This window comes from Chamaea fasciata, unplaced genomic scaffold, assembly GCF_029207755.1.
Source record: "Chamaea fasciata isolate MVZ Bird 193981 ecotype frontalis unplaced genomic scaffold, bChaFas1.0.hap1 SCAF_5, whole genome shotgun sequence".
NCBI classification, from domain to species: domain Eukaryota; kingdom Metazoa; phylum Chordata; class Aves; order Passeriformes; family Sylviidae; genus Chamaea; species Chamaea fasciata.
The window spans coordinates 27743930-27888108 of NW_027094090.1; positions in this window are offsets into that span (position 1 = coordinate 27743930).

The window sequence follows — 144179 nt, forward strand, 5'->3', positions numbered from 1 at the left end:
TCACTTACGAGTGTGTAACCATCCCTCCCACTCTGACTGTCACCTTTCCAGTTGTCATCTCTGCTTGGTGTATTCCAGTGATACTCTTTCAAAATAGAATGACTAATAGAACATTAGTTCACACAATAAGAAATGAGGTTTGATTTAGGGATTTATTTCCTTCTTTTAGTTCATATCTTGGAGACAGATAGGCCATGTTTTCACCTGGAATATATCTATATTCAGCATCAGTCTTTCATCTTTATTCTTTCAGCCATCCTTTTGAAGTCAGTCTGTTGGGGATTCTTTAGTTAGGTGGCTTGTTTCAATATTACCACCCTGAAAATTACACAAAAACCAAAATGTAGGCAGTATTTCTCCAAGAGCTAGCAAACAGGATCAATTCTATTCTACTCACATTCACAATAAAGAAGAAAAACAGTATTTTTTCCAGGACAATATGGAAAAAGGGAAAGGTGACTTCTTTGATACAGCTGCAATAGCTGATAGGTCAGAAGAGGACAGGAAAATATGTTGTTTGATTAAGAATAAAATCAAGGGAAACCTTGCTAATGTTTTAATGTATTTGGACTACATATGGGCATTTAGCCCAGGACTTGAGTGAAGAACATTATCAAAGGAGAAAAATAAAGCTCCAAATCACAATCCATTTTTATTCCCAAATTATGTGGGTAGAAAAATACCAATCAAGTTTAAAAACAAGAAGCAATTTTCTCATGGCACTCATTCTACATGCAGAGCAGTATGTTTCCATCTGAGGCCTAAAAAGAAACACCAGTGTCCAATGTGAGGAAGACAGAAAGGGAAAACTTTGTCTCTGATCTGTTCATCTTGCTGACAACATGAAAAGTAATTACAGTAACACTGGGTAACCTGTGCAAAAGGCTATGTGGAAGTATTGCAAACATGTGTAAAAAAGAGGGTGCAGAAATAGAATTTACATAGCATATACATTGTTACATGATACAACATGATTCTATCAGGGATTATAACTGAGAAACTTCAGAAAAATGGCTCTGTAACCATATTTACACACACAGTAGTAGACATCCTCTCCCCAGGCTTAAATACCACTGCTACCTCATCCCCATCATTTCCATGATTATGGAAAAGAACATCATCAAAAGCACATCAGCCTTATTAAAAACTTTATTCCTAATTTACAGCAGTGCCACCATTTAGAAAAATCACAGCAGTCTAAAATTTCTAAGAACTAACTTTCCTAATGGTAAGGCTTGAGTATGTATATTTTAATTTCCCTCAAGTTACATTACTTGATTCATTCACAAATAACTGTCATGGTCAGGTGCATTTGCAAGGCTTTGGGGGCTGATATGATGCATGACTACATCACTGGACTCAAAGTAGCTTTGAACACACTTGCCCTAAAATGGGAGCACCAAATCACTTACTGAATTTGTAAACAAGTAGGATGAATAAGCCAAAGCAAAACATTGCCAAAAGTGGTTTTGCTACTTCATTCAATTAGCACTTTTACTTCATCCAGGGCTCTCCACAACTCTATGTTTTGCTGCCCCTTAGCAGCTTTCTGCTACTTTCTAATCTGTGAAATTATTCTGTGTATTCAACTTGATATACACAGCTGTCTTTGGCACAGCCCTGGCTGCTGTGCAGACTCAGATAGAGCCAACATCTACTTGGATACAGGAAATCACTCACTGCATAGGATTGAAACAGACCCAGTATTAGGCTGGAATGGTAAATAAAACATTTACCTACAATGAGCTAAGTTGTTTTCTTACTAGGAAAAGAGTATCTGTTTTCTGGAGTGACAGAAGTAATATTTTATACACTGAAATTCATATCATATGCAATCACAAAACTGTATTTTCCTTCATACAAAGGTAACGGCAAAGAAAATAAGGTAGAACTACCCTTCAGTAGAAACGAGGTGTTACAACAGTTTGGAGTAAGAGTTGATTCCAAGTCCGTGAATGAACTAGCTGCTTCCCTCCTGGTTTCATGCATAGCATCTAATTTTTTCACTACGTTTATTGCCTTCAGCCTTGATGTTTTAAATTCCAAGGCGTGCTGCCTTCCGATGTCCCTAGGAGAGGGAAGAGGGAAAAAAAGAAACAAAGAAACAAACAAAACCCCTACAAAAATAAACAAGCAAGAAAGTATAATAAGATAGCTGGAAGAGGAAGAGTCAAAGGCTCAACAGCCTACTGTTCCTGACTATATTACATGGATATTAATGTAGATGGCACGAATGAGCTCTTGACCAAAACCTACCTACTGGACCAGATCTACAAACAACAAATTGTCATTCAAAAGGTGGTTACCACCGTACACTGATGTCCCCATCCATGAGAATTAGTTTAGTATCAAAGTCAGACAATAAACTGTAGGTTGTGAAACAGTTTCACATAGATTTTAGTTAAGAAGGAAAATGACTATAGTGAAAAGAAAGGCAAGATTTCAGGCAATCCCATTTGTGAGTTTGGTTCAGATATCCTCCTGCCTCTCTTCTCCTAAAAGATGGACATGATCTCCTTCATCACTGTACAGAGAACTCTCTTAAAGAAAATTACTACTTCTATTCAGAGACTCTGGATTAAATGCTTCTTTTTTTGCTAATTTTGGACGATTGTCTTATAACAAATTAATCTAAAATAACCCTGGGGCAAATGGACATTGCATATTATTCCTATGCCACTTTGACTATGTGGTGAAATCTTGTAAGTGTGAAACTTGCATCCACTTCACTGTACCATAGCCCCATAAAATATTTTCTGGAGGAGAATCCCAGCTGGTCTCACTGAGTTCCCAAAGAGACAGTATCCCCCACAATGAAACAATTACATAACTAAGGGAGCTGTTTACAATTCAGTTTAAAAGCATGAATAAGCAGCCGTCAGTCCCTCCTCCATGTTGCCCAAAATGTGTGTTTTGTGACACTTGCAATTAAACTGTCTCCAGTGTACCTTTTAGAGTAGGAAAATATCATGGAAATGGCACATCATGTCACAATATCATTATATCTAAAAGCTGCAGAGAAAGGACAGTCTTGTTCTAACACAGATACAGGAACAGTAATTATCAAGTCAAGTCTTTTATTAGCTATCCAGGGCTTCTTCACTGTAATTATTGTATCTCTTCATTTTTGAAAACCACTATAATGCAGCCCTCTGGTAGTCAGCTCATTAAACTTGTGTCTATTATTTCTCAGAATGCAAAGTGTTGCACTGCAGTAATTTTGTTATTTATACGAAATAAAATTATATATATGACAATTTAGACCAAGAAATAGAAGTTAAGAATTCCTGAGTCCCTCACTTCTTATTCCAAAAGCAATACTTTTCAAAATGCATTATGTTTTTCCCCAGCAGCATCTAGGAGCTGTGTTGTGGTTGCCGTCACAGATCTGAATATGCATATTGCTCTCCAAATAAGACGAACCAAACCGAACAACCAAACAAACAAAATCTCAAGACAAAACAAAGCCAACAAAACTCGAACAAAAGAACAAAAAAACCCGGTACTTCAAACTACCAAAGGACAATTGCACTTCTGTAGTTTCATATGTTCCATGTGAAAGTGACACAGCAAGGTAGTGAATTTTCAGGAATTCACAGCACATCATGAAAAAGCATCATGAAAAAGAACTGAGTCCTAATAACTTTTAAAGATCTTTATCTGCCATGCAAGAGGCAGCCTGAAAGTGCAATCCAGCTCTCTAAAATAAGGATCTAATGGGAGGATTATTGCTGAATTAGTTTCATAGTGAAATTTTTCTGTAAGCTATACCATTGCTTACATCCTCTTCCCATCCTCCAGAAGAAGGAAAGCTTGACAGAAACAACAAGGAAGCAAATGAGATTTCTAGGATTAATCCTACTCCTGTCTAATTGATTAATTTCTACAGGGGACAATTATCACAAGCGCTGATCTATCTTCTCTCAGTTTCTCCTGAAACTTGTACAATTTTTAACCAGTGTAACTTAATGACTTTTTATGACAGCTTTTGCCATGCACTGAGATAATTCCCACTACCTAAAATGAGGAGGACCATGAGCAATATGTGATATCCTTTAAGTTTGACAGACTCCAGAAGGAAAGCAGTAGATGGCACTGTTCTGATCACAGTCCCAGAAGTGGCTATTGTTGGTCCATAATGAAACATACCACTTTTCTCCTTTATTTGAATAAGTGTATCATTAGTTTTGTTCACATCCTAATTAAACAGTCCAGATAACAGTGTAACAATGCAAGGGTGAATGTCAAAGAAGAATATTATTAGGACACCTTGTGGTGATGAAGTGTCCCAAAGAATAACCCTTATGAGTCTGCTTGTTGAGAGGCAGAGAGCAAAGAGTAAGGAGCAATCCCATTGTGTAAATTTGTTGTATTCAGGGTCACAAACATATAATGTCAAACTCTTTTTTTAGCTATATTAATAGCAAATCTAAACCTCTAAATAGGGAATTGGGAGAAAGGTTTTTCCTTGCACAGAAACACACTGAAAAATCATGCTTGCCATAGAATAATAATAATAATGTTAATGTGAGTTCATCCAAATTTGAATAGATACTGCATCTCAAAGAATTGAGGGAATTTTTTATCACTAGCTGCCCACAGAGACATGTGAGAAGCAAAATTGATAACAGTGAATATTAGCATCAAAATACTACTACAACTTTACTGTGTGAGTAATTTTTAAAGCTACAAAGCTAAAACTGTAAAAAAATACTACATGCGGTGTTGGTCTTTTGAATTTTTCTGCACATTAAGTGTGCTATACAATCAACTTCTTCAACTGTTTAAGATGAAAATTACTTTTCACATGTTTCTCAGATAAATGTATGCAAACTTCACAACTCATCCTAGAATGTTAATCAATAGGTATTATAAATATTCAAATTTATTATATACAGAACACAGAAATAAAGCATATTGTCTCATTTCCTACATGTTGGAATCCTTAGGTAAAAAATGAATGTTGAGAAAATGCTGTGTTTCCCTTTTTTCCCATTCTTGCATAAAAGCTGTGCTTTTAGCTTCACAAAACCTTTGTGATCTGCTTTTAGCAGGAAAACCACATACTTCCTAATGTGCTTTGTTGTTTTAATGTACCAACTTCAACAGAAAGCAAATAATGTGTATTCATTAAAACACACACACACACAAAAATAACCTATTCAAAATGTTATATTTATGTACATCTGAATCTGTAGGAAAATAGGAAATGAGGAAAAAAGTTGAACTTTTAAGGATGTGTGGTCCATCAAAGATTAACCTTTACTGGGTGAAATAATTGACAAATATTCAAAATGGGCACTGAGGAAAAGGGCTTCTAGATAAGGACAATGCAATTCTTTGTGATTGCACAAAGGCCCTGTACTGAAGGAAATTTATATGTTTTTCTTGAATTTAAAAATTTATTAAATCAGTATTTCAATACACTTATACACAGTATAATTATTTCAAGTAATTTGAATTTAGCACTAAGGTGTTGATAAAGAGCATTTTTAAATTTCCATTATAAAGCCCCATTTTTTGTTTCCTTCATTCTCTTGAAGAAATTATTAAATTCATTATGATTAAAACATTTTAAAAACTTAGCATGGTGTCAAACATACCTTTAGTCCAATAACAACTTTACGAGAATCCTCTGTAATTTATAACCTTGAAAACACCTAATAGCTCATATTTCCTTTCATCTCACTTATGTAGTAGAGCTTGAATTGAATGTGTAAATGGTCTACAATGAAATTAACATTACTCCTAGATATTAAATGCCTTGGTGAAGAAAAGCTGAAAAATACTTGCTTGTGGGATCCATTCTGGCAGTGGGGAGTACTGCATGCACAGCATGCAAAGCTTTGTTTTTCAGTTATGTTTTAAGGCTTAGAAAGACTCTTATTAAGTGATTAAACCAGGCCTATGGATGTCTTAATATTATTCATATAATAGGTGCAAATATTCTGTAGCCTGCATTAGTGCAGAGGAGAAAGAGGAAGGAGAAGCAAGGAGATCCCATTAGAGAAATTGCCGAAGAACTGTGAAACATGCACAGAACAACTCAGAGAGATAGGCTGATCAAGTTTACATACAAATTCCAAGAGCTATTGCACAATGCATAACTTCCCCACTGTGCTCCAAAATATCAGTCTAGGCTCTTTCTTCTGATAGAATGGAAATGGAATTTTGAAGCCTGCATGACAGCAAAAGTATTTCTATTTTCTAAAAAGGTCTTCCTTTGATCCTTTCTTATACAAGTTCAATTTTGGAAGATTCTTCATTTTTGTTATACTCCTTTTAAAACCGCCCCCTCCTTCTTTTTAAAATGTCTCAGTATGAAAGTTCCACAATTTTCAGGATACTTTTAGTGTAATATGTGTACTTTTGTGTGTTAATATTGAGATCTTAGTAGGAAAGGTGGACACTGTTAGCACTTCTTGCCATGCCTCTAGTTTTCCTTACCACTTTCAAGACTATGAAACAGAAAGATGTGCTGTTAACACAGCATTTGATGGCAGCATCCTACCTGCCCAACATCAGGTCAAATCCTGCTACTCAAAATCAACCTGGCTGGAACTTTTTAACCATCAGAGGTTCATTCAGTGGACTGCTCATGGAGATGCTTTTTACAGTGGTGCTGGGGTCACAGCCTGTGTATGGAGAACATAGCACTCATACAAAATTCAGGAATGTGTTCCCAAATGTTTCAGAACACAAGGAACTAAATAATGCATTTATTTTTGTAAATTGCTTCAAACTCATATACTAATATGCATATCAAAAATAAAAGCAAGAAAAATTATAATTGTGGACTACTGTGGTTTTCTCTATTATTAGTACCTCGGGCAACATGAGAAAGTATATTGGTGGTTTCAATTTTAGTGATGTGTTAACAGCTAAAGAAAAAGTCTGGCCGATATCTGAAGGTAAACATCAAAACACACCAAGAGTAAGAGTGATCTTGCTGAAAGCTATATGCTGGACCTGAAAAACCGTTTGTTCCGGACCTGTTTCTGATGTTGATAACTCTTTATGTATGAAGTCTGAGTATATATATTTTTGATGACTTCAAAACAACAACAACAAAAAATCCAAAACCATCCAATTTCTCTAGAGAAACCATGTGTGTGTGGACTACGAAAGGACGCAATCAATTTTGTGTATTTCAGGATTTTAACTTTTACCTTTGCTAAAATATTATCTATGTTTAAATATCTTGATTTTTTAAGTAGTTTAGCCCTTTACCACTCATTTTGAACTACAGATTTGTTATAACTATTTTTGTAGTTAATATTACTTCTCATGGTTTCCCTCTAATTGATTAATAATTTTGTTTTCTTAGCATATGTCAATAACAATAGAAAACTAAGTCATGAATCTGGATTTTAGGGCACTAAATTTCATACTAGTAAATGGCTAATTTCAGCTGCCAAGCAACTTTTCAGGAGCATTATAGCAAGGAAGAAATTAAAGAAATTGCTCTGAAATAAAAATCAGCCACAGTATAAATAAGGTTCAAGTAATGATTAAATGCATTTGACAGGGGATTTAATGTTTAAAGATAGGCACTACATCTACACAAAACATTCAAGGTCTACAGATGAACAGGCCATGTTGCTATTCTGTTGTTTCAGTATTTTCCCCCCAAAACTGGCATCATCCAGAGCTTAGTCTGAAACAGTGTCTATTCCTCAAAAGACTAGCCTCTTCTAGGGAATAAGGAAATTTTATAGGATAAGCCTAAACAAGACTGCTAGTTGGCTTCAGGATAAATAAAGGACCCTAGCACTACTTAGTTTACAGACATAAAAGAAGTCACAGGGTTACAGATGTCTTTGGACATCATTTGCTTCTCTTGCGGTGTCACACACCTACCCTAGACTTTGGAGGAGAACGCTGATTGATTAAAAAATAATCAAATGTATCTGAACCCTCTGTACATATCTTGATGTTTGCATCTACTGCTTCCTGTCTGTCTCTTGCTGATGTAATCTTCTTTATATTTATTTATCCAAAGTAATCTCTTATCTCTTCCTCCTAATCTGCTAATTTAACTTTCTTATCTGTTTCCTATCTTAACTTCTTCCTTTTCCCTTATTCATTTCTCAGTATACTTTATAATTTTATTGGAGGATACATAACGGATCATTGAAGCATATAAAAATATTTAAAAGACAGGCTAACTTATTGGAAAATTGAAATTCCCACAGTGCAAAACCCACAATGTTCTCTACACGCCCAGCATTCCTTATATATTTTGTGAAATTTTAGAGATTGAAATGTCAGTTGACTTATGTTCACCAAGTTCTTAAGAATATTCTCCATTCCTTACATATATGCACTTCTTTTTCTTTTAGAAGGAAAAGTATCCAGCTTCATCAAGTACCCATCATTCAGAATTCCCGTCATGATATCACTATCAGTTTTATAGTACTGGAATTTTAATTAACATACACAGCACTTACATTAATTCCAGTAGTTCATTTCCTATATGAAGTAATCTATGGGGTTTTGAGTAAAAATTCTAGATATGCCAATTGGATATATCTAGTTCAAGAAATAACTGAAGATTCAGAACAGAATGGCTTTAGGTACTGTATTTACACTTTGATGTTTAATACACAGAAAAGATAGAATTACAGGTTTGCCAAGAACAGCAATTAACACACTGCTGGATATCTTTGAAGTAATATTTCAGAAGACTTATAACTACTAATACTCTTTTTGACTTACCCCCACACACACACATTTTAGCTGTTTTGAGCATTTTGATTTTACAAAGTCTGGGTCCTAGAATAGGGATCCAGATTTCTTTCCCAGACACAGTGATTGTTATTCCATTATTGTCAGCAGAGATAGTCCTAATTTGCATGACTTAAACTAAGAGGATAAGCTAGACTTACAAGTTATAATTTCTTGTAACTTCACAGTTTCCCTAATTTATTTCAGCATTAGGAGGTTAATCTATTTCTTCCACCAAAATGAAACTTTTTCTCCCACATTCCTAAGACTCAAGGCAGTAAATATGCTATCTTGTTCATTTCCACTTTCCCACTGGATACTCCAGCACTAGGCACAGTGCAAATACCCAATTCCACTCATCTGCTTTCACAGTTGCCTGCTTCTCATACTTCTGCCAATGAAGAAGAAGCAGCAGAATGTGACATCCATGGCAGCTATTGCTACTCCTAGTCATTAATCATTTATTTAGATTTTCTCCATGACTTATTTAGAAAAAAAGGTGTCTGGAGACTTTCTCTCTCATTTTTAATTTCTCTTTCTGTATCTTACCAATCTGCTTACAACTGGACTCATTTTTTTGCATATATCAGACAGGATTTCTATTACTACAGAGCTTAGTGATTTTGCAGCACCACAACTTTGCATGCTTTAACTGATTTCACCCACTATAATCAAACTTCTATGACCTTGTTTTATTTTTACTCAAATGTATGCATTTGGTGAGCTGGGTCAAATTTTCTAAAACTTCTAGATGGCAGTGAATATAACAAAACTGCTGCTTGAGCAGCATTGTGTTTACAAGTTATAGTAAGGATCATGAAAATGGTTGTAAAGATATTAAGTCTTTAGGACAGGAGACTGGAAGTGACTGGCTGGAAGAAGGAAAAAGTAGAATGAAATAACAGAGCATGAACAAAATTTGGTGGAAGAAAGTCAATGCTGTAAGTATTTTAATTTCAGATTTATGTTTGAATATAAACTTGTGGTATCCCTTTTAAGCTGTTGAATTATTTTAAATTCTTGTTCTCCAGGTTTATTTGTATCACCAATTTTAGTATGAAGTTGTTTACCAAGGAACTTCAGTATTGAGTCTCTGACCTCAGAATCATAAATCAGCTCTTATTAGTGTCCTGGGTTGAAGTATATTCTATCACCATCTTCATGAACTGTTGAAACCAGGTGAGGCAGTGCTCCCTGCCTCCTCCACTCTGGTTAATGGGCCCATCAGCACCTTTGCCACACGACTCACAGATAACCCCCTCCTGGACTACCTCCTGTTAATGGGCCCATCAGGCCTTATCACATGACTCACCATCCCATTGTGAGATGCTCCGCCCAGAGGGAGGAACCAAGCATTCCAGCCTGGATATAAGATGAGACTCTGAACACCAGAGTGGCACTTACCCACTGGATTCCCAGAGGACCCGAGCTACCAGACCTTTCTACAGGATCACTGCTTCAGGAAGACCACCTCATCTGGACTGCTTCCATCACTCCGCTCAGGTTGTATTCTGACTCTGTCAGTGGTCTTTTGTATTATTGCATCTATTTTATTTTACTTTCTTTCCTTTTTTCCTTTTCCTTTTTTCCTTTTAAATTGTATCTCTGACTTGGAACCTCTTATTTGCTTTGCTTTCAAACCACTACAATTAGTCATAGCATTCAGTCTATTTACAGTAAATCTACAGTAAGAATTTGGCTTTTGTCCTGTAACATATAAAAGTTTAGTAAAACCTACTTAATGTTTTGGGTTTTTTTTTTCAATATACAATATAATAGGCAAAGATAAGACTGTACCAGACTACTGGGAGCCTTGTACAAGACCTTGTATTCAAGGAGTAAGGGAATTTAAATAGGCCAGGTATAATCTATTGAATCATGTCCACTGAGCTTGAAAATCCCCTGTGACTTATATGACCTGCAATGATAATATCTTAGGAAAGGTAAACTGTGTGCTGATGAAGGAGGTGGGACATAGTGATTCTGACAGGTTGACAGCTAAACATTTCAGTGTTGTACTGTGTCCAGCCTGGCCCTCAGGCTGCCTTATGCAGCATAAATTCTCTTCTGCAGGACAAGGTCAGAAAGTTCACTGGAACAGAGGAGCCCAAAATCATTACCCACTTGGAAGCTGCATTTGTGCTGCTTCTGTGTCCCTGTCTATGTGACAGTGCAACAGGAAGTTCTTATGTATGTTTTTGCTGGGTTTTTTTGACAGTAGAAATTATCGATAAACTTGTTTTACTGTAAGAAAATCTTGTAATAGATCAAATAACCAGAAAGGAGGAACTTTCCTCCCCAGGCAGGTTTTCCGTGAGAAGGTGTGTCTAGGGCCTGTCTGATAATGTATGAAAGCAGGGTTCCTGTCATCTGAAGGAATGTAAAATTTTCTTGTTATCTGTCTTACTCTTTGTTCTACGTTTTTATGATGACTATTTAATTAGGCCATTTGTTGGGATTTCTTATTCAGATCCAGAAAGAAGTCTGTACCTCCCATTCTTGTTCAAAAAAAACCCTATAAATTAAAATAACAAATAAATTAAATCAAGTGTGAAAAAGAAGTTTGACCTACAGGAAATTATCTAAATACAATATTGTATAAATCCTACTATTACTGCTTTTTTGATAACAAGGGAAGAGAGAAATAAAGTATTAATAAACTGCATGGCATTTTTATTTTTTATTTTCACTCAGCTACTCCTATACAGGTTAAAATATGTCTGTGAAATTTTCCCACTCAAATATTTTAATTATGTGAATTTTCCCTCACCTGCACTGATTGTTCTAGTGCTTCTCCTAAAATGATTTTTCTATATATTTTATGCTTTAATTTTGCAAGCATTAATGAAAATATATGTATTAAATAAAACAATAGCTCATTACAACAGAGCGGTACAGTTCACACAGAAATTGGAATGACAGGTGGTGAAAAAGGGGATACAATGCTAAACAGAAATGTTTTTCTGAACTGGCAATAAAACTTGTGAAGAAGTAGTTTCCTCTTCAAAATCATGAAAAATATCTCTTAATTCCTTTATGCAATTGCACTGTAGAAACTGTAATAGCAAACCAGTTAGATGACAAGATCAATTAGCTGTAAGAGTCATGGGAAGTAGGTTTACATCCTGAAACTGTTTTGTCCCAAACTTGCTAAATATTTTCTCCGTTTGACAGTCAGCCAAGCTGGAGATAACTTACCTCTGTAGGACTCAAATATTTAGGAAGATTCACACTTGGAATCTCTGTCTCCAGTGAGATAAATTACTAACATTCAAAAAAACCTTCAAGCCCTGATAATCAGATAAGAACTCATCTGGCAAGGTTCAGGCCTGAGCACTTCAATAGTGGAAATAAACTGGGATAGTGATAGTCTTGCCAATGACATAATATCAGATAAGAAAGTGGAGATCAAGAAAACCTGACATCATGCTCCCTCAAAAATATTTGTGACATTATTGGATATTTGTCTAGAAGAAGAAAGCTCTGGATATAACAGAAAATATTTACAAAATAATATATATTTTAAAAACAAACAAACAAAGCTGTCCCAGCGTGTACCTAATATTACATGGAACATATCACAGTAAAAGTATGTTGTTATTTTTTTTCCCTGTGAAATGCTGAAAGACTTGGCTATAGTGTTTCCAGAATAAACAAAAAATCAGTCATATCTACATGGCTGCATTAGTAAGGCTTAGACCTGGAACTCAATTCTTTCTGACCTTCAGTGTATCTCATTTACCAAAGTATTTACAGCATGATATAGAAATATGTGAGTCCTTGAAAAAATGGGAGACAAAAGAGCCCCTGTGGGCATTTCAGAGTTCTGAAATGTTGGCAGTATGGAATGAATTTGTTTCACTTGTCAAGGCTTGCCTTTGTGTTATTGAATCTTCTAACTTGTTACCAAGCTTTAAATAACTAAGGAATACAGCATGTCAATGTATCAATCCAATAAAATAATTTTTCTGTTTTATTTTATTCAAACACACTGAGTTAGGGCTTTTTAAACAAGAATTCTCTTTGTACAATGGGTAGAGACAGGAAAACAAGTTGCACTGTGTAAAACATTATGCATTTATTGACAAAATTTTGTCACTACAGGCTCAATATTGTACCTGTCAAAAGCACTCACAGAAAAAAACCAGAAGTGGTTACAGGCTAGAAGTTAGTAAGTACTCTCTTTTCTGTGTCTCAAGACAAACATTCATTGTAAAATTCAATTTATGGATTGCCCCACTTTGTCAATAAATCGCAGTTCTTGAATATAGCTAATCTCTAAGTAGATGAAGGAGATGATGTTCCAAATGAAGTGTATGTAAGCACACAGTTGAACTCGCCTGAGGAAAGAGTTCTTAAGTTAATTTTCATAAGTTCAGAATCATGTATACACTGCTGACTTTACATGACTTAACAAAACAGAGGGCCATTAATACCAGTCTAACCAGTGGCATTTGGGTGCTTGCTGCTCAGAGACACTGCACTGCCATTGATGTGACTGCAGCTACTCAATTGTTCCTGCACCAGCAGGAAATGGATGAACAAGTCGAAAGCTAGTCTATATACTAGAAATAGGATCTAAAATTTTCAGCTGAGCTGAATGTTATCTGTTTTGTTTCTATCCAACTGATGCTTAGTGCCAGGCTCCAAGCAAGACCAAGCAAAGGGATTCTTTAACACACACAGACCAAACCCCAGCTCTAGTGCCAGTGTGGTCCACAGTGGGAGCACCCCAGTGGCATGCACAGCAGGTTTTACAAACCAACCTCTGTTACAGAAGGTCACTCTTACAGCTGGTGCAGCAATGTGGCCCTAGTAAAAATAGGCCTGCTAAAGCAGAAACCAGAGCAACTGGAAAATGTTTTTACATTTTCCACCTAGATATGCTAGAGATGCCACAAAAGAACCTTTGAGCTATATTAAAGTAGTTTTTAAGGATTTTTTTTCCCTCAAAAGGCTTTCAGATTTCTTTAATTTACACAGGTCTCTGATATAAACAGAAGTTATGCAGGTTGTGCAAATGCCTGTGGTTACGTGCAGTATATTCATTTTAAGTAAAACAATGCAATGCAAATAAATAACTACTGTAACTAGTCAAGAGGTGACATTTCTTTGTTTACATAATAATTACTGCTTAGAACAATATATTTGCTTAGCATATTATTGTTTAATCAAAGCTGGAAATTAACTCATGACTTTTTTATGAATGGCTAAAGGTAAAAAAGGAGTTTATACATATTCATAATTTACATCCAATTTCAAAATCCTGAAAAGTAGAGAACTGAGCCATTGTTTTAGAAATCTTCAGTTTTTACATCTCGGTCTTCCTGTAAGTATATATATTATTATTTGTAAAACCATAAATATATTCTTTTTAAAAACATAGATATACATAAATTGTTGCATTTATACTTTTCAGCTTTTTGAAGATGATATTTTCTCCTGTTTAAAGTCAGTATTTTCTATAAACTAATTGCCAAGTTATTTCCTACAAACTAATTTCCAAGAAATTACATATAATTTATTACAGTAATTTTGGTGAGTAGAACATAAAAATCCACTTCAAAGGGTGTTTTTCAACTAATGGAGAACATGAGTTACTCTTTGAGTTTCAGAACTACTTAAAACATGCCATTTCTTGTATGAATACGTTCATTGGTAAATTGTGGTATAAAGGTCTTCTGGCAACAGAGATAAGGAATGGGTAAATAGAGAATTATTTTTAAGATGAAGTCACGTTCTTAATATTTGAATTTCACAGGTTCTAGAGATTAATATTTCTTTAAAGTTTTGTTAGTGTATTGAAGAATTTCTTTAGAGAAGCAAATCATGGAACTTTCTTTACAGCCTATAACAAACCTTGTGTATTTAAGAATATATTTATAATCACTAAAAGCCAGAGCTCAGACTTCTAGTTCCAGCATAGCTTTTTTGTGAAGCTGATGGCAGGCCCAGAAGATGACAATTCCAAACTTAGCCACTGCCTGTCCTAGGAGACCTGTCAAACTCGAAAATGAAAATGCAGCATTTCTGAAGCAGGAAGTGTGCTTTATTTTGAAGGTCATGTAAATTTAATACTTACAGCATAAAAGGTATACTACAATCATTGAATATCTAGGAGATTAATGGAAAGGGTGATTTGCTTTCCTGCCTGATTCCGTTTTTGAATACACATACTTGGTATCTTCATACTCCTAGCTAGGCCTGTATTTTATTACTTTCTATGATAGAGCCAAAGTCAGCAATTACAAAAAGCAGTTACTGTGAAAATTTCCGTGTGCAAAGGAAATTTTCACATTTCTAGGAGCAAAGCAGTGCAGAAATGTAATCTGTATGCATAAAATTTGCTTGGTATATGAAAATAAACCAAGATTGCTTTTTTAAAAAGGTATTGCATGTTTATTCTAGTGGTATCTGCACTTGGAAATGTTGCTAATTACAATTTAAGGTTGAAAACCTTTATTTTTTTATCCTTGCAGAAGGTTATTGTTTAGTTATTACACATCAGCCAAACCAGAGCTATCAAACCAAAGGCTTGAGTTTCCTGGATCCTGCCTTTCAGATGAGTTGCTTCATGGCTTTCTCATCACTTCACTGTGTCATTTTGCAGCTGACATCAATACAACTACTTCAGGGAAGACTTCAGTAGAAATAGTAGAAAAATTTTCCTATGCCTATTAGGGTCATGAATGTCAAGTGATTACAAGTATGATTACATTAAATATAGATTAAAAATATCCTGTGATCAGTCTACTTAGTGTTGTTGGGGTTTTATTCCTGTTTTGTTTCTGAGTTCCTTAAAATGGCTTTTCAGTTGAATTGGAAACATAGAGATCATGTCTCTTTTCCATGAAATGTTTTGCCCTGGTGATTTTCTTCTCTTACTCAATGGTTACATCAGATATACAATCAAGATCATAGGTTTTACTGAGTTGCAATACATCAGCAGTTTGTCCAAACATTAAAGTGGCATCTCTAAAGAGATTCTATGAATTGTATCAATTGCAAAGTCTAGTTCTGCAAAGACACAGAATAATGGCTCGAAAGAAAATGGGTACAGTCAAGGTTATGTTGGCCATCTGCTTTCCTAAGGACTTACAGAAAAGTGATGGGTACATTTCCTTTCTTAGTCTTCCCTGTATACTCAGTCTTATCAACATTGTACGCTTCCTTCTGTTTGCCAAAGTGGTACCATGAGGGAACAGCAATGCAAAGTAGCTGTATAAAATCAAAATATTAAAGAGAAACAGCTTAGGCAATGTTTTCACTTGTATATCTATTAGAGTAGATATATTGTAATTCTATTTCTAAGTACTCAGCAAGAGTCCCTGTGAAGTCATAAATGTAATTTTTCCTGGAAGACCTTTACAGATTCCTCAGATAATTGAGTAACAATATTCAGTGTAATCCAGGTTTATAATAAAATGACAGGAATTGCTTTCCTAACCTTTTGACTTTATTTTTATTAGCAACGAAATAGAAATTTTGAAAATTTGAGACCTACACTAGAAAAGTGGAACTATCTTTCCAAAGGTCAAAAGTAGGATTTAAGCAGAGGAAATGAAACATCATTATATACCTCCAGAATCTGAGGAACCTTCCACTTCTCTTGGCAGACAAGCTGACCTCTTGCAGATCATCTACTAACAGAATTCAAACCCTAAGATCCCAATACATAAGAAAAAGGGTAAAACGTTCATCTGTAAAAGGCTTCAGAAACACTACTCTGTATTTAACTGCCCTTTGTATTGCAGTGCCTATAAAAAACCAAGAGTTAATGGCTGATTCATACCTCTAACTCCTATTTTGGATCTTTTAAAGGTATCACTGGCGCAGGGCTTGTCTGACCCACATTTCTGGGACCATTTCAGAATCTGTATCTATGTTTATGCGAAGCACAGCAGATGGGGGAGCCCTGGCTGTGGAAAAAGTATGTGTAGTTGGATGTAAGCTAAAGCCTAGAAAACAGAAGAGGCAAAATGCCAGCATCACAGAAAATTTAAGGAGCAAGACATTACTGCATGTATTGATTATTGATGTACACTCAATACAGCAACATTCATAAAATTGCTGATATAGTAGACATTAATAGCAAGACGCAACTAATGAAAATTAATCTTTTGTCTAACTTTACAAAATATGACCTATATTAATTGATTAAGCGAATGAAATATGTATTTCTCTTTACAGTTCAAAGTTCACCAATATCACTCAATCTTTTGTATGTTAAAGTGCCACTTGTAAGTGCTAAGGCCCCTTCTACTGGTTCAGTTAATTCTTGTGTGTTTGTCTTTAGGACAACATTATGAAAAGCTTCAGGCAGTAGAGACACTTTCACTTCTTTGTTCTGAAATGTAACCATTCTGTCCAGTGTAAGATATTTTTTACCAGGTAAATATGCACAACTTACAACACTGTTTGATCCCTCTGTAAATGTACGACTTGTAACTCTCTCTATACAGCAAATACAAGAAAGTAAGAATGACATCTGTCTGTATGTCAGAGTTTGCATTGTGAAATGCAAACTGACTCAGACTGAATAGAATATTTCAGTGTTTCCCACTGCATAGAACCACTAAAGTCAAAGGAAAACAGATACACGTGTGTTCATGTGTCCTGCTTCTGGGCTGTGTAACTGTTTTAAAAATACATCCAATGCAATTTTGTGAAGATTCTCAGAAACCATGAAAATGTTTGTATTTATGAAGAACTGCTCCAAGGCTGATAGAAATATTATTATCAGTCCAAACTTTATTCTCCATGCTCATTATCATTTGAAATATATGTACTCATTAAGTTTTCATAAATTCCATCTTCTGCCTGTTGTTTTCCTGATTTTGGCTTTTTTATCCCATCAGCTTTGAAGGCTGCATTTGATTTCTTCAGAAGGTGGAGATTTTTTGAGCATTTTCACAGCATATTCCCTGATCAGAGACTAGCTTCAGCTGAAATGTATGGCTTTATTTATCCCATCAGGTTCTTATTATATCTGCCTGAAAAAACTGACAGAGACACTTAACAGCGACTGCAGCTGCCACAATATCAAATGTGAAGAATGAACAAAAGATGCATCTTTAGATTCGTTTGTCAATGAACAAAAATACAGAGGTGATCCAAGACAAACACAGCAATCACTATGGCATTAGATAACAATTAGTTAACAAGGTGCAGAACAATGAACTATTCAATATGTGTATCAGCTTTATGTACAGACAACAATATACTGATAGGCACAAGAATAGCATAGACTCACTACAAAATCTGCCACTCAGTAAAAATCTCAAATGTGTGCATGGTACAATGGTGAGTTCCAGAAAACCTTATTAATTTTACTAAGTTTGAACTAATTTAGGCACACCTTTATACATGTATCACACTTTTCTACTCATCTTAATATTTAACAGAGATTATTCACAAAGGTCTGGTTAGTACTTCATGGGCCCATGAGTAATAAGAACAAAGTGCCTTATAAAACAGTACTATTTACCAGTTTATGTGAAGAGGAACTGACTACAGGCTTTCTTTTGGACATAATGTAGTCATGCAAGTCAGTACATCTGGCTACATGGTGGTATAAAGCAAATGAGTAAAAAAATCAGATTTTTCTTGGAATCCTTGACCTTTCTCTTATTTTGGAAGTCAACTCAATAAGTACAAACAGATATGTAAGTCTTTGGCAAAACAATACTTTTTTCTGTTCCAGAGAACCAGAAAAACGTTTCTGTTAAATCGCTGAGGTGCAGTTCATCATATGAACTACCTTGGATCAGTTGGGCATAGCAGTGTACTTGTAACACCAGGGCTGTGAGTTCAATCCCTGAATGAGCCTTACAGTTCAGAGTTGGGCTTGATGATCCTCATCGGCCCTTCCAACTCAGAATATTCTGTGATTTTTTTTTTTTCCCTCTCTCTCATTATACATCTGATACACCTCTGACAAGAAACCCTACATAAAAGGGTGATATTTCCAAACCTTTTGATAATTTTATTCAGCTTAGAAAGAATGGCTAATGGAATTACATGGCACTACTGTGGCCTATTCTGCCATAAAAACAGAGGTCACAAGCAGGTGAAGATTAAACCACTTCAAAGACATTTCTGTGCTGTCCTATCAGTGATCCTCATTTATGCTTTTTATGCTAGAAAAAAAGATAGAAACCACAATTTAACCAGAAAAATAATAGCTACAGAACATTAGTTTTCAGTCTCTGTAAACAGCATGGTACTATTGTAAAAATACTGCATGTATCTAATTGCCTTGCTGCCTGAAGTTTTCTCATCTCTCCACAGAGTTTCAAATGGATCTTCAAAGGCCTGTTTTTCATAGATTAGGAAATATCTTGGCCTGCGTTTTGCCTGACAATATAGTTGAAGTTTTCACATTGGCTGGATCCATTACAGCAATAAAAGAAAATTTAATATGTCTCAAGTCTTTTCATGGAAACTCCCATTCAAACTTATTGAAATAAACCTTTCCATTTGTATCTTGGTTAATCAGATATTTGCAAATGAATACACAGATGTAGTTATTACAGGGCATTCATCTCTTTGGTCATCAGTTTGTTCTACTTTCTCTCTTAAGCTTGTGAACAGGAGGGATCATAGACTCACACCAACTACTTAAGGTTACCTCTCACTGGAAACCAGTTTAATGGGACCTGAAGCCAGAACTCTCTAAGCTGAGGAACACCTAATTTTGCCTAGCTACAGTATTTTCATGGAGGAATTGAATTTTTATCCTCTCTTCTCTTGGAAGTCCTATGTTTGCTTCAACTATATCATCACATCTTTCTGTATGCACTGCTACTTTTAATCTCAAATTTTGTTTCCCCTTTTGATTTTTTCCCCTTTTTTTTTTCCCATAAAAGGCAGATGATAACTGGAAATCTTAGTCCTGCTTTGTTTTTTTGCCTTTTTTTTTGCCTTTTTTTTTGCTTTTTTTTTGCTTTTTTTTTTTCTTTTTTCCCCCTAGAGAAATTCAGAAAAATATCTAGTTCTTTCCTTCTTAATCTAAAAATTTTAGACAGTCATTTGGAAAAATAGAAACTCTAATTGAAAAACTTAGTGATTTTAATTTGTTTATTATTGTAGAACCCAAGATATGGATAATTTTCCATACTACAGCACACATCTTCAGCTATCTTTGTATACATAACTGTATAAAATTGATGGGCATGGTATTCTTTCCATTTATGACTGACATGTAATTTCTCACTTCCTTTCTGTTGCAGATCTACATCTACTTTTCATCAACACTTGTTTTTGCAAAAAAAAGGAATGGAAATAGCATATAAAAAAATCTTTAAAAGTATCAGTCCATGTAGTCAGAGTAATATTCACTCTTTGCAATGATGTTGTGTGAAGGTTAATGGAGGGTCACAGTTCTTTATTCAGATGTTTAAATGTTTTCTTAAATGTTTGAACACTTCAGTCTTTGCCAGGCACAAATAAATAACTTTTCTCTCACATTTTTTTTCTTTTTGAACAATGCTGATTTAGGGATGCAGAAACAAGGTGGGTTTTTTTGTTTGTTTGTTTGTTTGTTTGTTTGGGGGTTTTTTTGTTACCAAGAAGTAAAAAGGCAAAGCCGGATGATTAAAAACCTGCTCATCATTTCCTCTAAGATAATTGATGTTATGCTGGCCATTGTTACATACTTAAATCCATGACACTATAAAAAAATGTAGAATGAAGAGGGATCAAAAGCAGTTAAAAAATAAGGGAGATTTTTCACCTCCCATTTTTGTTTTGCAGCAAAACCCACCCACAATAAGTAAGAACACCTTCAATTAGACCTGGTTGTTCTGAGTCCCATCCAACCTGGCCTATTTCCAGGGACTGGGCACCTACACCCTGTCTGGGCAACCTGTGCAGGTGTTGCACCACCCTCATTATAGAAATTTCTTCCTCATATCTACTCTGAATCTACTCTCTTTTAATTTAAAACCGTTACCCCTTGTGCTATCAGTATAGGTCCTGCTACAGAAAAAGGACCAGGGACTGCACCCCTACTCTTATCAGTGGGAACCTGTGGTTGTGCATATGCATGTACCTCTGTGACTGTGAATCAACACTTGCGAGGTGCTAGGGTTTTGTCTTGTGCTCTTTCCCATCCATTCCCCTACCACTTCCCAAGAAGAGTTTTTCCTAGGCTTCCTTACCAGCAACAAATAGGAAACTAACACCAGCAGCTGGAGAAACAATACGACTGGGTCCAAGACAGCTGTTTATCTATAAACATTCCATAAGCCTGTCTTGCCTGAAGAAGTTGACTTAGTTCCTCGCAATCAGTTGGGAAATGATGAAGTCACTGGTAGGGTTATTTATACATTCTAATGGATTCTAGTGGCTTGCAATATTACATTGTAATAATGAGCAACTTTTCAAAGGATACATTTGTGTTTATGGGCTAGGTGGTTTTCATTTCTTGGTTACAAAATTAATACACTGCGTCCAGAGATTCACCTCCCAGCAAATAATTTTATATTAGCCAATATACGTAGTATTTTCTCAAAAGAATTTACACTTAGGATTAGTTAAACATGCTAGGCAGAAGGACCTCAGATAAATCTTGGACTGGGAATATCAGTATTAGTCCAAGTATGTCTCATTTAACTGGAAATTACCAAGAGAAAAGCACTGAAACCATTATACAGATTCAATTTGCTGTACACACTGAAAGTGTGGTAATTATGAGGTCTCCTTAATAGTTAATCTTTTGAAATCAGTCCACTTAGAAACACTTTTCCCCCTATCTAAGCTCTTACAATTTGATGTGAGGTAGAATTGGCTTCTTGCAATGCTGGTTGTCAAGGTCAGAGTCATTCTCAAGGGTGGTACCACTGGCTAGTGGCAGCTTATCCCACCCTACGCAGTCCTTACTCCTCTGTTTATATAAATAATTGATTTCTTTCCCCAAACTCTCCTTCTCTCATTCTAAACAAGAAAGGGGGAGATGTTGCTGTGAGTTTTTGCCCCTAGTGGTCTGTTTCCCCCTTGCTTTGTTGGTTCAGCATAAGTTGTACCCTCCCTGCCAGCTATCTTCCCTAAGGCCTATCCCTTGTTACAGAATGTTCTCTGTTCCTCTTCCGAGTTGTCAATCCCACATGGTACCTGCACCCTGCTTTGCAAATCCCCTTGGAAATCCCCTAAAATTTGAAGCCCCACTGGTTTGTTTGATCTGTTTCCCTCCCCTTGTGTTCCCCATTGGTTTGTATATTGTCAATCCTGCCCTGTAATCTCCTTGGTTAAGAATTGTACCCTCCCCCTGAGACCTTCCCTGTTTTTAAGTTCTTGCACACCCCAATTCCTGGTCTTTAGTCCCTGACTCTTCCTTACAATAAACTCCTTTGGAAACCACAGGGAAGACCTCTCCCTCGTCCTTGCTCCTGCCCTCAATGCTTTGACAGCCTGTGCCATAGAGCATAAGCCCTACAGCTGTATCCCAGAGTGTGCTGCTCTCTGGGAAGAGCCCACTCTTGGCCCCGTGCCAAAAGCTGTCTGCGGAGAATCAGGCAACACTTCACTGTTCCAGATGCTGCAGAAAAATGTCTCCTGGTCTTCCTATACCTCTTATAGGGATGTAAAAGTAGGTCTTATGAAGCAATTGCACTATGCCACAGGAAACCGTCCTACGATGAAGAACAGGCTTGCAACATTTCAACAGGTACATACAGTTCATTTTCCTGCATTTTAATTTCTATTCCTCAGCTCTTTATTTGGATTCTTTATTCTGAATTGATCTTCATATTACATATTCCCTTCTTCTCAGTTTGGAACTAGGCTTTGGTATAAATTAATAGCTCAGGAGTCCTAGTTTAGATTTGAAGGACATCCTTATTACATAACTATTTTCACAAGAAGAAATATTTGATATGTTTCACTTTTGCATATAGCTCTCCTGATAAACAAGTCTATAATTTTAGAGCTGGAAAAGAGCTGCTGATAATTCCAGAGCTGAAAAATAACTGCTGTTATTTTCTTTAATACGTACTATAAAAATCAGAAAAATCTTGCCAAGAAGTACTCCAAGGTAACCTTAGTCACTTTCTTTTATCAGTTTCAGATGACTACATAATTCAGTTTAGCAGATTTGTTGCTTTTCTAGGCATCATATTTGAGTTTCATTGCCAACTCAGCTCTGATAAACATCCTTAATTTGTTTTTCTATTCTTAACTCCTACTTGACTTGATTGACCTGGTTTTAGCTGAGGAAGAGGATGATGGCGTAGAGAGAGGCTTTCAAAGCAGGCAAGCTAAAATTTATACAAATTCATATGAAGTGTTTATTTTCTATAGATAAAGTAGCAGAGATCCTCCTAACAGTGGGTTGTATTGAAAAAGCCAGATGTCAGAAGGCAAATACCTCCTCTGTCTGGTGATCCTAATAGTCCTGTTCATTCCTCTGTGTTTTTAAATCATAAAAATTGTGCTTGTGCATTTAGATAGGGTGTATCTCAACAAAAAATTCCACTTCATATGCCATCTTCCTTGATCCTCATTATGCTCATGATTCTTACAGAAAAAATTGCTTTGCTGCTGTCACATTTGTCATGAATGTGATGAATAGCTGAGTACTAGCTGAGTATAAAAATTACTGTGTTGTCATATACTGAAAGAGTTAAAGAAACCATACTGCCCAATAGGTCATTAAGGACATATGCAGTTGTGGGTTTTTTTTTAATTTTGCATCTCTCTAGGTGCATTTTGTGCTGTGATACTTTTACAGATAAATAAATGAATGGTCCAGTCTTCATAAAGTGTCCAGACAAGTTTTATTCATCTGCTTTCCACTGCAGCAATTTAGTTGTAGCCCATTCATTTTCATTTCTGGTGCGACTGTGACACCAGGATGACTAAGGTTTGCTTTTCGTTTAGCTTTTTTTCAGCATGTGTAACTGTACTTAGAGACAGACTAAAGTCCTCTGCCACAAAACACAGAAGGAATTGTTCTCTGTATTGAAATAATAATAAAGAACAATGGTATGGAATAAATACCAAATGCATTCTGGATGATAATGATTGAATTTTGTATGAGAAATGCATCAGGTGCTAAGAAACCAACCCAAACGGATCTCCTAAAACACTTTTTTCTGTGGAAATCTGAAAAAATGCTGTAGAACTTGCTTTTAGATATATCTTCAATGAAAAATTCTATCAGCAAGTCTTTGCAATAGACCTACATAAGCAAATTACTGATTAGTGTTTTAAACTGAACTAAAGGTAATCAACTTCACTCTGGTAGGAGATTAAGGTTATTTACCCATCTTTCTCCTCTATGTTTTCCTTTTAAAACAGATGATAGCTAGCAATAAACAAAAAAAGAAAAAAAAAAAAAGGTCGAAAAGAGAGGAAAAAATCTTTCTGCAGTTTAGATTTTTGTATTTTCATTATCCCATTCCAAAGCCATTTCCAATAGCATATACCAGCCACATCATACAATCAAGCACATCTAAGTCTTTCTTTTACCAGAATCTTCATAACCTGTGGTGGATCCCACAGTACTTTAAACTGATTAGACCAGACAGGAGTAATAGTGTCCAGAGTGCAAAAGTTGGCTTGATGTTCTAATTAGGAAGGTTGAGATGACTCGTAGTTGTCATCTGAGGCAATTTTTCTTCTGTCAGAAAAAAAAACACAAAAGACAGGTTATTTAGAAGTAAATTAACTCAGTACAAACTAAACAACAGGAATCTGCTTACTGGCTTTCTTAAAAAATCTTGTACACCTAAAAGTCACTAAAATATACATAATGTCAGTGTATGTCTGCTTTTTAAAAAAAATACTTCATATATTAAATTGTTTAAGCATCAATATTTTGGTCCATAAAGACATTGTGTGTTGACTGAAAATGAATACAAAATGGTCTGCCAATACTGATGTTAAATTGCAGTTATATAACAAGATCCTCTTGCATCCTCAATTATTTGGTTCAGATCTTATAGCTATTTCCTTTTCCCTTGACAGGAAAGAAAAAAATTACAGGCTGGAGAAGAAACAAGTACAAGCTGAATAACACTCATCAAAGAAAAGTTTGACAAATGTTGGTTTTTCATTAATTTGAGAAACGTTTATGAGGCATTCAGATTGGCTGTTAGCATAATTAGAATTCATAAGTATTTTCTGCATGTTCTGAATGTGTTATACAGAGATGACATATAGCTTACATTGGCTGTGCAGTTCAACTGATCTTATGCTGTTTCTGCTCTTTTACTGCCTGACAAATTTATTCACAAGAGAATAGTGAGTGAAAAAATAGTGAATAATACACTAATGAAATATATGGATCCTAAAAACTTCTACTCAAAGCCTAATGAACAACACTCAGTTACCGAGTATTCACAGGAACAATAACTACTCTGTTGAATTAAAAAGAAAAAGAAAAAGAAAAAAAGGAAGAAAATAATAAAGAATTCAAAAAGTATCCTCTCAGCACTCAATCACCTTGTCGTTGAAGCAGAGACTATGACCCAGCAAAATGGAGAGCTTTAGGTCCTATACATAAAACTTGCATTATGAGTGCAATTGCATGTATCCTAACCTTCTTTTGCATTAACCATGCTAGCTTCTTGAATGCTTTAGTTCTTCAGAGGAGCACAATTTGGACAAATATTTTTCTCAAGAACATTCTGTATTGTACAAAACAAATTTGTGCAAACATAAATTAGCTTGGAGGAGGTTTTTCTCGGAACTGAATAAAAAGACTGCATAGAGAGAGAGAGTAACAGCATTTCTGGAATAAAATGGGTGTTCAAGCACTTCAGTACTAGGCATGCTATTTATCCTCAATTCTCTTCTGCTGTATGTCACCAATGGCTGAATATAAAGGCAAACATGAACTGTGAAAAGCTGATAGTGCTGCAAACAAATTAGAAATTCTCTCGAAAGAAAGATAATAGAAGCAAGTCTAACACATAAGTTTTCACAGTTAAGAGAGATACAGAAAGTACAAAATATCAAAGGTTCTGCCCAAGAGAGTGATTTAATCAATGTCAGTCTAACACAGTATCTACACTGCCAACTGGCATAAGTACAAGGAAATACTCTCTGTGTAGCAATTTTCTTTTTCCTTGTTTCTTCTTATTCTGGAAACACCTGCTGTGCTGTTTGAATTTTAAACATATGAATGACAGTTAAAAATAGGAGTAGACACATTGGGATTTTGTCCTTAAACTTTCTGTAGTGGAGACAAGATTAAGTGCCTATCAGGCACTGTACCAATTTCCTAATTGGCAAACCTGCTCCTGCAGCTTAATTTGCACACGAGCATACAGAATGATACCATTTTTCTTGAAGAATTTTTCTGACAAGACAGATATACTGAATATCTTGTAGGAAATTTTAGGACTCAATGAAATGTATGAAGCTACATGACCACTGCATTACATTCATCAGTTATGTTCCTCGAAGTTTCTTCCACAGAATTATCAACCTCTTTGCTTCAAGGATCAATTTTTATTAGAACATTTTGCCACTGCTCTTTCATGTCTAGATATAAATATTATAATTGCAAAACACAGCCTTTGATGTTATCATAATTGTTATTCGGTCTGCTCCAAGAAAGAGGACAGGCTTGCCACATTTCTCTTTCAGTTCCAGAGGTCACTGTTTCTTGAGCCACTACTTTCCTCACTCTGTAATTGCTCTGTTCCTGGAGGAAATTGGTGAACTGCTATTCTGCTGACTAAGAATCTAATGATTGCTCTATTTCAGCAAATAAGGCTTTAGTTACATACAAAAGAAGCCTTACTAAACGGGAGCCACTAGAGTCCCTTTCTGTCTCTTGCCTTGTGGCCAGGTGTGGTGTTCTCTGTCCTTGTGTTGTTACTCAAGATTTCTATGATATCATTTTCCTTTATCTTTACAATCTATCAAACCAAACTATTTCAGAATAAGTGCAGAGTAAAACCAGTGATGACACCAGGGTGGAGAGAACTGCATAGTAGGATCCAGAGGAGGGGCACAAGCAAGGTTGGTTTAGGATGACTCAGACTGCCATGTCCCAGAGCCGACACAGCTGATTCTGGTTGAAATCGTTGCCTTGGAAGGCTGACCTGAAACAGAGACTGGACAGAGCTAGAGAATAAAGTAGGTATATATTGAAAGACCTCCAGGATCCACCCTGGGCAGGACAGGAGCCTGACCAAGGCTGCACCCTGGGTGGACCAAGAATAGTCACAAAAATCCCACCCCTCCCCCCCCCCCCCCCCGAGATCTTACACTTTTTATAAGTTTTGGTCCATTTGCATATTGGGGTTCAGTTGTCCAATTAGAGCTTCAGGTTGTGAGGTCCCATCCTTCTTGTTTCTCCCTTCAGTCCACCATTGTTTATGCTTTCGGGCCTGAAAGGTGTCCTTGGTTCTTGGCAGAAGGATTTGTTTTGTCTACCTACTCCGTGAAGGGAGCATACTGCCACTTAATATGAGGCTCAGAAATACATCACTAGGCAGCACAGAATCTGCAAACATGAAAACTAAAACTTAAGGCATCAAAATGACTCACAAGAAAAACTCCTTCAGCAGATCTCTAGTGACCACCTTGGCTGGGAGTAACAAACTGCTAAAGAAGCTGGAGCCTTAAAGGGGCAGCCATATATTTGAGAGAAAAAACAGCAATAAGAGTTAAACTCTTTTAGAAGACTACATCTGTTGACAGACTTAGGCTTCAGTATTTATTTCCCAGCTCATTCTTTTTTTCTCTGCTTTGAATGAAATATGCCAAAACTTCTGGTATGCTCTAGACTGCAGAACAAGTTGGGAAGTTCTGTCATTTTCCAGATCATCATGAATGCTTCAAACTTTTATTGATCTGTGCATGCTCTGAATTCGATGAAGTCAGTCTGAATGTATAATTTGGTAACTTGGCAACACCCAGAGAACCAGAAGTGTGTGGCTCACTCTGTGTCCCTAGAGAGTAGTCTTTAAGTGGCCGTGCAATATATCATAAAACTCTAAAACATAAGCCCACTGCAGAAAATTCTTTTTTTTTGGTTAAGCTTTACATTGTATCTTTAGGGCCAAGTGTGTTTTTTCTTCTAAACAAATGGACTTGATAAGGGTTGAGAATATGTTCACAAATGTCACAAACACAACATGGAGAATTGATGACAAAAGCAGTTGTCTGTGAAACAGAAAGTAGAATTGATGCTCTTGAAATGAGAAAATCCATCCAACCCTAATCTCTGCCAACAGTTAGATAGATATTTTTGGCAGACCTAACTCTGAAAAGAAAAAAAGAAAAAGAAAAAGAAAAAGAAAAAGAAAAAGAAAAAGAAAAAGAAAAAGAAAAAGAAAAAGAAAAAGAAAAAGAAAAAGAAAAAGAAAAAGAAAAAGAAAAAGAAAAACCACTCAAAGGGAAAAAAAACCCCCAAAAAACCTCACAACTTTGCTTTATGGCCAGTCTAGCTAGTTGTATCTGTTACCCAAAATTTCCATTATCAATAATCTGATAATAAGGGTTTGTCTTGAATATCAGGAACTATTGTAAAGAGCAGTAAAAAGTCCTGAACTTTCTCAAGAAGGCAGTGGTCAGATTAGTAAGAAGCTTTGTTTTGTTTACAATGGAGTTTATCACTGGTATAAGCAGATGCTCCTGTGCTAACTCCCACTCAGCAAGCAGCACTTTGGGCCTACATCTATAGTAATAAATGCTCCATTTGAAGAGGATTATCTCCTCCTTACCCTCTTCTACTTTGCCTGAACAAAGCAGGAGGTGGAGAGAAGGAGGGGGAGATAATCCGTTTAGCATGCAATGCTTCACACCTGCCAGGTAAGTAATAAATGCTGCATTCCAGGGGGATTAGCACAGTAGTTCTTGTTTGGACTGGAATAAAATATTTTCAGACACTGTACTGAGCCCTTGGGACAGAAGTCCAGATAGGGTTCTTTTGTTTAATTATTTTTTATATATCTGCTGCATTTGTACGTTTTCTGAGTAAGACAATACAAAGGTAGAATGGAAATAACAAAAGCTGATCTTCTGCAGGATTTTTTGTGTCTGTGATGTGATAAATGTTGATAGGAACCAGTAGTAATGAAATAACGTTTTATTATTTAAAATTACACATTCCACAAGAAGAAAGGAAGAGAGAGGTAAAGGAATCTTCATGAAGCTTACATGCCATACAATACATGGTCCCTGAACTCAAGATATCTTTAAAAACATTCATGCTGGTCATGGTGACAGTATCTTCACATTACAACTCAGCAACCTGTAACATTCTCTGTCAGCAACTTACTCATATGATTATGTTTGCTTTCTTTCTGATATTCCCATTGTATTTTATTCCATAGACTAACATTCTTTTATATATTTTACTTAGTATAAAAGCAGATATATATATTTTAATAAGCTATTTAGTCATATAACAGATCTAGTTGAAGTTGTCACTGCTCATTACAGAGGAGTTGGACTGGATGACTATTAAAAGGACTCTCTCAACTCCAGCTATTTATACTGGCCCCAATCTGAACAAAAACGGGGAAAAGAGATTCTGCAAGTTCCAAACAATGGGAGGAGCATGGTCTTTTATGCTCTACAGTCTTTTCACATTTCCTCTTGCCTTATTTCACAGAGCTTGAAGATGCCTTTAGAGTTAGATTATGTTACTCATGCCTTTTTCCATATCTGTTAGTGCTGCTTAAACACAGACATCAGATAGAGGACAGGCTGGAAACCACAGTGCATCTCAAGTGACAGGAGATGCCTGAGTTTATTCATCTATATGAATCATACTCTACACTGTTTATATGAGAATATTGAGAAATAAATAAGAAATCCCTTCTCCTCAAGTCATCTAAGATATCACAGCCAACACAGCATTCTATTGATTTTCTTCTACCCATGGTGAGTAGAGTTTCTCCTTCCTTATTCAGAGGTGTAGTGGGGAAGTCAATACTTTCCTCAGGCTTCGTGGCAGTCTCTGATGCGGAATAGCTGAGATTACCCTCACTGATGAGGTCTCAAGTAGCCTTTTTATGACTCACTTCAGCACAAAGCTATCTCAGAAGCACATAAATTTGAAGCAACTAGGTTTTACTCTTAGAATTGTAGAATCTTAGAATGATTAGGATTACAAGGGACCACAAAAAATCTTTTCGTTTCAAACACCTGCAATGAGCAGAGATCTCTTTAACTGCACCAGGTTGCTGAAAGCCCTATTCACTCTGACCTTGAATGTTTCCAAGGATGGGCCATCTGCAACCTATTTTGACAAATTCTGCCGGTGTTTCATAACACTCATTGTAAAAAATTTCAGCCTAAAACTAGTACCTCTTGTCTTATCACCACAGTTCCTACGAAAAACTCTATCCCCATCTTTCTTGTAAGCCCTCTTCAAGTGTTGAAATCCTGCAATAAGATCTCCCTGGATACTTCATGCTAGGTCTCTCAGAATGACCCAGCTCTCAACAGTGACCCAACAGTCCCTCTTTGGAGATAACGAAACTGTTGTTTCTGTCCAGACATGATAAAATGTCATGACTAATTAAGCATAAATTGAGTTTATTATTACTGATGGATGATAGAATAAAAGTCCAGTCAAGGTGTCATATAAAGAGCTGAAAGGCATTTTATAATCCAATTCCTCCAAGTCAAAAGATCTGACAGAAGTTCACCATAAGTACAAGGCTCAACTAATTGATTTTTTACAAAATGAAACTAAACAGTTCCCAGTGGCAGAATCATCAGACTCACATACTTAGAAATACAAGAACATGTGGGTGGAATTTAAAATGTAGTAAGTGCCTAGTGCACAAGCCACTGTTGCAGATGGTGATAAATGCTAATTAAAAAACCACAACAATACCAAAATAAATACCTCACCCTTCAAAAAAAAAAAAAAAAAAAAGTAAGAAAATACATTTTAATATCTAGATGATAAAATTAATATGAAGAAATTGCAAAGAACAACAAATTTGTCATAATAATTGCTTTCATTTATTTGCAGAACTTTTAGCTAGCTAATTTTCCTTAGTGCCTCTCAGGTTGTTGTCATGTATTTATTTCTCCTGTTTTTCTGAAAGATTCTATGATAAAACTCCCCTATGACTATGAGATTATGAGTGAGATTATGTTAAAATATATTACATCTTGCCATCTCCCTCAAAAAAAGTTATCGATTTTGATGAGCTAGAAATAGCACAGAAATAAGTGGAAAAAACTGAAATACTTAGAACTGAACATACATGCTCACATTCATTCATGAATACATTCATACATGCAAGAACACATAAACACACTTTTAGTCACTTGCTAATTTTCCTGATAGTGTTTACAATGAATTTTTCCAATCTAGGTTTAAAGTAGTAAAGTGTCTCCTGGTTTTTTTTCAGGGAGTCAAAAGTCTATAAAAGTGAAAATTTTCAAGAACATTGTCCACAGCTTTAGATTAGTAATTCCATATAAAGGAAGAGCGCTGTATTTGGAAATGCTACCCTCAGTGTATATTTGTGAAGTAGTTGCTATTACATGGCATATATTTACAGAGACATGCTATTATCTTTTATGGTAGAAGGTGGCGGAGATTTCTGCAGTTCATATCATACACCTCTTGGCATGTTTATTAAGTGATCTCCTACCCCAGAGCAAAGCTTGACTTTTTGTTGAACGAAAGCTTGCAAAGTTTGTTTGCAAAGATCATAATGGAACAAATCCTTAATAGGGCACTTACAATAAATTTTATCCCACTAATTTCTAGTTTTATTCTCACTGCCATCAGAAACACATTCTTTCACAGGATTATCTTTTGTTCTCTTTATTTAGTCAAAGTTTAAAGTGACACAATGTTGAATTATATCTCCTTGCATCTCCTTCACATGCTGTTAATTCTCCATGAGGAAAAAAAAAAGCCAACAAATAATAATAATAAAAAATGGAAAACTTTTTATGATTTTATTACTCATGTACGTATTAACTTCAAAAAACATAATGCACTTGTATAGAGAAATATTGTGTCATACATGAAAAGGACCTGATCTTCCAAACTAGTATAACTTGCAAACTACAGCATAATCACTAACATAACTAAGAGTATTTTTTGCAAAAACCGGTGAGGTCTAAAAGCAGTTTTGGACCTAGTTTAAGGTCTGACCATAAGATAGATATAAATACTTGAATGGAATTTAACCCATTTTTTGAGGCTGTTAATACAGAGCAGAGAAATTGTCTAGAATTGCAATATGTTACCAAAAACGTGTATTCTATTTGTTGAAACCAGCTGGGGAGTTGTTTTCTTTATCTCTTGTATAACTCATTCCTCATAACTCCAGGGGGGAGTGGGTAGGTGTCTTCTGTTAATGGGCCAGCTGTTAAAACCAGGTGGAGCAGCATTCCTTATCTCTTCCACTGACCTATCTTCCCTCCAGAGAGATATCTTCTGTTAATGGGCCATTAAGGCTCACCAATGACATGACACATAACATCATCCCATTGTGAGATGCTCCCCCCAATGGGAGGAGCCAAACATTCCTACCTGGATAAAAACTGCAATTCAGAATTGCAGGACAGCCTGTTTTCCACTGGATTTCCCAGAGGAAGACTGGACCCATCTCACTACCACTGGACCCTTCAACAGGATCATCTCTGCTCCTACAGAACCACATCTGTCAGTCCAGGAGGACTTATTTGGACTGCTACCAACACCCTGACCAACAGGGTGTAAGGTTGTATTCTGATTCTGTCAGAGTTTCTAGGATTTTTTTTGTTTGTTTGCTTGTTTTTTTGTTTTTTTGTTTTTTTTTTTTTTTTGTACTACTACATTTGTATTTTTAGTATTCCTGGTAAAGAACTGTTATTCCTATTACCATATCTTTGCCTGAAAGCCCTCTTAATTGCAAAAGTATAATAATTTGGAGGGATGGCGTTTACCTTCTCCATTCCAAGGGAAGCTCCAGCTTTCTCTGGCAGACACCTGTCTTTCCAAACCAGGACAGAAATTCAGACCAACTAGGAAAAATATACTGGGATTTGGAATATATTATCTGTGGGGAGGAAGGGGAAATCTGCCAACAAAAGAATATTTACCTAAAAGAGGAGAATACATTGCATTAAAAGGAAATCAGCTAACTTACTAGAAAAATAGTAAATTCTTCCAGAATAAACTCCCACTCCCCCAGTACTGGAGCAAGAGAAATAACACGTAAAGGATCATAGAATCATAGAATAGTTTGAGTTGGAAGAAACCTTAAAGATCATCTAGTTACAACATTCCATAGTGTGGGCAGGGACACCTTCCACTAGACCAGGTTACTCCAAGCCCATTCAACCGGGCCTTGAACACTTCTAGGGATGGGGCGTCCACAAGTTCTCTTGGAAAACCTGTGCCAGTGCCTCACCACACTCACGATAAAGAAGTTCTTCATCATATAAACCTACTCTCTAATATAAATCTACTCTCTTTCAGTTTGAAGTCATTCCCTCTTGTCCTATCACCTCCTGTAAACAGTTTCTCTCCATCTTTCTTTAAAATTCCCTTCAGGTACTTGAAGGCCACAATTAGGTCACTCTGAAGCTTTCTTTTTTCCAAGCTGAACAATTCTAATTCTCTTAGCCTTTCCTTGTAGACTCCAGGTGGCGTCTCATCAGATTAGAGCAATAGGGAAGAATCCCTTCCCTTGCCCTACTGACAACCGCTTTTGATGTAGCCCAGGATACAATTGGCTTTCTGGACTTGGAGGGCACTTCGCCTGCTCATGTCCAGCCTGTCATGCACCCCAGGTTCTCCTCAGCAGGGCTACTCCGGATCTGTTCTTCCCCCCAGCCTGTGTTGATACAGGGGTTTCTCCAACACAAGTGCAGTACCTTGCACTTGGTCATATTAAACAACAGGAAATTCCCACCAGCCAACTCCTCCAGCTCGTCCAGGTCCCTCTGGATGGCATCCCATCCACTGGTTTTGGCAACCGCACGATTTGCTGAGGAGGTGCACTTGATGCCTTCTTCTGTATCATTAATGAAGATAGTAAGTAACACTGGCCCCTGAGGGACACCACTTTTCAGCAACGGGATTCAAGATTTTGGTGTTGAAAATACAGGGGGAGGGAGTTAGCTTGAGTTGTAGGGAAAATGGTCCCAGAAGATGAGGGAACAAGATGTTGAGGTGGGATGGGCAGAGAAGCAAGGCAGGGGTGGGCTACTGGAAGTAGCATGGTGGGGGGAGGAGCAGGCACAGGAGGAATGCTATATGGTAGCATTCTTCTGGTGGGCAGGAGAGAAATATAACACTGACCTCAAGAGTATGGCACTGTAGGTGAATGTGAGAAATAAATAATTGGGCCACACAGAATGCATAGTGGAAGTAAAAGGTTTTGGAAGGCCATCAGCAAAGAGCATAAATCATCAGGGATGGAAATGGAAGGTAGTAGTACAATTAGTATTAGGGCAGTAAGTGAGGAGGAACTTTGGTGCCAGTGTTCAGTCTTTATCTTTTACCCAACAAAATGATTTTGTTGTCATTCATACTCAAAAGGCAATTTTTTCCCAGACACTTTTACCTCTTGGACATCTTGAAGAAATGAGCCTCAGAGACAGAAGTCCTATGATTTTATGTGACTAGGAAAGGTGATTCATCTCATCTACTATACTAGAAAATCAGAGTTAGTACCACTTAAATATGCATGATCTGTATAAGTACTATCTTCTACTCTATTTTCGAGTGAGCATATCCTTGTCATGTGATCTTACTACTAAATACTGACATAAATATGCAGCACTGTTTCTTGGAATATTTATGTGATGACACAAAACCATTGTAATCACGCTCTTCACCTCCTCAAATAATTTACTATCTTAGCAGGAGGGGATGGCACTTAAAGTAACATTAAAACAGAAAAAAAATTAAATTTCCACTTCACATGTAAGGCAAACTAATCATTCAAAACATAAAATTTGAATTAGATGTTAAAATGTTAAAGGCAAAGAGAGACTAATAAACACATAGATTGGTTGTGTTTGCATTAAAATTCAAATTACTTTCTCTGGTTCTTGAAACCCAGTAATATTAAAAACAAGTTTAGACTGAGTGGAAACAGTCTATGTCAACATCTGAATATTTCTTGTATTGTAGTAATGTTTTCTAGTACATTCATTTTCGTTTTTATGACAGTGAATACAGAGGAAATGAATGTTAGGCCAAAGCTTCATCTTTCTGGACACTTCCAATGTCTTTCATGCATTGAAGGATATTCACTAGTTACAAATTTCTCAAGACACAGGCATTAAATCTAACTGTTTTGCAAATTCATGCAAAATGAATATGTTTATTTTTCTTTAAATAAAATCAAGTATTTTGAGAAGGATTCAAGCTCAGTGTCGTCCATTTTATCTTATGGATTTTTTAATCAAATTTTGGCAAGGAAAAAAATCATAGTTTTATATTCTGTATGTAAGCAATGGAATCTTGCTGCTATACAACTAAATCCTCTTTTTCATGTTTGTTGATGAAATTAGACACTGTAACTAAAAGTAACAGCTTTCCAGGTGCAAAATAAACTTAGGAAATTATATTTTGCCTTACTCAGTGTAAATCTGTATTATTTGGGATATTTTGTGGGGGTCAGTAATTTTGTTTATATGTCAGTGCATCCAATGTCACTTCTGTTGACCCTGTGAAATTGCATTTGTGTGAAATAACAGTGCTGACTACCATGTTACTACATGCAAAATACTTGGACTCTTTTTCTGTTCTGCACAGGATAGCCAACATCTCCCTTGGAGTTCAACTAGATACAGTATTCTTCCATATAACCAAGACCTCTATGATGTTGCATCACAAGATGTCAGAACAAAAGAAGCAGAATCCTTCAGTTAATTACAAATATTTCATTCCTTTTCTATTCAACTGGAATGAAATGAATGAATGAATGTATAAATAAATAAATTAATTAATATCTTCCAAGCATCATTCAGCTTTTTCTCTGCATGGCTAAAATCAACACCTGTGACTAGAATAGACTGAAGCCCTAAGGTAATAAAAATTTAAAATAAAGCAGCAGCTTAAATACTTCCTCTGTAACATGACCTTTAGTGAACATCACTCACTATCAAATTAAGTGAACTCCATACTATAGTGTACTGGAACACAAAACAAAACACCAAAACCCCAAAGAAAAGACAGAGAAAGATTTCCTCTCCAACTGAAACTGACCAGACGACTGAAGCTGAAGTCCTTGCTATGGCAAACTAACATTTTATGGCACTTTATCTTAATAGCTACAAATTATTTCATTCTGCATTAAAGCTACAGTAATTGTTCTTTTAATGTGATTAATCTAATTCATAAGGTGCTGGTGAAAACCTTCTATCCCTATGCTTCAGACAGATGTGTTGGGTATTTCTACACCTTTATGTATCACCATAGGTAGTTATGATTCCCTTGGCCTGACCCGTAATTATCTGCATTTTTTAGTCTTGATATTCTAAGTCCATTATGGACTAGCCCCCCTACCAGATCAGTCACTCTCCTTGCATGTTATTTTCCATTATAGAGATATACCCATGTCTTTGGAACAATGAAATTGTCACTAATTAGAATGATTCTTGCAGACAGAATTTATATTAACTGGGCTTGAACTACTGGATTTGCTATTAGTAAGAGATAGCCACAGGCTCTAGTGTCCAGAAAAAAAAAAATAGGTCAGAGCTCATCTTCACAGTTATTTTCCTTTCTGAGCAATGTTTCGTGAAGCAATCAAATATCTCCCTATGTTTAAAGTACAAATAATGATTTAAAAGCCTCTATTACTGTTGTACAGAATCTCTCTTTGAGTGCTATACACTGCTTGTGGTGGAATGATAAGAGCTTCATCACTGACAGCCCACATTAGTACTCTGATTAAAAGTCTGCCTTTTGTCTCCATTTTCAGGACCTTTTCTTTACAATAAACTGCTATTCTAAGAAATAGCCCTTTGCTGAAATTCCCCTTAGAATTGAAGAGCTCTATTATGCTATCCATCAGCCAATTGCTGGAATAAAGTAAAATTCACAACAATAGTCATTAGTAGATGATGTAGTCTCATCACTCTTTTGAAACTTGAATTCCTTTGAAAGCCACTGTTTACTGAGCTTTATGTCAGGACTAGGGGAATGTGTTCAGATGGATTACTGCAAGTGACTGTTTCCAGTAGAATGTGAAAACAATGCACACACTTTTGACAATAGACAGTGTGGGTGCCTCCTCTGCCTTCTCTTCATTCAGCTTCACAGCATTCACCCTGTCTCAACTGCAGGTGGAACAAATTCAATCTGCATACTGAATGTTACAGTTTAATGATAGTTTCTGTGTTAGGTAATAGAGGAGCTCAATGAGTACAAATAAAACGTGGGGATATTCTAGAAGGACCTTGCCAAGGATATGTTTAGGACATTTAGAAATACTCTGTGTCTTGCACAGTATAGATATCATTGGTGCGACCTGCAGATGGCAAGGAGCTATTTATTGCACTGAAAATTAAAGCCTAGGCCACATGTATTCCCCATGAGTTGTTGAATTTCTATTTGAACAGCTATTCCATAGGAACTGGCTCCAGAAAAATATGGTAGGCAATTCAGTTGGACTCCAGAAACACACCTTAATGTGAAGCCAGGAAGATATGGTTAGCCCAGTTATGGTCTTGGGGGTTTAATCAATGAATTATTATTAGCATAATTTCATTAATAATGACATTCATAAGCCAAATTATCCAATGATAACAACCCATTCCCTATAAAAACCGATAAATGCAAATCTCACTCTTTCCCTGCTCCTTAAAGTACTAAAGTTGTCCAACCAAGGTTGTATTTCCTACTGTATGGAATGGTGAGGGCTGAACAATAGAGTCTGGATATCTTTGCTGGGAGAAGTAAACTGTTGATGTTGAAAGGGGTGTGTCAGTGAGAAACAGGAGCTGGAGCTGTACCAGATGTCTAGGAGGGGGAAAGAACTGGTTCATGCCAGATAAAAAAGTGCTTAGTACTAATCAAATTTTTTCAGTTCTTCAATCTGCAAGAAATGCCTGGCTGGGCAAGTGTTGTTCACGAAACAAAACATGTATTTGTCATCCTTAGATGCTCATCAGCTTCATACTGCTAAGGAAGGGGTGGGTGATTAAGTCAAAAGAAAGGACAGAATAGGAGATGTTGCTAGTGTATTCTTTTCATACTTGACCCTTTTTTAAGGCAGAGGCTGTCCATTGTTCTAGAGAAGTTTTAAAGATGGCATTTGATGCCCCCTACTTTCCCTTTATGGCTTCCAGCAATTCAAGTATCAATTTGAGTGTATTTGATAATGGTGCATGCAGCAGTCTTGTGCTGCAGACAGCATCTGGACAGAAAGTCTCAGTGGTGGCTCACAGGGAGACAGGCAAATCAGTGACTGAGCTCTGGGCAGTCATTTTGGATCCAAGGCCTGCAAGGAACTATCTTCAACTGTTTTCATTTGAATCAATACTAATTCCCAATTAGAATGACACCTTTTATGAATGTTGCAGGTACATAGTGAATGCACCGAAAGTTTCTAAATACTAAGTAACAATTTTTATGTTCTTTACAAATGTCCAAAAGGAGTTGAGCCATCTTACACTGGCTGTATATATCTGGGCATCTAAAAAAACTGATAGGATAGATGTGTGTTTAGCCAGGGAATGAGAAGGCAGTTTCATAAGTCATTGGCCTTTCACAGTAACCTGCCGGTACTGAGCAGAGCATGACTACTGAGAACGTGCATGGCTTGCTGTATAGCTTTGAAAGACTGCAGACAGATTAAATAGAATAAAGTCTATAGGAGTTATAGCTGTACTGCCAATATTTATACAAGTTATATTATGCCTACTAATTATCCATGCAGGTGTAGAAGTGTGTAATGAATCTATTCTCTACATGTGAGTTTCCTCATTCAAGAAGATATCTGTTAGAGCACCAATTAAAAATCCAAATGTATCCAAACATGGAGTGTTTCTGTTGGGGTGGGGGCAAAGGGACAAAATGCAAATGCAAAATTAGGATTAGCATAAATGAAAATGTAAATACAATCTGCATTATTATAGTCTCCTTCCAACTGAGTGTAAAGAAATATGTTCCATCGTATCAAAAATAATCTCATTTCACTGGGATTTGTGGCAACAGGAATTTTTCAATGGCTTCTGATCCTGTTCAGGCCGCCTTCTAATTCCAGCATCTGATTTCTGGTGATATCAGAGGACTGGTTTTTTGATGTACGGACCACTCAGAAAAGAGTGCACAAAGCACTTCTCACTTCTAAATTTTCCTTTCTTCACACTCTGTTGGAAGGGCTATGACTATAAATTGCATCAGTTAAAGTTTTGACTAAAATAAGCTGATATTATTCCCCTTTAGAGCAACTGTTCCATGAAATTAATCTAAAGGTAAAATGCCTTGGTAAGATGTTTCCATGTTTAAAGCCAATTTTGCTATTTGTTACATAACTTTTTTAGGGCACTCTTGCACTCCTTTATGGCCCCAGGAGCCACAGGTTGAAGAGGGGCTGGATTTAACCCCACACAATTTTTAGTTATGGAAATCATGGCAAAGCTTTTTGCTGTACACAACAGCACAAGTTGTGTTCTACTGGAGTTGCAGCTTCACTTCCTTCAGAAGAGCATGCAAAGTCTGAGATCTAAGGACATGATATCATGGCTGAAGAAAGCACTAATTAAAGTGCTTGACATTTCTTCTTAAAGACTGTTTTAAGTGTCCAAAAAGCCACTCCTGAGGGTGAAACCCTGTTTCCAAGGTAGAACAGTGATTAAGTTCTGCTTTTTGTGTGTGACTTACATCTGTGGTCTTTATCTGCATTTGCAAGGAAGGCAGCTAATTACAGGGTTCCTCCCTCTGCTCCCTGAGGACAGTCAGACCAGAAAGTCACTGAGGTTCTCTTGGATATTTTGGTAGAAAAATGTAGTCTGTTTACAAATCTGTAGACAAAACAAACAAACAAACAAAACCAGCTTATAAATCTCTTGCTCTGAAAAGTCCAAAATAATGGAGAACCAGCTGATAGTTTTGTAGACTTTTAACCTACTGCAGCCTCGCTGAAACCTCCCTGAGTCCCATAAAATGTAATCAAACAAGATTCAAACTTGCCTAGGAGGCAGAAAAAGAAAATAGGGATCAATGTTTGATTTTCATCAGGACAAAATGTTACAAGAAGCATGCTAGTAAGTTCTTTCATAAAGGACTTGCTTTGTGTATTTATTAAATACCTTTAAAATCAAGTGTTTAGAGAGACAATCTTGCAGAGCAATGAATCTACTTGGATTAGTCTGGTACCAGAGACAACTGGGGAATCTGAGATATCTACAAAAGATTTGTGCAAAGGTACAGGATAACAATGATGTTTAGCATCTATGGACTTCAAGTATCTTTTACCACAGAGAAATAAAATAGAGGGCTTGTATGCTTTAGAAAATGATATTACCTGTCACTTTTCAGAGGGGATCTGGGAAAATGCAAAAATCTCACTTCTGCTCAACGTGCAACTGGTAGGAAAGACGCAAACAAAGTCATGTTCAGAGTGAAGTATTATTGTGCTATCAGAAACCAACAGCACTGCCTCATTTGCATTGCAATTGTGCACTGAGCATTTGTCAGAACTATGACAGCATGAAATAAATGTTTCCGAGAAGGCTGACAAGGCCATGAAAAAACTTACCTCTAAATGGCTATAGCAACTCTGATTTTATTTTTCTCTAGAAAAGAGACACGGATAAGGATACATGAAAAGAGTTTTAAACACCATAAAACATACTGTAATAAAATATGGACTAGCTAGCTCAGGAGTATTAGTCCTTACATTTCCTGAAGAAAGCTCTAACTTCTTATAGTTTCCATGCCCGTGTCCCTTGTCCTGTTGTGTTCTAGAGACTATTCCAGGTGGAGCTACATGATTCACATATCTTGAGAGTGCTCTGTGGGTCAAGTCAAGGCAATTTCCATTTTTCTCATCAAAATTTCATTGAATAAATGAAACATATCACAACATTTAATTGAAAGGTGAAGTGTATGATTATAGAGAGTGTCTGAGATCAAGAGTTCAAAGAACGCCAGAAAAGATCGGTATTAAAAGTTGCCATTAATTATAACAAACCTCATGGAAGAGGTATATTAAAATTCATGGTTTAAGGTATAAATCATTATCTATACAGTATCTTTGGGGATATGTTTGCTTGATGCAGCAGTCTCCTTTCTTGTCTGAACACTTATACTGGGTTGATCTGCCAGATACAGGTTGATGCTGTTGTCTCACTGCTGACAGGTTGCAGGACTGGCATGCATTCAAATCTGATTTCAAGTGACACTGACATATTTTTGTCTTTTGTGTTACCCATTTTCATTCTTCTCTACCACTGAGATCTTTCAGGGAGATGAAAATAATGACTAAAACCTACTCAGTTTCCTGTGTTCAAATTGATGTTTTACAACTGAACAGTCAAAGCACACAGTCATAAATATGGGCAAAAAATATTATAGATTTATGTGAAAATCTTAAAAAATCCCAACAAGCTTGTCGTTAGAATTACCAGAATTTCTTACCACAATTAATTTTTGCTTCCAGAAAGTTAGAAGAAAAAATTTAATTAATCTTTTTCCAAAGGACTATAACTCCTTTTGACTTGTAAGCTAGACATTATCTTCACAACAACGATTGATAGGAATTTTATTAGTTTCTCCATTGAGAAACAGGACAGACTGCATCTCTCAGGTTTCCATCAGAGATTTGATTTCATATTGGAATATTTAATATTCCATATTGCTGTAGTATCTCAAAGGTAACCTGGCTTACTGTAGATACACTGGACACAGGTGAAAGGACAGAAAGAACGAAGGAGTCCCCTCGCCAGGGACACATTTTGCTTAGAATGTTACAGCAGCAGAAGATTTCTGGTAACCACCCTCCCCCAGTCAGGTTCATGTGCAAATAGACACACAAACACCTGTGAAGCATAAAGTCCACTTTGGGTTTGAAGCACCTACCAGCACCCTGACTGTCTACTTATAGGCTTCTCACTCAAAACTCCAGAAACTGAAAACCTGAAATTCAGGCTAAAATACTTAGTAGATAGATTTTTTTATTTTTTTTAACAATGAAAGGATAAACAAATGACAGCTTTTCAAGAAAATTCTTAGATTTAAAAATGTATATTTTGGTTGGTAGTTCTCAGTAACTTTGATGATATGTACAATAACTGTTTCTTATTTACTGAGATATTTTATCTTTTTTCAAACATGTGAAATTGGCTATATTTCTGTTTTGCTGATGCAAAAGCCAAGAACTTTTCCCATCAACATTATCTTTTGCTTCAGCTTCTCATTTTATTTTACATCCCAGAATAACTAAACTTGTTAGGGAGCTTCAGCCAAACCAGCCAGATGCTCCTAACTCCCATAATATTTTTTGAAGTCCTCATATGGAGCCTTGAACAATGAGCAGTGTTTCAATAAAACCAAACTGAAGCTGAAGCACCAAACAGATGATAAACTAAAGACAGACAGAGGAAGGGAGGGAGGGATTATTTGGCACTTGAGTCATGACAATCCACATACATTATTGCTCACATTTTTGTTTCTGCTACTGGCATCCAAATGTCAGTTTGATTACATGAGTTTTTATGCAATATTTAATTCTGTGAACTTGTATGGTTAAGGCAAAATTTGTAGCCTATAGTTAATGGTATTCAAATGCTTTTTTTAAAAAAAGGTATCTTCAACAGAGTCTTAAACAAGAATTTTTACTTAGGAAGGTGAGATAGGAATAGCTCTTAATATAGGAGAGCTATCTATCCACCAGTGGACCCAGATATATCTCAGCCCATCTGCAACAAGTGCAGAGATCCATTTTCATCCATGAAAAAGAACAATTTGGAGATGGAATGCATCGAAATAGCAAAGAAGCTCTGCTACAGACCAAGGAGAGTCATATCTCTGGTGTACCAGGTCATATCTCTGGTGAGCCATATTTTGAAGGTGTAGGTTGTATGAGATACATTTTGATGACCACCTATGGATCAGATTTAGGAAATGCAGTAGAAAATTTTAAAGGTAATATGCTGAATAGGAAGTCTGCAGGTCTGGATGCCAAATTCATTTTTCTGTTTCACTTCCATTCACTAAGGTGCATGGAAAGTGCTGCCATCTGTCAATGTGATTAGAATGATTTTTTTAATACTTCAACTGGTTTCTGCCAGCATCACAGGATTTGCATCTAATATGATTTTATGTTGATTTAAATTGTTTCATAATCAAACGGAAGGGGAAAATGTCTGTACACAGGTTCAACTTGATGAGGATGTTAAAAAAACTTACTAAGTACCATTGATGAATACTTTACTGAAATGTGATGTGACTGTGCAGCCTCAAAACCTGTATTTCCATTGCTAGTAGCAGGCCTTAGGTGTTGTGCTAAGATGGACAGGCCTTAAGACTGAAGTTTGTCAGGCTAGCTCTGTCTCAAATTTTCTTAATCTGTAACTTGGGTCAGCTGTGACACTACTTTCTCTAATTGGACAGGTGTCTATGGTTAATTTGTTTTACTTTTGTTTACTTGTGCATGGTACAATGCTTTCTACACTTAACAGGAACTAGCAGTTACTTTAGGCAGCATGAGATATTTATGATTCTTATTACAATGACAATGTAGAGAAAAATAGTCCTTGAAGGACAGCAGAGGACTTGAGAAACAGGCACATAGGATGTGGTCCAGAGATGTACACATGGGATGGCAGGTGAGGGGTCCCAGTTTGCACTGCAGACCCTACAAATATCTCACCTGCTGTCTGTAGAGGAAATACTGACTTGCAGCTGGACAAAAGTACTTTCAGCAGTAGCAGAGAAAGTAAAGAAATAATATTTCACACATAACATACACAGCAAATTAATAGGTCACCTGTATGCTACAGAAAAATGAAGATAAAGAAAAGGTGTAAAGGGGTGCTGGTCAACAAGAGGATTGGCACCAAGTGGATTATAGAGTGAGGAACAATCAACATCATCATCATATTCCCCCCAGTGGCGTAGGCAAAGTGTTGACAACCATACCACCACAGCCACAGCCATGAGGACAGAAACCTTAGGATGACAGTGGCCTAGAAAGATTGAATACAACACTAGGAAAAGGGGTAGGAACCACATCTGTGTAAAACAACTTAAACTGCATTACTCTTCTTTTTCTGCAAGACTTTTGATCTAAACTCTGAATGTGTAGATATTAAGTTTAGACATAACATTTCAGTTATATTAGTAAGTTAGTTATTTGGTTTAATTGTATGCAACGTGCTTCTCCTTTGCCATTAAATAAGGTTTTAGTACAACAGTGTTAAAACATTATTTTATAACACAAATTCTGAAAAACAAAAAGTAAAAATCAAGCATTACATAGGTAAGAAAATATATAGCTGCTAAATCTAAAACTGGAAAACCAAAGAAGATTATGAGATGAACACCAAGAAATATGCAACTGTTCCATACTTATCAACCAAAACAGTATGTATAAAAGATTAACTTGAAAAAAATCACATAGAAACTGTTTCTTATCCATTCCAAGTTTCTCTGTTAACACATTTCTTTCCCCCCAGTTCTCTCTGTTAAATCTGTTAAAGATTTGTCCAACTCCTAAAGGATCAGACCATTTAAGAGACTGGCAGATGTGGAAATGCTAAAACATTTGTTCACACTTACACTCCAATTTTCAGGAAAACTCATTTTAATATTTAATATTTGGCTCTTTCTGCAAAACTGTCTATACTTTCCTCTAATGTTTATTACATTCAAATGTTTAAGTATGAGGGTGTTTTTGCACTAAATAAATGTTGAAAATAAATACTAAACATTTCAGGTATGTTTTCCTAAAAATTATCTCAACCAAAGAGAAATCAGGCTACGTGGAAGTAAGAAACCTTTTCAGTCTTTTCAATCAATTTTATATTGCACAGTTTGAGAACAAGGATATATTTGGCTTTGTATTTTGTGCCTCTATAGGAAACATGTGATGGTAAGTACAACCCTAAAATGTCAGCACTGTGAAAAAACATCTGAAACGCACAAATCAGGAATTTATGAGGGCTAAAAATTTAATGAAATTTAGATGGTGTTATTTAAATACTTTATAACTCTATCAAAAGTGTTTAAGTTGCTATGTTTAGATATGATTCATTGATTGAATTAAATTACATGCAACAAAGTAACCCTAAACAAAATGCAGCAACTTAGGATCACATATTGAAAGAAGAGGTGCAAATTGCCTTTTCTCTTTAAAGTCCTGTAGAAGAAAATCAAAATTAAAGCACCATCATGAATTTAAGACTACAGATTTTTACCATCAATAGATTTTATTCTGGGATTACAGAATGCCACATTATCAGAGTCTGGCAAATTTAATCTGATTTTTACTCATTCTTTCTCACAATATACCCAGGGGCATCAGCTGAGGTGGGAGGGAGAAGTAGGGTCAAACAGGAGGTAAATGACCAGCTCTGAGAAATGCAGACTGTCTCAAAGACCTGGATTCATCTGGAATTATTTGATCGGTCTTAATATTTAAACCAAGAAGTGAGGAGTTAAGTGAGAAGTTCTGGTTATAGTCAAATTCATTACAGTTGTTATCATAAACATAAGAAATCTTGTAGCCCTGGCTAAAGACAGGCCACAGTCTAAATACTGTGTTGCAAGGACTTGATGTTGAACTTTTCCAACTTTGCCCCTTCTGAACTGCTCCTGACCTACTTAGAGATTGACCTTACTTGTTTTAGCTCTAGTTGGAGGGGGACTATGGCTGTTGTTTTCTTTTTATTTTCCTAGGCATGTATGGTAGCACCATGGTTTCAGTCTGAAAATCTTCTGACCTTAAAAACCTTGTCAGGGTGCACATAAAATCAGAATAAGGGATAGAAAATTATTGTGAGTAAAAATTGTAATTGTATTGTTAGTACTGTTTTCCTATTTTATCATTGAAACTGTTCTGCATATAGACATTAAGTCTTCTTTTCTATAATAGAATTTCTTCAGACTATTAAGATTTCAAGAATACTAAAAATAATACCTGTTTCCACATTGTCCATAAAAAGATTCTGAGTTTAGCAGCAAAATAGTTATACAGATTAATTTAATTCATGTACTTTGAAAACAAAATGTGATGAATAATGAATTACCTCATATACATCTGAGGCCTGAAAGATGTTATGCTATTTTCCTTGTTTTATTTGGTAAATTTTAAGGGTCATATAAGTTACGGTTATAAAAATTTTTATCAAACTATTATGGTTTAACATAGTAATATAAGCAAAAAACTCATTCTGAAACTAAACATTTGTGTCTCAAAATCAGAAATATTAGGGGTCCTAGGCACTCAAGTCCACTGGACTTAAAAGCCCAGGTGGAGACTAATTTTCTGCCTTTTTTTTTTCTATTTGAAATCATAGAAGACTTGATCAAAAATATGTGCCAACAAAGAAAAATTGCTAAAAATAGTAATGAAAGATGAAAATATCAGACTAGAAGAAGGTCAGTAGCAGAATTCCTCAAGGACTCATCTAGTAGATCTTTAAAATTTACATTAATTAATTTGGCACAAAATAAAAATCTTGATGAGAGAGGTTTATCATACAAAATTAAGAGGCAAGTAAATATGAAGGACAATTTGCATATCATGCAGAAAGGATAAGATGATCTTGATGACTACAGTAATAGAAATGGGTTGGCATTTAACTGAAACATGAAGCCTTATGAAGAGGAACTTATATTTTTCACCATTATCTGGAAACTTATCAAGTGTCAATTACTCAAAAATGGAGAAGTCTGACATAGTAGTAGCTTCCTGAGATATTAAAAACTGACATTATGATGGACTTATCAAAAAGTAGATGTGATTTTAGGTGTTTTATGCGGGAAAATGTGTCCTATTCGACAAAGCACCTCTTAGAGAAATTTGGCTACAGTATCCTTTACCCAACTTGATCACATGTATTAAATAAAAAGGTACTGAAATAGAAAGAGTTGTGAAATAAAATGGGCAGATAATGCACGTAATGAAGACTCATTGAAAGAAGGCTTAAAAACTTTTTCTGAACTAAGCAATTCAAAGTCCTAAGGATACAACTAGAAAAGGAGGGAGGAATCACAAAGCATTTGATTACAATGGATATCTGCTGGCCAGGAACAGAAAGTTTCTCTGTGCTGGAAAGTTTTCTAGCATCAGGGAAGTGATGTTGTGGACTAGATTCCTAGGAATCATTTTCTTGAAGATCTAACTAGTTTAAGGTATGACATAGTACTTTATTAAAGTGGTTTTCTGATTTTGCTTCCTTCAATCATATATTAAATGGTCTGCTATGCTGTTTTTGCTTGTATTTTCTTACTTTTTTCAGGTTTCCCTGTTTGTAACATTAAAAGGAAATTTAATCTGAAAGAAGAAATATGTCACAGACACACACATCCTTCCCCTGCCAATAATATGGCATATATTAGTACTGTTAGTTACATATCAGCATTATTAAGAATGATAAGCGTTTTTCTCCATATTTTCCAAATCCATTCCATTGCAAATTCAAACCCGTAATCTTTGCGCCACAGTTGAACTTAGACTAGGATCAATTCCTTCTAAGTATTTTATGTGAAAATTTTTGCTCCTTCAAACTACGCCTCCAGAAAGTGTTTGGAATATCTCTCAGTACCATTGCCCTCCTTGCATGCGCAATTACTCAGTTCAGTATTTCCTTATTACAGTGATGAAGGATAATGTGAAAATTAATGGATGACTAAGAAATATCCTTAGATCTAGTTACCTTTATTTAATGTGTCCTTGGGAGCTGCAATTTGCATTATCTTACAAATTTTATCTCTTCTGTCAACTATATTTTCTTTCTCATGCTTATGGGGACCCCATCATTCTAGCAACAGACTTTGAGAGTTAATGCTAATAAAATCATTTAAGGACCCATGCACTTTTTACATGTATGAAAGAGATTCACTACTACACATCATATAAAACTTGGTATAAATTTCCTCTTTCAGCACTTCTCTAGCTCTAAAGCCAACATACATATCACTTCTTAAATAAATTTTCTCATTTTAAAATATTTGTATTGCTTTCAGGATAACTGCCACTATCACAGAAACTCATCTTACCCAGTTCTCTGTCAGTAAAGACAGACGCTTCTATGAATACTAAAATTTATTAATGCTCCCATTAATACTGAAGTAAGCTATGCAAGTTTGAAAGTGTGATTAGTCAAGACCTATGCAGAAAAAAGATGTTTTTCTCAGAGCTATTCAAATGTCATTTTCAGATCATCAGGACAGTAACACCTTATTTTTTTTAACTTTATTGCAATTATAATTTTTTTTAATTTTTTTGTCAAATAAGGACCTTCCTTAGGTTGCTTGTTGTTATTATTATTAGTAATAATAATTTAAAAACATTATTATTAATAATTTTTTTGGATATTTTGGATACTGTAATACGTATTTCACATCATTTTCATTCATAAAAGGCAATATTAATTCCATTACTTTTCACTGTCACATTATAAAGATTTAAATTGAGTAATTTTTGGATCAGCCAATGCTGCTTGTTTTCTCTTGGAAAAAAAGGTTTCTCACAAAATCTGTTTAGCAGCCACTCTAACATCAGCCAAATTAAAGAGTTAGGATATGACTCAGATTTGGTTCCTCTGGTCAGCAAGGGAAACTGAAGGCACAGAATATATACAATCTTCAATATTCCTTTCCTCTGTCATACCTAGCTACTGACTACAGCTATTAAGATCATTTAGTGTTTTCTATCTGTGCTAGTAATCCAAAGACTCACCCTTCTCCAATAACTGAAAAAGCATAGAAGTCCTTTCCCAGAAGTATCTTAACTTGGAATTTGCACCTAAAATCTGCTGCTGTTTTATCAAGCAGAAATCAGTCTTGTGCCTTTCAGACTCAACTCTCACTATAGGACTACATACAAATTGGCTGTAGAAGGCCAGGAAGCCAAAATACTGTGTGATGTGCTGCCATCTTCTATCTTTAAGACCTCTATAGTGCATCATTGAATGATTTAAAGTCAAGCTTGAGAGATGTGAATGTAAACATACTAGATCCCAATCTACTCTCTAGTTTCCACTATTACCTGTGGTCTTAAAGCTGCTGAGTGAATTTTGTGGGTTTGGGAGAGAAATTAAATTCAAAACCTGAAGTTCAGATGTAGAAAATGTTGGCTCAACTACCTTAAAGGGAAAGCACTAATTTTATCATCTGATTTGTAGCTCTTGTTGTTGCTGTATTTTTTGTTTGTTTCTCTATTTGTTTTTTTTATTGCTGCATTTTAAAGAAACAGGAGGCCTGCAGCTGGGAAAAGTACAGACGATTTTTCCTTTTTTGCATCCTTTTCTTAATATGGTCATTCTCTAATCCATTTTTTGCTGAACTTTATAACCTGCCTTACATTTTTGTCTTGTTCTCATTGATTATGTCCTCTATTATCTAAGTTGCTGACTTACTGCATTAGGAATGGATTATGGTTTGGCTCTATCTGATTTATTTCACATAAAATGTGTTGGATAACAGACAGATCAATTTTCAATTTGCTGTGTAAGATTCAGATCATATCTTCAAAACGCTTTCTCTTACACATATATACAAATCTTGTATTGCCTCAGAGAAGAGAAACTTAAACTAATAAGATCCAAACTGAACTTTTAAAAATATCTCTTACAACTTGATGGTAAGTAGGAATGGTTAGACTAGCATGAGCAAGAAGAAAACTAAAACTTTGTGCAACACAGAGCAGCAAAAGTGCATTTCTGAAAGGAATAGTTAATTTAAGTGTACCCAAGAATTATTCCTCGTCTGTTTTTATAGAAAACATAAACAAATATAAAATTCTGAGTCCAGACAAGTTAATGGAAAAAGTTCAAATCTCTTTCAAAGAGCAGGATTTCATCTAGAGGGTCACAAGGTCTTTCTCCACATAGGCAGACCCATGTAAACCTATTGAAGTCAATGCAGAGCACTGAGCTATGCAGCCTGGCTCTCCATTGACTTTGATCATAGGAACATATGTCAGCTAAAATGTAGATTAAGAACATAGTCACACTATGATGCTTCTGTAATCAATAAAGCAAAAAAGGGAAAGAGAGACTTATCTTCAGAGAATAATTCTTATTTTCCCTGTAGAGTATCTATTTCTTTCCACTGACCACTGCAGAAACTGACAGCAATTATTTTATTAATGTATCATATGCACTTCAGTACCTAAAGATACAACAATCAACACTTCTGACCACAGATCACACATTCTACTTTGCTTTGTCTGTTAGGATAAAGAAAAGATCTCTCTAATCAGTTTTCTAAATTTAGGTGCACTTGTCCAGGCAACATGACACCATTTGAAATGAATAAAAACCCTAAATGTTCCAAAGAACCCTTGCTTGAATTTGAAAAGGTGTTCAAAAATGTTTATAATTTTGATGGAGATCTGTATTCATGGATAATATCATGGAAAGATCTTGAACACATTATTTCATTTTACATCCACTGACTCAAGTTATAATAGTAACTGGGCTTTCATTTTGGAATTTTGGTACCACTGCTGCCTGGAATAAATGTGAAATTAGTTGCAGCAGATGGTCTCTGCCTATTCCTGGTGGGTGGATTTCTCTCTCATATCATTTCCAGAAAAATAACTAGGAAAGAAGCATGTCATAATAACCAACAGCCATCAAGTGGGAGCAAAATAGCTGCTACACTCCACTCTGGGATGACTGTGCTTCAGAAGTGTAGCACTGGGAAAGCTGGGCTGGGAAAGCTCTGTTTATAAAGCACAGTAAGAGCCTGGTATGAGATATTCTAATAAATGTTAGATTTCTACATACTACCTCACAGTAGTAAAATACTCATTGTGGGCTGGTAGTTACATCTGCATTTTATTCTGGTCTCCAGTCTTAAAAATTATGCCCCTTTATAGAGTGCACTAACAATAGCACTGTTACATTCTCCCAGAAAGAAGAAAAGGATTATGTAAGGAACTTGATTCATAGTAACAACACAGACTGGGAAAAAAAATATGTGATTTCTAAACAAAATGGGTAGCATCCATCTCCAGCCCTCAGTGTGCATCCATAATCTCTTTTTTTTTTTTTTCCAGAAATGTCCCAGTCCCACAAAAGACATGCTTTCAAAATGTGTTCAAAATGCATGATTTCTTATTTCAAAATCAACATGTGTCAATAATATCTGATACTATCTGGTAATATCCTTATAAAACATACTTGAACTTTACATAGTATATTCCTTCAGTCCAGATTATTTGCTACAAATAATCGTTTCCAGTTTGTGTGGGAGGAACATGCTACTTTGGATAGACTTCCACCACTGTGATTTAAAAAAAAAAAAGTCCCTAAAAAAGCATACTAGCGAAGTCACAGGGGAACCCCGAAAAAATGAAGGGAAGTCGGCAAAGCAAACACAGTTCCGATCAATATGATTACTGCTACGTTTCTCCTTTATTCTGTCTAAGATGGCAGTTTTTATGCACTCTATATAGTTTACACTTACAGATACATTTTCATTGGTTCATGGCACAGGGAAGAATGCAAAGGCTTGTTTTTTAATACACTGTTTAAGGTAGTTACTATGTTCACACCAATTACGGTACTTACTAACTACTATGAAACCCTTTGACCCTTGTTAATACCTCAAGTGGAATTTCTAAATGCGACACACTCTTGGCAGTGAAATTTCTAACTGCGCCACAACCTCTACAGGCCTCAGTGCCACGGCCTAGAGGCCTCACCAATATGGCTCAGTCTGGATGATTCAAGTGCAGCTTGTCTCCTACATACTTGTTTGGTATTTATGAATTAGTCATGCAGGTTTTGTTGGAAAGGCACCATTGGCTTTTTAATATATAAAGAGGTGGAAAATAACCATAGTGAATAAGAACTTAACAAATGGCTTATTCACAATAAGGATGGAGCATCTCACCTACAAGGAAAGTCTGAGGGAACTGTGATTGTTCAGCCTGGAGAAGAAAAGGCTTTCGGGTGATCTGATTGCAGCCTCCCAGTACCTGAAGGGAGCCCATAAGAAAGAGAAAGAGAGACAATTTACAAGGCTATGTAGGGATAGGACAAGGGGTTTGAATGGCTTCAAACTAAAAAAGCATAGGTTTAAATCAGATATGAGGAAGAAATTTATTATTTGATGGTGCTGAGAAAGCAAAACAGGTTGCTTAGGGAAGCTGTGGGTGCTCCGACCCTAGAAGTGTTCAAGGCCAGGTAGGATGGGATTTGAAGCAACCTGGTCTAGTGGAAAGTGTCCCTGCCCATGCTAGCGGATGAAACCAGATGAGCTTTAAGGCTTCTTCCAACCTAAATCATTCTATGCTTCTATGATATAGGAAGGAGATGTATATATATATATATATATATATATCTGTTTACACGTTCATCATCAATTTAATCCTTTAATCTGTGATTGGCAAATTAATATCTGACAATATGCAACACCGATTCGCATTTCTATTTTGATACTTTAGTGAAATGGGCCTAATACAAGAGTTCTCTACTTTTACCGCGATTCAAAGGCCTCAATTTATGCAATTGTATTAGTCGCATCAGGTATGAACAACTTATTTTTCAAAGTAGCAAATGCATTTTTTGTAATTCATAAAAATCTTCTACATACCATTCAAACTCCTGTTCACATATATGTAAAATCACTTCTAGAGGCTATTTGACTCATCTACATAGTTTCTCTTCACAGTGATGTAGAATTTATTGAGCTTTCCATTATAAATTTTCAGTTCAATTGAATATACTTTTAATTTCAAATTAGCTATTTCTGTCCACAATACTGAATAATCCTTGTGGAAATATTTTATTCACAGTAAAGATGGACAAGTAATTAAGGCTTTGGAGTTTGAGACTCAAAATTAATATTTTCTAATGTTCAAGTAAAGTCAAATAAGATAGTGGGTATAAAATCATAGTGCAGGCAAAGATATAGATGACTTGAAGCTGATAACCCTGAAGACTTAAAGTAGTTCTGTGGCAGTTTCTCCATGCTGCACAGCTGTGTGAAAACAGCAAAGATAATGGTATTAGTATATGGGGAATAAACACAGACAGCACATGACAGACAGTATAACTCACTCTTTTGCATTAGGGGGAAGCAAATCATTGTGAATTATACAGTCATCACAAACCTTGATGTATTTCAAAACAACTGTCAGTCATTGTGCAAGAATGTTATGTGCTCCAGGGACCGGGTTAATTCAGGCTAGGGCAACAGTTCATAAACAAGTAATCACAGCTACCTAGATAAGATTTCTACTTCTTCTTTAACATCCTAATTTTTTTTCACATCATTAGACTAATTTTAAGGATCTCTTTTTGAGAAAAAAAATTCGCAGGTTTTTCCTGCAATACTATAGCAATCACAAGGGAATCAAAGTGATATTTAATTTTTGTAATTCCTACATTATTTTGGCTTTTCATATGAGATTACACTGTCCAGAAATATAATTTAGTATTCTGGACTAATATTTTCATCTTCTTTCCTGCAGTCATTTGCACTTTCAGTTTAATAAATTATCCTTGCAGAATACTAAATTTTTAGATTGGCAGGGATCAAAGGTGAAGCAAAGCCTACTTAAAAACTTAAATTATGGGCATTATCATACTGTATACACAGTTCCAAAGGCACAGTAATAATTAACAGTAGTGCAGAAAATGTCAGAAATACCATTCTTTGAATTAATTTTTAATTCATGTCTTTTTAACCTAGTTAAAGCTTACACAGCCATACATAGTAACTAATTCACATTCTGTTGCTCTTTTATGTGCCTCCTGAATTAAACTTTTTACAATATGGAGACCTTTAAGATTCACTTAAACGTAGTTCACTACAAATCACACTTTTTTCTCAGTTCATTGCAGTTTGTTGCATTTCTCATTATCTTTGCCCCAAGAAAGTAATTAAAAGTAAACACAGCTTATCTGGAACAGTTGGTATCTCACCTTTTTACATTGACCTAATAATGGCCTTTCCCAGTTTTCCTATGCACCAATTTCCAAAATTTTCAGCACTCTCACAATACTATTCTGTTTTTCCCTTCTCCCTATTTTGCTCTTACATGGATACGATCTATGTTTTTCAAGATGGACTGACTAGGCTTTTACTAGTCACTGTCCAGAAAACAGTCATTCTTGAGGTTTTGATCCAACAAAACACTGAAGTGCAAGCTCATTATTAACTGAGAATACTGTTGTATTTAAGGAGTCTGTCCCAGAATCTAAATGCTGCTGTCTGAAGTATTACTTTTCTGAAACTCTGATTTGTATCCATGCCACTTACAAGCCAGGGGGAAAAAACCTCAGATTTCATATTACCTGCTGTTACTATTATGCTGGTGGGGAGACTTCACAAGCATTTAGTTGATCTAAAGTGTTCCCATTTATGACAGAAAAAGGTTTCCTGATTTTCATTTTTCTTTGTGATATAAGGTGCTAGAACATCTTGACAGGCTGAATGAGCGAGAGGAGCTAATCACTGCTCCTGCCTTTCTGCCCTCACAAAGACACACTTTTACTGGTATAGCAGTTGGGTGAGTCCAGGAAGAAAAACAATTTTTTTCTCTTTTTGTTTTACTTTACTGTCTTTTTAGTTATTCCAAAAAAGTTTAAAAAGAAAACAAAACTCACAGCTCTGATTTATAAAGAAATATTGTATTAGGAACTTTATTGCCATTATTCTTTAATCATTATTCAAGTAGAAAAGTCTTACAGCCTTGGTGGAACTAGCTAAGAGCTGAAGTCTAAAGGACCCTGGTTGCTGAGCCCATTTACACTTTTTTATGCTTTGTAATATACCTGTTTCTTTCTTCAGATCAGTTTCTGCTTACTCTGATCAGTTAAATCAATACAAAAATATCAGCATTCTGCACTCCAGCTGGCTCAGTCCCATCCGTGTTCAATGCTAAGTAAATGGCCTGTCTTTAAGCTTAATTCAAAGCAAAACATTTTCTCAGAAATTTGAAGCCACAGATAGTAGATGAACAATCAAACTCATTTTTTTCTCCATCCTGGGCTTGTTTTAGTTTTTCTTTTCTCTCACCTGCAAGAAGGGAAAAAACTCAAGCAGTAATACAACAAAATGCATTAATTTTCCATGTGGTCACATTTTGCTGGTATTTAACATTTCAAAATAATATAATGTTCAGTTTTTCCATGTGACAGCTTCCATTCAGTGCTCCTAAGTTCATTGCCAACTTCATTATCTCTGTGCTGCGTGCCCTTTAGTATCCAGAAAGTAGAATATATTATGGTATGCTATGATTCAAAGAGATAAAAGTATCAATTATCACAACTGTTAGAACAGATTCAGTTACCCACCCTCTCCTTCTTGTTTAAGCGCATATATAATCACTCTTGTTTTGACTTCAGTTTTAGGCATCATCCAGACATTTAGGTACTCAAATAACCAGGTAATTTCCCTCAAACAAGTGCTGAAATAAAACTGCACCCCAAAGTGTCTGCGATGACAATTTTTTATTATCATGAAAATAGCAAGGGAGAAGAAGGTTTTAGAAAACCTGTTTGGTGCCACACATGCATGAATATTCACAACCAAGGACAACTCATCCTTTATCCCTTGACTATGATTACGGCTTGTAAGGAGGAACTTCATCTACAGCACAAATATTCTGGTAACACCTTTAATTTGAATTTCAAATACAATGATAATTTTTTTAAAACTCACGTTCAGTCATGAGCAGTTCTCTTTAAGAAGAAAATGTTTTGTTGGTTAAATTGCTTGAAATAAAGAGCTGAAGCACCTGACTTGTTAGCATCATAAATCTTTTTGACCTGTTTCAATTTCTTTGCCTTTTATTTACTTTTTTACACATTTTCTTTTGTTTAAGAGAGACATTGTACAGATATTTGATTACACCCTGGAATGTTGAAAGGAAGTGTGTTGATTATGCAATATTTTTCAAGTGAAAAGTTCCTTGACACCAAGTGGAATGTAAAGAGGAATAGACATTGTAAACATGCATTGAAATAAATCTGTTAATAAGGTAACAATTTAAAATATCAAAACACAATTTTCACTGAAGTAAGAACCCTACGCATGAATATGAATATGTGTGCTTTGTTCTGCTTTGCTCTGTTTGTTTTACTCCCATGACATGAAATGGAACTTTCAGATAAAGATAAGTTTGGGTGCATTTAATTCGGTAAACCTATGTGTTGTACACACAGAAAGCAAGGATGTAACACAATTGTTGAAGCTGTTACAGGTGAACTTCAAATACCAAGATTATGGAGAACAGTGGAAACGTCAGGTCAACACTGGGGTTTTTTTAGAAATCTCACCTGATGTCTTCAGGAATTTTGTTTTCCCTTACAGATAGTACAGCATATTGGTCTAGACTGTCCTGCTACAGTATGTTTCAGGCTGGCTACACATAGATTGCATCTATTTTGCTCTCTGTTTCTACTCCAAGCCAGTAATGCAGCACAGAAAAACAGAAAAGCTTTCTTCCTTGATTAAACAAACAAAAAATTCTCTTTTATAATTTCTTTGTGATGTGTACGCACATAACAGCCATCTCAGTAGAAAGGAAAAATATTCTGAACTACAATAAAGGAAAAGAAAATCAGCAATCTGCAACAGCTTATGCAACTAGATCAAATTGGTTTGCTTTTGTCTTTTTTTATTTGTTTGTTTACCATCATCATTTTTCATCAAACCCTGTATATCAATGTCTGGACAATATTATTTTCGTGTAGATTGCAAACACTGTTTTACCTGAATTACTTGCTGCAAAACGCACCAAAGTAATTGTATTTCTAGAATGATAATTCTTTTTCATTCCTTGTACAATTCCTTTTCAGTGTAATGATATGACAGTGTTGACCAGAGCTGTCTCCTGATACCTTTCGAATATGAAACATCCCTAAACAAATGCTTTGTTTTGTACGTGTACAGTGCACCATTTTCAAGTAGAACTGCATCCCAGGGGAGAGAGCCTGCCTCTGGAGGTTGTTCTAACTAAATTGGATCCTGCTTAGAGTGATTTTTTTTTTTTTTTATTTTGCTGTTAAGTGTAATGGGAAGTAATTTCTTTTTAAGAAATATTTTTGGAAAGGCTGCATATCTTGCCACAGCCAAAGTTGTTGCCACAGAGAGCATGGGTGTGCAGAGGCAAAGGGAGGTTGTCTTGGCACCCAGGAGTTGAATAAAGGCTGAAAGGTGCTTGACATTCTCTCATAGACTAAAGGTGCAAGGTGGCTTGCTGGAATTGCTGTGGGGTAGAGTTTATGATGATCTGTTTGTCAGGCATTCAGACTGACACACAAATCCCTCTCACCTTTTTAAGACCTTGAAAGTTCTTTGATACATCCTCTCAAATAGGTTTTCTACAGACAATATTTTTTGTGTTTCCATTTTGGAGCAGGTCATCAGACTAGGGACAGCAAACTATGTCAGAAAATTGACTCTGCTTCTAACCTTCATTTGATACAACCTCCATGCAAATGCAATGAAAGATTTATTCAGACTTGAAAACATAACACATCAGTGTCCAGACTAAGAGAAATCTGTGGGCATAGAAATTTATTCATAAAGTGTGGGTTTTCCACTTTAAGTTTGCTGAATACCATTTTAAAACTTGAAGAACGGTTCTATGAACATAGAATATTGTCTTGTTTCAAGGTCTTTTCATTATTCCACACTGTTTCTAGGTGACAAACACTCGGCAAAAAAGTTCTTGCCGGACTGCTATCAGATCAAATTAAGATATTTTTCAGTATGTTCAGGTGTGTCTTTATTATAATTGCATTATTTTTATATCTGTGCTGTAAGAATATATGCAGATTTTTTCCAGATTTCTCTGGAACATATGAATATATACATATGGGCACATATATATGCCTATATATGTATGTATATTTTTCCCTGTGTATTTATAGCCTAATTCTTCTGTCAACTGAAGTTCTGACAGTGGTCTCAAATGGATCAGAACATCATCTGTATTTTCAGCTTCTGGTGCTCCTTTTGTGCAATTTTTTATTTTCTATAATCCTGTAATGACAAGACATTGTCTGCTTTCTGCCCATAGCTTGCTTATTCTTTGCTTGTCTGCGGTTCTGCTGTACTACATCTCAATCTACTCTTTTGCTCATGTCCTACATTTCCTTCGCCTTTTTTTTTTGTCCTTGCCTTTTTTCTATTTTTATCTTCTGTTTTTAATCCCACTTCATGTTTCCTTCAGAGATTTTCAAAATGTTACACTGTCTTACCAGAAAATCCCTACAGAATTTCATTTTCTCACAACAACTTGGGAAACTCTTCATGCTGAATTCATGTCACTTGAGAATTTCTGACTAAATAGACAAGATGTTGAAGGACTGAATGTGGAAAAATCGCAGGTAATGACTAATTTTAATCTGATTCTGTCAGATATTGTCTAAGTATGCACTAATAGATAAGAACAGAACCCCCAGCATGAAATCTCCAACATCTTTTAGAAAAATTAGGAAGCTCTTGTTGCAGTTAACACACATATCTACACTACCAAAACTGACATGAAGAGAACTTTTATTTTTTCTCTGGGGAATTTCTTTCAGAGCTCCATCTCCCTATGTTATTTCCCACAGAAAATTCAAAATCTGACATTGTAACAGCCAGCCTCTCTGACAGAGTAATTGTGCATTGGTCCATCAGGAATACAAGGAATATCACCTTGAATTACACACAGAGAGTGGCTAGGAGGAGCTTCTTCACTTCTATAATGACAATCTGTTGTGTATCTACAGAGCTCTAGGTTTTCCTCTGAGTGTTTGGTTCAAGGTCACTTTTTAGAAAATATCTAGAAAGATCCATATGTATAAAAACAGTTATCTATATGTGTAAGAAATTTAGAGTTTCATTTTCTTTAGGAGCCACCTTAAGACTGTGCTTCCAAATACAGCTGAAAGTAGCCTAAGGGACAAAAAAGAGGTATTTCAGAGATAAAGGATTACTGTTTTTTGTACATTGTCATGAAAAATAAAACTGCCATTTTATTTGCCCTCTTAAAAATACATACTTACATAGTTTCTTCAAATGTTTGTTATCTCAAAGTAACAATTTTATTATATCAAATGAGTCTTAGGAGTTCTGGAGAGAAGCAAGCATTTTTTTTGCTTGGAAGTGAAATCTGAAAACCCTTAGAATATGAGCTTCAACATTAGGCTGAATATTCTGGATGATATTTTTATACAACAAATGATCAATAACTGTCACTCACAAGCTCCCTTGATTTGGTGCTTCCTGAATATCCTTTTATCTGACATCTAAGCAGTGATTTATTTCACTGACAAGTAATGTGGCAAGCAAAGTTTTGTGCACATATTTGTCATTGTGATTATAGGGTTATTTTCTTGGCACTAACAATATAGTTAAAATTTTCCTTATAACTTCTGGTTGTGTATTTTATTAAGCTTATGAAAAAATTTACTTCTTTACTTCAGTCTACAGTCCAGTGGTGTATTTTTGAAAAACTCTCAGACAATTAATTCAGATTTTCCTGAATAATAGAGTAAAAGCATGTAATGATTAGCATCTTAAAATACTAATGAGCAGTTAATAACAGAGCAGAAAACCAACTGAGGTGAAAAGGGGATTACACATTTTGCATACAAAAAGTTATTACTTTTACTGAAATGACCTAAGTCATAGATTTGATTTCATGTAACAATATTTGAGGATTTGAGGAATAATTGAATCCATCTTAAAACTATGAAAAAGACTGTTAAGAAGATTCTTTGAAATAGGGATTTTTCTAAAGGCTATATGCCATGCAAGAGTAACAGCAGTTAAAGGGACAAAAATTTGAAGGGTTTTGCCAATTCTTTTGACTAAGCAGAATCACAGAATCACAGAATCACAGAATAAGCTGAGTTGGAAGGGACCCATCTGGATCATGGAGTCCAGCTCTGGGCCCTGCACAGGACCACCCCCAATAGTCACACAATGTGCCTGAGAGTGTTGTCCAAATGCTTCTTGAACTCTCTTAGGCTTGGTCCTGTGACTACTTCTCCGGGGACCCCGTTCCAGTGCTCAACCATCCTCTGGGTGAAGAACCTTTTCCTGATATCAAACCTAAGCCTCCCTTGACACAACTTCAGGTCATTTCCTCAGGTCCTGTCACTGGTCACCACAGAACCTGTTCCTCCTCTTCCCCTCACAAGGAAGTTGTAACTGCATTGAGGTCTCCCCACAGTCTCCTCTCCTCCAGGCTGAACAGCCCAAAGTTACCTCAGTCGCTCCTCAAAAGTCTCCCCCTCAAGGCCTTTCACCACCTTTGCTGCCCTCCTTTAGAGACTCTCCCATAGCTTTATATCTTTCTTATATTGCAGCACCCAAAACTGTCCCCAACACTCGATGTGAGGCTGCTCCAGTGCAGAGCAGAGCTGGACAATCCCCTCTCTTGCCCAGTTGTGATGCTGTGCCTGATGCATCCCAGGACATGGGTCATCCTCCTGGCTGCCAGAACGCTGCTGACACATATTCAATTTGCCATTGATCAGGATTCTCAGATCTCTTTCTGTGTTGCAACTTTCCAGCCTCTCATTCTCCGGTCTGTACATCCAGGGCTGCCTCATCCCAGGTGCAGGATCTGGCACTTGCCTTTGTTGAAATTCAGAGAAGTGTGATTGCCCAGTCCTCTAGCATGTTAAGGTCTCTCTGCAGGGCCTCCCTGCCCTCACAGGAGCTAACAGCTCCTGCCAGTTTTGTATTGTCTGCAAACTTGCTCAGTATTTCTTCCAGTCCTGCATCCAAGTCATTCCTGAAGATGATGAAGAGTACAGGGTCAACGATGGAGCCCTATGGAACCCCCCCTAGTGACAGGTCACGAGTCTGATGTCAGCCCATTCACTGTAACCCCTTTTGCCCAACTCATGAGCCACTTGCTCACTCATCACATCATGCGTCTATCCGGCTGAGTGCTGGACATTTTGTCCAGAAGGATTCTGTGAGAGATGGTATCAAAAGCTTTACTGAAATCCAAAAAAATTGCATCAACTGGCTTCCTTTGGTCAGCTGGGGGAGTTAAAAAGAAATCAGGTCTGAATAAAAAAACAGATCAAAAACATAATCATTCTGATGGCAGATATGAATATGTGTATTGTAAATACTTGGCTTGAATACACAGTGTGTGGATGTAAGTCAGATGAGATGACATTTAGAGAACTGGGTTTGGGGGATTCTCAGCTGGTGAGGGGCTCACCATTCCTGGCACAGTGATCATGTGGGATCTGCTGCATTTGCTGCAACGTGACATGATTACCCCACCTGTCCTGATAATTACATTTTTACATTGCTAAGATAATTTGAATTGTAGGTAACCCAGTTTTGTCTGGCTGCCTAAAGACTGCTAGACATTTGTAGTCAGAGATTAAAATATTGTGAGATGCACAGTTTCTTGGTAGTAAGCTACAGCTGCTGAGCATTTGGACATTAGCCAAAGTCTTTAATCAAACGGATGTATGGGATCCCATACAGTCATATATAGGATTCATCAGAGAAATGCAAGCACCTATTGCTGGTAGTCATCTACACACTCCCTTCAGAGCTAGAGAGAAATAGCCACTACCAGGACCCAATGACTAAAGTGGATGTCTAAAAGAGGTCTGATAAATCACTCTTCAAAATTGGTCAGTCATCTCCCAACAGTGAAAAGAGCTCAGCTTGGTCATAAAACTTCTAAAGTTAAGTAAAATCTATCCTACCTCTGGCAACCAATTTGTTATGGTCCTTTTTTTATGGGATATGGTAATATTACAGATTTACAGAATACTTCCTAAGGGATTTTTTTTATTATTTTACATATTTTATTTATACCTCTTAGCAGAAAACAAGCCTGCTCTTACATACAGAAGACCATGATGGGCCTTTTCCTATCAGCAGCAAAGAGCAGAAGCTTTTAAAAGCACCCAGTAGATGCTAGCTGGTATTTTCTAACAGGTGAGAACTTGTAGATAAATGCCAGAGCCATGAGTTGTAGTAAGTTTCAGTTCTATAAAGTAGTATAAACCAAACTTTTACATTATTCTTCATACTGTCTTTTCCCCAGCTAAATGCATTCCAAGTTTTTGGCTTAAATGCAGAAGGTAAAAAGAAATTGAGGGTAGGAGCAAACAGACACATTATGGATGACTTAAATGAAAGGTCACAAAATTATTCTGAGGTTTGTGGTCTACAGAAAACTTAAATTCACTAATATTTATACTTTGAATCTTGACATTTGAGAAATTTTCTGGCAGGCAGTTCTGCTCACATAGAGACAGGACTATTATCACAGGAATCAGAAGAGAAGGTTGTAATTAGCTTTCTGCAGAAAGTCTCCTTCGAAAATTAAAGGTTTGGGTTTTGTTTTAAATCTGTGGCAACAGAGAGGTTAGTGATTCAGATGCCAAAAAGAGAAAGCCTCAAGAGAAGACCTAGGATTTATTTATCTCAACATTTTAATTAACACTTTTCAGAAAGAACAGATCACAAAGCAAAACAGGTGACAACTCTGGCTTATTCTGCAAGGACAAAATCTCCTTTTATAAAACCAGAAATTTGTTTATTGTACTCAAAGCTTGTCAGTAGCAATGACTTGAACCTGAGAACACCTTTCTGCCCCAATGTCATGAGCAAAGTTAGATCCAATGATGTGCACCTGTGTCTTTTAAGTGAAAAACAAACACTGGGGAATTTAAAAGAAGATCCAAAGCATGGAGGGGTTTCCATCTTAGCAGATGACTTTTTAGATGGCATGGTTACAGTTCAGGAGTGGAATATACATAAAATCAGTTATTGTACCTCACATACTAGTGTGGCAAATGTTTATCTTCTACCTTTCATTTTCTATAATGCTAGATTCTTTTTTTAAGAAAGGAATGTGAATAACCTACACTAAATTAAAATTTTTGTTGCTTTTTTTATTATTTTTTGTTTCTTGTTACCCCTAAAGACTGATGTCTCAGTAACAGAGAATCAAGCTGATCTTTCCTGACTTCCAGTGACTGCATCAGTTTATCCAGCTAAGCAATGTCTTTAAGTGTTATTGGTTTTACATCTTTCATGTTTCTGTTTCCTAAGCAGTCCTGCTTGTAAAAAAGAAGTCAAATATTTCCTCTTTGGCTCTTATGAAAATGATGTTAAGTGATGAAATACACTGAAATATGTCCAGTCTCTGAATCTGGAATGTAACTCATAATATCTGTCAGTTGCTGCAGTTACTATTCATGCAGGTTATTTTAAAATAACTCTATAAACCTATTCAGAGCTATAATGACATACCCAATAAAGGAAAACTGCTTACAAATTCACACAAATTCAATATGTTTTTCTTCTAAGTGTTTGAAGTAGCATTCATGTTCTTTTGCAGAAAATAATTTCTCCATTTATTCTTGATATCATTTACAACTCTATTCCAGATTCATATATTTTCAAATATTAAGAAATACAGTTAAACTCATGACAGAACTTTCAATATTTTTTTACTAATATACTTCCAGATACGGGTCAATGCTGCTACAACCTGTTCTAAGTTTTGCCCAAGATCATGACCTGTAGGTCTTCTGACATTTACACCCTTCTGAAGATGGATCTCATGGTGTCTTTTTGGAGACAGTAGAATGCATTCATAGAAGTCTCTGTGAAGTGCATGGTCTGTATGGTGTGAAATAGGAGAGATTGGTAAAATAAGGATGAGAAAATAGATTCCAAGATATCCTTACTTTAAGGAGTTGTCAAGAAGAGCTTGTGAGCTTTCTAGGTATCCCTGTGTTTTGTGGGAGAAATTAGTTTTCCTTTTTATAAAGTGTTGGGGTGAAATGGGAAAATTTATTTTGTATTTTCTTCTCTTTCAGTGAGGATCCACAAGACTTTTCCCAGCCTAAGTCTTCAGTGCCTTTTCTCCTAAAATATTTTGAAGCTTTTCAAAACAAGACAAGCTGAAAAAAATCACAGTTGTTTGTGACTGGAATTTATAAATTACAGGGTAGGGATTTTGATAAATCAGTAATCAGCAGATATTCTCTTACTGGTCCAGACAGACAAGAAATATGTGGAAGGTTAGAAAATATGTGTTTAATCAGATCTTTCATTATTACCTAGGGGAAAATATAGACAAGCTTTAGACACACATTTTCTAAACTGGACAATTATCAATTGCTCCAACATTACCTTTAATAGTGCAAACAGGAGTGAGTTCATTGAAAGATGCAACTATTTTCATGTTAAAAGGATAACTGGAATAAAATGAGCTGTTCTCTACACTTCATTAATTTCTCAATAAAATGGGAAGTATAGCTTTGAATAGCTGGCTGATTCAAAAGAGCATGCAATTATTTTTAAAAAAAAGAGTCCATAGAGAGAGTACAGTAGCACAATCTAACCAAACAGGACAATATACTGTAGATTTTTGACCTTCTAATGTTCCAGGTTGTCAAAAAATTTTGAAGTGACCTTTTATGCTGCTGTATATTTGACATTTGTTGTGTCAGCCTCTGATTTTCCTTACTATGTGAATCACACAATTGCTGCTAATGTAAACTTTTCACCTGAGCAATTTATTTATGCACATGCCTGCACACACACACAGAGTAGCAATGCTTTGCCAATATTGAGAGAATGACAAGTGTATTGTGTTAGAGTTTATGAGTTTCTGCTCCTCTTCATCATTCAAACCAACATTTGAAAAATATTTTGCATTTCAGACAAAAAGAGAACACAATCCTCAAAGTTCAAAAATAAGACCCTAATATTTCCCTTCTATATTTTTAATGGACTTAGAGGACATGCATTTCCTTTTCAATTTGAATAAAATCTTCTGGTAAGTATACAGTTGTTTCTAGAAATGTGTATCATTTACCATGATTTCTTCACTATACAAATAAAAAAATTCAGCCTTTCAATTTCCGGCTTCTAGAGACTTTTCAATTATTAATAAATTCCTTTCAGAGGTCTATCACATTAATTCTTTGAGGCAAAAGAGGTTGGAAAGGTATAGGATAAAGAATTTAAATTAGGTCTTCGACAGATTTGCAGAGGCAATTTAAAACCAAATTGTGAGGCTCCAACTTCACATGTCCACTCCTGTGAGAGGTATTCAATCCAATTGAACCAGGTTGAATGTATTCCAAATTCATAGAAGATCTGATTTTGCTATGTAAGAGCCTAGAATCTTACTCTAACCCCTTCTCTACGCAACCTTCCCCTAATCCCTCCTTTTCTCCGTAAACTTCCCCTCCCCAAAACAGTTTAGCTGCTTGAGACCAAGGGTTCAAAGTCCAAATTGTTACAGTTCAGTTGAATAACTTTTGCTTGGACTGATGAGGAATTTGCAAAGTTGTGAGAAGTTGTTGCAGAAAGGTCACTGGAGTCATGCAAAGTTGGAATAGTACAATTCTAAAAAATGTCACATCAGAGAGAAGTTTATTTTCATTCCCCATGCTCATGTGAATGTAAGAGGCATTATCCAGAAAGAAATAAGACCTTTTAAGAGGTGGTTTCCAAGTAAGAAATCAGGAAAAGGCTGTGTTAATTCTAAATTTAGGCTGCAAAGCTGTGATGAACTGCTATCCATGGACAAGTTAAGTGCTGCACAATCTAAATCAAGGAAGATCTTACATTAGATTGAAGAAATACTGAATTCCTGGTTAGAGAGGAATTGCATGGATCTGCTTACAAACCGTGCTGGGCTTCCATACATGGGTCAAATTATATATGATCCCTTAAACCTTTAAAAAGGTTTTTCTATACATCTGAGAAAAAATGGGAAGGTCTATCCAAACAGCATTGGTTCCTGCTATAAGTGTCTCAATGATGGAGGCTGAGAGCCTGAGGGAATCTCTGTTTCACACGAACACAGGGATTCTCCAAATACAACACTAGCAACTAAACATAAAAAGCCAAGGTAACCCAAGCATTATAAATTAACTATTTTCTTCTAAAGATTTTATTTCCAAATTTTCAACTCAAAAAATCTTCACATCTGTCAACAAGAAATTCTACAGAAATAGAATAGCAACATGAAAGGCTCATTATAACAACACTTGTACTTCTTGAAGAGGGTTGATAAGTCAAGGGTAGTGTCAGAGGACATCTGTGTATTATATGGTGCTGGAGCTGGAACTGAAGGCAGAAAAAGTCATGAATAACAGTTATATACAAAGGCCAGAGGATTTGGTTCTAATTCTTCATTATTGCTAGCTGTGCTGACAGACGTGTTTGTTCATATGCCACTGTACAAGGTGAAAAACACCAAAGTCCCAATGGGTGGTTTAAATATATGTCCACTTCCACAGAAAAGCAACAGGAAGATTTCAATTAGTTAGTTATTTATTTAGTTAGCTAGTTAGCTCTAGACTGTAGCCCTGGTATTGTGCCTGAGATGTTTTAGTTGTCTGAAATTCTTTTCCCAGGGAATTTTCTGTAAACAAGAGACATATTTTTGTAACTGTAACTTTGTTTACATTTTTTCCCTAGGAGGGACTTCTTTTGATGTCCCTCTGGTCTGTCAAATGTGATTGATGAGGTTTGTCTTCTTGTCACCAATCAAATTGGTCCGTGTAGAATAGTATAAAAGGGAGACACATCCCAGAAATAAAGGAGCCTTCATTTTCAGCCTTCTGAAGCTGGAGTCTGTGTCATTGTGGTGTAAAACAGCATCACTAGACAAAGGCAGGATCAGTGCTCCATAAGCCATTTCTGTCAGTTTATTCAAGCTGTTCCTAAAAATTTCAGTTTCCACATTTCCTAGCATTTTTCATATTCTATTCCAGAAAGTTTTCCAGATGTCTACCATAAATCTCACTTGCTACAGATGAAGGCCCTTACTTTCACAGCTGGATTTTAACTTTTACCACACAGCGCTTTTCCACAAGTTGAGACTGGAGCCACAAGTCTCTTCTCTCTAAATTACAACTTCTTCAGTCTATCATGTAGGTCATACCAGTGTTGCTTCTTGTTGTCTTTTCCACGCTCTCTCAATGGCTCATTTCTTACGTAGAGCACAGGACCAAAATCTGTACAAAATATTCTAAGTGAAGCCTTATCTGTCAGTAGTGCCCCGAGCAGCAAGCCTGCTTGACACATTGACAGTACTTCTGTGCCTGTTTGCCACACTGTAACACTATTCAGTCATGATCAGTTTGGATCCATTTTAGTCTCCAGACCTGCTTTTACAGTTTTATTGCCCAGATGTACAGTTCTTATTCTACAATGTTGGACTTGATTGTTCCTATCTGTAAGTAAATGCTAGTGTTTCTCCTTGATGAATTACTTTTTTCTTTCTCATGCAGATTTGAAGTTCCCCCCAGTTAGATACCAGCTCAGATTTAAGAAGCAACGTTTTCTTCCTTGTATATATATGTATATTTGCTTATATATGTATATATATATATGTATATATATATATATATATATATGTAATACTGTGTATCAGTTAGATGCTCATTTATCTTAATTAAGTATATTGTTTTCAAAGAATTACAATGTTTAATGTATTACCTAGGAATGAAATCAAGCATTCTGACTCACAACAAAAAAATCCAACAGAAAAGTAATAATATATATATCATGAATTATTGCCTATTCCAGAAAAAATTAAATGAACTATTTCTACAAGTCAGGACTACCTAAACAAGGATTCTGCTAAATCAGGGCTTTGAATTGGGTATCTTTCAACTTCAATTTCTTCAAAATGTTTTCATCCCCATTTTAGGGAGCAGAGGCAAGGTATTACATACATTACTGATTTATAATACTACTTTCCCAAGATTTTTTCATTTTATTTAGGATTAAACCACCCATGCATTTCAAACCACAAGAGCATACAAAGTATCAGAATGTTTCAGCTGTAATGAAGGTGAGAAAAATTATATGTGTTTATGGATTAGCATTAATTTCTAAATTATCCAGGAGCTGGCACTGAACCTGCATATTGAAAGAGCAGAATAATTTTTTATCATGTATCTTCTGTACCTGGAAGGAATTTTTCCTTCTCAACTACAGGACTAGCAGGCATTTCCAGATAAGAACTCCTTGCAGTATTTACAAATTAGAACATGAATAATTGAAAGTATTTGGACGTGACTGTTCATTGGAGAAATGGTATAGAACTTATTCAATCATCTGCAGTGAAATATAAGTATATTTCCTTCATGTGCAGCATAAATATTTGATTAACCACTCTGCAAAACATTACTATAGCATCTGCTCAGCATGAGACTGAAACCTGCTTGACACCAGTAAACAGAAGGAATAAACCCTGCCTGGTGGGAAATGTTGAAAAATTTCAGTCTTTGATATTCTGATCTACTGAGTTGAAAAGAATAATGAAATAAGCATTTAGGATGATGGAACTGAAATGAGAAGGTGTAGGCACCAGCACTCACTTGTTAAGGTGATGTGTGAAGTCTGGTGTTTGGTCATGGAAGTCAAATTTCCTTGTCAAGTTTCTGAATCACCAGTTTACCTGAAAGAAGCCCAACCATAAACAACTCAACAAAACAAATCAAAACAAAACTCCACAACTAAAAAATAAACAAAATCAGCCCTCTATTGTTTGTAGAGGACATGTGGGTACTCTCTATCAACATGTATTGTTCATAAAGGCCTTTAAGTGGCCTGGGTACTTAAAGTATAGGCTACTTCTTCTCATACTTACCCATACTTTAAGTATGGGTAATTTTATGGATATATAGGGGAAAAAATCATCAAACTTTTGATCATTTCCAATACTGAAGTAAAAACTTCATTTTTTGGGGTGAAAGTGCAAAGTGACTCAAGCCTTTTCATTTTAATTTTCAGAAATAAGAAACACTAAAATAGTTTAGATAAATACGCTTCAGTGTTATCCATGAATAAAACTGAAACTGAAAAAAAAGCAAAGCTATTTGTTAGAGACTGTCTGTCCAGTATTTCAGACTAAAGATTCTGAGAGTTGACGTGGCTCCAGAAAATTGTGAAGGTCTTCAAAAACAAAGCCATACTGTGAGAACATTGACATTTCCTGATGATCATTGCCACAGCTTTGAGTCCTGTTATCTCCATGGTGTTCCACTATAAACCTAGAAGACTAAGTTCATATATTTGTCAAAATGGAGCTCCTGAACATGGAAGCACAGAACAACAGAGAGGAGCAATTTTTCTGCTAAAAGTGATTCTTTAAAAAGCACACAGTACTCACATTAATGTTATTGGAGTTTTGATGGCTAGCAGATATGGTGAGATTATGGCACTACATATGTGCCAGCAGGACATCACATGGAGACATTCTTTCTTGTTTCGCCCTAACTCAAATCAATGTGTAAGACTCATATAAAATTCATCTTTAAATGTTCCTTCTCCCTATATTAAATGGAAAATACAAAAAAGCCAATTTTACCTTATACGAACTAGGTTCTTTGTCTTATGAAATTTCACCTCTTCATGAAACTGTAAACTGGCAAAGTAAAAGCTCATAATTTTTCAGTATTTGTCCTTATTCAGCCAGTATTGAGGTATATTAACTTCATTATGTGATGGAGCACAATTCAATTAAATGCAGTGTTTAATGTATTTTGTTATATAGCCAAAAATATCAAATTTACAGAATAAATTAAACCAGATGAATTACCTCATTTGTTTTAAGGTTATGTGTTTGAATATGATATTCTGTTCAGTTTATTACACTGAATTTTTCACTCATCAATTAAATCACAGTAAAAGTAGAAATGAGAAGCAAAGGGTGAAAAAAGACTAAATTATCTTCCCAAGGTTTTTCACCAGTGTTTACAGAGTCCCAAAAGGGCTGAGAATGAAGAATTATGGCTCAACGGAGGAGACTTTGACTTTTGCTCACCCAATGCACAGTTATTCGGTAAGCCTGTTCCAATTGCACTTTGTGTTTATTACCCCAAGTGGTCCCAGTGTTTTTGTATAATGTAGGATAGCACCTCTAACTTGATGTCATATGTCAAATGTTAAAATACCTGGGATGGTAAAAATGTAAGACTTTTAGACTGTGTTCAGCTATGAAACCTCTTTTGATACTTATGGGATATTTTGAATAAGAAATGGTTTTCTACAACTTTTAGCCCATTAAATGTTCATGACAAAATGCATGATTGTTTAAGACATTTAACAATTTAAGACAAAAAGAGTCTTGAAAATCTCTGCTAAGAAACTCTGTAATAGAGATTCTGTAACTGTACACTGTAATAAGAGATAAGATTCATAGACTTCTTGACTGGATGTCTCAGTTTCCACAAAACACATTATCAAGTGTGACATATTCAAACACTTGCAGACGGACACACCCAGGGGTGTATCTTCACACACCTGCTCTAAGCAAGGTGATCCTGAGCATATTCTGTTATTGTATTTGACATAATAAAATAGCTGGTGTTGCACTGTTTACTCATTAATATCTCCACTTCTCAGCCACATTCAGTTTGTCTCAGGCACTGTGTCATATCTTCACATGCTCCCGCAGGGAACAGTAAACTGAAGAAAAGAAGTAACAAAAGAGAAACCTAAGTTTCCTGTCTTTCTCACTTTATTTAATAATTGGAAAATAATGTAGGATTTGCTACTCATAAAGATCCTGAGCAGTGCCTAATTTTTTTCTCCAGTATATTATATTATGATATCAAAAAAGAGACATCCTCAAAAAGGAAGTAAAACAAGTATAATGTTCAAAAATCCAGTGTCCAGAATAAAAATAGTTTGGACTACTGCAAAATGAAAAATAAATTAGAAACTATGCAGATACAACTTAGTAGAAAAAATATAAACATGAAACGTGAACAAAACTATACTCAGATGAGGGTATTTTAAATGCAATATTTTGAAGATAATAAGGGACACTGTAGTGGTTTTAAATGCAGTCATTTCCTAATCTATTTTGTTTAGATTTTGATCCTTTTTGTTATAGATTTCCTAATCTAAAATGTTTACATTTTGTCCCCCAAAACACATTTTTAAATACTTCTAGTATATAGAGTTGGAACATTCTGCCTTTTGTTTCAAAATGAAAAGAAAAACATACCCTATAATTTTAATTAAAGAAAAATTCTGAATTTGAAGTATCTTAAGTACATAAATTCATGTGATCTTTTTGGTAGTATTTTGGCAGTATAATTGAATCCACTGTTTTATTCAATCACTTTTATACTCTCTTCTTTTTAATTCTGTTCATGTTTTTTTATTTCTTTTTCTTTCAGTACCTTATTTTCTGTGTCTTCTCTTCCACTCACATCAGATCTCCCTGGCCATGTCCTCAGTTATGACAATCTTTCTCTCTTCTTGTAGAATAGCAATAAAGTACTGAAATTTAGGCTTGTAAGCTGACAAATTTATGTTCCATATCAGAGAATACAGGCGCCAGTGTACCATAGGTACCAATGTTGCATATGTCTGGATAATGTGAGTTGGCATGTAAAGGAGGATGCAAGCAAAAATGTGGCAAAATGCTTATGGGCACCAGAATAGTTGGTCAAAGCATGACTGGGTTTTATGGTGGCAGATAAGCATTGCTGGAAAACTGCCTGTGTTTTTCCATGGGTTTTCCTGCCGTCATCATCCTTCCCTCCCCAGGCTCTCACTGCTTCTGTGGCTGAGGGTTTCTTGTCCACTGCTCAACAGGCTCTGGCTACCCTCTTTTATCTTCCACTATTGTGTATTGCTCTACCTAAGACTGTGCAATGCACCCAGCAGAGTTTCTGCAATTGCTTTCCTGAGAAAGCTTCTCTTTGCTCTTAGCCTTTGAAACTCTCATTTCACTAATTTTCATTCCTAGCACCTCAGGTGGTCTTGATATAACTTTCCCACCTGCTTGTACATCATTCCCCACAGTTTTTATTTTCACATCACTTTGCCATACTATTTTACCTATATGGCAGAATTGCAGCTGACCTCAGTGCAAGCCATTTCTCCTCTCCTTTGCCACTTGCTCTGATCCATACAACAACAATAATAATAATAAAAAATAATGATTATATTAATTTAAAAGACTTTACAGATCTATTGGAAAATACATAAACAAATAAGCAACATTCACTCTACTTCAAATACATTCCTCAACAGATAAAAGAATAAATCCCTTCCTTGTGAAACTCTTTAATGAAGACATATTTAACATTACATTTTGCAATTATTGGTCTTCTGTAATACTTACAGACGCAGGTAAACAATCAATCATCAATTAAAATATAGAAAGTACAGCACTTGTAAAAATATTACCAGGAAATGCAACATTGTGCAGTTGCACAAAACAGAGCACAAAGTCAATATTTTTAGTGTGTGCACTATAAAAAGTACCGTATTTAATGATTCAGTCCTCTGCTGTGCAGAGTGTCTCCTGCAGGGTGCCAAGTGCCTTCAACTCTTAAGTCTGTCTCTCTCCAGAAGCATTGGAAAATTGAGCTATAAAGCAGTAAGGTACTTCTTTATAAAATAATGCTCTCCATTTGACTTGAAAAGGAATCTTTCAAAGAAGGAATGAAAGCCACCGCTGAGACATTCTTGACAGAAAAGCAAGTTGATTCAAGTGGCCGGTTCTTATGTTTTTGTGATAACAATTCATCAAATCTTGGTGATCAAAAATGATGGAATAGGAAATAAAAGGGAAAAATACATGACAGCTAAATGGAGCTTTGAGCCAACCCCAGACTTTGTGAAATTTGACAAGATGCAAAAGTTTGATGTTTCAAAGTTCTTAAAAATCTATTTCTTTATATAGTGAGAGGCACTGTTTCCATGAAGTCGACTTTATAGAAGGCCATTTCATTTCTTGGTTTTCCGGTAAGATTCCATGGTGGTCTATCGCTCCCAATTTGATCTTATATGTCATGTTACGCTATCTTTCAAATTACATAATAGAAATGGTTGAACAGGAAAAAACAGAGAGAACTTCAAACAAAAACCTTCAGGCATGTAAGGTACTGGGTCTCTGACACAGTGAAGGCACTTGCCACCCACCTCCTGGTAGCCCCTACTCTGTCCTGCCGTTGAATCTCCAAAGCATCGGAAAATAAGGTCTGGACGAAGACAAAAGCTGTACCAATGTCTACCACCACTACATCAATTCTGTGTGTAGGAGGCCAGAAGGAAGGAGAAAGGGGATTAGCAGGAAGAACACACTGCTTGGGATAGGCCAATGTGCCCAAAATCCTATGCAACAAAGTGACCAAATTAGGGTTGAAAATAACAAACCCATTATCATATAATAACAAGCTAGCTTTGAAGATAAATCATTGCTAGTGATTTTCCAATATATGTCACTTCTATGATTCCAGTAGGGAAAAGTATCATATTAATACGTGCTAAAATTTTGATTTGCATTTGTAATTAGCATGTAGTATGTAATATACCATGATTGTCCAAGGACTTATAGATCAAAAAATATTCTAGAGATAATTGTTGAGTGTTGCAACTACTAACTGAATAAATAATTTATAATCTAGGGATTTTGCAGAATTTAGATCTCAAAGAGAAGGGATTATGAACAAAACATTGTACATTCAACTAAATATTTGAGGGTTCTCTTTCTCTCTCTTTGAACCAAATCCAGATCTTGTGTGTTTCTCTACATTCAAAGAAAACTATAAAAGGAGAAATTTTAGAAAAGGATTTGAAAGCAAAGGTACAAAAAAAGGAAGGAATTATCAAAAGCCAAAATATACTTGTAAGGATTCCACATTTTATTGATAGGTAACCTGCCTCTGTTGAAGGAATGACTAGGATTGTTCAGGATAAGATAAAGGTGATGGAAAGAAGATACTACAGAGATCAATAAAATCACTGTTCCTTTCATTTCTGGTCCACGGGCTTTCTGCACCACACATCACAGAAGGTTCAGAGGAAATTCTGGTGGGAAAAGATCACTCTTTGCTGCCTAATCTTCACTGAGTGTATCCTGCTGTCCACTGTCAGTGATTGGAGGCTGTATTGACCATCTGACCACTATGTGCCCTCTTTTACAGATGTCTATTTAAAGACAGAGGAGCACCACTATATTGTGTATTAAAAATCACAGCAGGAATATAACCTCTAAGTTATATATCTCAGCTGTGGAGGAATAGCATGGGAAGAGGCAATGTATCTTATAACTAATTCTACATCTGCAGTGAATTCTTCAATAAAAAGCTTCTACTCTTATCCTCAGGTCCCTTAACATTTTATGTACAATCTTCTTCATTACCAATATTTCTATGAATTTAAAATGTCTAGTTTTCCCCTGAAGAATCTCTGAAAAATAAATATGAATAAATAATGCTTTCTAAAAATCATCATTATGTCCTATTTACACCCATCTGGTGGATAGGTGGAAATAATCTCATGGTGGCTGGAGGCAATAAAGTATTTGGTACACAAAAAACATAGTCCATACCAAAATAGTCCACTCATTCCCAGCAAGAACAGATGGCTGTAAGGAGTTATGACTGGTCACACACTGCTTTGTGTGACATTAACCAACAAGATTGGTATTCCTCATAATCTCTAAGATGCTTCTAAATTTGCTTGCTATCACCATCTGCCAGGATGAGGGTTGACCAAGTAAGTGTAAAACAATAAGAAATTTAGTGAAGCTTTTCTTATCACTCCACTTATAGGTACATACAATGTCTGTATCCATTGCCTCATGTAGGCAACAAATCCAACAAATCACTTCTGATCATCATTGGTGAAGTCTCCCTCCCTAAATCAAACATCTTTTTTGATATCTCTTCTTTTTAATTTGTTCAAGAAACATGATATTTGGGATCATGAAGACTCTGTAACACCCTATGTCACCAGTTCAAACTATCAGGGAAAATATATGTGAACAGCTGGTATTGCAGTATTGTTATCTGACCTCTTTCTTTCCCAAGCATGGTTAAGACTTTTTAAAAAATCAGTCAATGAAGTAGCACAGTAGAGTACGTAGGGAAATGTCTTATGTCAAAATCTGTTTTGAAAAGACAGTTAAAGTGTGTTATCATCTAATATCAGACAATAATATAACACCTGGAAGAATATTTTGCAAATGGAGCAAAAAAAAAGGTAGGTAGGCAGGCATACTTCTTATTCAGAGCTTTAGAATTCCTTGAAGGCAAGTGTTGTAGAGAAGAGGGGGAAAAATAAACAGAAGAAATCACAGAGAAGTTAACTTGAAATATATGTAGTTTTCTTTTGCAAACATCTGGGTTTAATTTCAAACTCCACCAAGTGCTTTAGTCTTGAAATCAGCACGACTTGTGGGACAGTGAGAGCAAAATAAATATGAAACTAATGTGCTCATGAAAATGACTGCACAGTATAATAGATTTCAGTGTTTAGAAATTTATCTCAATATTCAGACAAAATTTTCTTATTCTTAATTTCATCCTATTACTGCTATCAAGAATTCAACTTATATAAGTACAAATGATATTGTACGTAACAAAATTACTCAATTCTGAAAAAATGTTTCCCAGATATTTTGCCTCTAGGAAGTGGTAGTAGACGGTCAAGTAATGTTTTAAGATTATAATTATCAGTAATTTTTTGTTCATTATTAGTCATTAGTTTGTGGGTATGAAACGTCATCTTTTTCCTGAACAAGAATTTAATGTTTAAATGGTTTGTCTTCGATCGCATTAGTCACCTTTGACAGCATTTTATAATGAATTGTATTTTTGGTGTAGAAAGAAAAAGGGTGAAGATATTAGAAGGAAATAATTGAATGAGTCCATGCTTTTAATTAAGTATTAATCAGAAGCTGATGAAGTGACTTTCTAATATAAATCTCCACAATGGGGCTTCTATTCAGTAAAGAGTAACTTTGTCTTTTATTACTTTGGGTTTACAAATGTAGTGATACTGTCTCTACAGTTAGCATAAATCTGCTCTAATAAAGACGGTGAAGTGTAAAGCAAAAAGCTCTTTTTGTTCAAAAAATACTGCTCATTTTCCTTACTAGCCATTGTAAATATTCATGATGCAGCAAGACATCAACACTGAGGGCAGTTGATGAACATCCTACATCTAGTCAAGTTTTGTTCATCAGGTCAGATGAAGGCTCAGTTGAAAAGCTGAGCAAACAAAGGTGCAAATTTTTGGAATAGCTGAAACTTGTAGCAGAACTCCGATGCTCATCTCCACCCTCTGACAAGCATCCTTTTGGGTCATAGGTCTACCCTATTCCTAATTTTGAATTTCTGGTATTACCTTCTTGCCAGTATGCACTTGTCTAATGCAGAGGTTTTTTGTTGGTTTGTTGGTTTGTTTAGAGCAAACTGAATATACTTGCTTTTTGTGAGACTCAGGGACTACTCTGGATTTACGCATTCTACAATCTTGGAAATATTTTCATATTACACTGAAATCAAGCATTAATTACTCAGTCATTTCAAAAAGGAAAATCTCTATTCCCTCTGCTTCCAAACTTCAGCCCGTTTCCTGTACATTCACTTTATATTAGGATGTTGATTATACATTAGTTTATGTCTGCAGAGCTCATGAAGATGAAAAAAAATTGCCTAGCTATTACTGTTAAGATGCTTTCATTTCACGACATTTTTGCTGGTAAAAGTAAAATATTTGTAATGTCACTGAATAAATTCTGCTATACCATAGTAGCAGGTGTCTTTTATTAATTATTTATATTAGCTGGCATTTTGCTCCACTGCCTCATAGCTGATCCTTAAATTTTGTGAGATTTAAAACATTTGATTACCAATACTTCTACACTGGAGAAATTCTGCTCTGTACTTTTTATAGAACTCCTTAGAATTGTAGCACTTTACAGAAAATAAAATTACTGGATCACAAATCTCTATAATTTCAGGCATTTAAATTCCTAACTGAATGCCAAAACATGATAAGGTTTAAGGTAAGTGAAATATACTGGGGTGTAAATTTCTAACATTAAATTTCCTTAGGTGCATAGAGACCTCCTGTTTACTTATAAATCTGTTTCAGACTTGTCTGCCATGAGTACTTGGACAAGTACACTAAGTAGTTATCTGCAGAGTTTAAGCAAAACATCCACCAAGAATATCCTGCAGATTAGGTCACAGAGTGAAATTAAACAGCTGATAACTGTGCCTTAACAGTCTTTTAGCTGACAAGTAGACAGTGCTTTCAGGATACAGAATATCTTGGTTTTTTCCTTTCTCATTCTGTGATTTTTGGTATTTCATTGAGAAAAGCAAAACACTAAGAACTTGTAGCTGCAAGTATGATAAAAGTTTGAGTATTCCCGTTTTTTTTTCTTTTGAAGTTATTCCACTTACACAGTGTAATTAAATATTAACTCAGCCAAAGACCATAGGAAACTGATTATATAACTGGTCAGTTTACATGTAGAGGTGAAGGAAAACATGGATTTTTCTTTTCAACACAAATTAATAAAATATTAGTGGAAGAAGGAACTGGAACCCTGATTCTCTCCTCGAGAATTAGTGCTCCACCAAGTGCAATTAAATCAATCTTTTTGGAAGATCCATATTTTCTTAGGCAAAGTGGAACAATACCAAGCAGACAGACTGAGGGTCCCTCAGCTCATCCACCTGATGATTAAAAGACCCTTCTGGGAACTATGGCTTCCAATCTTCATGGAGGGATGAAACATTTAGCACTGGTCTCCCTGGGCTGAAAGGATTTAATTACAAATTTGTGTATAGAAGTACAGTCTTGAAGGTGGGCTGGTATTTAAACTGTAGGGAAGAAAATTATTTATTCTCTTGTTCTCAGCATCTTAAATTATCAAAAACTTATCTTAAATTAGTCAGTATGCTTTATTTTGTGAACTTGATAAAGGACTGTGAATTCCTTCTTTCAGTTCAAAATAAAGTTTGATTTCTTGACTTGATCATAAAAGATTTGCACAACCTCATAGAGCCAGTAAAAGATCAGGTACTCATGATCCACACTGATGATTCTTCAGTTACTGTCCTTATGTCAAGGCTGTCTTTCATTTAGCTCTCTCCAAGAAAGACGAAAGTAACACAGATGTGAACATCTTGGTAGAAAACATCTTCATATTTAAGAAAAAGATTGGGTTCCCAATCCATTATTATTTGATTTTGAATGATTCTAAGCAATTTCACTCTAGCACAGCATGTGTTAATATATTTTCAGTGGTATGAAACTGAAATCCACTTAAAATTGTCTTTACAGCATAAGAAAGTGAAAAAAAGAGAATGTAGTGCCAATGTTTTCTTAAAAATTACACTAAATGTGTAGTATACCACATTCTTTCATCTAAAAAAGAAACCACTGCTTCTTGTTTCTTGTGTAAATCAACTGTTAGGAAGTCTCTTCCATTTCCTATGTATTTCATTGGTTGAAATACATAGGAAGATAGGCTGTTTCCTTTTGATAGCTAGGCATAATGCATGCTATTTTTTAATTTGTCTTCAATATATTAGCAAATTTCCTTCTGTCTATAAAACACCTCTTTAGATTGCCTAGGACACAAGTCTGCAGCCACTGAAGAAGTCTGCTTCACTAGTCTGAAGAGTCGTGGGTTTAACAGCAAGGCTTTTAACTTTTGGTTCCTTGCTTTTCCTAATTCATTCTGAGTTTCAAAAATATCTTGACAAGATTCAACCAGATACACCTACTATTGTAAAATAACAATCCTGAGTTGTTTAGTGTGAGAGACTGGAAATTATATTGAATCACTGAATACAGCAGTTACTTTTATCAGAAAACTTAATGGCCGTGAAGTCATAGAAATGAATATAGAGGTTTATTGCAGATATTAAGCTTGGGATGGAGAAAAAAGCAAGGAACAGATATTTTCAAAGTATTATTGTACTTTGCCTTTCTATCCCCCCACCTGCCCCATCTGCAAGCCCACCTTTTCCCCAGTGGCACACACATTGCACAACATAAAGTTTATGCATCAGCAATGAACTTCTGGGAAGTACAAAACTCTTGTAGAGCCCAAGACTTTTAAAATATGTAGCTTTGTTCCCTTATACCATATTATTTTTAAAACGAGTTATAAAAATGCCAGTGTTTCTTAATAAGCAATGAATTTAATAGGATTTGTATTTAAGTAATATAGAATTCTCCTCTATGGAAAAAATATCCTGGATGTTCAAGACTTTTTTGAGTGAGCTTGTCAGTTTGCTTTATTTTGGATTTAAAGACATTAATACAATGTTCATTAGTGCTGTTGTACTTCAAGATTAGGGTGGCACTAAAATTAACTGAAAGTCTTTTTTGAGGCAAAGGAAAACACTAATCAAAAACTATTTTGAAATTATGGTAGTGGTGAATTTTTTAAAAATTATTATTTCACATCTCAAATAACAAAGGACTAAGTAGCTGACAAGGGTAAAAATCAAAGAAACATGTAAATAGGAGTACAAATATAAATCAAATGGGAGCATGGTGAAGACTAGTACCCAAAAATGCAGTTGAACCTATGACCCCAACAAATCAATATTATTTGAAATACGAAGAATATAGCTCAAAGAAGAAATTGCACTATACCTGGACTTTCTGATCTCTCCTGTTACAATTTTTTATGGTCTGTTATAACTCGAAGCATTCTTCTTCTGCTCAGCTTCTGGACCTCTAAGTCTGCATTGAAAATACATATTGGTGTAAGAGAGATGGGATATTGGATGAAGGCAAGTATTTGGGAGAAACTGAATATGGTACCTGTACCAGTCATAATCAGAACAAGTCTGACTACCTCACTTCAGGTAAGGTTTCTTGCCTAGTTGCTTGCTTGAATCTTGCTTTATTCCCTTTAAATGATGTCAGATTTCTTTCAGAAAAAGGAGGAAGAACTGTTGCCAAATACTGTCATAGCATAGCTCTCTCGAAATCTAGAGTTTCATTTCTGTTAGTATTTTCAAGTATAATGATGGCCCAAACTAGCATAAATTTGTATACTCAGCTGAATATTTGAAATTTCTTTATAAATATTTTTAAATAACTCCTTTAGATCAGCAGAAGTATTTTTTTTTAAATTTGTGGATTTTTGAAAAAAAAAGTATTGAAGTATTGAATTGAAAAGTATTGAATTGTCATATTTCTATGTAATGTTTTGGTTTTATGAATGTGTTCCAGATACTTGGCCTGAAACATTTATAGTAAGTCTTTAAATATTTAGTGCCTTTTTCAAGCCCCAGTTCTTCAAATTATTTAATCAGATGTAAATTTTAGCTATAAAAGAAAGAAACGTCACATTCTTACTGTTGTGAAATAAATATTAGTTGTGTGATCAAATTTCACCCCGAAGGACAAAAATCCAGAAGACAAATACAACATTCTCATTAATGGTCTGGATCTTTATAGGTCTAAACTGTTTGTAAATGATCACATTTTTTGTGGGTCAGCTTTTCAAAGGGTTGGAAACAATGCACAAGCAAACTTCCCAGTCAGTAGCAAGGAACAATGAGTAGGTGCCCCATCTACAAGATGGGGAGGAGGCAAAATCTCAAAAGCTCACAGCATGCTTGGTAGGAAGACAAGGGTGGAGTTTTTTCTGCAAGAAAGGAGCAAAGACAGTGAACTGTTGAGTTCATTAAGTAAGATGGAGTGTGTGAAGGGGGCCCTTGTTGATCTAATCTGCAGGGCCCTCACTTTGAGGAGCTGAAAAAGGAAGAGTATGTTGTAAAAATGTAATCATTTGCACCTGTCTGATGCAAAGAGGATGAAATTTTGAGAGTAGTGTCACTGTAGGAGGGGTTTTGGATGCTATGGATTATGTCCATGGTGAGTTTCTCATACAAGAATCATTAAAGCTGAATTGAACTTGATATAAGGAATTTTTTTAAGAGTGGAATATAATTGAGTCTGAAAGGAAATAAATATTCAATATTATAGGTATCCCACTTTCTAAATAAATTATTGGCAATGAAACTGAACTTGAATGCTGACTAATTGAAGTGATTCCTGCTCTCTAGATGTAACAGCTAGATATAATTATACTTTATAATTACTTTTAAAAAGCATTTTGTTCCCCTGACAATGCTGTTTACATCTGTATGTATTATATATAACAAATTTAAACTTTCAGTAATATTATATTTTCTTTTATATGTAAAGAGTATGCAAAAAAAATCTGAGTTTAAAAACAATTTAAAACACTTAAAGAATGTCAGCATGAGATACTTAAAGCATCAGCTGAATCTACAGGGAGTAAATTGTCCTTGAAAGACACGAACACAGTTTAAAGGGGAATTTATAATCCCTCTCTTGGGTTTGACAATATTAATTTGTCTCAACTATTTCAGAAGTGCCCTGGCCACGGTGACACTTTCCTAGGTGCATTCTAATAAGGTGATACTGTGTCATTAAATGAGATGGCATTCAGCAGAGAACAGTAACTCAAAAGCAATTGTCATGAATATAAGGTGATCTGTTACTAATAAATGAAAATTGCATGTACTTTATGAGATCAGAATAATTATTCTGCAAATAAACCACAACACTTTGTGTGTAGAGGCAATGCCATTTTTTAACCTGATATATAGAGCTGTAAAACATTGTTTTCTCTGCTAGACTAGTGTTTTTTCACTATGAATGAACTGCTGAGAGGTCATGTCTGTCATCAGATTTCCAGTGTTGTGGCTGTTTGGTGTTGCTCTTACCTGTAGGCAAGTATTACCAGAGTGGCTATTGTCATATTCTTTGAATAAATCATTTTAGGAAGCATTGCCATTGTTTTCTAAAGGTGTATATCACTTAAACAGATCTTGGCAGCAAGCAGATTCTTTCCTTGGGGTGTTGGAGAAAAATGATTCCTGAGTAGACTGAAGGTTTCAGATATTAAGCAGAAAGAAGATCAAAAAAGTGCAATTTATTATCTACCCATATGGTAGAAAGAAACAAAAGCAAGCAAGAGACATGCTTTGCATCAAAGTGAAAGGAGGGCTGAGTAATTTTGTGACAGTGATCTTTTTGTTCAACAAGGCTAGTAGCTGCCACATATTGAGAATATTTTTTCATTTGTTGGCTGCCATAATGCCAATGTTCATATCTTCATGTATTAAAGTTTTCTCAAGGCCATTTCTGTGGGATTGTTTCAGGCCTAGGATAAGTGACAGCATTTCTTGCAAAGAAAATAATTCATTAGAAAATAGCCAAGCTGCTGGGTATATAGATTATCCATGTATTTTTTTTTTAGAAACCCAATAGTGTTTCCACTGGGGTGTTTCTGCATCAATGCCTTTCCGGTAAGATATTTATATCTATTAGGACATTTTTACTCTAGGAGAAGACTGACAAGTTGAATGGCAGTTATTCTTACTTAGACCACAGTACTGCAAGGAAAAAGGCAATTGCTCCCAGCTGGATGAAAAAAATTTTGGAACAGTATTTGACAATGTAAATATTTTAAATGTTTTAAACTACTAAAGTAATTCAGAGAAAATACTCTTTTTTTCTGATTTTTACATTAGATCAAATTGACCATGTACAGCTGCTAAAGAACCCACAAAGCCTCTTTGTATCATCAAACCAGACCTGTTTTCTTCAAGAGATGTGAAGAATCCTGTGTGCTAGATTAGTGATTCCCACCATCCAAGGTAGCAGAAAACTTCACATGCACCGTGCTCATAAGATGTCAAATACCTATAAATTATGGTAACCTTATATATTTTAATCCATTGCAACCCAAGATGTTTAGACTTTTATTTTACCAGGAAACATTAACAGGCAATGACAGTGAGTGACAGTAGATTGACTAGAACACTATTAGAATTGATGTAACAATGTCAAGGTGGTTAATTCTGTTTTGGGTACAGATTCTAGGTAGCAGTTCATGCAGGGAATAAAAGAATTTGTATCTCCCATGTAGTTGCAGGAAGTTCAGGACACTTGCAGCAGGTAGATACAGATGTGGAGTTCACAGATGTCTCCTTACTCCACTTGAAAGGATTGAACCAGTATCATCCATTTTGGTCTCTTCTCTTCAACAGTCACTTCTGTTCAAACACTCCTACTTGAAAACTGTCAGTGATCTGAATTATGGCAGTACAGTCTGTGAAGAAAGAATTTCTTTTAGGAAATCAAAATCACTTTGGCACTTCTGGGTCAAAAGCCAAGTGTTATTTTCTATAGGAAAAGTTATCAGAAGTTCACAATATCAGTGTCAGAGACCTCTCACCAAGAAGCCAGATTCACTCCACACTAACCTGAAATTCCAAACATTTTAAGTCTTTATATAAATACAAACTGTTTCTGCAAAAGATATGAATAAATTTTAAATGTTAAAAGTAATCATTATTTTTGTAAATCATTTTGCTATAGTAGCTCCTATTTTAGCATGAATACCTGAGATTGAATAAAATCCTTCCTTTCAAAACACATTTTGTTTTAATTTCCATATTTTCTTTCTGACAGAGACTGCTGTATACACTTTCAGAAAGTTGTTCCTTCTTTAAAGTCTGAATGTGTCTTCTAACTTGATAGGATGCATCCATAGTGAGGGAGCTGGTTTATGTTGTTGCTAGGCCACTCTCAATTGTCTTTGAAAGTTCATGGGAGTTGAAGAAGGTTCCTGAGGATCTGAAGACTTCTGTCTTCAAAAAGGGCATGGAGACCCAGGGAACTACTGTGTGGTCAGCCTAAGCATGATCCCTTGAAAGGGGGAAATAATCCTGAAAGCTATTTCCAAATCTTTTAAAAAGGTTTGACCACCAAACCACCAAGAGCGACACAGTCGGCGTGGACTGTTCTGACTAGCCTGATATGTCAGAATATTCCAGGGGCTCATTCCAGGAAAGTACTGGGTTACCTCCTCATTAATGACCTGGACAATGACGCAGACTGGACTCTCAGCAGAAGTGAAGACACTTGGGAGGAATGACTGATATATCCGATGGATGCTCTCCCATTCAGAGGAGTTTCAGCAGGCTGGAGACAGAGGCTGACAATGAACTCATGGAGGTCAGCAAAGTAAAATACTAAGTCCTGCACCTAAGTAGGAACAGCCTGGTGCACTGATACACACAGTACAGGCTAACCAGTTGGAAAACTTTTTACAGAAAAGATCCTGGGAATACCTGTAGACAGCAAGCTAGTCAAAAGCCATCAATGTGACCTTGGAGAAAAGAAGGCTCCTGACAGGTACTAGGAAGAGTGTCACCAGCTGTTTGAGGGAGGTGACTCTTTCCCTCCAGTCAGCTCCAGTAAGACACATCCCAATACAAGAGTCATGGACACTGACTTCAGAGACAATAACCAATCTCTTCAGAGACAAGACAATGCTTGGAGCATCTGACATACCAGGTACAGCAGAGAGATCTTGCAGTGTTCAGGCTGAGAAGCCCATGTTCAAGGAGTTCTTATCCATGTATATAAAACCTGATGGGGAACTAAATAAGATGGAAACAAACTCCTCTCTGTGGTGCACAGTGAGGCAGCAGGCACAAACTGACAAAAAGGAAATCCCTCTTAAACATCAGAAATATCAGTCTCCAGTCTTGGAGATATTCAGAATTCCATTGGATACCTTCCTTATCAGTCTGCTCCAGCCGGCCGTGCTGTGGAGTTAGACTAGAGGATATCCAGGGTGCCTTCCCACCTCAGTAATTCCATAATTCACTGATTTGGTCGCTTATAATGACCCATTATTGCAGACTTGTTTCTTTACTTTACTTGGGCTTAAAGTTTCTACTTTTCAAATTCTACTTTTGTATGAAAAAGTCATCCTCATTCTTTTGCAAGGGAAGTCTGAGTAAAGTTGTTCTTTTCCATATGGATAACTAAATGCAACCTCATTGCACAGCAATGCTGATGTTAGTTATGTTGCCATTCGGATACAATAGCAATATATTAACAATGAGGAAAACATTTGAAAATTAAAAACATGAACCACAAATTTACTTTCTTTCTATTTTTAAATTTATTTCAGCTGATTTGTAGTTAGGAATCATATTTCTTATGGAATGGAAATGAAAACATATATTTATTGTGGTTGAAAATTTATCTATTTATGCCACCAGTGCACAAAGCTGGAACTGGAAGTCATATAGCAACAAGTGAGACACCATTCTTAAAGCAAACATGACATTGCCATTGGTTTTTCAACTTGATTTTTGTAAATTACAAAATTGATTTTTGTGAAAAGAAAAAATTACACCAAATAAAAAACACCTTGCTCACTGATATGGTGAGTAACAGAGTTTAAAAAGAGAAATAATAATTTGGGAAGAAAGTGAGCATATTTCTCATTTGTTGATGAGTCTGTTCCCAAGGTTGCTTCTTGTGCAGTCATTTCTGGCTTCAATTATGAAGAACTTTTAGCTCTGGAACCTCAAGATCTCTATGATGTTCATTTTTCCTATGATGTACTTGTTCCTAGTAGCCATGAACATAAAACAAGTCTTGAAAATATCCCTATATGACTATGGGCTACCTTTATTAAGACCTGAGTCTTTTATTTGCAATATGACTGGGCAAAAGGATGCAAACAAGCTCTAAGCCATCTGCTAGAAGTAGATGTGGTTTTGGCCATGACAAGTCAACCACAATAACAATAATGCAGCTGCATGGCTTCTAATTCAATACCTGTCAACTGAGATCCTGCACAGCTGCATAGCTGACTCCTACCTGGCCATCCAGGTACATCTTTCTTTAACAGACCAAGTAGATCTAGTGCTCCCTAGGCAAGTACAGGCAGTAAAAGACAAATGATGTAGCATACAATTGCTGCACAGCAGAAACGTCTAGGGAAACAAGTTTTCATTGTGTTTGCAAAATCTAGTGAACTTTAATATGGCCCAAAGCACTCACATGGAAACACCAAAGACCTGCTGTAAAATACTGCCATTTATTTTTGTATCTTTCAGATGGTGCCCACCTGCACTATAGCTAGGTTGGGAGATGAAACTCCCTGCAGTAGTTTGCTTATGTCAAGCAGATCTCCTACTGTGCCCTGTGGATAGCAGCAGGTGACAAAGGGCAGACTCTTTGGTCCAGGAGGGTATTGGTTGCATTGCAAGACAGTTAAGGAAAGAGCTTGAGCTGATGCACATTCCCTGCGAGCACAAGTCCCCAAGAAAAGTCAGCAGATCAGCATAAACCTGGCAGATACAGGAAAGGAGCGAGTGTGTGAAGCAGCAGGAGATCCCCCTTTCCCACCTCATGAAACCCCAGTAAGACAGTAAAAGTATTGAGGCCCGAAAGGCAAATTTAGGCAAATAAGTTACTATGTAAGCCTTCCTCAAAGTATATGGCTTGGCACAAGCCACAGTGAGACTGTGCTGCTCTTAGGAAGTCAGGGTTACAACCAATGGCCAGGCTGCTCAGAAAACATGGCAGTGTTGGTGCTACAGACACACACTTTCAAAACTGAAACCTTGAAGGATTAAAAGATCTATACAGAAAAGTTGTAATAAAACTAGCAAATTAATCATAAAGAAAATTAACATCTGAATGCAAAGATTTGTATCTTTTTGTGTGTCTTTTTACAGTTTATCTAAATATCAATGCTCAGGTGGTTCAGAGAATTTTTGAAAGACACACACAGTCTGTAAGTGTCACATTAGTACATTTATGCCACAAGAAATTGTTGTGGTTCAAGCTGAAATACATCTTTCCAGAAACTTTAGAAACCCTCCAGCTTTAACTCTCTTATTGCTACTAGCCTATTAAGCAAAATCATTTTGCCACTCTTCTGGAAGCACAAAGAAATTGAAAACAATATGCATGCTTTATTTCGTAAGTAAATTGTCATAAACTATAGCACAGCTCTGAGCACTATGATAAATCTGTAGATAATGGTTTCTGTATTTCTTGAAATGATAAAATAGACTAACATATTTGGCTCTAAATGGCCACCTATTTTTGTTAAACTGAGTACAAGTGCCCTGCACATAATATCTCATCTGAATAATTATAAACATGCCTAATTCACAAGTTCTCTGTGAATGCTGGGGGTGACAGAATGCTCCAGATTCTTATTTCCAGAGCTAGAAGCCAAACATTTTTAAAAAAACTCCCATAGCTCTAAATCTTAAATTTGGCTTGTTTAATGACCTGAGTTATCTGAGAACCCATTTTTTTTTCAGACAACAAAAAAGAGGTCTGTATTTTGGCTGGTTTGAGGCAGCAAGAAACATTAACATTTCTGACTTCTGAACCTCCAGCTCTTCTGAGAAAAAAAGTGAGTGACATTACTGAGGCATGACATTCAAACCCAGCATATGTTATCTTCAACTTGACACCAGCTGACTGATCAAGAATGGCAAAGAATTCCTGACTCCACAAATAAGTATAAATTACAGAGTCAAAAAAAAAAATTCTACTCAGGGACTATTATATTTTAGAAGGAGAGTCATGCAAACACTCACTTTCAGTGCACACCCATTTCACAGGTATCCTTTATTCCCCTTCCTTAAATTGCTCTTCTCTCAGGCACCCCTTGACTAGAACTCATTTTTAGTTGGAATGAGGAGAACTGGAAAGAGGCAATGGACAGACACTAAGCCAGATGGGACAGGATTCACAAAAACAGATAAAAAGTATTACTGGATATTTCATCAATGGTGAGAATACTTTATTATTTAAGAAACTATATGGACTGATTCTCTGATAGTATACAACGTACATGTCTTAATGCCATTATATAGGTTATTAAAAAAAAAGAAAAAAAATCTTAAGTAAGACTGTGAAACAATTGATTCTTACTAATCTGACAGCACAAAAAGCAGTTAAATAATGCCTGTAAAACTGAGCAGCATCATTAAGTACAACAATGAGATACAAGTTTAGACAAGTTTCTCAAAACCCCCTCTTTTTTACCAAGTATTTTCAATTTCTTTGGTGTGTAAAACATTCTGCTCATGCTCTGTTCTCTTTCAGACTACAGAAGCATTTCCATTTTAAGGAGGTTAAGGAAAATTTTTGAAAACTCTAAATCATTTAGCCAGCACTGACATACTAGCTTCATTGTTAATACTTAAAAAGCCAACTTGAAAGAACATTGAGATATAATGAGGAAAGTTCTTGGTGTGTTTGGTAAAGGAAATTAATACTCAAAATAAAGAATGTTCATTTAAGTTGATCTTTTATCAGCATTAGGCAGTAGGTAAAATAAAATAGTATTTAACATTGTCCATTTTTTCATTGTGGATAAGGGAAAAAACCCCTCTGAGGTAAACTGCCTGTAGTCACTGTCTGTTTAATGGAAATCATTATATAAAGAGAGGCTATATGTAATAGCATGAGGTGCACAGGCAGAAAGGAGAACCAGCATAAGAAAATAATACAAGATAGTCATGCCCTCAGATGAAGGACCTGTCTGTTCTATTTTCCTGCCTCTGAGGGTGCCCCACCTCCGACAGCAAGCACCTTAAAAAGAGGTTAAAGGAAAGATAAGTATGCAGTCACATAGGATTTGGTACAGTCACTGTGGTCATGAGAGTGCTGAAAGGTCGGCCAGAGGATGGGATGGAAGGCTGAAACACATCAGATGACACTTAATCCCAGCTGCCTTTTATTTATGTGGTACTAGTATCCTCAAAATCCTCATTTAACTTTTGCTTGACCCCATAAGTATGCAGTTCTAGTCTTTAGTGATTCTAGCAGCCAGTTATAGATCTAAAACTGGTAGAATCCTATCAAGAATTCAGCTGCTTGAAACACACACCATGAGTGTCCCATCAGGGCAGTGCTCTGTAATGAAAAGGTATGGGCCTTTTAGGCTTGAAGTGCTAGAAGCAGAGTTTACACAGTTGTTTTATGACTGAAATTTTATTCCATTAAAATGGTTTGCAATTGCTTGAAAGCAGAGTAAACAGGAATTCAAACCAGATAGTGCAAACTTGCAATTTTCCAGTGTATGGATGATATTTACTGTATTTTCTGCTTGATTCATTTATAAAAAGAAAAGTAAATATACTTTTATATTTTTATTTTACTTTTTTTCCTGTGAATAAGTGATTTTGTTGGGCGTCATCTTTACTGCCATAAGTGAGTTCACTGGAACAGAACAGGTACTTTTTTAAATGAGTCTGTCTGCATCATGAGCAGTCATATCTTAAACTGAGACATCCTAAGCTGCATGGGTCCTTAACTAAATATCTTGCCACAAGGGGCTTTCATTAGTATTCTCTATTTCAAAAGCCCCTAATGAGGCTTCTGTGGCAGAAGGTGTCCTTAAAATTGTATCCTTGACAAACATATTCTTGATGTTAATTTCATTAGGAGACAGTATTAGAATGGAAAGAAATCTAAAATGGCAACAATGAAAATGATGTACTAAAGTATGTTCCAAATCACGTAAAACAATTAATGCTTGCTGAGCATTAACGACCAACATTGTCTCCAGCCAACTCATTAGCAATACCATTTTTAATGAAAAAGAGTGCAGTTTCACTCCTACTGACTCAGTAATCCTACTGAAATATAGGCATGAAGTGTCTAGCTTAGACACATTTGAACACTTACCGACTACTTTCATTGCATGATTTAGAAAAGCGTAATTTTCTTTCATGCATGAGAACACCGACCTTCCAAATAATTCTGCATAAGAATTTAAACAGAGATGTTAAGAAGGGAAAAGTTTTCTGTAATCAACAAAACAAGACAGGGGTGGGGGTGGTGATGGAGGCAGAGAGTTAAGTATTAAATCTAGTTGAATTTTAAAGTGGTTGTGGTTTGCATTTTACTGTCTTGGGTTGTAATGCCCTATTCAACACACAAGAACATTTAAACTTAAGGGACCGGAGCAAGTATATAAACCACAATGGCAACACAAGTCTAAAATGTCCTTTGAAAGACTAGAAGGAAAATATTTTCATTTGAATATAATGTACAGAAGTATAAAATGCATGAACACTGTAACAAATGGCTGGAAAGGGAATATATGAATTGGATTGCTCTGAAGATGATACATCTACAGTGTCATTACTGAGCTTAGCTGCTTAAATTGCCACTGAGGTGATGCCTAGCAGTGTAATTCATTTTGTGATTTTAGGCACAGCAATGTCAGTTTACTGTGTATAAAGATAAAATTTTATCTTTCTTGGGCAATGAAGTTCAACCAGAATGAATCTTAGACGGACAGTAGGGAGTGTTCTACCTCCAGTCTCGTCAAAGTATTTTTCTAGGAAACAGCAACTTTGATTCTACACAGAACTCTTGATAAACCCCTCTTAGTGGCTGCTTTGTAAGATAAATTAAAAGGATAATTAAATTAATTATTTACCTATATTTATTCTTACCCTTCTATGCAATTTAAAGACACACCTTCCTAATTTGGGGAAAAATATTCCTTTGTATAGATGCAGTGAGTACAGACATTCAGTAAACAGGTCTTGTTTTTATGTTAGAAGTTTCTGTAAAGAAGGACTAGAGGGTAAGACTGCTCATTAGTATTTTTCTTTAGCTTCAGAATCCTCCTTCAGAAAGAGTGAGCACTGTTTGTATGCTTTGAGATTGGAAAACTGAGCTTAACATTGGATTGTGATGATTGGATTGGATTGCTTGCTACTATTGCAAAGTAGCAAGCAGATAAGATAAAATGAGGTGAAGAACAGGTGATTCTAATAAGTGAAAGATCAGCCTATTGTGGAAGCCAAAAGATTTTTCTAGAGTTCACCAGTGCTCTAAACAATATTGGTTTCTGATGAGAGAAAAAGAACAAAATATAAGGCAATAATAATAGTTTTATTTCATTTTTATTACCACTATGTTGCAAGAGGTGTTCTTGTCAGCTCTCTAATATGCCTCAGTTAGCAGGTCAGTGCAAAAGAAAAAAACGATTTTATGCAATTTTCAAATAATGAATGTGATCCATTTTTTTCATTGCAGGAAAAACTCTACTAGTGACATCAAAAATAAGGAAAACAAAGTACAAAACCAATCCAGTTCTTTTTACATGACTGTGAATTCTGAGAAACAAAAGGAACTGGTATTTATACACATTTCCTTGGTGAGATTCCTTCTTTTCTCAAAGCTTGCAACCTTGTAATGCCACTTACAATTATTGCAAGAGAACATATATGTCTGCGTGTGTATAAACTGGTTTATTTATGCCTGCCTATGCCTAAAGCATAAATATTTCTTTTTAAGCAATACACCAGGAAAAGAAAGTAATAGGCAATAAAAATAGCTTGGATTTTCATGTGTTCTTATTTCTCTGATATGAATATGCACGTATATTCAATTTGCAGTTGACAATTGAAGAAACGTAAAAGCTATTCAAAAACCGGTAGAAATCAGAATTATGAGAAGAAGAATAGGGCAGTGGTAAATAACATTCTTCATGCTGTAACACAGAATACACTGACATGTCAATTTTATGGATATATTTTAAGATGGGTCCTATGAGATAAACTATTATTCAAGATGGGTTTAGAAATTTATTCATTCTGAAACACTTCAAGAAAATCTAGTAGAATGAAGAATTTGGCGCAGATTATGCTTCTTGTGGGTGGAATGTGCTCAACAGTCTTAAAAAAGCACAAGGCATATATGAACACTTGAAAATTTTGATGCTGCTTTTAGCTAGCAGTAACAGAGATGAGAAGCAAAATACGAACTATTTGGTGTTTTGTGGGCATTTTAGGCCATAGATAGGCTTGGAACATCATCCAGGACCAGATTACTCTGGTCTCTGGTCAAGAATTTTGATTTCAGAATTCCTGTCCAGATGAAGGAAAATCCCACCCAAACGTTACGTAATAAAGGTGCAGGAAAGATAGGTCCATACCTATCCACACCCTCGTTTTTTTTAATATATTAAGATCTCAAACTCTGAGTTTAAAGGAAAATATACAGCTTTAGAGACTTTGAAATAAAGTATGAAATTCAACCCTGCTGTATCTTGTGCAGCAGAACCTGCCTGAACCTACAGGCACTATAGTCACTGCACAGAGGTTTCAGCAGCATCAGCTGTCTCTCCGAAGGTGCCACTGCAAAGGTTCAAAGTTTCAAGAGTCCCTGTAGCAACTCATGCCTGACTATGGAAGTGTACCTGAAAGAGAGCACTGCTGTGGATCCACCTGACCTTATTTAAGTAACAGTTGAAAGTACAGGGAGATCTTACTCACATGCCTGTCTTTCTAAGAATCCTCTGTGGATACTTAAAATAGAAGAGTCAGGACATTTATACTGTGTTCTCCACACAAAAAGGGTGACAGGGGGATGTAACTACCACATGTCCAAGCTGAGACAGTGAGCCTGAGAGGAAATGCACACAATGCCATATTTATGCTAAAAGACAGAATTATCCCTTCCTTCTTCTGACTCCTTCCTGGAAGAAATTCTGGAGACATTCACAGGAAGTGTTTATAGAAGACAAGCGGATGAACTGCCCTATTTTCTAGTGCCTCTCTGCTGTCTATCAGTAACACCTGTTCAATAGCATTTGCCATCACATTATGATTTAAATGATCAAAAAGTTGCCTTTTGTTTTTATTTCCTATAGATGAGATTGCAATCAACAGAGTGCTAGTGTAAGTCTTTTAACTTTATAGTAACCTCAGTAGCCAAGATTATTACAATCATTTAAGCACTGCATTTGTTACCATACTGAGACAGTTACCTTCAATCTTTCAAGACATGGCTGATGTAGACTATATTTTGGGAGTATGTACAAGTAATTTGCTTTTTGAGGTTCAGAGTTATGAATGGACAGAGACACTAGTAAAGGGTCACTATCTGGAAACTGCCTACAGCTTTGGGAGTCTGTAAGGAAGAGACAAGGGGCAAGTTCTGAGCAGTAGGAGAACTTGGCAGTACAGCTGGGTCAAACTCACTGATAGTACAGCAGATGAGGAAGAAGTTTTTTACTCTCAGCATATGAATCATGAAAGCCATTAATCTTCCAGGCACTTTATATAACTACTTGAAAGCATTTGAAAAACTGAAAATCTTTCTTTAAGCCTTCCAGGCCTGTTTGTTACTAAAGAAAATATGTGCTGAGCAGTTAAAGTTTATTGGTTGGGCAGGAATGCACCATTCATCCCATAACTAAAGTCAGCTTCTCTGGGTCTCTGCAGTGTAAAATATCTACAGGGGTCTGACAGCTAGGAATTTGTCTTAGGGAGTTCTGCCCCTCTGGTGTGCTACCAGTAGACCAAAATTATATTATATTCATATGTTTAAAACACTGACACCCTGCTGCATGCCACTCTGCACTTTATCAACATCAGGATGAATAATAAGACGACCCCAGCATTGTGTCTCTGACACTCAACCAGAGTTATGGCATCACTGACAGTCCCACAATTGCTGTCAGTGATCCAGTAAGTCACTGTGTGGGTACACTGTTCCTCATCTTTCTCACTGCCTTAATAAAATTTGAGTTACAATGTGTTGTCAAACAATACTACCATTCAAACCACATCACCCTTCCTATGATACTGTTCATGAAGCCTCATCTGACCTGATAATGATGAGTGTTCCTCTGGTATGACCAAACAAGATGCTAAGGCTCAACCCCACCGTGTAACTGGTTGTGTCAGGGAACAATAATCTGGAGATTTTTTTTTTCTCATGAGGATTTTCACAAAAGAGGAATCTGAGTACAGATTCTCTTGGTCTCTAAAGAATGTGGGAAATTTTGCTAGCTCTTCAGGGTCAAACACCTAAGTTACCCTCTTCAGAACAGGATCTTTACATAGCCTGCTATTTTAACTGTGCTTCCAGCTTACTATCATAACTTTGTTCCCTATAATTACTCATTACAGAGTTAATTTTTGTTTTCAAAGTTTTTGTATCCACCTTTACCAAATCTTTGCTTGTTATTTCCCCATTCATGGACCATGGTATTCATCAATTTTAAAATGATAAAACAGGAATAGCCCTTTGAATTGCTTTCTAAATAAAGCTGACTACAGAAGAAATCTAAGAATACTAGCCAGTAACTAATTATTGAAGATCAGCCATATTTGGAACTCTATGGGGATAGAAATTTTTCTCCACAAATACTGTAAGACCCTATAACTATTAATTAATCCTGGTGTTTACTTTTGATGTAACAGTAAGTTCCTTAACCAAAATCTTTCTCCTAGTTCAAGAACACACACAGTCTTTTTATCCATGCTTCCTGACTTAACATTCCCCCCATTCCTCAAGCCACTTTTAGCAATAAGCATATAGTTGTGTTTGAAGCCTCTGTGAGTTTCAGAAGCAGAAAGTGCTCCAAAATTCATGGAATATTAATCTCATAAAATGACATTCCAATATTAAAGTTTCTTAGCTTTTTCTTCTCCCCTAAGCTTCTGAGGTGTTACTGTATGAACTTGCAAAGTACTAGAAGTCACAGTTGTAACTGGATTTTATTAAACTTCATATGTGCAAAATGAATAATTCTTGTAGGTGCCATATTTTAATGTGACTAACATACAGGTTATCTGTAAAAAAAAAATTGTTCGGTAGTGCTGAAAGTTATGCATATGGATGGGTAATATGAGGCACATTTTTTTGAACAGAGTACTTTCTCTGACATAAAGCAGAGTTCATTTCTCTCCTCTTCCCTGGCACTGAGTAGAGATCCTTGCCCCTTTGCAGTTGTCTCAGGAATGTCACTGCTGAGCTGCAGGAGCACCCACTATCTTCTTTTTGTCTCAGCAGCAACGCAGAACTATGTCAAGCTGGTGAACACCTTTTACCTGTAAAGCACCTTCTCTTTTTTTGTACTTTTATTATTAATGCATTAAAGTCTCTGCCTTTGTCACTCTCTCACTGTAGGGAGGTGGGCAGAAAGGAAATGGTTTACTTGGGTTTTAATTCAGGGCAAAGTGACTGAAAGTGACTAGAACCATACTTTGTTGGTAATATTTATGTTGGAATCTAGACAAATATGCAACTGGTTCGGGTGTGCAAATCACAAAAATGTCCTTATATTTAGCATTTCAGTCTCTGGAAAATAACTAATAAGCCCACAGCCACACAGATGGCCTAAAAATCATCATTTATTTGATCCATCAACGGAGAAGTAATTTTAAAATGCATTTTAAAACCCTTTTTTTTTTTCTCCCTCATATACTACTTATGCAATGTTCAGCTTTATTTATGCAAACTAAGTTTTGTTGTGTGAAAAATAGTGATTCTGAGTTTCCTCTTGGCATTCTGGAGTGAGTATTTTCTTTGAATTAATTATTTTAACTCAGTCAGTATAATCAAATTCAACTGACTATCATAATTTATTTTAAGGATTATTCTGTCTAATGTATTCCTTACCACAGCAAGTAACCTTTGTGGGTAGGTCTTAAAAGTTTCAAATGTCAGAAGACTTTTAAATGTTCTAAGACACTACTTTGAAAGTTTAACAGCAATCCACAAATTCCCTCTGCTCTTATTCAGACTTCTAAACACCAGAGGGATTTTTTTAAGATTCTCCAAATGTTTTGCCACAGACTTGTTTAATTAACTTTCAGACTTGTTGCTCAGATACTTTTACTCCAGGAAATACTTTATTTAAATAAAATTACCAAGCATTTTATGCTTGTCTTTCAGTTCTGTTTCAAAAAGTCTACCAAAATGTGTCTTTGAAGGAAAGTATTATTGGCATAGGATTTTCTAATAAATCACTTCAGAAACAAAACAAAAAAACCCCCAACAATCTTATATTGCAACCTTTGTTTTAAATACAGTTGATTTTACCAACTTTCAAACACACTGTGTAGAGAAGTGACTGTCCATAACTAGGAAGAGAATTATATTACATTAGCAGGACAGAAAACTTTGAGAAAATAATTGTAATTTAATAATTTTTAATAGTAAAATTATAAATCCTAGGTATGGTTTTAAACCTACTTAATAATTTTGCATCCAAACAAAATTAATTCAAATATTTTTTTGTATCACTGCACCTTTAGAAACAGTTGAGCTTTCTTTTAGACCTTTAGGAAAACTATTCCACATATTGGCAAATTCTTATATATAGAAGGACTCAACAGAAGAGATTTATTGCAGCTTCTGTGAGTCTAGATCTATTTCTCCAATGTCTACTCTTAAAAGAGTCAAGATTCTCCTGAGTCACACAGTTAAGTACAGTCCCATTAGAAAACTGAACGAGACTACAAGTCAATAACTTTATGGCAATGAGGTCCAAAATGTTTTATTTTTGTAAAGGACATTACATAAGAGTGAAGAATCTTTTGAATTAATTCTTACCTGTGGATGTGGAAGGCAACCTTATCTCTTTATCACAGATAAACTAAGAGGCAAGATTAGGGACCAAGATATTTCCAATACTTCCTTGCAGTATCAGATAAATACATGACTAAAACACAACATGCTGGACAGACTCCCATTTGTTAACAGGTGAAGGACACTCAAGTGAGAACACTGAGAAAAGACTTAAGATCAAGAGCTGGAAGAAGAGAGAACAAGTTGAACAGTGTGTCAGATTCCAGTCTATTACCTTTAGGGTTTGTATTTTTCTTCAAATATGTTAAAGAAATCCCTCAGTCCAGCAGTGTCCTGCCGTCAGTAACCTCTTCTGAGATCTTCATTTCACCTCTCCCTTTTACAGACTGGTCTCTGTGGAAGGAACCAAGCCACTTATGAGATCAGTCCTAGATAGTTTATCTCTGTTGTTGGACTGTGCAAGGAATCATTATGATGCTACATAAGTACACTTTTTTATTTTATTTAAAAATTACAACCTCAGAATTTAGGCTACATTAAGCTACTGAAAAAGCATACTTTTATAGTTGAAAAAAGTATTTCTGTTATAAAGTCAGATGCTCGTCAGACACTCAGTCAAGAAATTCCAAATTCAATGGCCAGAGGTGAATATTTTGAATCATTTTTCTCTTTTCTGGCAAAATTTACTCCTCACATGTCAGATAATCATAGTTTACAGTAAATCCTTTAAGATTGTGGGGGATGGAATAGTATGTCTCTCTTCAAAGAAGGAGAATCTTTAAGTCATACATAATGAATGACAGATGTTTCTATCTGGCCTTATTCTCAAATGCCGAGACTTTTTGTAAACAGTGTGCGCTATGTCAGACTAGTAGTTAACTTCTTTTTCTTGCCTTAGTCAGAAAATCTTTTAAAATATTCCTTTCACAAATTCTATAGTAAGTCTCAAGGGTTTGTTAGTTCTCTGCTGAGAATTTACATTAGGATGCAAATTTACACTGATACAGAAATACAGAAATTACGTATGCTCCTTTTGGAGGTAATATTATACCATTATAGCAAGATTTAAGTGAACTTGTACCCCTCTGAATAGCTAGAAGGCTATCACTTCCGCAGTAAAAATTTTTAGAATGTAGATAGATAAATCATGGAATTTAGATTTCAAACCAATGTAAATTAATGTAATATAATTTAAAATTTCCACTTACCATTTATTTGAATATTACTTTCACTGAAGTATCCTCAGTATTTCCAGTTGGTACTGACAAAGTATTCTACCAAACACAGCAGAGTAAGAGTAAGTAAAGTCAAAGTTGTCCCTGAAAAGTCAATCAGACACATAAAATCACAACTGATATTTTCATATTATGTAAATCTCTACTTTCAGGTGAGAACTATGGAAAATTTTTTAAAAGCCTTGATATGTAGAAAGTAATTGAGAGGTAGAGGTATTTGTTATTTGTAATCTCTAAACCACAGTCAAAATTAGCGGTGGGTAGTTGTTCTTCAGCTTGTTTTCTCAGGGACAAGAAGTTTAAGAACTAAATTCTTTCTTTTCATCTGTATATTCCTCTTAATCTCTTTAAAAAATCTTTCCAGTCTTCATCTCTCTCAACAAAGGATCAGAGTTTTCAAAAAATGTTATGTTCCTGCAAGTTTCACCACTTTTGGTATAACAGAGCCTTTTGTAGCATAGACAAAGGCTCTAGGACCAGTTCCCATCTGTTTAGATTATTTTGCACCAGGCAGAGCACTTCTTGTCCCAAATTCACTCATAATTTCTGTGAGCAGGAAGGAAAGGAAGTCTCATTTTTATCTACCACTCCCTGTCTTATTAACCCACTTCTTGGCGAGCAAAGGCAGACCAACCAAATGGAACAAATCAGTGAAGATTCTGAATCCCCAGATCACAGATCTAGATCAAATAAGACAAGAAAAAGAAAGAAGCCACTCATGAAGACAATCCTAATGACCTTCCTTATCGCACTGTTGTAAGGGTAACTGATGTATGAAGATAACATAAGAAAATAATTTGTGGTGTTCTCTGCTGAATCTGTCCAGTAGATCTAACCAAAACAAGCCACATGTGAATTGTTCTGCTCATACCCAGCACTGGAACAGCTTAATGAAATGTTGGTCCATGTCCCAGCTGATTCCAAACAAAATAAATAATAAAGCAACTGATTTCTGTTGCTAACACAGAATTAGAGTCACTTAACTATAATGAAAAATTTGGCCCTGTGAATTCAGAAGACATTGAAATAGCCATTGTTTTACTCCCTGAAGCAAATCACTTTTTGACTTGTAGACCATTTCCTATCAATATAGGATTATTTTTCTTCTTTTGCATCCTTAAATACTTTATTTAACATTTTTAAGAAGCGTTGTTTGAGATCTTACCTTTATTTATACATTTTCTGTAAAGATATTGAATATTAATATGTTAATTGGCAGATGCAGTAAATTAGAAATTAGCAGCTTTGTATGTAACTGCAGCAACATGTTGGAAACACAACTAAAGCATTTCTACCCCATTTGATTAAAATTAATTTTGAGTCTACTAACATTATAATAAAATTTAGTGTCAATCATTTTAAAAGTATTCTGTGTCATAGGGGAAGAAAGCTATTATGAAGTCTAGGAATTAGCAGAAGTGTAAAGCAAAAAAATAGTCTGCTATACTGCTGCTAATACTGATTAAGATCTAAACCACCTTCTGCTTTCACATATGATTTTACAGCAGATAGGAACTGAATTCTGTGCATTTGGGACCAATGAAAGCTGCAGTTTTTGATGCCAAAGGATCATGCAATTGGATAATATATTTGTATCCTTTCATTTTGCCCCATTTTTTGCCTTATCTCTCTACTACTTTCTTCTCTCTAGTAATTTCATAGATGTAGTCCTTCTACTTTATGTTCCAGGTTCAAGTAAGTTCTCCTAAAGACATAAATATCTCAGCAAGCTGTTCTCTCCTCCACTTTGTTAACACCTCATGAAGGCATTGTAATCCTGAACATTTTCTGTCTACTGCTCCTTTCCTCTTTTCCTATGCAGAACCTAAGCCAGTTTCCTTACACTCATATGCTTCTCTCTTTGCCATGACATCTGTCTTGCAGCACTGTCTGGCTACTGGGACAATAAAATGCTGAGTTTCAGTACATTCGAGTACTGGAAGCCATCAAATTCTCAAACAATCTCAAATTTTTTTTAAAATGATCTTTGGATATTTCTTGTGAGTCTCTTGAAGACAATGGGCAATTGCTGAAATAGATTTCTGTGAGCCTTGTGAGGAATAAAGTTGTTCATGTGGTTCCTACTCATCTGTCAAAAATTCAGCCTTGGTAATATGTAGGGTTTTTTGCCATACACCATAGTCCCTTTTCGCCTTCATGTCTTATCCTAGATGTACCAGAAAGAAAACATCTTTAGAAATTTTTCTTGTTCATTTACACTAGAGTAATTTTTACTACTTCTTACCAAATGTTATTTAGTTATAGCAGAACATGGTGGTGGTGGGTGGGTGTGTGGGTGTGGGTGTGTGTGTGTGTATGAGTCCAGCATGGAGAAAACAATTACATTTCTTATCATAATGAACAGACTTATACGAGACTAGAGGTACAACAAAAACACACCTCACAATAAAAGAACGCAGTTCTTTTATCACAAATCATGTTCTGTCATAGCCTTTTTCTTCTCTCTGGAGGCTAAGATGCTAGACCTAAATGTCCAGGAGAAATCCTTCAGGCAGAGAAAGAAATAGTATAGTGAGAACATTTACATTCCTCCACATCTTTCCGTTTATCCCCTGTAATTTTTCCAAGCTTACATTAAACTTTTCCAAAACAAGATTTATTTAAAGAGTTAAACCACTTTGTCTACTTTATTTTTTCTTTACCTCCAAAGCCAAAAGCTGGGAGAAAGAAAGATAAGGTGTAGGAATTGAAGACTGTACAGAATCTTTGAGTGGTTGGATAAACATTGATTTTCATTTACATGACACAAGGAAGAAAGATGAGTGAATGTCTTCAACTAGCAGCTAAGTCCTCCAAATCGTGCTTCATAGTGAACTTTGTTAGAAAATTGCATTTTCTAAACTCTTCTCAGATTAAAGGAGCAGAAATTTCAGTGGAACACTTCCTAAGATGATGAACCTCCAGAAGCATAGAAAAGAAGTTCATACAGAAAACTATGTGCATAAGTCCTTCTGCATCCTACATCAGAAGGTTTGTTGTCTTATAAAATTGTCTTTAACAGTTTCAGGAACTCCTAATTTTTGTATTTTCAGATTTTTATATTTTAGATTCTAGGTTTTAGATTTTCAGCTCAAGTGGAAGCAGTGATGAGTGCCTTTCCTCAGGATCCAGTATTGAGACTGGCATTTTTTAACACTTTTGGCAGTGACATGGACATTGGGATTGAGAGAACTTCAACTAGGTTGCTGACAACACCCACCTGTGTGGTGTGGTTGACAAGCTGTGGGAAAGCGATGACATCCAGAGGGACCTTTGCAAGACTGAGGAGTGGGCCTGTGCAAATCTCATGGCATTTAACTAGACCAAGTGCAAGGTCCTGCACCTGGGTCAGGGAAATCCCAAGCATGAATACAGGCAGAGAGGAGAATGGATCAAGACTAGCCCTGAGAAGAAAGACTTGGGTGTGTTTGTAGACCAAAAGCTCAAAATAACCCAGCAATATGCCCCTGCAGCCCAGAAGGCCAATTGGATCCTGGGCTGCATCAAAAAAGGAGTGACCAGCAGGTCAAGGGCTGTTCCTCTAGTCTGTTCTGCTAAGACCCCACTTGGAGCACTGTGTCCAGCTCTGGGGTCCCCAACACAAGAAGGACACGGACCTGTCAGAAGAAGACCAGAAGAGGGCCACAAAACTGATCACAGACCTGGAGAACACTCCTATGAAGACAGGCTGAGAGAGTTTGGGCTGTTGAGCCTGGCAAACAAAAGACTCTGAGAAGACCTTAGAGCAGCCTCCACATACCCGAAGGGGGCTTAAAAGAGTGCTGGAGAAGGATTTTTCACAAGGGAGTATAGTGGTAGAAAAAAGGGGAATGGCTTTAAGCTGAAGGCAGATGAATTTATGTTAGATATTAGGAAGAAACCTTTACTGTGAAGGTGGTGAGACATTGGTACAGGTTGCCCAGAGATGTTGTGGACTCCCCATCCCTGAAAGTGTTCAAAGCCAAATTGGATGGGGCTGAGTAACCTGGTTCCCCGACCATGGCAGGTGTTCGAACTAGATGGTCTTAAAGTTCCTTACAACCCAAACCATTCTATGATTCTATGACTTAATTGAAACTTTTGAAAAATAAATTATGCAAGGAGTAAGGGTCTTAATAGAATTTTTTTATTCTATCCTATTTCTAAAAAGACGTTAAGGCTGTTAATTTTGGTATGAGTCAATCTTCTCTTTCATGGTTAAAATTCAGTTTGCTTTTAAGTCCATGAAGTTCTAATTCTATTTTATACGAAAAAAGAGAAACTGCTCATTGTGATTCCCACACATACAATCTGATGTTACCAGGGTTACTTCTAATGCTAGATCATTGTTGGTTGTTCATTTTTTAGTACAATAATATTTGTCATGGACAAATATCTCTGGTTTAAAATGTGCTCCTATGTATTTACTCCTTTACCTTATTGCCCCACAATACTCTCTCCATCTTCATTCTCTCTCTCTTCCTTCCTCTCCCACAATACTTCAGTGGTGTTGAAATATACAGAAACAGAAGTTTTCATAAAGGTCCCAAGATCTGATGCCTTTTTTAAAAAGTTTATGATTTTCAAAAATATCTGACTTCAAAGGAGGTCAAGGGAATAAATCACATTGAAATTCAACAGACTTGGGCATTTTACTCTTTAAAAACTCCAGCCCTAGGTAATAGGAACTCCAAATCTCAATGAATTAAAACACTGCCCAAATGATATTTTTACTGCCCAAATAATAATTTAAAAAGCCATCAGTACATTCTGCCTCAAACAGCTCTTTGAAAAGGATGTCACATTCTGCTCATATTGAGATCCTGCCATTATATTCAAACATCCTAACATTGTTTATTCATCAAGCTTTCCATTGAAAGAACTGTCTGTGCATTGCATTGCTGCCATTTTGCAGTGCAAAAACCCAGAAAATAACCACAAAAACCCAAGCAAAAGCAGACTCCCATCTTTAAAAGAGATCTTTCTCTTTGCATTTCTTTCTCTTAATCAGAAGAAAAAGCTTAACACCTCTTCTTTTGGGGAGCTACACTCTGATACTATTTAAAGAGCTGGCCCTGAGTGATTCTTACTATTTTCACTGAATTTCACACTGAATTGGAGGTTTCCAGCAATGGTCAGCCTCATCTCTGATCCTGTAACAAATGTAGAGAGGTTATACAGAGTTTATAGAAGAAGGAAGGAATTCTGAGTCAAGATGTAAAAATATCAGTTAATATCAGTTCAGTCCAACTGAAGCACATGCGTCCGACGTGTGAAGATCACTCAGCCACAGCATTAAAACCCATCAGGCAAGAGGTTGACCAGGGTGAGAATCACTCAGCAGTGGGAAGAAGGTGGGCCAAGGCTCATACCTGACAAAAAAAGTAGAAGCTGGAAAGTGAGCACTGAATGTCAGTTGCATTTTAAAGTAAAATAGTCAGTTAGAAAGTCTCATTTATCTCTCCCTAGTCAATAAAAGCACGATGGTAAGAAGCTAATACATAAAACATAATACCTACATTGCTTCAGTGTCAAGATACTCCTGTGAACATTGGGCCAAGATATTAATCCAGAGTTACAAAAGTGATCAGAATGAAAAAATCAACCAACATCGTACATCACAAACTGGTTATTCTGCATTCTTTGAAGGAAGGATATGGACAGGAGATGGACTGAATATGTGCTGTAGAAAATCACCAAGTTTAACAATGAAATGAGGACTAAGGACCCTTCTCGGTGAGAACAACAAGAGACATCTTGCTGAAAGACACCAAGGAAGAGCATACTACCTGTCAAAAAAAGAAGCAAGAAGAACAAAGCTGCCAGTGTTCTAGCTCATTGGAGATGATTTTTTTATCAGGCAATAAATGTGGCTATTTAAAACATCTGGAACATTCTTTAGTTTTAAGTTTGTTAAACAGAGTTGCTTGTGCAAAGAAATATATACATGGAAAAATTCTTGTGATGACATGGAAATGAATGAATGGCAAAAGAGATGATACACCATATGATGTCAGACAAACAAATGGAGAGCAAAGGCATGTTGCTTGATAACTTAAAAAATAAAAGCATGGATACTGAGTAAATGCTTTCTGTGGCACATTGTCACTTACCTTACTCATTCTGCATTTCCACCATAATGCTAAAGTCATCATGGCATCATGACCACCAACATCTGAGCAGACATGCTCAGACATCTTTTCTAGCTGATGAAATAGCATAAGCACATGTAAAGAACAAGTCTATTGATTTATTCTATAGTTTACATTAGGGTGAGATGAAATCTGAAAGTTGCCTATTTCAATTGATAATACAGGTAAAATTGTCTAAGTTTACTATAATCTTGTCTTAGTCTTTGTTGGGTCAGGTCACATGGAGGCAATTCTTCTGTTTTGTATAACATCATTTGTAGCCTTCCCGTGAACAGAACTATGTCCATTTGACAATGTACTTTGGTGCACAGTTTAAACTGTTATTCTTGTATTTAAAAGTTTCTTTTTTAATAAATAGTTTATTGATTTGACATTCATTCAGATCTATGTCAGAAGTCATTAAGCCTTACAGTAATACAAAGGAATGCATACAAAGTGATACATCTTTTTGTGTGTGTACATAGCACATTTTTTTTTAAAGAAAACTGCGTATCTATATGTGGAAGAGAACATATGCTTGCATATCCATTCCCATTAACTGTTAACAACTTTATATGCAAAAATTGGCTCTGGATTATATGGAAATTGGGTGAATTAATTGAAACATAAAAATTCACCCTCAGAGACTTCTACCAGAATTTAAATCCACTTAAAATATATTTATTGGACTGATTTAAATTTCACTTCCTTTCACTTTCTTTACGTTTTAATTGTCCATGTGAACAGTGAATTGAAGTTGTGATTGATTACTTATATGGACTTACCACTCAAAGAACTATAAAATAGGAAAAGGGCTTTGTAATTACAAGGTTTCAACTGCAGGTATTAGTATTCAAGAAGTGTGAAATTTCAAGGGAAGATCAAGTCTCATAACCATGAATTAGGAGTCTTTCTAAACATAAGTGACAAGGTAACTATCAGGACCAGTCTTGAAAACCACAACACCTGTGAAATACCCAAGCTGTAACTGTGGCTAGTGACTGTCAATTGCTCTATGGCTATATCTAGCTTTATTTCTATATGATGCTTATTTTGTGCTAGAAAAGCATTACAAATCTTGACAGTTATAAGGTGCAAATTTATTTATTTCCATTTATTTCTTAACTGTCTGAGGCAGAAACCAATTTCTTTCAACATGCTTGAATAGCACCTTTTAAAGAGGACCTAGATCACCCCTGGAAACATTTTATATTATGTCTAAAGAAATTATGCGCAACTTTATTGTTACTATTGAACTTAATTTCCTATGACCCTTTGACATATTTTGGATAGCACACCTGAAAGCTTGTAACAGGAAATGTAAAAAGGCTTTCATCCCAGGATGAATGCTATGGACACGTAGATACGGAGTGCAGATCAATATGTTGATGGCCCCTGAAACTATGACCATTTCCAATTCTCCATGTAAATATAGCTCTAGAAGATGTTCAAAGGCACCCACCCATGACAATGTTAAGATCTGGCTGAAGTAGGGGGCAGAGGGAAGAGATATCTTTCAGTAATCAGGGTTACTCCAGAAAGGGTTTTCTATGAGTACTTGAAAAACAGATTATGAGAAAGAAACAATACACTCTCTAATAAACCTATACACACTGACAGGATCTCATGACAGAAAAGAAAGGCCAAAATAATAATTTTCAAGCACATGAGTGGAAAACTACAAATATTGAGGCACTATATGTGGCATGATCACCTGATCACTCTTTGCTTACCTAGACCAAACTTGGGAAAGCCAGACACACACCAGGAAAGAAATATCAAAGGAAAATAGCTCTTCTTGTATAAAGCATTTTATTCTGAACTTGTAAAGCCTTTTTGCCCTGGGCATGGCCTCTGAACAACTGAAAGTCCCATACTGTAGCTATCAGCTTGGCTTTTCAGCCCAAAACATCTTTCTTTCAGGAGAGGTCATAATTTTCTCTTTGTTGGTTGGTTTTCTAAAAATTGTGACACCCTTTTGATTCACTATTGGCCTTGTACACAAAAGAGCAAAGGGAAGGACAGGACATGCTCCATAAATCACAAAACAATGGTATAAGATCTTGTTGCCACGTACACAAAAAATTACAATAAAATTGAAAGGTCAAATTCTCCACTCCTTTCATGCTTGTTTTGCCTTTTGGTGGCTAAAAGAAAGTATTTTTGACTATTTGTTTTATTTTGTTTTGATATATTGTTGTTCCACTGACTTTCTGCTGAAAATATGTTACTGTAGAACACCTGCTGTCTTTGTCATTTAGTAACTAGATGGTATTCAGACGCAGAAATTGGGTATTCAATCACCTCAGTTTGTTCATGATACTCTGCTACATTATAGGAAGATGCCTTTTCTTCCTTTCTGTTTCCACATCTGCAGTTCTTCAGAGGTTTGGGGTTTTGGGGTTTTTAGTGGGTTTTGCTTGCTTGCTTGCCTGTCTGTTTATTGCACTATGCTTTAGTTCAGTTTCACATTCCTATGAGCACAATTCACAATTCTTTCCTCTGAAAAGCAATTTAGAAAGTTAAATTCTCTGAACAAAATCCCATGATTCTCAGAAATGAAAATACCATGAGGTTTGCTTCAATTCCAGTAATCAAAGGAGGTCAAGAAGGTTCCTCTAAACCCTGCAGGGAGAATCTCACTGGCTGCTGTGCTGCAGCATTGAGACAGTTATGTTCTTGACTGTTGCGGTGTGAAATCTAAGTTTATCAAATTTGTGTAAAATGGTTTGTTCTACCTACCCTCTGTTCAAACCCCTTGATCTTTCCCTGGTGGTGGGTTTTGTCAATCACTCTGTAATCCTGCCCAGAAGCCTGGAAAATTCTGAGGGGGCTGCACAGTGATTTGGCAAGTTCTCGGTTTCCCCTCCCTCTATTATGCATGGACTGTTCTGTGAATCGTCCCCTGTTCTGGGTCACCCCCTGTCCCTTTGCACACCCCCTGTACTTAAGCCAAAACCCAAGGGCAAAAACTCACTTTGTACATGAGCAGCCCTCTGGGTGGAATAAAGCCTAGCTGGAACCCATGTGGGAGTTCTCCTTTCTTCCTCCAAGCCGTTTGCACGCTTCTGCCTGAGGCTCAGACCCACCAAATCGGAAAGGTACTGAACTGTACCCTTGAAGACAACCAAAAATCTGGCTTAGTTTTAATGCACAGTAATGGGGATATAGACTTTTCTTAGTTTAGTCCAATACTACAGTGGTATGTCCATAGTATCATTATTAATGTACAAAAAAGCACCACTATTATTACAGACAGATACTTTCATTGTATGAACTGTTCTCTCAAAAATATATCTTAACAAGAAATCACTGTTCTATTAATATTCACAATGGATAAAATTCAGTCTACACTGTAATTAGAATCAATACATTTATGACTTTTTACTTAAGGCAGTTGAAATGGTTGATACAAATTTTTAAGACATTCTGTAACAGAATCATAGAACAGTTGGGGTTGGAAGGGATCTTTGGAGATCACTGAAGCAGGGCTACTTAGAGCAGGTTGCCCAGGACCATGTCCAGATGCTTTTTCATTATCTCAAAGAAAGGAGACTCTACAATCTTCCTAGGCAACCTGTGCCACCGTTTCTTCAAGTTCAAATAGTACATTTTGTGTTTCAATCTGTGCCCATTGCCTCTTGATGACAAGTTCAAAGTCAAAGTGTGTTTAAAGTCTTAGTGTCATATGAAATTCAAAATAAACATCATATTTGAAATATATTCCTCAAATAATAAAAAAGTAATACATATGAAAGTTATCAGGGCATCTATGCACTCAGAATTTGTTTTAAGTTCCTAAAAGGAAGATGATATTGAAGACACCCCATTATTCTTTTCATCTACAATTTGGTTCATTTGATACAGCATATATATAGGCTCAAAGCCAGATAATTATCTCTGTACTCATTCTTATGAGAAATGTTTAGTGGCATTAGGAATTAAGAGAACACTAGTGATAATGGAGGAAATACCAATCTGGCATGTATTTAAAATGTACCAACAGCTATATACCAAATAAAACAGCTTTATACATTTCAAGCACCATTCCCCAAACCATCAGAGCTTTCTGACCACAGAGGTTATAAAGTTAGTAGACTGACAATTGCTCTGCATGTACATCCTTTGCTTGACTATTTTTCTGATATAATTTAAATAAAACTATTTTATGTTAATAAAAGGATTATTGCTTTTGTACATCTAAAACATTTAGCCAAAAGTATGAAATATAAGAAATGGTTAAATTTTATTGTTTCCAGCAATCAAGGAATTTTTTTTTCCTCCTCAGAAAAGGACTTGCAGGGTTTTGGACTTCCTTGAATAAGTGAGAGAATGAGATGAAGCAGGCAAAGCACTGATAAGCTGTACTTTAAGATTTTCAGGAATTACATCTTAATATGGAGTCATTGAATAAATATTTAAATGTTTATATGGAGACTAGAAATCTAAATTTAGATTTCCATTTTTAAAAAAAAAATGTGTCCCTGTGAAAAAAAATTACATGATTAGCAGTATTTACAAAATATTGAAGCAGTTTCCAAATCCCTTACAAAAGTACAAAAAACTTGTCACATTTCAAAGAAAATCAAGAAAAAGTGATTATCTTTAAAATATAATAAAATTAATAACATATCTTTTTATTAAGGAAGTATGAAACAAAAACATGATTGAAAGCAACTGTTTCCATGGCTTAGTTATAAAAATCAGCATGTAATCAAGAAAAGCTCTAGCCACTTTTTCTCACTATATATGCTTTCTGAAATCTGATTTTCATGGAGATCTTCAGATTATATTCCCTGAAATTCAAGTATCTGTTAATATGAAGGTGTATGAATGCCTTTCTGACAGGTCTGGTAACCATGGAAATTTAGTTGCATACTTTGGTTGGGTCTCTTTAAATGAGGGACTAAAAATGAGGTAGAATCAACCGATCTATAGCAGATGTACGTTTTCTACAGATTAACTTTCCCTATTTACTGATTTGCTATTAATTTTAAAAAAATTATTTCCACTGAAAAGCAACTACCATAAATCTTTAGCAAAGGCAGCCAGCAGCAGGAAAATCAATTTATTCAAATAAGTGGGCATATTTTTGTGATAAAAAGGATAAACTCAATACTAAAATTTCAACAGTAGATTTTCCTGAGGACAATTTGGCTACTGCTCACTGTTAACAGAAGTATCTCCTAGGTACTAAACTGAAAGATTTCAGCTTATTTTTCAGTGATTAAACCCACAGTGTGGTATATGGAAGTAAACTTGTGTTTCTGGATTCCCAGTCAGGTCCAAGAGATTTCAAATGTACAAGCACCTTCTCTCCTGCCTATCACAATGGAGTTTTTGCAGGCACAGGTCTGCAGTCCTAGGCCTCACTCTTCAGGTCAGGCTGCTCTCACTGTGACATCTCTGAACCTACCCCAGACTGACATACAATTTGTCTTCAGGGACCTTTCAGAAAATGGATGTAACAGAGACAAGAAATACACTGCTGGGGGGATGATCTATGAACATGCAGAGGCTCATGCATCCAATAGAAAGGGAAGGCACAATCATACCCAGGAAAAAAGTCAGTGAGGTATGAGGAAGAAAATTCAGGAGGTTTCTGCCCTCTGGTACGTAGTACTTCTCATACAGCAAATTTTCTGTGCTTTGTGGTGAAATTTTGTATTAGGGAAGACATAGTTTCAGTGGCAGTCAATGGTCTTTGAGGATTTTGTTGTTCCTTTTTATCACAGCTAGATACTAGATATGGCTTTCAGCAGAGATATGTGGGATTATCGTCACTTTTATTTATCAGGAAAGTAAGTTTTATGATATAAATCTGATAGGAATAGTAAAGGGATTTATAACTTGGCATATTTTTGCAATGACTACACTTCATTCTCCCTAACAAAGCCATCTTTAGCTAAGAGTGCAGTACTAAAAATATCTGCGAGTGAACATTAAACACAGCATGTACTCAAGGATGAACTAGTAGTGTGATTCAGTGTGTAAAAGATGTTTTTCAATTTTCTTCTTGATTAAAATATCCTTTTTTTGGTTTTATTCTCCTGCCACTCTATGTTCATTACACTAATGTAGCAGCTACAGATTGTGTTGCTTTACTGTACTTAACTAGATGCTTTTGGTGTCAGCAATTTTCCAGAAACCAGTTCATCATTTATGGGGGTAAATTAGTTCCAACAAAAATTTACTAATTAATTTTGGCTATGAGTGGAAAATATCCTACTGTCAGGGTAGGATATTTAATCTGAAAATCTCTTAATGGTTATATAGCTATGTTAATAAAATTATTTATTTTCCTATTTGTTAAACTTCATATGTTTTTTAAGTTTAATTATTGGCTTAGAGACTTAATTTTGTCTGTGAAAATATCCTCCCTAAAAATAAGTTTATGCAAATATACTCAGAAAACAGCTAAAGGCAAACCATACCTTTCAGAGTAATGACTGAAAAATACAACTAATGGTATGCTTTGAAGAAAGAATTCTACAATAATTTTAAAGATCGTTCCCATTCCTCACATCAAGATAGCCACAATAGAAACCTATTGTCTAACTCAGAGATAGTTTCACCATTTAAATTAATAAATTCTCACAGATTTTAACATTACTAGACCTCGTACTTACTGCAGTTGAACATGACGTTATAAAATGGAACAGTAACTGTAACAGACTGTAAATCTCTAATTTTGCCTTCTGACAGTTCTGGTCAAAGCAAACAGGATGATCACAAAGGAAAATGGTGCCCTGATTTTCAACAGCATCTCCAGGGGCAACATCTCCGCTGTTGTCATTCGCTTGTTCTGCTACAAACACTTTAGTGCCACCAATGTAGGTATGGAAACTCAGAGTTTACAGATACCACAAGTGTTCCATTTTCCTACACTTTCTGAAACTCATCTTGAGTCTCTTCTGAGGACACAACCTCTGCATCTCCTGAAATTACTCACATAAGACAGCTTTCTCCTTTACAGATGGAACCTACTATTCGTGTTATAAATATCACTGATAACATTTACTCCTTTCATATATCTCTAATTCAAGGATCCTGCAATAATCAATAAACCCCAAAATTCTTTTGTTGAAATAGAGTACATCTTCTTTAATTTGCTGAAGTAGGCATTGTGCTCAAGAGAATTAACCTCTTCAGTTCCCTGGCTAAAAAAACGAACAGTCTGAACTTTTAAAGTGAATTTTTCTTCAATTCCCTATCATAATTCAAAGTTTGTCAAACGTAATTTTTTCCTCCATTGAATCCCACTGAGTTTTGGATCTGGAATACACTGTTCATATACAGCCATGTACATTCAGCTTTCACCTGAGACCAAATATCTAAGTAAAAGAGATTTTACACCTCATATAATAATTTTGAAAAACCATTGTCTCTTCTCCTGTCCTTCATCCAGTCAAATGAGTGTGACCTCAGCACGTCAGTGAAGGTTTTTTGAACAACTGGTCGTGGTTACTGAATACATATTGTCCAGTGAGTCCAGAAAGGTATCATTCTTCATTCTGCCAGTGGGTTTCCCTTTAATAGGCAGAAAAGATTTATGATTGACAGATGATCCATCCAAGTTATGAAATATTATTTTGTCATTGCAAGCCACATGATGGGTCTATTGCGAAACAAAGAAATGACAAAAACCACAACAAAAATGGCCAATCTAGCCCAGTTAATAACGCATCATTATATGTTAGAGAAAGTAATTTATTACTTTTTTTTTCCCTACAACAATAATTTTGTATCAAATAATCATTTATCCTCTCATTCGCATATAGATATCATTAGTGTACTTGGATATCCTCATAAGACAAGGAAGACTACACCCCATTTCCACAAGTTGTTGGATTGCAAACCTTGCCTAGGAGGGATTACCAGGAAGCTGGGAAATTGGGATATTTTTCACCTAATCACTTAGCTATGCATAGGTTAGAAGCAGAGTCAGTTTACAGACAAAATAAAATTATATTCTCAAATAAGGTGCCAGCATTATTCTCAGTGATAATAATTTCTGGGCTTTGGAGATAAAATCCTTAATTAATTCATTTAAAAGATGTCTTGAAAAAAAATCTTAATTAGATTAAATCATTATTTCAGGAAGCAATATGCCAAATTATGCAAAACTAATTAGGATAGTGAAGAAACCAGCTTATCCACCGATTAACAGGCAACATGGGCAGTCTTTTATCTGTAACTGTCTCTGCCAGCAGGAATAGCACTTTTGTGGAATTTATCAAAGACTGTGGCATAAAAACAGCAGAATAGTCTCCCTAGCATAATGCAAACTGTTTGTTTACAATAGGAAATAATTTGAAAATACTTAGTAAATACAGAAGGAATACTGATATCTCAAAAAAATAAGTTTTATTTGAAATATCAGTTTGCCCTTTTACTTCAGTAAAAAGAGTAAGGACATCTTCTTTGTCCTATTAAATAGGATTTTAATGTTAATGGTAGCCATTAACTTGGAAGACAGGACAAAGTTTTGAAATTCTGATTTGTTTGCACATATTTGAATAATTTGAAATTAATTTTCTGAATTTTAGCTTTCCAGCAAACTAGACCTGTTCTTTTAAAAGAACAGCATCGGTTCATTAATAAACAATAATAGGTTAATTACGTCTCATCAGAATTTATGCTGTTAAATGAAATTTACTAATGTACTTTCATTTCATTTGTGAAACACCAAAGCAAAAACAGTTTATCACCACACATTAAAAATTTCTTAAACATTTTAAAAGCTCACAGACAGTGACAGTATCTTGTTCACAACTGTGTGATGATGGCCTCATAAGAAGTAATCCACAAATTATAAACTCATGAATTTTGACATATTTAATATTTGTGACTCAGCAATGAGTTGAAAAAACCGACCCTTCTGGAAAGGAATAATATGGAGTTTATTTCTTGTGGGTTAACCCTGGTAAGCAGCTAAGCACCACGTGGGTTCTCACCCACTTTCCCCAGCTGGGATGCAGACAGAATCAGAAGGGTAAAAGTGTGATAACTCATGGGTTGACACCAAAAGAGTTTAATAGGTAAAGCAAAAGTAAAATAAGTTATTAATTCCCTATTTCTTATCAGCAGGATGATGTTTAGCAATTTCAAGGTTAACAGGATTTCATCAAAAATTACAGTTAATTGGGAAGACAAATTTAATGACTCCAAACATCTCCCCTTTTTCCTTCTTCCCCAGCTTTATGTTCAGTGGGGGTCAGCATTGTGAGAAGGCAAAAAGACCTTGATGCTGTGTGAACACTGTTCAGCAATACCTAAAACATCCCTTTGTTATCAGCAATTACAAATCCAAAACACTATCTGGGTCTCTAAGATTATAGTTCCTATTTCTATAACGGTACTACTAAATCAGATAAATGATTAAGGCAAAAAAGCTCTTTTTGGGCATTTCACTGGTAGTTAGGCAAAAAAAAAGAAAAAAACAAAACAAAAAACTTGCAATATAATTTGAATATTTGTAATCACTTCTGAAAAGACAAGAAAACCAGGGCTTAGATAAGCAAAGTTCCTGAAAACTTGTCACTATTATTTTTCCCACTCAGTGCCTGGGTCATCAGTCAAACAGTTTCTCTATGCCCTCCATGTCTCTACTCAACTTGCATGACGGTAGACGCCAACTGAGTTATTATTTTCATGTAGTGATTTTCAGTCAGCGGTACTCATATTATTTGGTTGCTAGCTGTTTAGTATGGTGGTTGAGCTTTCCGGGAATTTTCTTCAAACCTTCCCTTATAAATCCCATTAACTCCTTAAGATAAAGGTCTAATAACTCCAGGGAGTTGATACTTGACTGAAGTGAATTTAGGTGCAATATAAAATCAGCAGAATCTCACTAGTAAGATGAAGCAAGGGATGAATCATTTCCAGTGTAGGAACACGTTTGCCAAAAATCACACAAAACCAGGAGATAAAGCAGCTAAAGTGGAAATGAATCTTTGGTGGTTTGGGGTCTCTTGAAAAAAACATCTTTTAGATCAAAGAGAGGTTCATTTCATGTGTTTTATCTTTCAACAAGAACAATTAAAACAACAATTTATAGATACTTAAATATTCATTGTCAGCTGTACATATACTGGTATCTGAGCCTCAATTTATACAAATACCACTAATGTAGGTGCTTAGTAATGAAAAAAGAAATGTGAAACGGTGAAATCAGATATGGCCAACAAATCAGAATGTAGAAGCCTGCACTCAGGAGTTTTAAAAGATATAGCAACCATAAAACAGGTATGCATCATGCACTGGACCTTCTAGAGTGAACAAAAACCTTGCATGATTGATTATCCATTGATAGGTGTACATTGCGTCTGTAAAATATTATAGGTATTAATAACATAGTTGCCTCACTGTGTATCAGTTAAAAGGTGGCCATATGGAATGAGCTTGGAAACAAAGTCTTCTCATTAAGGATGACACATTCTGTATTTATAATACATTTGTCTCTCCTTTGTTTATGCCTGATGCTTTTTAAAAAAAGCTCTGCTGTGAAGTCTCTTGGTTTTTTCTTTCCTTTAGTTGAAAGTACTATGAATCTGTGTAGCTGACTGAACGAGTTTGACCTTCCAATTACATATCATAGCAATAGCTGTGACCTGCTCAATAGAGTTGATTCGTACATGATTCTTTTTCCACGGGCACCCTTCAACGCACAGCAAATTCTAACAATGTTATTTCATGAAGTTCAGATACTGGAAGCAAGCATCATCTGTCTTTTCTAAACATTGCCACTTCATTTTATATCAGCCTACATGGTAGCTGGTATAAAATGGTGTTCAAATTCAAGGTCTGGTGGTCAGCAAGATGTAGCCATGAGTGTCACAAACATTGACAGATAAATTCCATGGGCTCAATGGTAACATACAAAGACCCTGCCTTTCAAGAGTTAAGTAAAATCTGCAAAACCAAAGAAACTTTTTCCATCAAGTGTTGATTTTCATGAAGTGGGTGATTTCTGGGAAAGGCTTAATACAATCTATCAAACATTCCCCAAATGACCATTTTCCCAATGAGGTTTACTATTTTTCATGCTGGGGTGAGGGAACTCAATCCAAGTACATATGTCTAAGTGAGTGCTGTCAAAATTGTCTTGTTATTTATCTGTTCTTCAGCCCATTCTAGCTACCCTAGATCAAGCATTAGAGGCCCACAATAAAGCACACTGAAAAACTACATTGCAACAATCTAGTTAATCTTGTTTTTTCTCATTATTGTGCTGATACATTTATTCTCCTTCACTTAGATTCTCCCACCTAGCTGGCTCAAGAAGATTATTTCTCTGTGTGTTCATTCAATGAGTTATGTCAAATAAGACCTCCAGAGACAGTTTTATAGAGGGAGGAAAGGCTGATCTTTAATCATATCAATTGTAGGACACTTCAACATGGTCAGTATTCTCAGACTTCTGGAGACATCTAGTGAATATTTAGATAGAGTATGTTCACTATTGGCATTAACATTTCCACAACAGCACTTCTGTATTTGTCTAACATAGTCAGACTTGATGCCTACCCTTTTAGAATGATATTTTTGAGGATACATGTGGGTAATGAAGAAGACATTATGCAAGTCTCAACCTTCTTGATCTGTTCTGGTAAGCAGTCACAAATCAGAAATCATACCAAATTCTTTTATTGTGCAATGGACTCACATGATTCAGTTCACTGAGCATTAATTAGAGACCCTAGGAACCCAAGTTTCTCACTACTGTTATGTATTTACCACATTTGACCTTGAATCTTTTACCCGTATTTTATACTTTGTGATTAGTAAAAAATAGCACCCACTAAGTGCTGTTAATAATTATAAATCCAAAGGCTGTTCAATGTTTTGTTGAGGCTTTTCAATGGCGAAGTGCACATTTAACCAATTTTTCATATGCTGTACTGTTTTAGTACTCCCACCAGCTCCTTTGTTAGAGTGCATTATGACATTAAATGTAATTTCAGGGAATTGAAGTTATCCTATGTGTAATTGATTCCAGGATGAAAAAATTAATCATTTCACAGTCCATGTTCATTTTATTTCTCTCTCTCTTGAGTATAATTATGTCTTTATACTAGATAGACATGCGATCTAGGAATGAAATTAAGAGATTAATTACTTTCTCTGATTTCTTTGAGATCAGATATGGCACTTACCATAGGACAACCTAATAAGATCAGGGCAGATAATTATGAAGCTTTAAACTGTATTGTTTCCTAGTTTCACTTTTAGATTATCAACAGACAGAAAATTGTGTCATAAGTTTTGAAAAAAATAGAGCCCCACTTTAAGGAGCCTCTTTGATCAGTGTCAACCATATCCTGTACTCTGGAAAGTGCAGTACTGTACTGGTTTGAAAGCAAAACAAATGAGAGGCTCTAAATCAGAGATACAATTTAATAGGAAGAAAGGAAAGAAAGTAAAATAAAATAGATGAAATAATACTAAAGACCACTGACAGAGTCAGAATACAACCTGAGTAGGGTGATGGAAGCAGTCCAGATGAGGTGGTCTTCCTGAAGCAGTGATCCTATAGAAAGGTCTGGTAGCTCTAGTCCTCTGGGAATCCAGTGGGTAAAGGCCCCCTATACTGTCCCAAACCCCAGATTATATCCAGGTGGGAATGCTTGGTTCCTCCCTCTGGGCGGAGCATCTCACAATGGGATGATGAGTCATGCAAGGGGTCCTTGATGGGCCATTAAGGAGAGAGAGCTTCTGGAGGGAGTTATCTGTGAGTCGTGCATCAAGGCATTGATGGGCCATTAACAGAAGACAATGGCCCAGAGGGAGGGGGTCTGGGAAAACACTGCCCCACCTGGATTCAACAGTTCATGAAGATGGTGATAGAATACTTTGTGCACATCCTATACTACAACCCAGGACAAGTACACTTGATTCCAGGGAGCAGATAAGTGACAGATGATAGGACACAATCTCATGAGGTATAAAGCTCTCAGACTATGTTTATAAAATGGATTATCATGTTAGAAGGAAAACAAAATAATATTTTTTGCTAATTTTTTAATCATTTTTCAAATATATTCTGTTAATAATGTTTAAACCTAATTGCAATATTGATGCTTTTTTTTTTTCATTAATGCCAGACTTAAAGCAGCTGTTTGATACAAGAAAATATTTGGGATGCTCTACATCGTAAAAGCCATTAATTCAGTCCAGAAATTTTTGGTTTAAGTTAAAAGTGTTAATTTAAAGAAGTGTCTGTGTCTCCTTGCAATGCTAATCCAAACAGGCTAGAAAACTCTTATTTCTTCTGGTATGGAACAGTGCCACAAAGTTTGGAGGACAGGAAAAAAAAAATTAAAAAAAAAAAGGAAGAAGAAAAAGAAAGAGAGAGAGAGAGAAAAATAGTTGATACACCTTATTCCTCATAAAGAAGGTAATTCAAAGAAAAGAGAAGTTTGGATAGGTAATTCTTCGTATACAAGGTAGACCTTGCTTTTCAAGCTCTCACCTTCCAGGTTGCTACAAATACAGGGGGAAGGGGGAAGGTCACCTTAGTTCTCAGTGCCTCCAGAACTTTCTTATTCAGTAGAGCAGAAATAAGCTGTTTTACAAGATGTCAGAATATACAGCTTATGAATAAAAATGAAATAAGTAGAGTCAGCTTATATAATTTACTTTTCTCAGAAAGTGATAGTGATGCTCGTTTGGGATGAATACCTTTATCTTACTTTGTATCTGCAGGTCAATGAGAATCCATTTGTGAGACTGTGAATCCTCTTTCATGAATTTAGAATAATTCAGGAACTGTTCTTCCAGGTGAATTTCATAAATATGAAAATAGCTGCACCAATTTTCAGAATGTTATTGGATGATTACTGGGCAGCTGTTAAATAATACATTATACAACAAAAATACTAATTTCCCTATAGCTTTGAAATAGATCTGCAGTTGGCTTGTGTCTCCAAATCTAAGGTTGAGCCTGAAGAAATACTTAGTTTCAAAAGATCTAATTTGTTATTTCTGAGGTCTTCAAAATAGGATACCAGGTGGCCAATGAGATGATTGACTTCAAAGAACCCACTGCTCCCAAAGTCAACCCACTGCAAGTCTACTTGGTGTCCACTTTTGTTCAGGTTTGGTTGCTTCCTGTGAAGATCCAACCTCTCTTGATTGACACTGCTCCTTTCACTTCATTCTTTTTTATCATCACTACGACAGTTCAGATCCGCTCAAGGTTACACTAGGACTTGTTTTGCACCTTGGATTCAACAGAAATTAAATCCAAAATTAAGGGAAAGTATTGATGCTGCTTCAAGCTTTTTGTTTCGCTCAAATATTGTCCAGGACCAGGGTGTTTGAAACTAGGCTAAGATGTGAAATGTAAAATGAAGATGGTAGGATATACAGCACAATTTTTTTTTTATAAAATGCAGCAATTTTAACAGATTTCATAGTATTTGGAGTTAATATTTCATATCCATCTCTGTATGAGCCACTGTTATGTATGTCTGAAGAGTCTAATATCCATCAGAGTAATTACAAATGCCTTAAGCACTCAGAAAATCTCCGCTGTTTTGACTTCCAAATTTATTCAAATTACTTGAAAAACATTTTGAACAGAAACAGTAAGTACTTTCTGACTGGAAAAGTCAGAAAGTAAAATAACTGGAAAATAACTGCTGGAGAAGGGAAAAACCTTGGTGGCCTTTAGCATGAGAAGAAATTTTTTCTACTTCAGGCTGCCTTATACTGACAGGGGTTCTGTGACAGTGGTTCAAAACAAACCAAAAGAAAACCCTTGTGCCTCTATATAATGTTGCTAGTGAACTGTTAAATTTTATTTTAGCACATAGAATTCCTTTGAAGACAAATGTAGCTATTTAATAATAAATCTTCTGCTTGTAGATAGCTATGTCTATTTCAAAGTATAATATGCCCTTGATTTTTTTTCTGGTGCCAGAAAAATAATAAAATCTTGACAGATAATTTTAAAACCTGTATTTTATTTCTTAAAAGTATATAGCTCAGGTTCAAGTTGGTGTAGGGTTGGGGTTGGGCTTTAATTTGGGGAGTGCTTTGCACATTTCCAGGTGGGCATATTTCTATAAATTATTTCCTATTTTGTAGTATGAATTTTGGTTTAAGCAGGAGAACTATTTTTTTTCCCTTTTGAAAACATTAAAAAAAATGGTTTTTGAAAACATTGCAATAGTGACACTGTTCCTGGAGAGTTTTTCTGGCAACTGCTTTGGTGATGTGAGAATGCAGGTCAGTTTAATACCTCAGTAGAACAGCTTAATAGGAATTGTAGACAACTTATCAATTGTGTGCAGATATAAATCGTCTAATTTTTCATGACAGGAAAGAAAGGCTTCAGTGTAGGAGCTAAGACACTTTTCAAATAAAATGTCCTTGGAAACAAGAGAGATTATGACAGTTTTGCACAAAACAAAAACCAATGCAGAGAGGAAAAACAAATTCCCAAGAGGAATAGTATCTTTTCTGAAACTGAGTGTTTGAGAAATATGGTCATGGAACAGATCCTCATAGAGGCTATTGATGTGCTAAGTCACATGGAAGATTGGGACATGGTTCAAGACAGCCAACAACTGAACAGGCTTCAACAAGGGCAGGTCCTGCCTGACCAACCTACTGACCTTCTACAACAGAGTGACCACATCAGTGGACAAGGGAAGAGCCACAGGCATCAGCTGTTTAAATTTCTGTAGGTGCCTTCATATAGTCCCCCCACAACTGGAGCGGTATGGATTTGATGGATGAACTGTACGGTAGACAAGGAATTGCTTAGATGTTTGCAGCCAGAGGGAAGTCATCAATGTCTCAGCATCCAGGTAGAGATTAAAGATGAGTGGTGTTCCTCAGGAGTCCATATTGGGATCTGTGCTGTTCAGTGTCTTTATCAAAGACACAGACAAAGGGATCAAGTACCCCCTCAGCAAATTTGCAGATGACACCAAGCCGAGAGGTGCAGCTGACAAGCCTGAGGGACAAGATGCCATCCAGAAGGACCCAGACAAGCTCAAGAAGTGGACCCATGGGAACTCCGTCAGGTTCAACAAGGCCAAGGACAAGGTGCTGCATCTGGATCAGGGCAACCCCTGTATCAACACAGGCTGGGGGATTAACAGATCCAGAGCAGCCCTGCCAAGAAGGACTTGGGGTGCATGAGAAGCTGGACATGAGAAGGCAAAGTGCCCTCCCATCTCAGAAAGCCAATTGTATCCTGGGCTGCATCAAGAGCAGTGTGGCCAGCTGCTCAAGGGAGGGGATTCTGCCCCACTGCTCCACTCTGGTGAGAACCCACCTGGAGTGCTGCATCCAACTCTGGGGCCCCATCACAGGAAGCACAGAGACCTGTTGCAGCAGGTCCAGAGAAGGTCCAACAAGATGATCAGAAGAATGGAACCCCTCTGCTATAAGGAAAGGCTGATAGACTTGGATTTTTTCAGTCTGGAGTAAAGAAGGCCCCAGGAACACCTTTGGGTGGCTTGTCAATACTTTAAGGGAACTTATAAGAAAGATGGGGACAGATTTCTTAGTAGAGTCTATTGCAATAAGTAATGTTTTCAAATTAAAAGAGGGTAGATTTGGATTATGTATAAGGAAGATATTAAGGGCTTAATGCAAGAGGGTTGGACTAGATGACTTTTACAGGTCCCATCCAACCCAATTCTATAATTCTGTGGTTTTCTGCATTTTACCTTGACTGGTGAGCTGAAGCATGAACTCAAGTGCTGCACATGAGGTAGGCAGGACAGGATTTTGCTCACCTGTACCAGCAGAGACTCTGACCCACCTGCTCTATACAAGAACTGATGGCCCCTGGCTAAGGTGAAATAGGGTAACACTGAGCCGGGGGCAGGAGTAGGGGGAAGCCCTGATAAACACTGTTTATTACCAAGAAATAATAATCTTTGGACCCTGGCACTTCAGGGGAAATTTTGTTTGCCTTCTTTTTACACCTGCAATCACGACCCAGAGTGATTAGCAATCTCTTGGTTTGAGTCAACAATATAAATAGAAATATTGCAAGAACAGCTTCAACTGACTTCAAGTGGATGTCCGAACCTGAGAACTGGTTATTCAGTAGAAACTGGAAGCTGATATTTTCATGTTGAAGAACTTGTGACTTTTCTTTTAGCTAAAAATAATTACTATTTTAGTTCCTTTATTAGGCTATGTTAGGAGTATTTTCTCATTATTTTCATCCTTTTTCCGCTGTTGAACATGTGCTCCTTTTTTGTGTTTTTAAAACCCTTTTGCTTATACATTCTAAAGAAATATACTCTGTTCACAAAGAGATCTTAATTTTACCATTTTCAGTTGTTAATAATTAGTTATCATGTGCTGTTTAGTTACTTTTCGGTTAATTGGGTGTTTAGATGAGCAGTTTGTAAGTCACTGATGGCCTAGTGAAGAATCTATGTTCTGCATTCATTCCACATTCAAATAGGACTCAAGGTTTCTTTTCAAGTTTCTTCATTTTTATTTGCATTCACTTAATTTTTGAATAGCTAAAAATAGCTGAGCAGAATGAATAAATATATTGCTTGACATCAACAGCATGGGGAAGCCTATTAAGGCAGCATGAATAATTAGTCATGACTTAGTCAGTTGGGAAAAGGTGGCCTTTTAGTTTCTCACACTACAAGAATAGCAGTGATTCATGGGACCACAAAACAGAAGTTTTTTTTCTTCCAAACAGCACTTGCCAGGTCATCTTTAAAGCTGTATTTGGAGTCAGATGGCTTCCTTCCTGAATCAAGCAGAAATTCCTTTTCTCTCTGTTAATGATGTACAGCAGACTTCAGCTGTGATAGAAGACAAAAAGGGTTGGGTCCTGAGGTGTGTCCTCACATTGCCCAGAACTTGCCAAGCATTCTCTCCTTTTGGGGCTTGGAACCGTCTGTTCAAATATCAGTTCCTGAAATGCCGTTCAGTGGCAGTGTTTCCACTGATAGTGTCATTTCCTTGTGATAGGCAAAAGCAGGAAAAAGGCAAGGATGCATGGGTAAAATTGTAAAAATAATATTTTTTAGCAGGTAAATATGAATGAAGAAGCTAAAATTTATTAATTTTGATTTCTTTGATGGTGATCTTGCTGAGCACAAAATACTTAATTCTGAATATCTGCTGATGGACTATGATATGTAATACACAAGAGACCAATTTGGCCTTTAGAGGAATGATTTAAACTAAGTGTATTGAGCTCAGGAGAGCACAGACAAATCCGTCTATACTATTCCTGAAAGCATGTACTAACAGGGTGTAGGAAGGGGGTGTAGGAAACCAGGGAAAATTCTGGGAGAACTGCTTCAGGTCTTAGATAAGTTCCTTTGCTGAAGATGAGCAACAATTTAGTAAATTCCAAATTTGAAACACCTGCATTTTTCAGTCAGGTTTCTCTTGAGGAAATGTCAAGCTTGAGTGCTGAATGGCATTACAGTAACTTACTGGTTACAGTAAGTTTCTAGGCTTATTGTCAATACTAACGGGGTTTGTATTGTAATGAGTTGACCTTGGCTGAATTACAGGTACTCATCAAAGCCTCTCTACCACTCCTCTCTACAGCTGGACAGGGTAGGGAAAATATAATGAAGGGTTCATGATTTGAGATAAGAACTGGGAGAAATTGCTTACCAAATACTGTCACAAGCAAAACAGGCTAGAATTAGAGATATTATTTGAATTTGCTACAAGTGGAATCAGAGCAGGATAATGAGAAATAAAAAAAGACCTTAAGGACACCTTCCCCCCTTTCCCTTCCTCCCTCCTTCCCAGCTCTACCTCCTCCCCTCCCTCAGCAGTGCAGGGAGACAGGGAATGGGAGTCAAGCTCAGGTCATCACCCATTGTTCCTGTGTCCGCTCAGGTAGAGCAGTCCTTCCCCTGCTCCAAAATGGAATCATTCCCAACGGAGATAATTCTCCATGAGTCCAACATGAATCCATCCCACAGGCAACAGTTCTCCACAAACTGCTCTGCCGTGGGTCGCTTTCCCCAGGGTGCAATCCTTCAGGCACAGCCTACTCCAGTGTGGGTGCCCCACAGGGTCACAAGTCCTATCAGGAAACCTTCACTAGCAGGGGCTCCTTTCTCCCCAGGTGTGCAGGTACCTGCCAGGAGCCTGTTCCAGCACAGGCCCCCCAGAGATTCACAGCCTCCTCTCAGGTATCCACCTGCTCTGGCATGGGTTTCTCCACAGAGTACTGGTGGATATCTGCATCCCCACAGACCTCCATGGGCTGCAGGGGCACAGCTGCCTCACCATGGTCTGCACCACATGGGGAACAGCTCCAGTGTTCCTCCTCCTTCTCTACTGACCTTAGTGGCTGCAGAGCTTTTCCCCTCACATATTCTCACCCTTTCCTTTTCTTCTTCTGAAATATATTATCACAGAGGCATTACCATAATTTCTAATTGGACCAGCCTTGGCCAGTCATATGTCTGTCTTGGAGTCACTTGGCATTGGCTCTGCAGGACATGGGAAAAGCTTCTGGCAGTTTCTCACAGAAGACATTCCTGTAGCCTTTCCCTCTACCAAAGCTTGGCTAAGCTAATCCAATGCAAGGATAACAACAATGATACAGTAAACATAACCATTTGCAGTCAGATCCAATTTCCTAGCTTGCATTTAAAATAAGTTGGAATCACATGTAGGTTAAAGTTCATACCTGCTTATGGCCCTAAAAGCTGGGCAGAAAACAGCTGGACCTGGTTGCAGCCTGTCTGTGTGTGGTACAAGTAGCCCTTGTAGGTGCATATTCAAAAGTTAGGACTCCTCATTTCCTGTTGACACACAGCTTTTCTTTCTCTCAAATTCTGAGGCAGGTATTTCCTTTCTTTACAAATGTCTGGGGATGCTAATTAGTTTCAGAGACAACATGACCAGACAGAACTGATGTGTTGAAAAGACAGCATGAAGCACAGACAAGTGCAGCAATTCTTCTTCTAATTACTGCTTCTGCCCATGATCTCTGGTTATCACTAAGAAAGTCGATGCCTTTTAAATCTCAAGTGATAGACAAATATATAATCATAATTTGTATGCAGCCATACCTCCAAAATGGACCTCAGCATAGTGATCCATGACTGCCATTTCTAGTGAGTCACAGTTGCTTTGCCAGTCAAAAAGTTTCAATTCAGGGATAATACTGCTACCTGCCCTCTAGCAGGTTAGTTCAGTGGTACCCTACAGTTTCTAGTGCTCCTACAATTACTGAAAACATCCAGAATACATTGAATTTAGAAGACGAACCAAGAATAGATTGTCTTTGTCAGTGACTAAACAGTCTTAGGCAAATATTTATGATCCTTTCACACAAAATTAATGATAACTAGGGCACATTGGGGTTTATCTGTATTTTAAGTATCAAACAATTTCCAAATCATTGTATATACATTTTCTTCTTAGCCAAGATAATAATGCATTTTCTGACACACATAGCTTCAACTTAGTAGTACTTGGAAGCCCACACCAGCCTGCCTCTCTATGCTCTGGTGAGTTTCCTAGATATGTAAGTGCAGCATTTCAGACTGCACTTATGATCATGTACCTGATACTGAACCGTAGAAATGCTCTGCTTTGCAACAACCAAGTACCTGTCTGGATCTCTCACTTTGGTCTTATCATTGATGAAGGGAGCAAAGCCCATGTGGATATTGGATAGTCTGACAAGTTTAAATAATCAGTCAATCAAAGTTTCTGTTAGAGTCTTCTTTGCTACCTTCAGTAATGAAATAGCAGGGGACAGTCAAGAGGAAAGTGGCGTATTCACAGAGTGTGATAATGTCACAGTAAACAATACCTGTGACTGAGCACTCAAGTAATTGCAGTGTGTAGCACAATTTGTACTGGCAATCCAATAGCCTGATTAGCTCAACACAGTTCTGGTGATCTGCTTGTTGCTTAAATAATCTCAAAAGTAACCTAAAATGATGTTTATTTACACAAAAGTCATAGAGTGGCGAAAGAGACAAATACATTATATTGGAACATAGGTGAAAACAGATAAAATGAAACAAAGTAAAACAAACCCTTATCACTCCTTAATTTGGACTCAGAGTCAAAGCAGAAGTACAAAATATAAAAACTTATTAAAAAATTATAAAAAAAGAAAGCTTGCCATCTATCATTAGCAAAACTGTTTCTATTAATAAATTTGATCCCATAAGACGCCATGTTCCTTTGGAAAACCTGGGCTTTTTTTCAGCTTTTTCTGGACCTTAATGAGTCCCTTTCTTAGCTTATGTCTTTGGGAAGTTAAGCTTGAATCATTCAAACACTCAGAAATCATAAACGACATGACAAGTTCATCTAACTTATAAGGCTTTTATCACAATAGAGGGACAACAGAGTAGTTTGCAATGGGTGTGGTTCTTCTGAAACTGAATTCCCAATCTAATTCCACAGAAGGAAGATGGTGGTCTAATGGATCAGCACAGGTACTTCATTTGTCATATGCATATGGAATATGGCAGCTAGTTTTTGTATTTAGGATGGATACATGAACAGTAAAGAGGTATGTGCCTTTCTCTTAGATAAAACAATAAAAACAACTAAGCTAGATATTTGGCTAGTGAAGAAATTTTTTTCAGACTTTCAGGAGAACTGAACGATTGACCTGAAAACCTGTGTTAGTAATGCAACTTCAAACTACAGTTTGCAGAGTCAAGATGACAGTCTTTCCATTCTTTCTTTATTAAAGCTACTTGATATCAAAACTTTTAATGTGTGGCTAGTCATTTTCTGAAATAAATGAATTCCCACTCACTTTTTCTGAGCTATTTTTGCTTCTCAATAGAATCAGATTTTTAGCTGTTTAATCATGTATATTACCAATTTATATAGTTTTGTACTTTTCCTTTTACACTGGGGAATGTAAATGCTCTACCAAAGATGGGCATACCAGTTTTTTCCACCCTGCTGAAGTGTGATCATTCTGCTTTTGGGAAGAAATGCCTGAAAACAGAGGAATCATTCTCCAGAATACAAACAGGTCCATCAGCAGCCCTGGAAAGGTAAAAATGTTTAGGTAACACTCTTTTGATGAGGTTCTGTGTGTTTGAGGACATGGTTAGAAATATTATAGAAAAATTTTGATCACAGTTTTTAAACACGGCAAAACTTTAGGCTGAGTGATAACAGTTAAAATAGGAGTCCTGGAGTACCAAACATTTTTTACATCTACAAATGAGATTTCATAGTTTTGAAAATAAGTAGGACTGTATAAAGCAATATCTAGATTCATATTCTATTTCTCTCGATTCAAAACAGCCTCTAATGAAACAACAGGGCAAAAAGTAACCAAATTGTTTAGTGGCTATTGGGTGGGGTTAAAGGAAGGCTCTATGATGACATAATACAAAACTGAAAAGGAATATCCTTAGAGTAATTAGTTATTTTCAGTATAAAATCAAAAGTCAAAGGCAGTTTGGCAGTGACATTTTAGCCTCATTTAAATCACAGGGAAATTGTAAATGTGAACACATGGCCAGTAGGATTCACATTGTCACAGGTGTGTAATTTATCACTTCAGATATCAGAAACCGAATAGAATATTTTGCAATCACAGGTTTACAACTGTGACCTGATCAATGACTCTGTGTCGTTCAACCTGAAATCAAAGTTCCAGTTTAGCACAGCTATTATTCTAAATTTTTTTATCATCTTTTCCCCAAAGCTCCTGCTGAAAGTACACAGACCTCCATCATCAGGCAGGAGAACTGACTGTGCTCTCAACCTTTGCTTCTGGTTACATATCCGCTACAGTGACTATGCATATGTGATAACTGAAGGTTTTTCATTGTAAACTCATACAGTATTCATCTTGATAGGAAATTAAAAAGTTTTCTGATACCATAAGTGTAGAGGCTTGATAATTCAACCTGTATTACTTCCCCTGCCTTTGTTTCCATTAACAATTCATTCCCTTCCGCAAAGAGAAAGGTACGATTTGAAAAAGGTTGAATAACAATAGGGTTTAAATCACTAGGTGGATTACAATACCTTTATAACAGAGGTGAGCTTTAAGCAGCCCATCTTCCCTTTGGATCACATCCAAAAAATGCTGGAATTCTAAGTCCCAACGTTGATAACATTCATCCATTGAAAGAAGTTATTACCCGAAATGAATATTTTCATTGTGTTTTAGCCTTTTGCTTAGTTAAATGCTTGATAATACTTTTAAAAATTGATCCTTTAGGATTGCTTTGGATCACAAAAAGAACATTAGTTAATTTTTATCTCTTCTTGGCTATGTAGGGCAATTAGCACTAGGTCTTGGCAGAGAGATTTTCCTTTCAGAGTGATTGTTAAAAAGGTATCATGGGAATATAACCAAGCTTTTACAATACACATATGATGCAAAAAGACAATTCACCACATACAGCAGCAAAAAAGCATTTATCACCAAAGCTGTCTGGAATATGTTCAGCAGCCATCTGCCAATTAAAGAATAATCTACTGTTCATCTGCAGCAGACAACACCTATTTAGCTAGCAAGCATGCATAGAGCAGAGGCAGTGGAAAGGTGCTTTGGTGGTTAGGAGGGCAGTTAGCTCAGCTGGGAATGTGAAAAAGACCCAGAAACTCTGTCCTTTACAGCATGGGACTATATGACTGCAGTGGTGGCAAGCTACAGGGCTCTGTCCACATGACTGGCAAGAGGAACCTTCCCCAGGGAGTCAGAGCCTTTGGCCATGGCCCACTCCAAAGCAGGGAGGCTGCCATGCAGGGCTGGATCCGCATGGTGAGCCTGGTGCTGCTCCCTGGGAATGGAGCTGCTGGTGGTCTCACCAGCCTGAGGCACAACGTGACCAGGTACCAGAGGAGACAAGCAGACTGGATAGCATTGGGAAGGAGGGCTCTTCTCTGCCCTGAGATGTGAATTTGCAGAATCAGTACAGAGCCCTAATAGCCAAGGAAGTGGAACTGGTTCCCTGGGGATTATTCAGGGTCATCTGAGCCTGGAACACTCATTAACACCAAGGCCAAATGATGGATGTTACCATCTGCAGGGCAGGAAGGTATTGATCAGAGCTGTTGTCATGGGATTCTTACTATTTTCTGGCAGCCCAGATCAAGGAAATTGCAGAGAGGCTCCCAGTACCTACACCTCACTCTTCATGGGTGTAAAAACAAATGAGTGCAAACGGAGACAAGGAACAAAGTCGATGAGGGACTGCAGATTTCTGTGGCCAAAGGTGGAAGGCATGAGAGCCCAAATGTTCTCCTAAACTGTACAGGTGTCTGAGAAGGGTTTGGGTAGGAGCAGATGTGTTCTGCAAGTTAACAGCTGGCTGCAAAACTCTTGCCATAGTTGGTGCTTTGGCTTTTAAAACTGTGGTCACTTCTATGGGATATGAACTGTTAGCAAAGATGGCATTCCAAGAATAGAAGCACAGAGATTTTTCTGGACAAATATTTGATCAAATTTCAGCTCAGAACTCCAGACGTCAAAAGAGTTTAGCCCTTACAGTACTTGTCATCATGCCCTGTGATACATAGAATACCCAGTTTCAAATCACTCCTGCACCATCTCACATATCTACATTCTCTAAAAATGCCTCTGGATGCAGACTTAGCATCTGCTCCAACAGTACTATTTGTTATTCATACAAAATAGAACAATTTAAGTTGGAGAAATCAAGAAAGCAACAAATACTGAATAGTGTGATTACCGCCCATACCCAGGACAACAGGGAACAAGTCTCAGGACAACAATTATTTATACAAAATGGAGCAGCTCAAACAGGAACACTTGAAAAATACTGGATATTTTGTATTGCCCCCTCTCGCACTCTGAATATTAGAATATTATTCCCCTCTTATCCCTAGTCTGCCTTCTTTTTTCTCCCTAAATGATATAGCTGCCCTAAAAATGTCTGATCTGTGCAAATGTAGCTCATGGGAATTTTGAGCATTTAAAACTATTTCCATCTCAAAATTTCCTTGCAATATTCTTTATATAGCCTGATATAACTAAAAAAAGCAACATGCAGATCTCTCTCTTATATTGTAAAATATGGAAATATGAGTGATGAAGTTAACTATGAAAACATAGAAAGTCTTAGAAAATGACAAATGCTGATCTATGTAATTGGATGCAAACACTAAAATGCCTTCTGCAAAGCACAGGTGAAAACAAGCGTAGGTAATTATTATATTTTGGTTCCCAACCCTGTAGCTATAAAATGCATGCCATCAGGATCATGAAACTGGAAAACAAACTTATGTTCTAAATCAAAGAAACAGGCCTTGATCTGAACTCCACAATTTAGAAGACATGGTATCACAAACAACGTTAATGTTCTTTGACAATGTTCACAAGCATTAGAAAATTGAAGTCATAATGAAACTGCAGCTAACTCACAATCTCTGGCCCTAGGATGTACATTGTTGATGTGTGTTCTTTGGAAGCCCCATCTGTTACGAGCTAGGCTTTATATACTGAATAATTGCTAAATTCCAAGGAGACCAGGTGGCAAGGCAAATTAATTTGGAAAGAAATAGAAAAGTCATGGGGGAGGGAGCCGAAAAATTGTAGGAGAAAGTTAATTCAGCATTTTCTGAATGTATTGAATGAGGACAGGAATAGAGAGAAAGAAAATATACAACAAAACATAGAAAGGAAGGGAAAAGGCAAGAAAAGAAAGGACATTTTCACATCAAGACATGTTTATAGACATATTTCTTGGACCCCAAGAAATGAGAACTTAAGGGCATGAAAAACCTTGAGGATTTTGCCAAGAAATTTTCTCTTCAAGGCTATTCCTGCTCTCAATAATTATTCATATATTTGAAACATCACTCCACAATGTCATGTGTAAACCAAAACAAGTTTAATCTTCCTTTTTGTGAATGGTTGACAACAGCTTTGATGTGGAAAGAAGAAGAGAGGAGGGTAAAGGAAGAAAGACAGATCTATTTTAGGTGTGAGAAGCACTCACAGAAAACTAACCAGATAGGTACAAACAGCCAAATTGGTACTATAAACACAGGGAGCCCTCTGTACAAGAAATCTCTGGCGAGAATACAGGGAACCATGAAGCTGGATTAGGTTTCTTTAAAGAGCAGCTGGTGTCAAATAGAGTTCTGTTGTCTTAGCCCTTATTTGCTCCTATAACCAGCAGTGGATGATACAGAGGAGTTAGGTTAAACTGATTTATTAAATTTTGATTATTGTACTAGTCTTTTGGATCTATATAAAATCTAAATCTAAAAGTAAGTACAGAAGTAGATCTGTAAGCTGGCAGTAAAGCCAGTGCAGAGGCCTATGACATCAATAAATTACATGTGCACTACTCAGCTTAGAACAATTATTATCTCACCTTGAATCCAAACATAGTCATTTAAAAAACCTGAAAAATAAACCACAACACAAAAGAATTTATTAGCACTGTGATAGCATAGCAAAATGCAATATATACTTAGGTCATATTATTTTACGGAGGTATGTGTTCAGTGTGACCACCAAAAGGGCAAAGTGGTATGAGGTGACACTCAAGTAAAAGAATGTTACCAAGACAAAAGCAAGATAATCACATAAGCAAAACTGACTCCAGGTAGGTAAGATATCCTGCTGAATGCACAAGGATTATTGACAACATCCAAAAAAACCCCAGAAAAACCCAACCAAAAAATCCCTAAATATCAAATAGAGCAGTAATACATGTGCACTGTTTTAATTAAAGGTTCAGTTTCTCATCAGATGTGAAATGCTGTGTTCTCATATGCAGACCAGACCATAAATAAAGATATCAAACAGCAGATAAATATCTGATTTGTAAGGTGTAACTGGGAGTAGATAAAAATACATGAAAGACCACAATAATTCAAATCAAGAGCCTGTCTAGCTCATTATTCTGTCTCCAACAGTGACTGCAAGTGGACCCTAGGGAAGAAGAAAACTAGAGAAAGCCTAAACATGTAAGTTTAATTTTCCTAGATTTTTACTGTTTTTAGCTCATATTTCCTGCGTGTCTTCTTGTCCATTTACTAGCACCCTAAAGATGCCTTTTCCAAGTGCTTGTCAGATCTGCCCGTGAACACAAATATACTCTAAGCATAGGCAACATCCTTTAAAAGGAGTTTCATAGAATTTGTGCTAATGTTATGAACAGCTGTCTAATTTATTTAGGAGGATCCTAAGGCCCTGCTTTCTATTTTAGAAAAGACAGTGAATAATCAGATATCCTAAAGTCTTATGTTTTCATGCACAGGAGTCCCAGGCTGCTTGGTTGCTCTGCCCATTTCTCATCAGCCATGCTGCCCACTCTGAACTGTTTGCGGTTCTCTTAAATCTCCTTTGAGACTGAGGATCCAGAACTAAATACTGTACTCAGGGGGAGGGGTAATCATGGATTTTATATGACAGCACAAGTGTTTTCTGTGTGCTTTCTTCTTCTGTTTTCCCACTAAGTCTTAAGTATAAATTCTTAACAGGTGCTGTCTTTAACAAAGAGAGAAGAAAGGATTGTCACAGAATAAACAAGCCATGCTACAGTGTAGCAAAAATCAAGTACAACCCTGTACTTCAGGGATTTTTTAATATCAACAGTTCATAACTAACCATTGCTTTTTAATGTATTTCTCCAGTGCCCAAATTATCCCATCCAGTTCTTTGGCTCTTTTTTTGCATCTTTGGCAAATGTTTCCGGAACTGGTAACCTGCTATAGGATACTAGAATAGATAGACAGCAAGTCAATTAAGATGTGACATCTCAAAAATGGATATGCGAGTGCTGCAGGATGATACATTTATTTATGCCTTCAGCATCTTCAGTTAATTAAAAGGACTTTAAAAAATCTGTACTAACCAAACTTTTCTTCACCTCAAAGTTAATTTCCAACTGCAAAGTATTTCATATCACTTTTATTCAAAGTTGATGGAATATGTAAAAAACATCTCAGAGAATATGGAAAATAGCTATCCAAAATAACCATTGGAGGTTAATTTATATCACAGTTCTGGGTAGCTTTCCTATCACAGCCTGAAGACTAGTCAAATTAAATTTTTTAAGGACAGAATAAAAATGAACTTATAGGGCAAACTTTGAGTCACATTTTATCTACCAGGAAAACATGAAAAGCTGATGATCAAAGAAACAACCAATGGAGAGGCATACAAACATAATTGTTTCAACTTATGCTTTCAGCAAAACTTCTGAAAAGAGTTACGACATTACTGACCAAATAGTCCACCTCTGACATCAAGAATTTGAGCAATATTTGGGTTACTTAAAATTCCCTACTTTGTTAGCTATCATTAGTATTGCCACACTTAGATGTTGGAGTTAATGTCAAGAATTGCAGTCCTTCAAAATTCCATCCTTATCTGCACTCTGCTTGACTTTTCGAGGCAACACCAGTTGAATGGAACCAACTTGCAGCTGAAGTTCAGTATATATTTTTCCATACCTTTACAGGAAGACTTACTCATATGCAGCAATAAGAAAAAAGGGCTTCTAAAGTGATAAAAATTCTAACTGACCATGTAGCATGTAGTGTTTATAAATTTTCTGATATAAATCCATCTGACTTTTGCCTATTCTTGTAAATCACAGTCTGTATTCAACTCAAGGATTCTGCTAAGGGCCTAACTCAGCTTTTACTTTAAAAATCTGAAAATATTATTTTTCATAACAGTCAAACTATGTTACACACAGAACAAAAATTTCTGAGATGGGAAATGTACGCCGAAGAAAACAAACAATATGGTATGTTAATTTAAGAATTTTCCTTACCAAGAATTTTAAAGGAAAAAAAAAATCCCAGACAAAACTGGAATGCCTTTTCAAAATAAGGAACCCAAAAAATATGTCCTCTGAGTTTCAAGTAATTCCAGTTTTAGAAAGCAATCCACAGTTTTAGATAGCCATACATTATGTGTCTATACAGGTGGTTAGGCATGTATATGACACACACAGACACATATTTCAAAAACAGATCGAACACCAATTCAGGCTCTTGCTGACAAATGACTGCTATATTAATTTTTGCTATAAGTCATATTCCTTTTGCCCATAAGTACTGAATATTTTTTTTATTAACGGAGGTGACTGTCTGTTAAAGCATTTTCTGTAGCAGTATTCCTGAAACAGAACTGTGTTTTCATGTTTTTTCATAGGGGAATTTTTCCAGATTTGCAATGTTTCAATTGACACACTCATTCAATGGAAAAAAACCTAAAAAATATTAATTAATGTGAACATGTCTACAAGGACCTTGCTGACTCTGGACCAAAGCATTCACAACAAGCATTCTTATCCTTTTAACTTCAAAAAGCATAAAATTTCCGAGGAACCTAACAAGAAGGTATTTCTAATAACAATGGTAATAAAAGGGTAGCAAAGAAAGGAATAAGAAGGAGGAAATGGTATTTATATTTGAAACAACAAGTGTCTCTTGTTCCCAGTACTATGTCACACACTCAAAAGCACCAAGAATTTAGACACAAAAATGTGTATACCAAGGTGATCAAAGAGCATTCCAGGTTTTAGGAGGCCTTTTGGTGTTGGATACCCTGTAAAGCACTGAGCAGATTTGCTGTGATCTTCATAACCTGTTAATCTGGATGCCAACGCCACCGGCCATTCTTACTGTCCTTCTGCCATTCATACTGTTATTCTGACAGAATGACAGATTGTTCAGTGTGTCATTCAGTGTCCTGACATTCATACCACTCTGAACATGTCACTGTATTTTAACTGTGACAAAAGCATCTCCAATGGCTGTCCAGGAAATCTAGCTCCCAGCTCTAAAATGGCAGCTCCCTATTTGCCCAGGTATTAGAGCATGGATGCATAAAGCTAACAGAAAACCACACATTAGTTTCATACTGATACACAGCCTAACTATCTAACTGGATTACAGGTTATACCCTGAAGCAAGATCCCTGGTGGACAGAATTTTGAAATCGATGTGCCTAGATTTTTGTCTTCTAAGAACACATTTCAAAAGGTCAGGGGGATTTAAAAGTCAACAGAGAAAAGCTGTATTATAATAGAAACTGCATATTTAGTATTTCAAATAGATAAATCTCAGAGCAATTAGGTTAAAAAGAGTGACATCAAGGACATGAATGCCTCTCCTTCAGCGTCCTCATTCCTTGCAGGAAGATACCTGATTATAGTTCAGTGACACTCTGAGTCACAGCTAACCATGTTTCTTCTGCCTCATAAGGGCAGGTTCTCTATTCTCTGCCCCTCTTCACAGTCTTACAGGGTTAAGCCTGATCTGCAAGATCTCGTGTCGTTACTCCTGCTCTCACTTTCTGCCTGTCTTTTTTAATTCATATACCTGGAACCTTTCTCTTAGGCTGTATCCATTTCAGAAGCAAAGGAGGCCCCCACATGATTCAGCTGATCCAGGGAGGACATGTGCAAGCTCAAAAAACCAAAGACAGATACCCTTTGTCACAAAATCTAATTTCAGCTGTACTACTTTACTAAAGAAATGCATGGCTCCAAAGGACTGACATTGTTTAAGTGCAATATCTCCTTTATAAGTCACAGCTGGTTTCAGATGAAGACTGAGTTGTGATAATCAGGTCTGGGTCTGCACAAACACTGTAAAGAGCAACAAGACCAGATCTCCTGCTACCTCCATGGCTGGGCAGCTCAGAGAAGAGCTTAATTACAGAGATGAGCAAAGACACACACATCTTTTACGATTCATTTGATTTTACCTACTGTGCAGTTTTCTCCTACTACGCCTGGCTCCCAGGAACCTCACTTTAAAACTTATGCTTGAAAACAGTAACCCCCAGGACCAGCAGAGGGAGGGAAGGCAATAACAGAGGAGGAGAGATGACCTGAGAGAAAAATGTCAGTTTGGCAATTTAAGTACCAGTATTTTTCCATACCAATTAAGTATGGAAAGCTTATTACCAACTGGAATTATCTCTGTGTAAAGTGTAAGCTGGCAAGTTCATTGATAATAATGAGGAAATTCAGACCATTACATGGAATATTTAGAAACATTTATGCATAAATTTTTATGACTGACTGTAGTGCTGATGAAAAAACTTTGAGCAGTTTTCCTGATCTTAACCTATCATGAAAAAAAAAAAAAAAGCTGCATATTTACAGCTCTGTCTTTGTCACAATATTATTTATGTTCAAGCATTGCTGGCAAAATATTTCACACTTATGATTTCAGACCTGTATCTACCATCACAATCAATTATTTTAAATCTTCCTCATGGCTGGAACAACTTGAGAATGATTCTTTCCTCCACCTGGGATATGAGTTGCTATTACAGAGCAAGGTGAGAATTACAAAAGCACAGTATCTTGTCACAGTGGTTTGTAATCCTTTTGCAAAATCCAGTACAGGAAAGAGGTCACAGCAGAGCTGAAAATGAAAGAGGGACATTTTACTGCATAGGTTTTTAGAAAAACTCCAAATTCAAAAGGAGAAAAGCAGTAAGAATCCTTTTATTTTTCCCCCTTCCTCCCAACCAGAATGAGCTTTCTACATCATACCTACAAGTTCAATGAAGAAATAGGATCAGGAATTTGTTTTTACATCTCAGCTTCCTGTGTGTAGCTGCAATGAAAAGCTAAGGAATGCTGAAAACCTACTCATTCTACAGTCAGCTTATTTCAGAAGGCCACGAAATAGGATTGACTAGAAATTTAGCTTCTACAAAGTCCACAAAACTCTTAATTTTAAGACTCCACACATAAATCATCTTGGTGCAACAAGAACAATGAAAAAACTAATAACAATTAAACAATCTAAAGATAATTCATGTGTTTTGACTTGAACAATTCTCATTAATGGATCTACTTTTATTGCTCTGTTAACATCACACCTTGTTGGGTTCTCAACTTTCTTTGGCAAGTTTGCATAGTTACAGTTTGTGATAAGATGATGATCCTGTAACAGTGGTTTGGGAAAATTTGGCTTCTATATCACTACAAATTGCCAATCAAGTCAAAAGCTCTTGTTCTCTACAACTCATAAATATAGATGGCACTCCAGGATATAACAGAAAATGTGCTCTCCACATTGTCATTGGATTAGTTCAACTTCACATTCTTATATTTTTGCAAAGCAGAAATATTAACCTGAACACACAAATTACTACTCAAAGTAATACTTAGCAACCTGTTTTACATAGAGGAAATTTATAATACATTAATGTGTATCCTAATTGTTCAACATATTCTAAGACACAAATGAAATGAAATACAAATATAAATTGCATAATGTTGAAAAACATGTTGAAATTATCAGATAAAAAAAGAGAACTACAAAAACAAGATACATAAATGAGAACTGAAGTGTGCAGTGATTCCATTTTTCTTAATACAAATGTATTAAGTGTCTAAAGTACTTTAGCAATCCAAAAGAGCAAGAAGAATACTGTGAGAAAATCAGAATATTTCTGATGACAACAAAAAATAAAGTTTACTTTTTTCCCTTGTGAATTCTAGGTTTTTTTATTTAGTAGGAAACTTGAACTACTTGAAATTTATCTTATTTTCCTCTATTGTGTTCCAGAAACACTGTTTATAAAATTGTTGGTTGTTGGTAAAAAATTTACTGGTGTCATAGTTTGGTATGACACAATCTTTGGTCATTCCAAAATACTAGGGCATGTTGAAAACAATATATGAGAAGAAATTATGGAAAGCCATACTTTCTCTCCTTACTTTGCCATGGTTTTATCAATGTAAGTCCTGTGCTATTCTCACTGCAGGTCCCTCCAAGCCTGATATTCAGCTTATCAAACATCAGAAATAAGGACCTGGATCATTCCAAACTGATCAAACAGAACTGACTTGTTGGCTAGTAGCACATTGTGATTGTAACACTGTAATTCATCAAGAATCCATTTTCTTAATCACTGACTGCAATCACGTTTTTTTATCTACTGATGACCTGTAGATTTTAGAGCAACTCTGAAGTTCCCCCACAGTTTTCTCACTTACCCCTCTGCTTTGATATAATATCTCTCATAATCAAAATGCCAGACTTTCCAATTCGTCAAAATTTAACATATATATTTGGCACAAATGAAGACAGAAAGACCCTCTCAAATAGTTTAACAATTGTAATTTACTTCTTTCTTATCTTCAGCCTGCATTCTAGATGCAGTAATTTGTAGCTAGCAAGACTTTTTTTACTGCCAGCTCAGTGTATTCCAGATTTTAATTATGCTGTAATAAGTCTTTATGAACAACAGAATTTAGAGCACCAGATGCAATTTCTGAATTTTCTGATAATAGCACGCAAATCAATCTAAAACAGAGCCAGCAATTTGTTCTTGCATTTTCTACATCACTTAACATTGGGCTACTTACTGCTTGAAGAGATGGAGGGAAGAACACTGTGTTCCATATCACTACATATCATAAATGAGCTAGGTGAAAACACTGTAAACCACACCATGAGACGATAGTTCTCAAAACTCCTATCATACTGTCCATAACTTATCCTTGGATAGACTCCCCAAAACCTGTTTTCCTGAATTGAAAACAGAAGGAAAACCCACTGGATATCTCTACCTTAATTTCAAGTTTTCATTGCTTTCACAGACAATATGAAGCTAACCTTTATCAGTTCCTGGCTTAAAGTGTTAAACTGCTAGAGGCTTGCTCTCACCTTAAGTCAGGAAAACAGACATGTCTAGCCACAAAAAATATTGTAGGCAATGCAGCATGTTTCTAGAATAAAGACCATTGTGGTGCAAAAATTAGTTCCTTGCAATTAATGGAAAGAAATTGGTGTTCACAGGACAAGATTAACATGACCAAATATAAAGAGCTACACCTGGTCAGATACATGCAATCTCTGTATCCAGAGAAGTCAAGGAATTCTTGCAATATAGTATTATTGATTTAAATTTCAGTCTCACAAATCTACCCTGAGAATGGATGTTCTGCAATTCTACTTAATTATCTTCTAGCTAATTTTGCCTTGTTTCTGCTGTTAAATCTGAACATTTTTAATAATCAGCAATGGCTCCTGTGAAGTATTTGGTTTTTTTAACTTGTTAAGGCTCCAAAATACATGTAATCAATTAACATTTAAAATTTCTCCTGAGTAACACAAATTAAACCAATTCACAACATTTAGCTATACTTCCCAGTTCAAAAAATCATCTTTAATTTGAGAAAATACCCACAGTTCCTCAACACTGTTTCATTGCACAATGAGCTTTAAAGAGAAATGCTTGTGATAGCAGGAATGTGAAAAGCAGAGTAAAGGTAACCAACTATATGAATCTTTGGTTTAGGGACCAGAAGCATGAAAGCATTTAATTCAATAATTTTGCCACTGGGACTTTTCTTCTAGATCCTAAATTTCCAACCTTTATCAAGAGGAAGACTAACTTACTTATTGCCATCAGTATTTGAAAGTTATGTTTAAAAAACAGAAGATAGACATTTCTGTGTTTTTCATTTCATTTGCTAAATCCTAAATCACTAATGTTTTATATTAACACATGAATATCCATTACAGTTGAAACTAAAAAACTGCATAGCCCAATATCTTATCCCTGAAAATTGCCAGAAGCAGACACTTAAGGAAAATATACAGTGACACTTACTGCTTTCTATTCCTTTGGCAAATTGAGCAATATATTACATATCTCAGCTAATATTTGGTAATCTCCTTTCTGAGTTCCTTCAGAAATACTGTGCAAATACCATTTGGTTTCAGATATTGTTGTAATCCGGTTTTGGCAACTGTTTTTATTCATTTTATTAATTTGCTTAGAAATGTTTTGTTCTGACACTTTTATTTGACACAGTTTCTCCAACTTTTCCATATAAAAGAAATACTTTGTTCTGTGAAAGACCCAGTAACACATTGTGGTGAATGGACTTGAATCTTCTGTGTGTGTTTCCTCAGTAACATCCCTGTTAGTCATGAACCCTGCATAGTCTCCACCTTGCTTCTGTGTCTGTTGTGCTCAGAGCCTTATAGCTTTAACGTGTCTGGCAAATCATATTGAAAAACATTCTTGGATGGTTTATTGTGACTTTAAGTTGCCACAGTTTGCATTCTTTCCTATTTTATTCCCTTTGTCACACAAATACTGCTATGTATACACATATAATATAAGAGAAATATAGTCTTAGTACAATGCAGGTACTCCTGCAGAAGAAATAGTATGTTTTGATTTTTTTGTTTAACATGTTTTTAATCCAAGAATAGCACATTCCTCTTGGGTTTGAAACAAACTGTGCTTTTTCAATTTCCTCTTTAATTTCCATGTTTCTTTAGTAGGGACGGAATCCCAACTCTAAGCCACAAATTTTACTCTCTTCTCCTGTGGTTGTTGATGATTTATTTGGGAAAATATATGCAATGGGAAGTGCATCCCATTTCATGCTATCCACTGGTTTGAAAGGAAATACCATTCTGTGAAAAGAAGTGATTTTAAAGATAGATAATCAAGCAGTAAATGGAAGCCAGATAGTAGACCAGGAATACAAAAAGATATGGAAAAATACAGTGCAAAGAAGTAAATACACAAAGAATTAATTTATTCTGTAACATTTTCTCTAATAAAAGCAGGGTTTGTTTTCATTTATGTCAGGACCAAGCACACGTTATCAATTACTACACAATAAAATTTCAGTTGTGAATATCTCATGGCACACCTGGCAGGTTTTCATCACCCATGATCCTGTGCAGGAATCTTCACCTGGGGAGTTCATTCTTCCACCTGGCGAATATATGCATATATTCTGACTTAATCTAACAATAAAATCTCTCTTCTTCATTTAATTCTGTAAATGCTGAACTAATTTCAGTTCAAGAATGCTGTTCTTGCTTTGTTTAAGTTCTGCTTTATGCTTTTTGAAGCTCATTTCCCTACTGTAACTGGAAAGGGTAACCAACCCTTTCAACACCCACTAAGCCTCTGTCTTGCTCATCCTTAGGAACAGTGGTGTAGAACTCCTCATTAGGGCAGGAAGCATTCAATGCATCATGCTGAACTTTCATTTGCAGTGATCTTTTCTAAAAAAAAGATCAGTTATTATTTCCCTGTAGTTCATCTTTGCATCGCAACAGGAGGACTACTGCCACTGTAAAGATAACCTCAAAAATTATGTCCTCACTTTGTTAGATCCTCCCATCTCCCACTGCTCTCTTAAAAGATAAATTTGGCTGGTGATTAGCAGACTTGCTTAAAGAGCGAAAAACCCAAGTACAGCTCACAGTTCATCTGTATATTTACTGTGTAACCCAATCTGGTCTTCTGTCTATAAAAATCATAATAGTACCTACTCCTGTAAAGAACTTTAAAGCTTCAGATAAAAAATGCTACAAAAGCTAAATGCTATTATTAAAGCTTCCTCAATAAGCTGAGTATCAGCCAGAGGAACAGAAGGCTAGACACAATCCTTTGCCATCAGAAAGGCTACACTAAAATGGAGGTTACTGTAAATGACAAAACATCTCAATTCTCACACAAACTTTTAACAAATTCCATCACCACTTTGACACACATGCCATAGTATTTTTAGAAATAGACACTGTCAGAATCTGTCAGTCTTTAGAGAGATTTTCTATTTTGGAAAAAAAACCTCTATTCAATACATCTCCAGGGTTTGCAGAAGTCTTCCTGGACCCCAGCACCTCAGTTTTAGAGTAGAATATCCTTGTGAAGAATCCCACAGGCTATAAATTAAAAGCTGAGTTGTTGGTATGGAAAGCTACAGCGTTGGTTATCTAATACAGGCTTTGCATTACCTAAACTGTGACCAGCTGAATCTCCCTGGTCAGCCTGAAAAGAAGCTGAACCTTTCTCCAGCATATACTTTACTGCAGTCTGAGAGATCTCTGGGCTGGTATCTGCGGGCTTGCCTAATAAATGCTCACAACACTATGACAACTTTCTCTTTGCATAATTTAAAGGAGAATGGGCAGCTCCTTCACATGACAGAATACACTCAAAAATGGTTGACCTGAATTCAAGAAAAGCAAAAAGAAGTGACTATTTACATGGTGTGTGGTTATGCTGTAGCACTACTTGCCATACAACATTCTGAATGGCAAAATTTTCCATAAATGAAAGCAGAATTTGGATGGTTGAACATATAACAATGTGATTAGGCTTACTAAACATACAGAAATCACCACTGGAACATAAATGCCCTGTACTGAAAACTGCTGAAGACTGACACAATGTTTAAGGGATATACCACTATATGTCTCTTTTGCGTTACCCATCCATTAAAAATTGCTCTTGAAGATAGGCCACTAAACTACACATCCCTTTGGTTTTGGCTACAGCACTGCTTATGAGTTGTGTGCTGAATCTACTGGAAAGAGTCTGGACTTTATAATAATTATTGTTCAAGTTGTTTCCCCCATTCCGGGTGGAACATCCTGCTACCCACAGGTACAATACTTCAAATTTCTTTTTGTTAAACTTCGTTTAATTCTTGTCGACCCAGCTTTTCAACTTTCTGACTTCTGTTGACAAGGTGTTTCTTCATTCTGTAGTATCAACCTCTCCTTCCAGCATGGCATGGTCTGCAAACTTGATGAGTATATACATTCAGTCCCATCATGAAGATTTTTTGTGAAGATTTTGGATAATATCAGAGCCAGTATTAACCTATGAGAAACTTAATTTGTGACAAGTAACTCACTCTTTAAACAAAAGAAAGGCTCTAAAGTCTCCTCTAAAGCCTGCTCCTGCAGTGACTGTTGAGGCTTTTTGGCCCCAGATATAAAGATAGTTCATGGGAAATAGTCCTAAACCTTGCTGTGTGTCTACAGTGGCAGGAGAGACAGAAAGAAAGGGGATAAATAAGAAAGGGCATAATTAACAAGGGAAAGAGTGACAGGGACAGCTGTGGAGTTCGTATTTACCATTGTGGTGTTGGTGTATTGTCCTTGAGGGTGTTCAACAGTGTGACCACTGTTCTTAGTGCTATGTCAGGAATAAGAGTGGAAGCTGGAGAGTAAGAGGTCCTTGGCTCCTTAATGTCAGCTAGTCCTTGAGTTGCAGCATTCCTTTGTGGGAAATACTTGCTGTCCAGGTGTAATTTTCTGAGACCTCATAATACATGAGAGTCAGCAGACAGAACAAATATCTAAGCATTCTAGTTCATTTGAAAAGATCAGCATCTGTTATGGTGAGTGAGTGAGTGACTGGCTAGACAAGGCACACACAGGTTGGATAAGTATTGAAATTGGTATATTTTGAGGGCAACTTGCACACCATTTCCAGCCCTTGTCATACTGAAGAAAACCAGACCACAGAGGCTGAAGAATCTTTCTAAATAATTTAAAGCCACAGATATATATATATATATATATATATATATATATATATATATATATATATATATATATCAATTGACAGTCTGACCTAGGAGAGTTATAGTTCAAGAACATTCATCAAAAATACCGGAGAATGATTTGAGTGCAGTTTATCTAAAATCAAGGCAAAAAGAAGTGAAATAACAAGATCTCTGTGGCCTTTTTATTGCCTATTTTTTCTGAGTAAGGCTTATCTTTTACATCAGACACAGTTTTGATTAAAATTAGCATTCTCAAATTGCCAATAGTTTAATTTAATTTAATACTTTATGAGACAATACTTGACCTATGAAGGTCTTACTGTGTTTAAATTTTGTAGAAATATGTAGCAAATGATGATCACTGCTGGCAAAATCTTTTCAAGTAGAACAGGAATGGAAAATATGCCTGAAAAGTGCTACAGATTAGATTCTGATGACTGAGGAAGGGTAGTAGAGTGTTTAAAGCTGTGGGGTAAAGTTAGGATGGCCTAATTCTAATCCCTAATTTACTAGGGATTAAACAGCTGTACAATTACCAGGAACCCAATCTCAGTCAAGTGCCTTTCTGCAACAGAGAGATGTTTCAAGTGTTGACAGCCTCCAAAAACATCCATTAGTGTCTGCAAGCTGAAGCTGATATATGTGTCAATATGACCTTTCATCACATGATACTTATATGAAATTTCTAAAATATATGTTAGAATTTGTGTATTCTGTTTCACTACCAGTGAAACAAGGGAGTCTCTATATGGGTCAAAAATGTTTAAATGACTCCCTGTGGAAAGGCAGCTGTCCCTTGGGCAGGACCGGAGCCTGGCCAGGGCTAGACCCAAGGTAGACTTAAAATGGTCACAAAATGCCCAACCAGTCACGAGGTCTTACACTTTTATAAGTTTGGTCCATTTGCATAATGGGGTTCATTTGTCCAATTACAGCTTCAGGTTGTAAGGTCTCACCCTTGTTTTCTCCCTTTCGTCCATTGTTGTTTATGCTTTTGGGCCTGAAAGTTGTCCTTGGTCTTCAGCCAGAAAAGGATTTGTTTTGTTTACCTACTCTTTGAAGAGAGCTTACAAACACTTAATATGAGGCTCAGACCTACACCCCTAGGCAGCACAGAATCCGAAAAACATGAAAGTTAAAACTTAAGGCATCACTACAAACACCAGACTTTAATCCAAACACTCATAAAGAGTTTCAAAATAGACTGTGACTTTATGACTATCATGTTGCACAGATACACAAATTAGAGGAAGAGATGTCTTGGTGTGGTTTACATTAATATTTTCCTGGCTATGTCTAAATTATCAAGAATTAGGATTTCATTTAAAATCTTCCTTTCCCCTGCTAGTGAACAGACTTTATGGAGCTAAATAGGGAATCACACTCATAAAAAAACAAGATGACTGGAGTCCAGAATGACAGCAACTAGAATTAATAACCTATGTACAATTCACCTTGTTTTTTGTGGACAATACATAAAGGGTGAGACAAATTTAACAGTCCACATATCATGAGCTGATAACTTTTGACTGATCAGATAGGCATTTTTAGTTCAGGGCAATGAACTAAATGAATGAAAGGTAATGTAGGGAAAATCAGTGACAGATCTTGATGTTGAACGCGTTAGGTCAAATTTGCAATGAGCTTTCATGACTCAGATGACATGTGGGAATCTACTATATTTTGATTGTTTCATCACATCATTGAAACCTTTTTCATCAATATTTGAAAGGAAGAACTGCTAGTTCTACAGATAATTCCATACTAAGATGAAAGAAGGCAAAGATGACAATAGTTTTTCTTAAATAAGTTTTTGTATTCCTCTGATCCGGAATCCATGAAAGGTTTGCCTTTATCATCTTTTAAAGATGCCTGACAAACTGTAGCCAGAGTTTATAGCTCAGAGCTCTGAATAAAAGTTATTGAGGGAGTAATAATACATTATAATGGAAGATGGGCATAGAAATTACTTTGGAGGGGGACTCTGCATATTTTTAATATATTAAAAGTCTACCTCAGTAGTAGCAGTGAAATTCTGTGGTATTTGTCAGACTAGGTTTTGACACGTTTCTCAGTGGTTTTTTGGAGCACTTTCTTTCTTACCTGCATATTTCACAAGAGAGATTATTTTAGGCACAGGTAATAAGCTTTATAATCTCCATACTAGCCTTGTCAGGTAATGTAATGAGACTTGGGTTTATGCAACTTCTGACCCAATTATGCTTCAGTCTTTTTACACCAAACTCAAGTATCCATTGATGCATTGCAAGACGTTGATCCTCCAGCTGATTGTGCTTAAATTGTCTATGTTATTTATCCAGAAAACATTTTCAATTACAGAATCAAGTCAAATATTCTGCAAGAAGAATTTTGGTCTATATTATGAAAGAAATTTAAAAAAAAATGTTGACACTTTGCATTTTGACTTATACATTAGGATAAAAAAAAATTACATTAAAGTGGAAGGAATTTACCAGTCAAATAAAAATAATTTTGGGATCCTCACCAGAGGTACATAGATACTGATATCCTATAAAATAGATCATCTTGAAGCTGTACTTTAAGACATGCAGGTTACCACATCTTATGTCTCTGCTCATTATACTTTTGTATCCTGCCCGGGAGGAAAACTCTATACATGTAACACTCCTTCATAGCTCTTTTCAAACTGCACTGAAAAATCTTCAGGAAAATTATGCAAAAAGGTATGATTGAGTTGCTACTACATTCAGTTATTATATTCAAAAATGACCTTTAACAACCACCAACACTTCTAAATTGTACCTGGATTTGTTCATTA